General features: G+C 38.8%; 6 protein-coding genes across 11 annotated transcripts in view; all 6 read right to left on the bottom strand.

The window, feature by feature from the left end:
* phpt1 (phosphohistidine phosphatase 1) overlaps positions 1-514 on the bottom strand; it is a 3,374-nt gene extending 2,860 nt beyond the window's left edge. For both annotated transcript variants that reach the window (XR_013771659.1, XM_079256804.1), the window contains exon 1: positions 157-514. Coding sequence is in view for 1 of the 2 variants with exons in the window: in XM_079256804.1 (XP_079112930.1) it covers positions 157-322 (166 nt within the window). In the remaining variant the exon portion in view is untranslated. The remainder of the gene's footprint in view (positions 1-156) is intronic.
* Positions 515-8,740: 8,226 nt separating this feature from the next.
* On the bottom strand, positions 8,741-28,846 carry entpd2b (ectonucleoside triphosphate diphosphohydrolase 2b). The gene is made up of 9 exons (XM_079257150.1): positions 28,670-28,846; positions 24,831-24,948; positions 20,995-21,145; positions 18,788-18,947; positions 18,467-18,694; positions 16,949-17,218; positions 13,755-13,874; positions 10,242-10,376; positions 8,741-10,116 (listed from the first exon to the last, which is right to left on the bottom strand). Exons 1-9 carry the CDS (start codon positions 28,784-28,786, stop codon positions 9,901-9,903), a joined length of 1,515 nt encoding a protein of 504 aa, XP_079113276.1. The 5' UTR covers positions 28,787-28,846; the 3' UTR covers positions 8,741-9,900.
* An 11,621-nt stretch (positions 28,847-40,467) lies between these two features.
* Positions 40,468-86,249, bottom strand: grin1a (glutamate receptor, ionotropic, N-methyl D-aspartate 1a; the record flags this gene model as incomplete). 5 transcript variants are annotated; one of them, XM_079257178.1, is made up of 21 exons in its annotated part: positions 40,468-40,536; positions 45,132-45,242; positions 50,884-51,029; positions 51,388-51,497; positions 51,819-51,980; positions 52,574-52,731; positions 52,848-52,996; positions 54,981-55,093; positions 55,422-55,540; positions 56,161-56,325; positions 61,323-61,450; positions 61,782-61,917; positions 62,297-62,383; positions 65,268-65,412; positions 69,853-70,027; positions 70,959-71,080; positions 73,378-73,475; positions 74,240-74,302; positions 79,933-80,109; positions 82,855-82,989; positions 86,001-86,249. In XM_079257178.1, 21 exons carry the CDS (start codon positions 86,247-86,249, stop codon positions 40,468-40,470), a joined length of 2,817 nt encoding a protein of 938 aa, XP_079113304.1. The 5 variants fall into 5 exon arrangements, with proteins under 5 accessions (XP_079113304.1, XP_079113305.1, XP_079113306.1 ...); XM_079257179.1 differs by having other exon boundaries at positions 40,468-40,533; XM_079257180.1 differs by lacking the exon at positions 74,240-74,302 and adding an exon at positions 46,027-46,053.
* A 16,314-nt stretch (positions 86,250-102,563) lies between these two features.
* LOC306768073 (cholesterol 7-desaturase nvd) lies at positions 102,564-112,986 on the bottom strand (the record flags this gene model as incomplete). Its single annotated transcript, XM_079256286.1, has 7 exons — positions 102,564-102,725; positions 103,833-104,009; positions 104,750-104,869; positions 105,044-105,169; positions 107,621-107,799; positions 108,034-108,222; positions 112,584-112,986. 7 exons carry the CDS (start codon positions 112,984-112,986, stop codon positions 102,564-102,566), a joined length of 1,356 nt encoding a protein of 451 aa, XP_079112412.1.
* Positions 112,987-116,194: 3,208 nt separating this feature from the next.
* On the bottom strand, positions 116,195-122,679 carry LOC306768692 (bile salt-activated lipase-like; the record flags this gene model as incomplete). The annotated part of the gene is made up of 11 exons (XM_079257108.1): positions 116,195-116,378; positions 116,483-116,692; positions 116,885-117,088; positions 117,188-117,374; positions 117,879-117,993; positions 118,081-118,188; positions 118,329-118,459; positions 118,565-118,762; positions 118,838-118,957; positions 122,115-122,262; positions 122,617-122,679. The coding sequence occupies 11 exons, from the start codon at positions 122,677-122,679 to the stop codon at positions 116,195-116,197; spliced, it is 1,668 nt and encodes a 555-aa protein (XP_079113234.1).
* A 2,062-nt stretch (positions 122,680-124,741) lies between these two features.
* On the bottom strand, positions 124,742-134,398 carry gtf3c5 (general transcription factor IIIC, polypeptide 5). Its single transcript, XM_079256637.1, has 11 exons — positions 134,276-134,398; positions 132,830-133,028; positions 132,450-132,657; positions 132,195-132,375; positions 131,962-132,066; positions 130,729-130,843; positions 130,537-130,617; positions 128,697-128,785; positions 128,393-128,475; positions 128,155-128,297; positions 124,742-124,997 (listed from the first exon to the last, which is right to left on the bottom strand). The coding sequence occupies exons 1-11, from the start codon at positions 134,312-134,314 to the stop codon at positions 124,798-124,800; spliced, it is 1,443 nt and encodes a 480-aa protein (XP_079112763.1). The 5' UTR covers positions 134,315-134,398; the 3' UTR covers positions 124,742-124,797.
* Positions 134,399-144,179: the final 9,781 nt, after the last annotated feature.

Here is a 144,179-nt window from a genome sequence, read left to right as displayed (position 1 = left end):
AGTGTATTTCTATTGGTACCATTGACTGAGAGATGTTAGTTTCACAGTGTTTCATTCATAATTTTCACAATGTTGTGGTGGGGAAGGGGGCCCCTGGAACATTCTGGGCCCAGAGGCCTTTGCACTTTTACTTCGGCCCTGGGTACAATGACTCACCATGGTACTCTGCCCAGCCGTATCCTCGTACAATATCCACCTCCGAATCATCCCCCTCTTCTCGGCTATGAACCCTGATCAGGACGTACTTAAACACTCCGGACGGGTCGATATCTGCCTGCGGTATGTTGGCCATGAGAGCCGCTGCCTTCGTCTGCGTGCACATCTTCCAGCCTCTTAACAAGCACACCAGTAAACTACTAGCAGCAAACCAAAGGCTCGTATTTTCTCAGAAAGCTCCGTGTCGATATGCGCGGAAACTCCGCAGCTCACGGGCTCTTCATATCATGTAGACGTAAATAAAAAAAAATGGATAAATGAATGGAAAAGAAAGCAGCTTCAACACATTCACATATGTTCCGCCATGCTGCAGCTAGCTAGCACTTCCGGTTAAGCTTCCAAAATAAATGTAAATGAAAACCCGAAAGTTTTAAAATTAGCTTTAGATAGCCTTTCAGCCTTAAAGGAGTATGGATTCATTACCATGCTGTTAAAAACTTATATTTACTATCATGTTATGACTATTATATTAGGGATAACATAGCTGGAAACAGATTTAATAAACGTCGAAATAAATAAGACCTGTTATACTCTTAATTTGAAAGGAACGAGAGGAAGCGTGTGGGAACAAGTGCAACTTGGTTGTTGTAGTCCACATGTCAAGTTTAGCTTAGCATAAAAACTACAAAACCAAATGTCTGTGAGACAAGCATTTTACCGTGACAAATAAAACAAACAAATAATACAAATGAAAGTTAGCAGGTGCCTATAAATCTTAATCATGTTGCCTTTGCTATGGCACAGGGGGGTATGTTAAAGCTAGCCAGCATGGCTTGGTTAATAGTATGCATTGTCTTCATTCAATGTGGCCCAGATGTCATGACTTGGGTTATGTCAAACACTGTTAGAATCAGACATGGCCACAAAGCCAAAAGAAAAGGCAGCTTTAGACATGTCTTTACATTTTTTGACTAAATTTAGTCTATCATCCACCGCTAGATGGCATCCATTTGGGTCAACTGTGAGCAATATGAAAATGAAATAAATAGGAAAACTATGGGGTCAAGCATTATTTGCACTATGGGATAACTGTATTGGTGTATGTAGTCTTTCGACATATTTCTTATTTTGTGTGTCTATATGAGTTAGCCAGAGATAGGCAGTTAGCTGTTTGACATAAAAACTATATAGAGGCTAACATAAAATAGTTCCTATACCTTACTTTAGAATATTTTGCAAGTTTTGTAATAAAAAAAGAAACATAAATAAACATTTGTTATAAAATGCATATACAAATAAACGGTTTCCTATAGCTAGTCTATATGTATTTTTGCGTGTATTTATTAACTTTTCATCCATTGAAAATACATTTTATGGCTTTTAGTGGGGCAGGTACATTCTACCAGAGGGAGGGGGGATTGGGAGGGAGAGGTGGGGTGGAATGGGAGGGAGGGGTTGGAGGGACGGAGGGGGGTTGGAGGAAGGGTGGGGGGCGGGGGGGGGCGATGGGAGGGTTTGGGGTGGTGGGGCCTGGGAGGGAGAGGTAGGGTGGGAGGAAAGGGGATGGGGGGGAGAGGGAGGGACGGGGAAGTGAAAGGGGGGACTGGAGGGTGGTAGGGCTTGGGAGGGAGGGGGAGGGTTGTGGGGAGGGGTTGTTGGGGGTCCTGGGACCTGTGGGGTGCTGGCTCTCTGTGCGGCCCGTGCTTTGGCGCCCGGCACCCACCGGGCCTCCTTGCCATCGCCCTGTGCTACCCGGTGCCCCTGCCTCGTCGCGCTGGGGGGCGCCTGCCTGGGTGCTTCCACTGCTCTGGGCTCGGTGGAGGGCGGCTCTCTCTGCTTTCCCTGCCTGGACTCTGTGTGCGGTGGGCTTGCTGGGCCCTGGGGGCCTTGGGTTCCTCCCCGACGCCTCGGGTCGTGGTTATGCTCGCCTACAAGCACACAGCGTCTCTCCCTTGACAGAGCAAATCTGTCTGGCAAAAATATGGCACACAGATTGCTGTTCTGTATGCTGAGATGCTGGACAGGACAGGTTTAAATAAAAAAAAAAATATCTGAGCAGTTTCTGAACTCTTCAGACCAACAACATCCCACGCTCAAAGTCACTTAAATCCTCTTTCTTCCTCATTGTGATGCTCAGTTTGAACTTCAGCAAGTCATCTTGACCTCGTCTACATGACTTATTGTACTGAGTTGTTGCCATGCGATTGGAGGATTAGATATTGGTCATAGCTGGAAATTGAATAGGTGGACTTGATAAAAGTGAATATTGAGTCTTATGGGCCTACCGTTTCTCAGCTGCTCCTCTGATGGTATTTATACAGAGACTGCAAGACTGGTGCTGACTATGAAGGCGTTCTAGTTGTACAGACCGAGCGTAAAGTTGACACGTGTTTCCAAAAACCAGTGAAAGTCCATGGCTTGTTTCTATGTTTTTTACTAAATCTTTTCAGTGTTACAGGAAAGAGAAAAAAAAGGATATACAATAAAATAGAGGTTCTCCTGATGAGTTAATACACTTGAGCATCAAAGACTAGTGTGCTCTCTGGGCTCCACAGCAACAATTAACAGAAAAGAGAAACAAAAGTTTTATGGATAGCTTGTTAAACCAGAACCAATCAGAACGGAGCTCAGAGCAGCCTTAATTGTCCTCAATTAAGCTTGTTTAAGCAAAAAAACTTTCTCATAATTAAAGCTGGGGAAGGTAATCTTGCTAAGAGATTTTTTTAATACTCTGGGTGAAGTGGTTCCTCGTCCTGATAGTGGTCTGTACATTTTGTAATCATGAACAATAAGAAATATAGTTAGACCCCTCAGTTTACTGTGAATCTGTAAAAACTCTGACCAATCCAAATGTTCGGACCAAAATGAAGTTGTTCATTTCTTATATTTCGTAAGCTTCTTCTCCCGGCTCCCCTCCTCCCCCTCTCGCAGCGCATACCTGATAGCCACACCCTGCATATAAATAGCGTGTTAGGATGAAAATACCAAGTTGTAAAGAAGAAACTCAGAAGGCAAACATGGCTGAGAAAATGCAGGAAGGATTTTCCAACCCGTTCGGTTTATTTGCCTCCTTCCGCTAAACAGTCGAAAAAGAGAAATTTGTTGGTGGAAAAAACTGCAAACTAGAAAAGCACTCGGAGAGCGCAAACCTCCGCCACGGCCTTCAAAAAGTTCCTGAATCCAAAGGGTGATCTGGATCACCACTAAAATTAAATCAGTTCTTCCTTTTTACGTTTCCAACAACTCCTGAAAATTACATTAAAATCCGTCCTTAACTTTTTGAGTTATTTGGAACACAAACAGATAAACGCCAGTAAAAACATAACCTCCTTGGCTGAGGTAAGGAAAAAGCCTCTGATCACGCAAGGAGCTAAACCAGAGTGGGAGGAGCCAAGACCGGGTGCTACTTTCAGATCTTGCTAGCTCGCCAACATTACCTGTCCCAGTTTTAAACAACTTAATATTTTACCAACATTAACTAAATAGCTCCAACAGAGACATGTCTGCTGTTAGATTATGAATCAGTTTAAACTAAATTGACTTAAAATTGGTGATTTCTATGTGAGCAAAAGAAGAAATATTCTCCTCTATGGTTGAATAAATGTATGAAGCTTCTGAATTTAACAAAAACTCCAAATGTCGCCATTTTTAAAAAATTTTTCAAACGTTCAGTCGAGATGAAGCGAGCAGAGAACCCATCCATCCATTTTCTTGCCTACTTTAAACCTTTCAGGATCACAAGAGGGCAAAGCCAAACTCTTTCTGCTGTCAGACGCAGGTACACCTGCACAGGTCACATGTCCACCACAAAGACAAACATGGAAATGCCGCCACAAAATAAAAGCTCTTGGATATTCTCTGCACATCTTCAGCTGGCTGGAAATATTCAGGTCCACTGGACACTTCTAAAGATACACTGATGAGCATGATTAAATACAAATAGGAGAAAACAAAACAAAAAAAGATCCCAAAACACAGATTAGATTACTCTTTTCTGACAATCAGGAACCATCAACTCAACATCTGTAATTTCACCCTTTCAGAGTCATGAGCAGCTCTTTTTCCCTTTGGTCATAGAACATAAGTACAGTGAGTAAGTCAAGAATGCTGACATTTCATTAACAAAGCAAAGAGAATATTAAACCAAATTATTTCTATTGGTCTGCATCTTTATTTTAACAAGTGGTTGTATATTTGAACTTTACTCAAATACAAAACAAAACACAAGCAAACCCAGGACAGTTGGTGTCTGCTGACCACTGAGAGGATAAAGAAAAGTATCAGTAACTCAAACAGAATATGGTTAAGTGTTTTTGTGTTCAGAAACAGTGACAAGTGGTGGCACCTTACCCACTTTGACACAGTCCACATCACCATGGTGATCATCTGGGAGGAACTTGATGATGAGAAAACTGATTAAATGTTCAGTGGACTTTGTTTTAATGTTTAAGTTTGGTTATAGCTTTTTTTTGGTCATGCCCTGCCTTCTGGACACCACCTTCCCTCTCTGTCGTGCCCGACCTCCACTTCCAGGTTGGACCACAGTGTTGGTCTGCTGATGCCCAAAGTTTTTATGCACAGTAGCAGCTGGTTTTTAAAGATGATGGCTCATTAATCATCCTGTGATGTCAAATTCTAGCCAATAGTGGCCTGCAAGCTGTACATGTCACATATTTAGCCTGACCCCGCACCGCTCGGCCCGGGAAGATCCTGATGAAAACCAGGAGTGGTGTTCGGCTTGGAAGATGCAAGTGGAATTTCAACTATGTATTAATTTAAAAACACTGAAAAGGTATAATGAATGTTGTCAAAATTTACAAAGTAAAATAATGTATAATCTGGATGCATATTGATAATAATTCATTTTTAGCAGTTTTGTATCTTTATTTTTGTTTCTATTGTATTCTTGAAATCAAAGACATCTAAACTCTGATTAATAGCTGAACTCTCTTTGTGGGCACCGGATGGTGGGGTTAGGGTTAGAGGTTATCATGCTGCAGTGCTGTCAGAGACATTATAAATGAGGGGAATCAAGTGTATTATCCCATAATATTCTTCATCAGGAGAACCAGGGGACCAGCAGCTGGACATGCTTCAACCATGATAAAGATAAGCACCGTTAGGTGTGTAGAGATGCTCTGAAAAAATGAAACAGAAAACTTTTCTTCTGTTGGGGATTACCTGAAAAATGGAAACTAGAGGACAAGCAGAACGGTTTAAATCAGACGGATAAAGTGGCAGAACCAGCGACAGAGCGAGGTTGTTGCTCTGTAGCCTTCCTGCGGTCAGAAATGTTCAAATTCAGATTGATGGTTGAACTTGCATTGTGGGTAATATCTGGTGGAGAGTTGTGTTGTGATGTCGTGTTACAGTACGATCAGAGACATGAAGAGCTCTCAGTCTGTTTGTGGGCACCAGATGTGGGAAACTGAGTGTCAACCTTGAACACTATCAGAGATATATTGAATAAAGATGCTCAGATAGTTTTTCCCACTAATTTTATTCATCAGCAAAACTGGCGCAGTCTCACACACGCTGAAATGAGCTCCAGTGGTCCTGCTGCTGTTTGCCTCTGGGCTACTGAGCAGCAATAACTATTGTCTGCAAGTTATATTTTAAAGATTGGAACTTCAGGGCTTGCAGACTGCTCCAACATGATGGGTACGTTGGGTGAGTGTGTCTCCTCTTTGTCTCCTCACAATTCCTGTGTTCGTACCTTTATAACGGGGTGCTTGAGTCCAGTCCTTAAGAGCAGCTATCGTGCAAATTTATACACATCCGTTCTACAACACACCTGAATCAGTGAGTAGACCTTCTTTTGGATCTTTGGAATTGTTATTTTACCACAAACAAAAGCCGCTGCATTGCGGGGCTGACGGGGAAACGCACTTGGTAACATTTTTATTTTCTTTTAAATGTTCCCGGGAGACCCTGGCTGAGCCCCCCGACTGCAGCAGAAAGGTTGGCTGTTTGAGCGGGTCGATGCAAACCCCCGGCCAGACATACTGGGAGGGGTGAGCTTTGTCACTGGTTCTCCTGTTGAACTTAAAGGGCGAAACAACCCGAACCTCCATATCCATGGTCTCTCTGAACGTGCTTTAGCCGAACAATGTAAATCTCCACCTTCTGTTAGCAACATCAGTGACGACCGTTAATCTTGATTTGGCTGTTTTCTTTGTGCCTCCAGACTCACAGAGCTGAAGGGCAACTATGTGAAGCTTTTTGCGCTATTCTGCAAGCCCTCCAGCTTTTTAAGCTGATCAGCAGTAGACCTTTGACGTCCCAGTTTGGGCACGGACAAGTGGCTGCCTCTGGTTTTTTTTATTTTCTTTGTGTCCCAGGAGGTCACTGTGCCTCTGGTTCCTGTTGTCAGGAAGGACCACAAGTTTGTCCACATGGGCCCTGCAGGGCTCATGTCCATCAGTTCTAGGTAACATACAGTTGTGCTCGTATGTATTCATTCCAACGAGTCGAGCCTGCACAGCACGTACGAGTACCCGTCTGAGAGCAACGTGTGGGACAGCAGCGAGGAGGAGAAGCTGGCAGACGAACAGCTCAGCATGGTGGGACGCATCCACATCCCCCGACCCAGTTTCGCCGGCTCGCCTTCGCACACCAACAACGGCAACGGTGAGACGACGTCAAACATGAGAGGTCCAGACTTAGATATAGTTGTGCTTATATGTATTCATCCCCTTTCATTAAAGAAAAGGCTGAATTTACAACAGTCACTCAAATAACTGGAGACTTAAAAAAACTAAAAATTTTGCAAAAATATAATTTAGAAATATAAGACACTGTTTTTTCATTTAATTGAGTAGAAGAAAGAAAAATAAAGCTAACAAACAGATTGGTCCTGGACAAATTAGAGCACTTTTCAGTGGGACAAAATACCTGTCAGCAGGTGCAGAAGTTTGACTGAGAGGAACAGAAAACACCTGACTGGAGCGGAAACATTAAAGGATTGGTCAACTAAATATTAGTTTCTGAGTGATGTAACCTGTAATAAATTATCCTATTTGTTTGCTTTTTTAAAAAATATATTTCTATTGAACCAGAATTAGAACATAATGTCATGATTTTCACAAGATTTTTATTTGTTATTACTTTTGTTTTTGCAGCTGTTTTTTTCCTCCTTTAATGAAAGGGTATGAATAAATATGAGCACAACTGTACATAGGATCACCATTCATCAGACTTCTTTTGCTAGCCAGGGGCTCTTTCACCCCTGGGCCTCGAGCTGTCCACCTGTAGAGACTTTGCTTCGTAGGCCACTCTGGGGTGTCCTGCCTCGCCAGCATCCCAGTCCCCAGGCTGCCCTCCAAAGATCAGTCTTCTGTCACCCCGACTACCCTCCAGATCCTTGGCTCCTGTTGGCCTATTCCCCAGACCGTCCCCCAGAGCTTCGTCTCCTGCCAGCCTGAGTCTGATCTCTCGTCAGTCTACCCTTCCAGCTGCCCTGCAGAGTCACTTGCATTTTTTGTGTTCTTTAATCATTAAACCATTAAACATAGGAGCTTTCTACCTCCAGCCACTTCAGCCTACATATGGGTCACATCCTCAACTGTGACAGTCTCAGTATTCATATAAATATCAGTTTGAGCGTGACAAATGGATTAGATTCATAAGAGTTCATTGTAAAAGTTTTGACAAGCAGTAAAAGAGGAAACATGACAGAGTAACGCTGGAATGCCTTTAATAGTTTTTTTTGTGAGAGCTGTAAAGATCCAATCCTTCAGGGATTCCAGTTCAGGTTTCACCAGTGACCTCACAGTAAGAAGGTTGCTGGTTCAATCCTCAGCTGAGGTGGGATTTGGACAGTGACCTTTCTGTGTGGAGTTTGCATGTTCTCCCTGTGAATACCAGCTACTCTGGCTTCCTCCCACCGTCCAAAGACATGCATGTTAGGTTAAGTGGTCTCTCTAAAGCGCCCTTAGGAGTGAATGTGAGCATGAGTGGTTGTTTGTCTCTGTGTGGCCCTGCGATGGACTGGCGAGCTGTCCAGGGTGTACCCTGCCTTTCATCCAAAAACTGCTGGGATAGGCTCCAGCTGTGGCCCTTAATCAAATTAAGAAGTTAGGATAATGAATGAATATATGAGAACCTTTAATGTATCTTCAACATGTATGATATTGTCATAAAATATTGCCTTGACACTGAAATGATGCATCAAAATTCTTTATTTTAATACACACATTAAGCCCACGCACCTCGTGGTTGGAAAAAAGCACAAAAATGTTCATCATGAAACTTCAAATTAAACTTAAATAAAAAATCTAAGGGTTAGATGTTGATGTTTTACATCACAGTGTAGTGTGTGTGCATAAATAACAGTAGCTCTAAAATGACATTTCTGTGGCACAAAATATGAGCTAATATTATTATAAAAGGAAAAAATCTTTTGAATTTTATTAAATAACCTGCAGCTATTATTTTCAGATGAATGCCAAACTGAAGACATTGTTGATGATTTCTTATGTTTTTTCTCTAAATGATTTATTTGACTATTAAAAAAACACACACAGATCCTTTAAGACAGATTGTAAACAGATCCTATCATGAACCCAGAGAAACAAATGCTCACAACATAAAAGCGCCTCTTTTTTTCGCCATGTTATTTAAAATTAATTAAGCCAGGCAGATTTAACTTAAGCAGATATTATTTACCAATAGCACTATCAATTACTCAGTATATGATTTGTTTTATTTACATTTTAAAAACATAAAACAAAAACAACTTAAAAAAAAGTTTGGATTTTTTATTTCACACTGCATAAAAACAACTTTTCTTGATAAGGTTAAAATAATAATGATACCAATGAAAAGATCTCATTCAGACTCCAGCGATGTGACAATTAGTCCATTTACATGTACACCAAAAACCTGATTATTATCAGATTTCTGGAATTATTATACCATTCAAGTAACCATGTAAACAAATGAACACATCTGATTTCCACCACTAAAAATGTATGTTGCTGTGCATGACCTTAATTCTGCTTTTTTCACACTTTATGTAAATTTAAATCATGACTCATAAAAAAACAAAAACAGACAGGAAAACCAGAAGAAAAACAAAAACAGTGGAAGACGTATCACAACAGGAGAAAAAGGCAGATATTTGCCTTGGGAACTGTTATTTCTCCTCATGCAGTAGAAATGGACAAAATATAAAAGTAAAAAAACATGTGATAATGGATTGAAAAATGTAAACAATGTTGTTTGATTGTAGCATTTCTGCATTTTTAAGTAAACATTTCAGATCCAATGAATAAAACGATCGGATTTCACTTATTTTTCAGATAGTTGTGGTTGTGTAAATGGGCTCGGTGTTCTGTGATTTGCTCATGATCTGATAAATGACACATTTTCATCGTGTTCGCTCTGTTTTAGAGCACTCTGGATTGAAAAGCAAAAATGATTAAATCAGTCCTTTTTTTTATGGTTAGAGAATTTTACTTCTACCTAAACTTAACCACAAAGGAGTTAAAGTTATAAAGTTGTAAAGATAAGTTAAAAATGTAAGTAACAATCATTTTCATGTATTTGGCGTCAAAAACTGGTGAGTAAACTGTGCAGCCCATGTTTGGGATTACTGCTCTGCAAACCTGGGACTTATTCCACATGCGTCCATCATAAATGAACATTTTCACATGCCAAACTGTAACATCATTTTAACCTCAGATTAAATGGTTCTGATGAAAAACATTGTTTTCTAACTGCACTGGGCTTTTTGTGGTGAATCTATATGACATTTCCTTGACTTTCTCTTGTCTTTCCTTTTCGAGTTTCAAGGAAAATGTAGATTAGCACAGCAGTGAGGAGGAAAACAAAGAGAGCAATGAGCATTCCCCATGCTCCCAGTGTCAGGGCCTTCCTCAGCCCCACTTCCTCTGCAGGCAGGAGATTGCTTAAAGTCAGCATGTAGCCCAGAGCCCAGCCCACCGAGGTGTCCCCAGCCTGCAGGAGCAGAACAAACACACAGATGCACAAAGATATATCTTACTTGCTCTAATATTTACTATCAGTCCGGTCATATTTTCTCTCTTTACCCTCTTTTTTTTCTAAGGAAGGTGAGGAGTTACCTTTTTCTGGAAGGAAATGCGTGGAAATGACGTATCATCGAAGCCGTAGCCTCTCAACGTGAGAATCTTGACAAACACAGAGGATGCACAATAGTCCTGTAAACGTGACTTTTGATCTGGAGCCAGAAGCATCATCTGCATCAAAATGAGGTAAAAATTACAAAAGATTACCATTTAAAATGATGAGTATCTCACTAAATGTACAGAACTCTGCTGAAACAAGAGCCAGGAACACATGCTGGATATCTGCTGATATGGACTGGGGTCTGCCACATTAGAGGTACATGATGTTTTTTCTTTTAAATTCAGGATTAATTATTCAGAACTAAATAATTAAATAATTTTCCTTCTAGTTTACATGGAATTAATGATTTAAAATTGAGGTTTACATGGAAACACATTTATTCACCTTCACTTAATTCCACTTCAGATCTGGGGGTTGGGAAGGGTTGCGATTGGACAGGGGGGTGGATTTGTAGTACTTACATATGCCAGAAATAAACTGCACTTCCTGGTTTTTTTTTTTATTATACCATGGAAAACAGTGTAATAAGTACCATTTTTGCTTATATTTTTGAAGGAGCAGCTCCACATGAACATGTGACTTCACTGTTTTAGCAGCTGAGGAGGAGAAGGAATAGAAAGCACCAGAGATGGGAGGCAGAAGACTGTGCATGCATTACCATGACGTGATGGGATGCACAGAATAACTGGCATTAACTTAGAGCAGAAAGACATTTTACATCATAAAAGGTCAGTTCTGATTTAAAATGGGAATAAACCAGCCACATACTTCAGAATTATGTTTTATCCTCAAATTGTCATTTATATTCAGAATTAAGTGTTTACATGATCATTTTTCCTCTATTTTAAAGATATTAAACTTTTACTCTGACTTAAAGAGGAATTAAAACTCATGTAAACGTGGCCATTGTTTTATAAAAAATCTAAATCATAAACGTACAGAGGGGTTGAATTTAAAAACACCCTGAAAAACAAAGTGAATAAATGATGCAGCAGGATTGTCGTTTTTACTCAAATTTCACTGCAACAACTCAAAATTTCATTCAGCTGTGTTTGATCGCCCTGAGCTTCCATACATGACAACATCTGGGTATGCTCCAAATGACATGGTAGACCAAACTGGCTTGAGTTAGGGCGAATGTGAGGGTCAGTCTATGGTATTAATCCCTTTTATACCCCAGAAACTGCCTGCATGCTCTTGGTACATGAGGCCGGCATTGTCGTGAACCAGGAAGAACCTGAAAACAAGGATGTTATCCTACTAATGTATAGTAGTCCCACTGATGTTGTCCAGCCTGTAGAGGTCTGTGTATATTTCCCTCCCAGCCCACCATTAACTCATCACTAAGGTGGTCATGGTTAATGAGAAAGGAAGCACAATGTTTGCCACAACTTCTCCAGACCATTTAATGTCTGTTGCATGGACTCAAAACAAACCTCTGGGCTGCAAAAAGCTCATGGTGCCATGGAGCAGTGATGGACATGTGGACCCAAAGAGGAGAGGGTGGAGAGGCACAGGCAATGCAAAGAATCGTTTTCTAAAGCTGGCGTAGGTAATGTTGGGGAGCTAGCAAGATGTGAAAGTGGCGCCCTGTCTTGGCTCTTCCCCCTCTGGTTTTGCTCCTTGCGTGATCCAAACTTTTTTTATTTGCAGGTTTTTCCACCAATGATTTTCTCTTTCTCGGCTGTTCAGCAGGAGGAGGCAAATAAACCGAGCCGGGTCGGGAAAATCCTTCCTGCATTTTCTCAGCCATGTTTGCCTTCCAAGTTTCTTCTTCACTGCTTTGTATTTTCATCCTAACCAATATTTATATGCAGGGTGTGGCTAGCAGGTATGCACTGCGGGAGGGGGAGGAGGGAGCTGAGAGAAGAAGCTTACAAAATATAAGAAATGAACTCCATTTCGGTCCGAACATCTGGATTGGAGTTTTTACAGATTTACAGTAAACTGAGGGGTCTAACTATATTTATTGCTCACAAAATGCATAGACTACCATCAGGATGAGGAACCACTTCACCCAGAGTAAATGTGTCTGAGCAAGATTACCAAATATAGCTTTAATGAGCTGAGGAACAAGAGGAAAGAACTACAAACAAATAGGCAAGTGACAACTGAAACCAAGTGGTATATATTAGGACTGTGACAATATGCTTTATTCCCGATTCGATTCCGATATTTTGGGTACCGATTTGATTCAAATTGTGATTCTCACAATTCTTTGATATTGCTGATTTTTGTTGATTAAAAACCAAAAAAAACAACAACTTTTTTTCATCATTTTTCCTGATTTCAATGAAGAAAAAAAAAAAAACAAAAAAAACAAAACAATAGCCGGATCATTCTGCTGCTATAATGCCCAAGAACACAAATTAAAAAAAAAAAACAAAACAATTAAAACAATAAAATTGACAAAAATTTTATAATGAATTATTTTTATTTACTTAGAAAAAAAATAGATTTAACAATAAATAAATAAATCAATTTTAAAATTGTGAAGCAAAAAAAATCCCAATTTTCAATTCGATTTTCCCACCCCTAGTATACATACACTGACAACACAGCAAGCGGAAAGGATAAGTTAAATGAACTCAGGTAAACTAATAAGCTGAAAACAAGGCCAGACAGAAAACACAAGTAAAACTACAAAATAAAACAGGAAACCAGAACACATGGAGCCAGTGGTGAACCTGGTAATTCTGCTAATTTATAACAAAAGACCAATCAAGCTCCACAGTGTTGGGCGGTGAGCCCTCAGGTCACCTTGGCCTCACTTGTCACCAGTTGAAGGTCATTTTGTAGGGCTCTTTTAGTATTCACCTTATTCCTTCCCACACTAAGGCGTAGATGCTTGTCCTGTTCATGGGTTAAGTGTCACGGCTGGTGGAGATGAGGTGTGGACCCAAATGCAGAGATGCAGATGGGGATACAGAGTCAACGCTGGTTTATTTCTTGCACCACCAGACCACAGGACACTTGGCACACCAGGAAGTGACCAACACAATGAATCCACAACATAGAACTGAAACCGGGGGTATAAATACACTGAACACAACAAGACACAGGTGAAACAAATCTACTAAATGAACCCAGGTGAACTAAATCAACAGGAACAAAAGCTAAACAAGACATAAGGGAGCTAAACAGGAAAAACTACTAAATAAAACAGGAAAACTAAGGCACAAAAAGTCCAAACCATGACATTAAGGACCTTTTACAGCCTTGTCCAGCTCTTTTAGAATAACTTCTTATCTCCTGAAATCACTTCCATCCCCTTGAAACTGTGCTGAGAGATACAACAAGCCTGGCACATATTCATGTTCCAGGCTTGTTGTACTGAAATGGATTAACAACCCCCTTTACTCACCGATTACGTTAATGTTGCTAAAATTTAACGCAATGCTGCACTCAGATTGAGAAGCGCTCCTTTAGTTTTTGATCAACGCATAAGAATTGGCTTTATAAATGAATGAATAAACAAAGATCATTACCTGGCTGAAAGTCATGTTGCAGAGCATTTTGGCTGCTTCCACCAGCTGTGTCGGAGTTCTCACAGTGATCCCAGTGACTTGCTGCAGGAAGGAGTGAATGTAGAAGAATGCAGAAAATGCCTGGTAATATAGAAAAGGAGGAAAAATAAAACTTGCTGACACGGGTAATTCAAAGCACAAGGAACATTTTTTAAAAGCAGGAAAGCAGGGGTGCCCAGCTCTGGTCCTTGAGGGCCACAGTCCTGCAGGTTCTTCATGTATCCCTGTTCCAACACACCTGACTTAAATGGATCATTCATTGTGTAAAATTTCATTGGCTGTTGGATCAAAATGATGTGAGCCAGGTGTGTCGGAAAAGGGATACATGGAAAACCTGCAGGTCATTGGCCCTCAAGGACCAGCTTTAGACACCCCCGCAGGAGAGCAAGGAAATGATCAGAAGTACTTAAAGGGGTGCTATTATGGTATTTCATGTTTTCTGAGCTTTCTACAGTGTTACAGTGTTGAATTCTCATCAGACATGTGAACGGCACTGTTTTTTATCACCTAAACGCATGTTTGAGTTCCAGCACTCTTGCTGTTCGGTTTCCATGGCAACGAAAAACGCTTCGTTTTAGAGAGTTTTTTCTACTTGGAAATCCTTGTGACGTCCCGGGGGATAAGGTTCAGTGATTGGTTACCTTCTACTGGTTAACAAGGGCATGTACAAATACATCAGGCGGGTGGAAAACGTGGGATAAAGTTATTTCCAACGATGGCTGGTGAGTTTACCAAAGAGAGACATCCTGCTGCATTCGTTGCTGTGGGTTGCTGTTTTCCACTTCGTTTTCAGGCTCTGATTCAGGTTCCAACATGTAGGGCTGTATGCTATGTGTTGACATTGTATTTTGTTTTTTTTATTGAGTTCATATTAGCCTAATCCTTCTGTTTATGAGATGTTACAATGACGGCGAAAGGAGGTGCGGTGCGCGCTCCCGATGTAGTGCAGTGGCGGGAGGCGGGGCTTAACGCGGAAGAGTCTCAATCCACTCGTTTTGCCCACAGGCTGATCTGACAGCCTACGGAGAATGTCGGTCTGAAGTAAATAAAGCCATTTGTGACAATAACTCCATCAATCCCAGCCCTTCTGGTCTCAGAAATAAAAATAAATTAGCTTGAAATGCTCATAATAGTTCCACTTTAAACAAAGCTTATTTGTGATTTTCTGTGCAAGACCACACAGCATTTATTTAAGCTCCATCAAGATCATCCTATTTCCCTATACTTGCATGGTTGAATGGTTCTTTAATTTTATTTTAATACTTGCCTACATTATGCATGTACTGTAGTTCATTTTTAATGTGGGACATTTTGGCTAATGGCATCTTACAAGTCTATAGTGGTGTATGTGGTGGTTTATTTCTCTGAAGGGACCTATAATGTGTGCTTATCTCCGCTGGTTGAAAGACAACTCGTCCCAGTCAGCAGAGCGAACAGGCGACACAATTTAAGATCAACATAACAACCTAAACATTATTGTTTTTCATGTTGGGTGTAAAGAAAACACACAGTAATTATCATGCAGTTTGCATGGAAATGAACGCTGAAATCCAAGCTGCTCTGTTTTATTCATTTTAAAAAAGAGTGCACTTTTTATGATTTCTGTACTCTTTTTTTGTAGATTTTATGAATCTTTACCAAATTGATCTTTTAGCTAGGGACCCCATGAAGATTAGCGACCACAACGGTGAGGGCAAATGAGGACCCTCATGATGCGTAAACAAACACAGCTTGTGTGGAAATTTGATGGTAAGTCCTGCTATGAGCTATTATCACGTGAGATTTTCCACTACATGAAAACGTTATCTGATAAAGTAATGATAACAGAGAAGACAAAGAATATGTTTACTTTTGTTTTTTTTTTTTATCACCATTCTTTTTACATGCTGAATTTCAATAAGACAAAGAAAAGAAGTAAAGAAATGTAAAAAAAAGTAAAAAAAAAAAAAAAAAAAAAAAAAAAAAAGAGACTCAGTTTGTAATTAATTATAGTTTTATCTTACTTAATATCTATTCATAATTTTACCTATGGGTATTATGAACTGGTGATCGATATTTTACTGTTTTAACCCTCTGATGCATGAAATATTAAAAAAATCAATGCCACATTTTTTTTCCCTATATTATATTATATTATATTTACAATAGTTTACTTCTACAAACATGTACAGAGACACACATCATTGTCCCAAATATTATTTGACTTTTTATTTAATTTTATTATTTGATCTATTCGATAGAAATGTAAAAAATATAAATATACAGTCATATTTATTTGATAGACATATTTTATAAAAATTGACTAGTATCAATTCCTTGTCCTGTTTATCAGTAAAGTAAACGTGGTAATTATGTCTAGGTGTATGTATGAAATTTTACATTATATTTGTTTATTCTTCAGTGAGTGGCAGTGTGTTGGGTGACTCCTGTAATGTCCACTGAAGAGGCAAATTGCAATTATACCATCCTCACTCATGAATATATGAATATAGATGCAGAATATACTACAGCCTTTAAATAGTTATCTACTGTCGTGGGCATAATGCATCATAGGGTTGATACAATTATTATCATCAGTTTAGGTTTAATAAGCTCAGTGTTTCTTCTCAGTTTACAGCTTTGAGGTGGCCAGACCGACATGGACACTAAGTATCATTTATTTCTCTCACAACTGCCTGTTTTACTGATAAATATTCCACATAATATTCCTAAAACCAAAAACAAAACTGGGATAAACTTCCTGCTCATTATCTATCTACTATATTTGATCAACTTATTCATTTATGCAGCACAGTTTTAGACTTGTTTTGATTGACATGCCCAGTTTGGTAATCATATATGCAACTTTCATTGATAACTAAGATACTTGATGGTAAAAGTGTGCTTTCTGCATCATAACTGGTGAGTTTTAACTCATCAGTCTGGGTTTTATTTGTGTCACTTTCACATAGGCTGAATAAACAGGGGATTCAGTTCCTGCAACTCTAAAATCTCTCTACGTTTTAATAGCTACAGATCCAAATTAAGGCGTCTTTCATTGGTAATATTTACAGCGCAGGTATACACAATACATTCAGTGACTTATGAGAGGGTTAACAAATCAACACCTTTAGCATAATGAATGACCTCTAGATTAGTCTGCCACAGTTTCTTACCATGAAGTTACCGGTGACATTTGGTTGGAAGACTTTATCGAAGGAGCACTGCGAGAAGGGACAGCTGTCGAAGTTGAAGATCTCAGAAATGTTGCCCTCACACTGCTCATAGTGTCCACTGCCTCGTACTGTCAAAGCAGCCTGAGGGTTGTAGGAGCTGGGCTGCTGCTCTGCTGTGCACGGAGAGTTAAATATAAAGTCCATCTTTAATTCCACACTGTGTCCTGCAGGGTAGCAGGGGTGAGTGACTGACTCCGAGTAACCCTGCGACTGACAGGGACAAAGAGGAAAAACACAATAATTAGGATTTTTTTCTCGGTATAATGATCAGGGCTGAAAAAGCTGATTTTGTTGTTTGTTTGTTATTTACATTGTCCACCAGAGTTTACTGTTATTATTCATGTTTCAGTTATGAAATAACCAGATTATTAAACTAATATAATACTTGGATCAAAGTCATGTATATTCAGCTTTAATGATAAAAGAATAGCCTGTGTTGTTTGGGTTGTGTGACTACTGACTGCCTTTAAATTGATTTTATTTTTATCCAACTAGTTTTAGGAGTTAGCTGGTTTAGTCTCTCTAACCTCCATGAAGTAAAATAATGACAAGAGTAACAGAGAAAAGCCTTTGGTTCATTTATAAATGCTCAGAAAATGTGTACAGTGTAAATAAAACCACCTTTTCTGGCAGCTGTTTTAATAATAATAATAATAATAATAATAATAATAATAATAATAATAATAATAATAATAATAATAATAATATTGATAAAAACTGTTTTAAAAAGTTCATCACTATATAATGCTGTTCTGAAAAAGCCACCTGAAAAGATTTAGTTTTTTTTACGAATTTTTTTTAATTCATTTTTTTTCCTCCACCTTTTCTAAACCTAATGTATCATATATGATATTAACTGCTTCATACTGAGATCATTTGCATCCTTTAAAGGTTAAATCCCATCCATCCATCCATCCATCCATCAAATTAAATCAAATTAAATCAAATTAAATCAAATCAAACTTTATTTCTTGAGCACTTTTCATGGCACGGGCAACACAAAGTGCTTTCCAAGATAAAAATCACGTCATAAGGATTAATACAAACAGTAGATAACAAGACATTTAAAAATATTAAAGACACAAGCTCTTTCCACACACTCACACTCACACACACACACACACACACACACATTCCCCAAAATACATCATTCCCTGAATACTCTCTTTCACCGAACGCAGGTTAATAAAACAAATAAAACATTAATTAAGTGATAAAAATTCCATCCATCCATTTTCCGTTTAGTCAAAGCCCAGACCAGTATCTTGTTTTGGCCGGATAACTCCTGTTTTTTTACCAGTCTGGATTAAACCGGTTTTAACAAAATTTTGATTGAATTAGCTTGTTTGTACTTAGACTTGCGATGACCTTTGTGTGTAAATTATAATTTGGACGTTAACAATGACAACAGTCATTACATACTGGATGTGTGATTTTTCTGTGTCTGAAAGGAAATACCTCGATAATATGAGCCAACAGTCTCTTGAGGAACTGGTCTTGCCCATAGCACAGGAAGCTGTGTGTGTACAGAGTGTATTCCTGGCCATAAAGACGCAGCTTCTTCATGTCATGTTCATCCTCTACTGGGTCCTGAGTAGCAAAGGTTATCTGTGTAGACGCCCCTCCAAAATCAAGCGCTCCCACTGTTGGTCTGCTGGGCTTGAACCAGTGCCCCACAAAACCATACTACAAGGAAAAACCATCAGGAAAACTGGCTCAGAATTTAATTAAAATTTCTGTGTGAAAACCTCACGACAACCTTCATACAAGTTTACATACCTTGATGAAGTTCTCTGAGAGGTAGTTGACAGTGACCCAGCCGTATGCTCCCTCCTCCTGTCCGCTTAATATGGCTGCACCTCGGAAGTTGAAAGGGTAGGACTGGATTTTTTGGTCCACTTCCTCCAGAATCTGGCTGGACAGCTCCGGGCTGGAAATACTTAGAAGAAACGCTAATTTCACCAAATAGTTTTACACCTCCCATTAAGACACATGAACAAATGAGAAGCAAGAGAAATATTTGCTTTGCCAATGTGGATCTTTTTAATCTACTTTGCTTCTTTCTCAGGGTGTCACTACTCTAGCCTTTGAGAACTATAGTTATAAGCTCTGAAGCTGTAACTGAGCTTTTCATGATGAAATAAGTTACACAGGTATGCCTGCTGAACTAGAAACTCTAACCTCGAAGTTTTCAACCAGCCTAGAAGACTCTACAAGACAGTTTTAAAATCGCTGCATTGGTTCTTTTAGTCGTCTGTGTCTTAATAGTCTTGTGCTTTCTTATTTATCTGAATCATTTCAAATTATGAGCTCTCACAAACCATGAGGTCCTCTGGTACCGGCCTCTTAATTGTCCCTAAAGTCAGGACTGAATCTTATGATGAGGCCTTCTTCCACCACTACGTCCCAACCAAAGGGCTGCTGAGACTGTTGATGTGTTTAAAACGAGGCTCAATGTAATCATGTACTTGGTTTTTGTCAGTAAAGGTAAAGAAATGCTGCGTTTTAGTCTCAAAACTCTTGTTTTCTCTAGACTTGCTTGATCGTTTTTGTATGTTTGAGTGACTATCTGTGTGGGTGGATGCTCACACATGCCCAGGTTTGCCTCTATCTGGATTATCATTTTCCCTTCTAAGCTTCTGGTCAGATTAAGTTAATTTCTTTATTTGATTACACAGGCGTTGTAATTACGCAAACAGTCATTTGCAAGATTATTGGTTCCTGGAAAACAAGTGACGCAATCCACCACCGGTCCCTGCTTGTCCTCATCAGCGTACAGCAGACTAATGATCACGTGGTCATTCACCAGTTTTAGGGACATGGTTGTTCTCACACTGACTTCTACAGTTTCTGGTGTATAGAAAGTAAAGTAGAAGTGACAGGACACGTGTTTGAGGAGAGCCACTGAAGTACAAACAATATCCTGACACTATCATTCAAGCTCACCCTTTGAGGTCTGTCTATATATAAAAAAAAAGTTAAATCTAATCATTTAGCAGTTTTGGTGCTAAAAATAATTGACTGGATTGTGTTAAAAGTTGATTAATTTTCCTTTGTTTTCTTTTTCTTTTTTAATTCTGCTTAGCTTTCCCATTTGCAGACTTTGCTTATTGCCTAACTAACACTTCATCGACTTCTCAGCCACCTTTCCCTGCCTTCACTGTTTAGCCTCGACAGCCACCAGCTTGCATGCTGTCACACAAACTCACTTCCTCACCCTCATCTCCCCCTGCACAACCCACTCCACCAGCCGTCCGGCTGGGTTGCCACTTATTATCATCACTGTTATCCCTCCTAGGTCTCTCTCTACATTCACAGCTACATCTACCAGCCTCCAGGCTGCTTGCCACTCATTCCATCAGTCACACTAACCCGTCGGTCTTTCTGACTTCTGAGCCTGTTTCTGTCATCAACACTCACTTCTGTTCCACACTGAAAAAGTTACAAAAGTAATCATATCCTCCTGACTACCAGGAAGAAAAAATGTGTAACTACAAATGTCCACTACGGAGGACATTGCTTAAACTTTTAAATATTGTGGTAAAATATAGTTATATTTATCTGAGAAATGAAAATATAACTACAAAATTTCAAGTAAAAATCAGCACAAAGAAAATTATTATGCACTTTTGCTCTTCCCATAAAACATGCTTGTTGCAATGGAGGCCATTTTTCTTGAAGAGAGAAAGAAAGTTCACAAAGCCCCCCCCCCCCCCCCCCCCCCCCACACACACACACACACACACAAATGAGGTACCATTTAAAAGCACTAAATGTCCTCTTTAAAGACCAAAAGGTGTTAGTTCAGTAGCATATAGGGAGATGAAAATATTTAGGTTTGCAAAGGTCCTCCACAGAGGACAAATTTGAACTACTGGTAGTCAGGAGGGATTTCATCATCCAGACTAGGCAATAGGCTGAAGACAGATCGAGACAAAGGGTGCAAAATAAACAGACAACACTGTGACACAGACATGGTGACTCACTTCAGGAGCCTCATGCCAGCTGTGGCTCCCAGGTACACAGGTGTGAGCTGGTGTCTGTCTTTGGGAATATCTTTTACTGCCTGGTCGAGACATGCCTCCAAGCTCTGCCCTGCTGCCCCCATTTGTCCTGCATAGCTAGAGATTCCGCCACCTGAGGGAGGGATGAACAGCGTAACAAAAGCAAAACATTTCTTTACATAATTGATCTGTTTAAACATGTTTACAGGTTCACAAAGAACTTCATAGCTGCTGTGACCCTTATAGGTTTATGTGCCGTGGTGCAGATCAGTCATTCCCATGACTAGAAATGGCATAAAAGTAAGCAATAAAAATGAACCAAACCCTGATGTCATATAACACTTATTAAACATAAATGGGAAAAATAAAGGTTTTCCTGATCTGTTTTCCCAAGTGGATTTTGATGTAAACATCACTCATGATTTACTTTGCCATTCACTTTCTTTCATTTTAATGATCAACTCATTTATTTCTAGAAAAAGTTGAACTGTGAATGAGTGGCAAACCACATAGTTTAACTGGTTCCTGATTCACAGCTGCTACAAACAAAGATGACATTATATAACTTGAAACAGAAAGACCTACTTCTGAATATGACTGAACACATTTCTAGTAAATTATATTGCGTAATGATGACTAAAAGCCTCCTGCTTCCTGGATGATATTATCAGTCTCTCCGTCCATTCCCGAGACATTTTGGACCTGTTTTACTTATCATATTGCTTCAAACTATTGCGATATTTCTATATATAGAAAGCTATTTTCAGGGAATCATTTCAGCTGTGTGAGGTCTGAACTTTTCCTTAAAGCTGTAAAAATTACAGTTTTTGCCAATATGACTGGTTGCCTGAAAACACAAGCCACCATGATGACACCAGGGCCTGTCTGAAAGGTTTAAACACTTCCAAACTCAAGAAAAATGTGATTTTCTGTAAGGCTGTAAAGCAGTACGTCCACACTGAGAACAACTGAAAAAGAAAAAATGTTGGCTGTCATAAAAAAAAAAAAAAAAAAAAAAAGCTTGGACTATCCGTGTGAGGAAGATGCAGGCATCCCCTCACTAATCAGGTGCTGTTTTGTGCACTCAGACATGTACATATCCCTTTATTTCTTTGTTTCTGTTGATGTATTTGTTCACTAAAGATGGATCCTATTTAGTTGAATGATACATTAATTAGGTTTGTTTTCAGTATATGAAAGTATATGTTTTGGTTGGCTTCTAACCTCTCTCTCTCTCTGAGGTGATCTTGGAGATCAGCAGTGTCATGGAGGCGTGCCCATGAATGTTGCTGACAAGGGCCTAGTGTGCTTAATTAGTTTGGTTGGCACAAACCAAATGGCCTGAGGAGAGGGGGGGGGGGGGGGGGGGGGGGGGATTGGGGAAGAAGTAGTTAATCTTTATTTGTGTTGATTAGTATTTCTTGTTTTGATTATTAAAGTAAAGTTGGAGGGCTCCAACCAAATCTCCCATCCTGAGAGATTGGAGTAAAACTGGGGCAAGCTCTGTTGTGAAAAACAGCTTTTATAAGTTAAGAATGATTTCTCAACTCAAACCCATCCTGTCGCATAAGGATCTGGAAAAAGTAATTCAGGCTTTCATAACGTCACTACTGTGACTACATCTACCTTGGACTTCCCCAGTCCTCACTGACTCGGCTGCAGTTTGTCCAAAATGCAGCTGCAAGGCTGCTGACTGGCACCAAGAAGTACATACCACCCCCGTTCTTGGCTCCTTCTTTATTTTACAATTCAGTTTATGGTTATTTTAATTGTTTTTAAGGTACTAAATGGACAAGCACTGCTGTACATTTCTGAGCTCATTCAGTTCCCAGGACCCTCCGCTCTTCAGACACAAGGCTTTAACATGTTCCACAGACACGGTTAAAAAGGAGAGGAGACAGATCTTTTGCTGTGGCTTCCCCGCATCCGTGAAACCAGCTGCGAACTGATATCAGATGCGCCCCCCTCCTTTCCACTTTTAAATCTTGGTTAAAAACTCACCTCTACTTCCTGGACCTTCTTAAACAATAATTACATCTATGTCGGTACATGTGTTTACATGCTTTTTTTTTTTTTTTATTGTTGTGTTTGCTTTGTTCTTTTTCTCTCCTTTATTGTACTTTTAACTCTGTAAAGCACTTTGGTCAGTATATACTCTGTTTAAATGTGCTACATAAATAAATCTTACTTACTTATTAGCTAAAACTGCTGGTGTGTCCACTTGTTGAAAGACTGGCAGCCGTCTTGGGTGTTTTGCACGAGTGAATAATCTCAATTAATGTACACTAAATTATAGAATCCCCTGAAAAATTGCATTATGATTGATGGACAACAACACTTGCCTCTTTAAAATCATTGTGGATGTCTTTCCTCCTTGGCACTGTATGAGCACCCACCTGATAACAAAACTATAATAACCTAATCAAATGCATTTGATTGGCAGGACTTGTTTGTCACTTACCCTCTTAATTCCTAATCAGAAGTATACACTTTATTTTCACGTAATTTTGTTTTTCTTTCACAAGTAATTACTAATATCTCATAGTTGTTCCTCTGTTTTATGTCCCATATTATGGAAATTTCACTTTCTGAAGGATTTCTAATGGTCAAATAGAAAGTTTTGTCATCTCGCAGTTGCTCGCTACACTTTTTAGGGAATGTGTGCTCAAACAGGTGAGTCTGAGATCTTTCCTTTTGTGAGCTTAACCAGGAAAAAAACCAATCCTCACAGGTAGTGGTTATATTCAGATACTCTGAAAACAATGTTGGTGGACATCTTTGTTTGTTTATTGTTTATTTCGAACAGTAATTAGATTATAACACAAACATGAATATAAAACAACAAAGCAAACAAAATTAAGAGGTCACACATGTGACACAAAAAAATATAATATACAAGGGAACCATCTATATGTTTGACTCACTCATTAAATCCTACCCCTTTTTCTGATTGTCAACGTTGCACATCATATAATTCCACTAAATACACAGCATAAATCCACATATAAATACAGAATTACAGCTTCAGACATCAGATCATGCATATTAGCCATGCATCTTACAACCACACAAAAAGCTGCATCACTGAACTTTGACAGATTTTCCAAACAGGTTAATCCTATATCCATCTTGCATCCTGTCTCTTCTTTGCGCTCTCCACAGCCAGTAAAAGTCAGTTAACTCGTCTTTTCTTTTGCTCTATCACTTTCTCTCTGTCATTTCCTTTCTTTATCCTATAATGTCCACTTTGGTTTTGATTCTGAATCACCCACATTGCCTGTTTAAATTGGCCAGTAGGTTATTTATCTAGTTACTGGGATGTGACATGGTGCTATAAAGTGAAACGCTGCTGTAATGACGCTGCATCCTGGGGAAAAAAAAGTTGTGAAATGCGACTTCTCAGCTTCAGATGCTGCAGGGAACGATGTCTCCTGGAATGTGTGTAAAAGCCAGAAGCACATATTCTTTAGGACAAAAAGTTACAACGTTACTTTAAGTCCTGGTACAGAGCATTGGACTTTGTTATTCCACCATCTGTAAAATATACTGTTTTGACTAAAAATGCTGAAATATGCCATAATGTGGCTGCCTCATTTTGTTGGACAAGGATTTAAGAGCTTGTTGTCACACCCAACATGCATCTAACTATGCTAGTATCAAGGAGAAAAGAGTAAAACATGTTTGGGGCATACTAAACTTTTCCATGGTGAGTCTCGGTTTGATGTTGGACGTGCTTTCACAAAGCGTTGTAGGCGTACGCTCAAGTTGTATTTGACATGCAAAGCATTGGCTTCAGTGGAGAAAGAGCTGATACTTACCTTTCACATGGCATTCTCTGTGCTGTGTGACCACGCCGGTGCCATTTTGCTTATCTCCAGGCCACTTATAAATATACAAAGCTGTGTGTGAAGATCCAGCATCCAGTACAATCCCATACTGCAGAGAGAGAATAGAGGGGAAAAAACAAAAACAGCTGTAAAAACACATGAAAGCTTCTTCAAAAGGAAATTTTGAAAAGAGCCTTGAAAGCTCCAGTTAATGAAACATAAAGACATGAAAGATATTTCTGATTAAGGGAGTGTGACCTCAATTTTGAGCACCTGGGAGGCATTTTAGTTGCACATTAGGTTATCAGTCTTCCAAGAGTGCCTTCTGGGTATCAGATTACATAAATGCACATCAGCCTTCATCAGCTTGATTATCCCAATTTCCTGCATTGAAAACACTTAGTGCTAATCTTAATCGAAAATGCAGCTTTCAACGAGTAGCAGGAAACAAGAACACATTTTTAGAAACCACTTTGATATTTTTAGTGTTTACGAAAAAAATCAGGCTTGGTTCAGTTTCCCGTCTTCCATCAAAAGATTTCAGGTCAACAATTTTGACTAAACTATTTTAAATGTACAAATCTATTCAATATTCACGCCAGCCTAACTCCATATGTTCACACTGTGAGGCTATATAGTTACCTGTAAGTGTGCATATGTTTGGTGTTGTGCTTACTAAAATGTAGTGTAGTGTACATAAATGTAGTATAGTGTATATAAATGTAGTATAGTGTATATAAATGTAGTATAGTGTATATAAACTATAGTGTAGTGTATATAAAAGTAGAATAATGTATAAAAATATAGTGTATAAAAACTGTAGTATAGTGTACATAAATGTAGTGTAGTGTATTTAAATGTAGTATAGTATAATTAAATGTAGTATAGTGTATATAAATGTAGTATAGTATGTTTAATTGTAGTATAGTGTATATAAATGTAGTATAGTATGTTTAATTGTAGTATAGTGTATATAAATGTAGTGCAGTGTATATAAATGTAGTATAGAGTATATAAATATAATTTAGTGTATAAAAACTGTAGTGTAGTGTATATAAATGTAGTATAGTGTATATAAATATAGTGTAGTGTATATAAATATAGTGTAGTGTATATATATATAGTGTAGTGTATAAAAACTGTAGTGTAGTGTATATAAATGTAGTATAGTGTATATAAATGTAGTGTAGTGTATAAAAAAATAAAATATAGTGTATAAAAACTGTAGTGTATTGTATATAAATGTAGTATAGTGTATATAAATGTAGTGTAGTGTATATAAATATAGTGTAGTTTATATAAATATAGTATAGTGTATAAAAACTGTAGTGTAGTGTATATAAATGTAGTGTAGTGTATATAAATATAATGTAGTGTATAAAAACTGTAGTGTATATAAATGTCGTATAGTGTATATAAATGTAGTGTAGTGTATATAAATATAATGTAGTGTATAAAAACTGTAGTATAGTGTATATAAATGTAGTATAGTGTATATAAATATAGTGTAGTGTATAAAAACTGTAGTATAGTGTATATAAATATAATGCAGTGTATAAGGCTTGCATATACCCTCTGTGCTGTAATTATCAGCAGATGGATATGTAACAGATGAAAAAGAAACCAAAAACTATTTCAGGATCTTCATAAATAAGGAGAATAAAATGCTTTTTGGTGTCCCCTTCCTGTTTTGTTTTGTTTTTCATCCTTCATGGGAGTATAACTTACAGCATCATTTCTTTATTCAGCTTTATTTATAAATGCACACTTTCTCACAGTAACAAAATACAATGAAATTGATATTTTATGTAACTCTAGTATTAATGATCCTCATTCAAGGGGCGCAATCAGGATCTTAGAAGAATTTACCAATGGGAAAGCACTAATTAAGTTCAAATACGCAGCAAGTAAAAACAGGAATATCTTCCTCTATTTGAGCATTTTATTATTACAAGCCCATAATCTCACAATTTGATGTACCAGATCTAAAAATAATTCCTCAGATACTACCAGATAGAGTTTCTGTCACTTTTAACTGGATTCTTGGGCTTTTTAAAACATTAGGGGTTTAAATTACAAGGATATGGCTCCATCATAAGTTTCATTTAGTAAATGAGGTGCAGAGGAATGCATTTGATATTTTATTCCCCTTCTTTATAGCCTGCACAGTAATGAAAGACCTGTTCCCGGTCTGTCAGTGCTTCCATTCACCAAACAATGTAGGATTACAGATCTCCATTGGTGCATTAAAAAGAGCCTGGGAGCCAGTACTGAAGCCCAGCTATGCAACAGGACATGTAGGTGACAATCCAAAAGAAAGGAGGCTCCCCCTTACCCTTTCCTTCCTCCACCACATTTAGTAAACTCACACATAGATAAAGATACAGTAGATATGTTTCCACAGCCATACATCTACAAACAAACTGCTTCTCAACTCAGTCCTGCTTTTGGTTTTCTCATTTAGCCTATAAATGTTATAAGAACTACAAGTACAAAACTCTTCTCTTGTGATGTTTAACGTTAGCATCCTTCATCCCATCAGAAGGACTGATGCATTTGTCTTGCAGCAAAATGTAAGAAAATCCATTAAGTTCATCTTCTGTACTTGTGTGTGTGTGTGTGTGTGTGTGTGTGTGTGTGTGTGTGTGAGAGAGAGAGAGAGAGAGAGAGAGAGAGAGAGAGAGAGAGAGAGAGAGAGAGAGAAACCTGTTTCTGTATTGTTACTAAGTGAAAGAGCAGCTTTCTTATACCTAAAAAGGAACCATGGGATATCTAGCTGGCTGCACAAAAACTGAGGGAACAGAGGGAGCTGAAGCAGAAGCCAACCGGCGTAAAAATCCTGCCCTGCATGCCAAAACAACACTGCAGTACAGGTTGTTCTCCTACGTGTCTTTACAGTCACACTTTTCCAACAGCAGTGTCCTAATGTTCAAACTGTCATTCATTACCTTGGCTGTTATATTGCGGGAAGGAAGTTTTGTATATAATCTGTCATCAACATGAAGCACGTGCATTTTATTAGTATGTTACTAGGTCACATTACTGGTTAAACTTTTACAGCAGGACACCGTCCATAGTTGCGATATTGTGATGAGTAACATCTGGAAATACACATCTGTTCCTTTTAAATATACTGAGTTCAAAATGAGACAAACATTCAAATTGCAACAAAATAATGTAGTATCAGCTGCTTCCACCACTTTTTTTCTTTAAAGATATGAAGAATGAAGACAGTACATATGCATATGTCTTTAATGCAACAGCAATATGGAATAAAAATAAATACTTGAAAAATATGTTTTTTTTTAAAAACAAGAAGTTATACCGAGGAGTAAATTAAACAAAAGTAACATAAAAAGGATCATTCTAAAATGATAATAAATTTTTTAAAAAAAACAAACAAAAAAAAACAACACAGATGTAATGTAAGATTATTAACATTAAATAAAAAACTAAAAACTATAATATGTATACTCACAAAAGTATCGAACTGATATTTTGACCTTCTGATATCTAATTATCGACTCCAGAGTATCGATGTCCTATGTAATAAATGACCCTTAATGACATATAATTCTGTGACGATTTGATACAAAACGTGACTTCGATAGATTTAAGGTTTATAAACTGAGCATATATAAAACAAAAGGCATATAAGATGATAGAGGGAGGTGAAAACACACAGTAAAGCTACCAGTAACCTTCATCCAGGTGTGAATGTAACTAAATTCTCTGGAGTAACACCGTTTTGCTCCTGCTTCGGTAACACACACCTTCTCCAACAACTTCACACGCACTCATCCAAAAATACCCGGAGGAACCGACCTTACCATGAACTCCGGCGCCTCCTGGACGTCCTTGGTGGGGATAGTGAGGAGGAGGATGGCAAGAAGTCCGAGCGCCAGCAGCGCGAAGGGGGCGCGAGGAAAAGCGTCGCGAGGAGCCATGTAAGCGATAAGAAGCCGCGCTCGAGCTCTGCGCCTTTTTAGAAATATGAGCGCCCACTTTAAACAGCGACCGAGTGGAAGAAGATGATGTGTTCCCGCTGGCGCGTGCTCACGCTTCACCTGCTGCCTGCCTCCCGGTTTGACATTTCACTTGAGATAGCAGAGCTTGGCTTAAATTTCTGTTCGTCCCCTGCGCCTGAAAGTTTCCAAGGCTCCAAGGCTACAAGTGCCATGAAGGGAAAAATGTCTTTATCATGGTCAGAGCTGCTAGTTTATATTCAACAGTCATGTCTAGGGTGGGGCTACTGTTAAACCACTACCTGATAATTACTTATTTGATATGAGTAGTGGCAATAAACCCATAAAAACGTCATGAGTTTAGGTTAGGTTGACATAAAAGGGGTCCAAACTGCAGTGGAAGAAACTGCTGAGAAGCTGTTTGTTGTTTTCAACCATTTTCATTCATTTGCATATGAATGGGTGAAGCTTGCTTGCAAATTGTCCTCATTTGAAAGACTGACCAAACAAAGAAATTAAGTTTTCTCCAGGGGCCTGTACCTTCTTTGTGCATGTCTATTTTTACTAAAACACTTGCATTACCATGTCTAAATTTAGAAGAACAGATTTAACTGAAGGAATATCTAAATATTCCCTTTTCACTCATGTTACAAATTATGATGCCTTAAAATATTAGAAGCACACTAAATGTCACAAAAAATTAACTTAAATGACCACAAAGACATGAATGAATTATTCTTCCTCCCCAATTCTGCCTTTTGAAATGTACTTGGCTGTCTTTAGAGTCAAAGAACTCACACCAGACAACCAGATAATGTGGACAAGATTACCGTGTAAATCAGGGGTGTCAAACTCCAGCCCTCCAGGGCTGGTATCCGGCAGGTTTTTGTTGTTTCCCTCGATGTGATTCAAATCACATAGATCCAACAGCTTCTTGTCAGCCTATTCATTCATTTTGGTCTGGTGTTTTGGAGCACGGAGACAACAAAATCCCGCATGATCCTGGCCCTCGAGGACTGGAGGTTGACACCGGTGGTGTAAATGTTGAATTTGCACCTGATAAACATTTGGCTTTTTAGCTTTGACCCTAAATTAACACAACTACAGATGCTGGAGTGCAAATTGGCCATCACATCTAGCGTCCACAAACAAAAATGTAGTCTTTTTAGTTTAATGGCATAACAGCTGACTATAAATGTTTAAATACACCAGAATGATTGAAATGTTTTTGGATTTTTAAAGAATCCCATGTGAGTGTCTCCACTTAATCATGTAAACTGTGACTCAAAAGATTAGCCTCAAGTGTCTTAATCCCACATTTTATGTGGAGTTTCTGTTGGTTAATCCTTTAATTTTCATGTTTTCCACTATAAATCCCCACAGATCATCACGTCATTGTTAAATTTATTGTCTCAGTAGAATATTCCTGATATTTTCCATCTGGTGCAGAAGAGAAAAGACCTGCTGCCAAGAGTTTTGTTCTTTACTCCTCCTTCCTGTCTGTATTTCCAGTCCTTGTATTTCCACCAAAACACCAGTGGCGATAGGCCTTTCACAACCCTTTCACAATCAGGTAAGCAGGAAAAATAACCGTGTTTCCACTGCTTCCAGTTGTTTCTGTGGTGGATAATTGCTACGTTAAATTTCTGTTTAATTCTGAATAAAAGTTAATTCCTCTTTAAACTGATGAAAAATGACCATGTAAACCCTTAATTCCTAATGCAAATTTCTATTCGGAGTTAAACTTAATTCCATGTAAGTGGCTGGTTTATTCGTATTTTAACTCCAAACTATTTAATTCCTCTGTCATGTGAACCTTAATTCTGCTTGAAGTTAATTCTGGTCGTTCTGTGATTGCGCGCTACCTTGTCCTGTCCCGATGACGCGCGTTGTTTTGCCTCCCATGTTCGGTGGTCTATCTTTCTTCTCTTTCTCAGTTGCTGCTAAAAGTGAAGTAGTATGCTCGTGTTGAGCTGGTACTTCAAATTTATAATAAAAATAGCGGTGAAACTGATATTTATTATGCAGTTTTTACAAGTTACAACTGGTAGGGACGAGAATCAGGGAGCAAACTTTGTTTATTTCCGGTATACGTCACGTGCACCCACCGTCCGTCCAATCAGAACACTTTCCAACCCGCCGCTCTAAAGAGGAATTAAGTAAGGATGAGTTTTATGTTAACGTTCATTCGGAATTATTATTTTCATGTAAACTCGGAGGAGAACACGTTAATTCCAAATTTTTTTATTCCGAATTATTAATTTGGAATTAAAAACCGTAACTGTACCCATTGTCTTGTGTTGTGAGTGGTGCAGGGCTACTGTTGGCTCTTCAGTTAGCTTTGCAGATAGTTTGCTAGCAGTAACAGGGTTAAGTCAGTTAATGAGTCGGTGGTGACAAGGTATCGTGATTCACGACTCAGTAAATTTATGCTTGAGTTTGGAATTATTCGTTTATGACTCGCACAACACCATGTCAAATATGAAACCTGTCCACTATTTCAAGTTAATGAGGAAATCATATTGAGCCAATGACAAAGTCACTGACACATGGACATGCTGGATGAGATCTGGGCCATACATGAATGCTGTCCTACTCACGAAGTTGAGCCCAGCTAGGACCAGTTCAGAACCAAATTTAGGCCTTGTCCACACGTAACAGGTTATCTCACAAAATGAACTTCTTTGAACCTCTGACCAAAGTGAAGGTTTGCATGTCTGCATGAGGACATACAAAAAAATACCATGACGTCACATGTGCAACCTTTGTTTTCAACAGCATCGATGTCCTCAAAACTGCGTTAGCATCATCCATTGTCAAGGTGCTTTGTGTTTGTTAGCGCACTGCCATCAGCACCGCTCCTCATAGACAACCAAAGGCAAAGGACGAGATTAAGGATAGTTATTTTCCACCACCTAACCATATCACGTTTGAGAGATATTTTGTATTTTGCAGAAGGGACATTGTGAGACAGATGGTTAGTCTAATTGGATACGATAAGTGGCACTACTGCCACCTAAAGGTTTGATATGCTTATGAATGTGCTTAAAGGGGTGCTATTATGGTATTTCATGTTTTCTGAGCTTTCTACAGTGTTACAGTGTTGAATCCTCATCAGACATGTGAACGGCACTGTTTTTTATCACCTAAACGCATGTTTGAGTTTGAGTTCCAGCACTCTCTCCGTTCGGTTTCCATGGCGACGAAAAACGCGTCGTTTTAGAGAGTTTTTTCTACTTGGAAATCCTTGTGACGTCCCGGGGGATAAGGTTCGGTGATTGGTTACCTTCTACTGGTTAACAAGGGCATGTACAAATACATCAGGCGGGTGGAAAACGTGGGATAAAGTTATTTCCAACGATGGCTGGTGAGTTTACCAAAGAGAGACATCCTGCTGCATTCGTTGCTGCGGGTTGCTGTTTTCCACTTCGTTTTCAGGGTCTGATTCAGGTTCCAACATGTAGGGCTGTATGCTATGTGTTGACATTGTATTTTGTTTTTTTTATTGAGTTCATATTAGCCTAATCCTTCTGTTTATGAGATGTTACAATGACGGCAAAAGCAGTTGTGGTGCGCGCTCCCGATGTACTGCAGTGGCGGGAGGCGGGGCTTAATGCGGAAGAGTCTCAATCCACTCGTTTTGCCCGCAGGCTGATCTGACAGCCTACGGAGAGGGTCGGTCTGAAGTAAATAAAGCAATTTATGACAACAACTCGATCAATCCCAGCCCTTCTGGTCTCAGAAATAAAAATAAATTAGCCTGAAATGCACATAATAGTTCCACTTTAACAACGCGGTAATAAGGACAGGTGTGGATGGATTTGTTTTTTAAAAACAAGGTACTGTGTGTAGAATGATCGAGAGTAGGCTTTTCTCCGTTTAGACTCAGCTTTATTCACAGGTCTTAGTGTACGACATCAGTCAGAATACACACACCACCTCATGCAGGCATTTCCATATATATATATATATCTATATATATATAGATATATATATATATCTATATATATATAGATATATATATTTATATATATACAAGCGGATGTCTGTTACCGTAAAATATGACTGCCGTAAACTGTTGTAACACCCAATCATTCCAGTATACACAACTTGTATATGACATCCTGGACTTATTTTTTTACTGGCTGGAGGGGGGACGATATTCGGTTTTACAAAAACCCGGCCACATCTGTTAATGGTCTGACAATGGAACCTATATTTGCAACATCCAGCTTGTGTCAGCAATCCTGATTTATGAGGATTTGTTTGCTTCCATAAGGACCACAGGCTAGTAGAGTGGTAGAAAAGACAATTGGATTAGAATTCTACTGTGCAGAACTGGAGCTCAAAGGTCATCGACATCGGGGTGGCACTGAAAATATGACCTATCGGCCTGAGCCAGAAGTTGTACTACTCTGAAGTATGCAGGTGAATTATTATTTATGCTGCTTCTCACATGAGGTTTCAGTCCTTTAACAGCAGTTACGTGTTTGGCTTGTCCTGTTCTGGAACAGGTAAATCTACTCAAAGCTGGGGCCCCAGCCACTTAAGTGCCCGAGGCCAGTGTTTCCCAATCCTTCCTCCAGTTTTAGAAGTAACCCTATTTTAACACACCTAAATGAAATGAATGACCGTTAACAGACTGCAAACAACTTTGATGAGGAAATTCATGTGAATCAGGTGTGTTGCAGTAGGAACATGTCTAAGACATGTCAAGTGGTGCTTGAGGACCAGGACTGGGAAACATTGCCCTGGGCAAGATTATGCTTTGCCCCAGCTTCTCCTCCAACTGCCCCTCCAAAGTGCACCTACACTATTCCAAACATTACCAAATGACAGCCATATTACGACATTTAAAGACACACAACAGAACTTTAGCCATTCTGACGAGAGAGCTAACAGGTCAGGTGGGAAGCAAGATGGATGCCAAATTAACTGTTGATAGGGGGTGTGTGACGGGGAAAATGGCACAAGTTCTACAGTGTGTCTTCAAATTAAATTAAAATAAACTAAGGCAAATGATTTACTGTCTGATATTTCCTCATATTCTGACTGGAAAGTTAAAGATGAACAAACATAATCCCAAATACCACCTTGGTGTTTCTCATTGTTAGATTGACCTGGCCTGGAAATTCCTCTACTCCGTGCGCTGTAGCAGAGCGCAGGAGTGAACAAGTTATTCTGGGGCTCATCTCAGGTGGAACTTGATATTGACAGATGCACATGAAGAAAAGAGGCCTCAGTGCTCCAGCTTGAGTTTAGCTACATTTAAATAAAACCGCATTTCCTCATGATTCTGCTTGACTTACTAAGGAACTAAAAAAACTAGTTCTACCATGTACTATAGTCAGGGTTCATCACAGCTGAATGATGATTTGTATTGCTTCCCACATAATAGGGCTGTGACGATACACTTTTGTCCCGATTCAATTCCAATTTTTTGAGTGCCAATTCGATTTAAATTGTGATTCTCACAATTCTTTGATATTGCTGATTTTTGTAGATTAAAAACAAAATAAATGTATGAAACCTATTTTTTTGCCCTATAATATTTCTTGATTTCAGTTAAAAAAAAAAACGACACAGTAGCCAGATCATCATTCTGCTGCTTTAACGCCACCAGAAGACAAGTAACAAGATCAATAAAAACAATAAAAATGACAAAATTTTTATACTGGATTATTTTTATTTGTTTGAAAAAAAATCGATTTTTTAACAAAAAATCGATTTTAAAATTGTGAAGCAAAAACATCCCGATTTTCGATTTTCAATTAGATTTTCCCACCCCTACCACATAAGGTTTGTACTATAGCTATGAACTGATTGTGTACTCTTCAGAAACAGGTAGATCTAGTCAGAGTTGGAGCCTCAACACTCCAACTGAGAATTTAACCCCCTTTCCCCACTACCACCACCACCACTTCCCCTTCTACCTCCTCCAAGATGCACCTACACTATTCCAAACATTAATGAACAACCTACATATAAAGACCTTCAAGGATTAATCAGCTATTGAACACACACTACAATAACATAAATAACAGTAAAAAAAAAAAAAATTGAAGAACTGTCAAACTGTCAGTGTTTTAAAATGAGTGTCTCCTATAAAGTTAAAACATTCATTCATTTCCTATACTGCTTAGTCCAGTTCGGGGTCAAGGGGAGCCTGGAGCAAATCTCGGCAATTAGCAGGCGAGAGGCAGGGTACAGCCTTAACAGGTCTCCAATCCATCTCAGTGCCAACACACTGAGGCAAGCAACATCCATGCTGCTCATATTGACTTCTAAGGAGAATTTAGAGTGACCAATTACCTAACCTGCATGTCTTTGGACAGTATGAGAAAGCCAGAGTACCCAGAGTGAATCCACACATACACTACATGCAAGCTTCACAGAAAGGTCACTGTTCAATCCTCCCCCCACTTTGCAGATGCTGAAACTAATCACTGTGTGGTTAGGGTTAAGAAACAATGGTTGGGCAGTTCCTACCATCACCATCTTGGTAACATCATGCATGTTGTCTCTCCTGGAAAATGTAAAAATGGAGAAAGAGGTGGAGCTGAAAGGGGTCTGTGAGCATGTCCTGGATGATTGACATCTAGTGAACTCCAACCTGCCTGTAGCTAAGAGGTAACTGAACTAACACGAAGCTAACAGGAGGTTCTCAGCAAATGGAGGTAAGCAGGCTAAAGCGAAGTCATGCTGTTAAACGGCTAAAAACCTCGGTTGTTCACATTCCTCCTTCTTGAAGCAGGATATCGGATACTGGTCAATCAAAAGGACACGCGCCTAAATATGCTAAATTTCAATATGAAATTATTTCTATTTGGAGGAGTTAGAAAAAAATTCACTCCTCCCACAGTTGTCATGAAGATAAACCTGACCTATTACATCTAAACTGGTTTTTGGTACCAGGGTGTAAACGTGTTTATTTCTGCTGTGAAGTTGGTCTTTTTAACATGGGAGTGCATGGGGAGGGCTTCACAGTGGCATAGTGGTAAGTACTTTGGCCTTTCAGCAAGAAGGTCCCTGGTTTGCTCCTTGGCTCATGCAAGCCAGCTGGGATAGGCTCCAGCTTCCCTGTGACCCTTCGTTGGACTAAGCGGTTAGGACAATGAATGAATGCTCTGTTTTGGAGTCAACCCCTAGTGGATGAGGGGAGAACTGCAATTTTTTGCACTTCCGCATAGGCTTCACGTTTTTACCGCTGGAGGCTCCGTCCATCTTTCATATATGGTCCATGTTAAATACCCAATTTCCTTGATACAACAGCAATTGTTGTGTTATGGGCTGCCATCCTGTCCAGGGTGTACCCTGCCTCTCACCCAATGATTACTGGGATAGGCTGCAGCTTCCCTGTGACCAGTATCATTATTACCACAATTGTCAAACATTTTAGAAAAGTTATTTGTGATAAGATTAGAAAAGTTCTTAGATAAACACAACATATTAAGTAACAGTCAGTATGGATTTCGGAAGGAGTATTCAACTGCAGTGGATGAAAAACAATATCTTATAAGTGTTTTTGTAGACCTCGAGAAAACATTTGACACCATTGACCATTTCATTCTGCTTGAGAAGTCTGAGGGTTTTGGTTTTAGAGGGGTGACACTGAAATGGATGGCTGGCTATCTTGGAAACAGAAAACATTTTATTCAGATGCAAAATGTGAAATCGAACAGTATAACATGTGGTGTACATCAAGGGTCAGTTCTTGGACCAAAGTTGTTGATGATGTACGTAAACAATATAGTGCAGATTTCTAAAGAACTAAAATGCATTCTGTTTGCAGAAAACACAACTCTATTCTATTCGGTTAAAGATCTATCTCAGGTGATGGAGGTGCTCCAAAAAAAAAAAAACAAAACAAAAAACTCAATAAAATGAAAAAATGGCTTGACCAAAACAAGTTATCAATTAATCTATTTAGTTATCAATTAATCTAGACAAAACACATTTCATTGTCTTCACCAACAGAAAGGAAAGTTTTATTAAAAATATTTGTTAAATAAAATGAAAAAAAGGAACAAAGTGGTTACGAAAACGGATGGATGGATTGAACAACCGTTATCCATTTCACAGTTTGCATGCAATTTCTCTTGTGACCACTAGAGGTCTGACATTTGACAAACAGAAGTACAGGTTGTTTTGGCCAGGAAGACAAATATTAACAGAAACAATATGATAGAGTAGAATATAAATAGTTTTTTTTATTTGTTCATTTGCTATACTGCTTAATCCAATTCAGGGTCACGGGGGTCTGGAGCTTGTCCAAGCTGGCATGGGGTGAGAGGCAGGGTACACCCTGGCCAGGTCTCCAGTCCATCACAGATATTAGCATACCAGTCACTTTTTAATGCCTTTCACAACACTGGTGGATATTTATTGTGGTGAATTTCAAATTGTAAGATCACACATACAATGTAAATATTCTTTGAAATATTTAAAGTGTATCATGCCCATAAATTTTCCTAATTTACAGTATCTGGTGTTACTGCTGACAGAGAGTTGCTGTGTTTCCATTACACCTAGAATTGCGTAAAAAATGCTAATGAAAACATCTACATTTAGAAAAAAGTCTCAATCATCATAAACAGTTTCCACACTGTCATTAAGTGGTTTTTTTTTTAGACATTTTGATGTAGAAACATATTGCAAAAGTGTAATGGAAACACTTTTTTGCATTAACGTGTCCCCAGATGTGACATTTGGGGTCATTACCAGTTCATTTCTAGTAAAGATGGTGCAGTGTTGCTAATGTTGTCTTTGTGCTTGGCTGATGATGTCATGTTTACCTGGTCACTATTAGAAGAAAGGATGAAGGCGTTTCTAGACTCAGATCAGTGTTATTTTGCTCTTTGCATTAGAAATATAAAACATGAGATTCATTTCTCCACCTAACTTATACGTTTAATGCCTTACAGTTCAGTTAGCTACTACTCCAGAGGTGTCAAACTCCAGTCCTCCGGGGCCAAGATCTGGCAGGTTTTTGTTGTTTCCCTGCATGTGATTTAAATCACATAGATCCAGCAGCTTCTTGTCAACCTATTCATTTATTTTGATCTGGTGTGTTGGAGCACGGAGACAAGAAAAACCTGCAGGATACCGGCCCTCGACTACTGGAGGTTGATACCTGTGAATAAATGTTTTAGGATCCAGAAGAAGAATAATATCTGTATGACAACTTCACAGTGTGTTACCTTAACTCTGCTGCTTCCTGCTGGGCAGCTCACACACACACACACACACACACACACACACACACACACACACACACACTCACACACACAAACATTAAATTGTGTAAATGTGTGTAATATATACAGATTAAAAAAAAAAACAAAAAACCCAACAACCTTAAAAATATAGAAAATTCGTTTATGAATGCTAAGGCCTGTTATTTTCTTTTGTTGTTAAGATTGTTTTTATTTCATTTATATTGATGCCAATCACTTTTTTCTTTTTCTTTCTTTTTTTTTTGTATTGTATTTTTCCAATGTTTTATTTTTCTTTGTCTGGTTTTCTAAATTATATGTGCAACATGACGACTGAAGTATTACTTATTTTGGGAAATACAGTAAAGTTAGACATGAATTTGACATTTTTGAGAGTATTTTTCAACATTACTGGTATCTTTTAGTCCTAAAACACACATTTCTAACAGATATAACAGATACTGAGAGCAGATGTTCTCTCTTGTCCTAAAATAATTAAAGAACAAGATTAGTTCATTTTGGCAATGTCAGCATATTTTATTTACAGTCTTATAAACAAGATGTTTCAATGCAAGATATTAACTGGAAAAGGTAAGAAAAACAAGTGAATCCTCCTTTCAAGGGTTATGTATTGTGCATGTGTGTAAATTTGTGTGTATGTGGATGCATGCCTGTGTATCATAACTGTTGTGTGGGTTTATAACTATAATATAAGACATTCTCAGCTGCAGTTGCATTACAAGTGCAGTAAAACTCGTCATACACAGAACCGTTTTCTATTTACATTTCATTCACTTAGAGTGCTCCAAACAGCTCAACTAACCGTACATGTTGATAGCACACATCCAAAACAAACTAAAGCACTGTTTTTAACACTTAAGCATGCACAGGCCTAAAAGTATGATAAGCGCTTAATCTTATGTAAAAACAAAAAAAAAAAAAAAAAAATTCTGGTAATTTTAATGTAACATTGTAAAGACTTTTTAAATCCTATTGTTTCTATAATAGAGTAAAATCAAAAGATTTGGAAACACTTTAAATGATAGCATGTCTGAGAGATGCCGGAGTTTTGTTGCAGTTCATTGGTAAATCAGTATGTTTCTTTTTTTTTTTTTTTTTTTTAATTTGGGAGACCCCTCTGCATAAAGTGCAACGTAGTGCCAGACACCACAGAGGATATAATCTTATAAACAGCAGTGGTTTCTCACCTCCAGAAACTGGGAAACGGCCTGTTTTTGCAACTAACCAAGGCCTGCACGCAAGCTCGCAAGCTGAGCGAAGCTCTCAACTCACTCTGGTGCCTTCCTGTAAAAGTTCTCCGGGTTGGGGAGGGTTTTGCATGAAAGACAGAGTGCTGGTTGGATGAAAAACCTGGCCCTTTGATGCAACCCCTTCAATGGTAGAAATGAGAAAGACTGCTGCTGAAGGAGAGAGGAAGAGAGAGGGAGTGTTCCCAAATGCAAAGGCGTTGTGTCATGGTTGAATATTAACACACAAACAAACAAACAAAAAAAAAACTTCAATTCTCTCAATTACTAATTGATCTATAATCTTTTATATATCTCTTGCAATGAGAATAGTAATTCTTTAGTAAGAGTTCAAACTTGAGTGACTACTCTTAAGTGCCTTTGGCAAGTTAGTGCAAAATCAAAGGGGGGGAGATGATTTAAATATTTTCATAAACTGCTATATAGCTTACAAAATAACAAATATTCAGATGCATAAAGCTCTTATTCATATACAAGCACACACATGCTTTCTTCATCTTTAGTGGTAGGCAACATAAGCCATACGTTCACTTTTAGTGCTATTGTTAGTGCTTCCCAATAAAGAGATTTTATCTAAAAACCCTTACAGTGTAGATAAAAACACAGTTCCTATTAAAAATATTTCTTTTCCATTGAGGCTTACAGTACTTCAGGTATTGCACTAAATGTTAAGAAATACGAGATATTCTTGTGGTATCTAGACCCTAATTGGAAGTGATATGTCATGTGCAATATTTGCACTAAAAACCAGCTTATCTGTAAACTTAACCTAACAAGACCTGGCCTGCTGAAAAGCTATGCAACTGCTCAGAAACTCCAAAAAACATCAAATACTAAAGTTTTGTCAGTAAAAGGACAAAAGAAGGTTAAATAAGTTAGCTAGTAATATACAGAAGGAAAAGATTGTATATGTGAGTCAGATGGGTTGTTCTGTGCATGCTCCCACAAACATCGAAGATCAGGTGATTCTGTCTTTGAAAAAAATAAATAAATAAATGAAAGGTGCGGGTTCATCGTTGTCAGACACTTCGTCAGCAGGAAGTTTCCTCCTGAAATCCCCCGCGGCTTCGGCTTTGGCCATGAAGGGGAGCAGGCAGTCTTCCCGCTCTGTTTCATCTCTTCCCCTCCTCGTCTCATTTCCTCTCTCCTCGGGGAGCGAACCTTCGGCGTCGCCCTCTCCTTACACCACAGTGCTGACAGACGGGTCCGACAAGTTGAGCTGGCCCGTGATGTCAGTGGGTGGGTACTGCTGCAGAGGTCAAGAGACATGGAGAGGGAAAGGCGACCAGAGACATAAAACGGGGTCACTTTTCGAGAAAAGGCGAAGTTTCAGTAGCTTTTCTTGAAGCTAAACATTCATTCTCTAGAAGCAGAAGGGTGCTGTAACCCCTCTCGGGCAGACTGTGTATGTGCCTGAGGGGGGCCAGCCGGGAGCGGACAAGAGTCTCAACAATGTCACTTTTGAAACATTCATTTACTTTTCAGCCCTAGCAACATGACCGGATAATCTTCTCTTCACATCACACCTATTTTTTCCCAGCAAAGTGATTTATATGCATGTATCTTGTCTGATTTCAGCAGCTCAGGAGAAAAGGATTAATTATTGACGCATTTCAAAGTGCTGTTGTGAGACTCTTGCATCCTTTCCCCCCATTAACCGTGCTTCCGTAAAACTGCATTGAATTATAGGCTTATACGGTGCTGAGAGGGGAAAACAAGACCCCGATATCATGCATGTGCGTTGTCTCTATGGCAACAGCAATTTGCTTTTGACAGTCGTTTCAGATTTGGGATTTTTTTTCGACAATGAGGAGGCTGATTTTATACTTTTGAGCAAAAGTATGAAAACCTGATGACACAATAAGTTGCTGAACAATGTAGATTTTGTCAGCTAAAGCAAAGGAAAAGCAAAAAAAAAAAAAGCTTTCTGTGGAAAAGTTGCATGGTCTGGAACATACTAAAACTGTGCAGGTAAACTGTCTTCTGCTACATATGAACATGCCAATCATAACTCTGCTATAACCTGTTTTAATTAAATCCAGTGTGCATGAAAGCATCAGACTACACATTAACCATAATAAGAAAAGCGTGCTCATCTCATGTGTCATCGCTGTCTTTCTCATTCAGGCAACATTTGACCATTATTTTGCCTCTAATTGTGAGTTAAATCAGCCAAAACATTCAAGCGTTTGACATTTAGAAGCTTTTATGATGCAACTAGCATGCTGAAAGATGAGGCAACATCCATTCTGAATACACTGTTTTAATCAGAGAGGATGCCCTTCATCCCCTTGACCCACGAGTTGCATCATCATGGAGCTTACAGCCCCCGTTTGGGTTCTCCTCATGTCTTGTACCTTGAGAGCCTGCTAACAGCACACCCTACTGGGGTCAAGTGGACCAGCAGAAGAGACACTTTACTGACATCACACACTTAACGCTTGTCAAGCTAATTATTCTATGTGACTAAGGCACAACTACAGATCATTTCTACGGGTTCTACATCTATGACAGTTAAGGTTATCAGCATGCTTTTGCAGAAGGGAGAGAGGAGCAGTGTGGCATGTGGGTGAGGGACACTGACACTCAAGTCCATTGATATCCATTAATATAAAAAAAGAACATTGATATAAAATCAAAATAATGATCAAAGACTGAAGATGGTAGGTCTTTAAGTTAGCATCTTTTTGTGTTAACTGAATGCTAAGTCTTGTTTTATTCTCCTCTGGGAGGCTTTTTCTTCCCCCACACCAGTATCCAAACCCTCGTAAAGACATAAACAACGATGGTCCCACTCTTCTTTTCTTGTAATGAAAGCGACTCAATTGCAAAACTGCCGGGAAAGAGTACAGGTGATTTGCTTCAGTGCAGAAACAGCCATGAGAAAAGTCAGTGGACACAAGAAAAAGAGACACAGGAAATCAAAGAAAAACAGGATTTCTTTTTTTTTTTTTGCTTTGCTTTACAACCTGTTGTCTTTGCTGCCAAAGGCCACATCTGCCTTGAGAAACACATTGAAAACACAGTGTTAGCAAGGAAAGGTGTTTGCACTCTGGAGATTTGCCCTGTTTTTGTTTCTTTTAAAAGAAGCTCAGGCAAGATATGGTCCAGTGGTGCATTGTGGGTCACCGCTTTGTCAGAGGACTGCAAGCTTGTGCAGCACAATATCCCAATCGCAACGAGCAGAGCTTTACAAGTCAACTGTGAAGGAGTGCAGAAAACCTTAAACTCTCATTGTGCTGCCAAATTTAAAAAAGTCAAATATAGTTAAGAAGCTGTGTAAAATGAAGTTTTAACCTTCCTAACATGTACAGTTTCATGAGCAAAATAAGCCATCGAATGTTCAGACTAAAGGTTTTTGCTTTGATTCTGTAAAGTCTGAGAAAGGCTTCGTCAGACAGCCTAAATCTTCTACAATTACAACAGAAGAACCAATCCTGACAACTTTCTGAGTGGGACTTATGGCATGCACTGTGAGCTAGTACAAGCTATGTTATGTTAAGAGATGCTAAGGGAAGTCGACAATCAAATCAAGGCCAAGCAGCTTTTCTCAACCGGCAGCTGATTGAGTTCAGCTTCAGCTGCAGGCTGGGAAAACCACAGAGTGAGAGAAAGTGGAAACTATGGAATGCTAAAAGGGTCAAATATCACAAGCAAGGCCTGTTGTTCAATGTGCTATCTGCAATAGATGCTGTAACAAACACCAGATCTTAACCCTGCTAAGCCTGGTAAACTCCGAACCTTCCAGGCAGCATCGATCAGGTGCAGGCTTGCTTTTTATTCTAGTGTTAAACTAGTTATATACTCCACGAGAAGCGAGAACTTTGTTCTTGCTCTCGAGGCTGCAAGAACAAGAAGTATTGTCTTTTTTGTCTGGTCTGTTCATACTCCACACAAAGCTTTGCTTGTGATGAGGCAGGGATCACTGAGGGGGATGTCGGTGCTTTTAGGTGAAATGAACCCGGTTAAATTTATATTTAACAAGTTATATCATCCGCCAGATGGCGGGTTGGGTCCGTGCGTTTAAATGTCTCATGTTGTAAATGCTTTCACCACCTCGATCAACTGTTTTATAAAAACAATCCATTAAACTTGCATAGGGAAAAATGTGTAGGCGGCAACTTTTCTGTTAGCCACGCCCACCTCAAATGTCCGACCAATCACATGATACTTCCCAGAGCTGAACTAGAAAAAAGTTCTACCATCCCGATTTGCCGAGAACAGTCTTCAACCGCATCCTCAAGAGCAAAGCGATGTCGTTTTCTCCTCTGGGCCTTGAGAACAAGAAGAAAGTCCTTGCTTCTCACAGAGTCTGTAACAAGCTTTCGAATCGAACTTGGAGAAGCTGCTTTTAGTTTTTAAGCACTTTCCATTTGGAAAAGGCTCCAAGAGGACTGCAGCTTAGGTTAAACCCAAGCTTCTTAAAACATCTATTTACTGTCGCTTTTAACTACTCTTTTATTTTGGTATGAAGTTTATGTTTTTTTTTTTTAACTTGTATTAGCCTCTCCTGGTTGGAAAAGCTGCTTTTTATGCAGAGTACATCAGTCAACGCTGTATTTCCAAAACGGTTGAAAGTTACAAAACAAGTATATTACCACCGTAATACTTCCACTTGCAAGTAACGAAAAAGGCAGAGCAGGTGGTGTCATCTCCTGGTATGGGAGCAGGGCCAGATTAAAATATACAGACTGCAGAATTCCATTTACTGATGAGGAACGAGGTATAGAGTCATACCTGATCCATTCATATAGTTAGAAGTTTTGTTTTTTTAAAAATTTTGTGAGTAGCAAAATTTTAAAAAGTACAATTTGAGATAAGCTATGGAGCATTCCTGACTGCTGGACTTGGATTTAATGGGAAAAAAATCTTTCTTTGGAACACAGTGAGAGTCTAAGGCTTCACAGAGTTTATCACCTCATTAAGTAAGATATTTCAAAGATGGAAAAAAAAAAAAACTTTCATCACCTGAAAATATACCCTGAAAGAGGCATGCACAGTTCAGACCACAAGGACAGGAAGGAAATTAAGCAAGAAATACGACAAAACAAAATATGACAAAGCAAAAAGTAAACTTATTAATAGAAATCCATGAGTGCAATCCTGAAATAAACATAGTTGGTAAATAACACAACATTGGTTTTCTTCTCAGGAGGGCTGGCCGTCACGACTGCCTTGGAAATGGATTTTTGGAAAAAATGAGAGAACACCAGCGCATGCTCGTCCAAACATAAGCAAACCAACAGCGGCTGAAACCCAAACGGAGGAGGTGCAGGAATTGGTGCAAAGAAACGATGGATATACACAGGATCAGGCAGTCAAAACAACAGGACACCACCACAAATATATATTAACAGATACGGTACTCAAACACCACAACTCCACCACCATAAGGAGGACACAACTGCCAGAATATCGGTCCAAACCAGAGGCAGGAAGGAAGAGCAGCCCAAGACAAAACACCACTCGCAGACTGCTTGCTTTTGTCGCCCCCGTCCTCTAAAAGACCCTAACCTCGTCAGAATCTCTATGAACCTGGACATTTCCCACAATCAGGGCCCAGCTCCTGACCTGAGATCCGGCACTGATTACCTCCTGGCTGTAGACAAACTATAAACCCTAAATGGTGATGGCTGATCGATGGTGAAGGGACAGACACTTGGCAGAGGCCGCAGAGCCTTGTGGAAATGAGTGAGTTGAACATGGTGCTTTTTTGTGGTCAGATATGGGGATGTAAACAGAGGACAGAGAAGAGAGCTGGAACTAGAGACAGATCAGGCGGAGGAGAAAAGAAAGGAGAAGGAGGAGTAAGCAAGGGAAGTTGTTGCTTCTTTGTCTCCTTACCGTGTCTTTGGAGGACCTACGTCTCTTGATGCTGGAGGCCAGGGTGGTACTGATGGACCTAAAAGAGGCTTTCTTTTTGGGGTCGGGCTCTGCTCTACCACTTTTCCTATCCTAAAATGAATATATGTAGAAACATTATTCACGCTCTATGGCTGGGGCGATAACTATGCTTTCAGTCTCACCCCCTTCTCTCTACAAACCACCAGTACCCATCACCCCAGCACATTACCTTATTCCTTATTATCTAATTATAGGGAGGGTCCTTGTGAGAAAAAAACAACTATAGCATTTGGATATGTAAGATGTGAAAAGAGGGAGAAAGAAAGGGATAAAGCTTGTTAGATGTGAGTGTGGAAATAGTCTGTTCAGTCTGATATGAGGGCGTTTGGCTACATTTTATGCAACATTATCATACTCTGCACAAGACGGCACAGTAGTCCTTTTGAGAGACACACAGTCACTCGGCCCCCTAGAAATGCACTGGAATGAGTGATGACTAATAAAGATGTCAGTGGCCGTGAAGCTTATCTTAAACCATCTAAAATACTTACTATCGCCTCATCACACACGCGTCATCTCCACACACAAGCAATCTGAAATTTGAAATGAATCAACCAAACATGCAAAATATGAACTTAAAGGATCTATAAAATCTAGTCTGTGCTCGGTTCTGCCACAAGTCAGAGCTTTAGAAAACATTTTAAAATGCAATACCTGTCCAAAAAAAAAGAAAAAAAATCCAAACATTAAGCTAAAAGATATATTCTTTACCATGTCGAAGAAGGCAAGCCAAGTTAGGTGCCCTCCCTCCCTCAGAGTGCCCCACAGCTACTCTCACAATGACTGCATGATTTGTGTGCAAAAACAAAACAAACTCATTTTAAGGTATTCTTACATCCTGAGTCTCTAGAGAGGAAGAGGGCTGCATTGGGGGAGAAAAGAAAAGTAAAATAAATTTCCATCCACCTGATTATTACTTTAAAGATCCTTAAGCAAAGCCAAGGGAACCAAAAAAAAAAAGGCCATATATCTATAAAATAAATAAATAAACTAGCAAAGCAAACATCCACATCCAAAGCCAGGCAGGTATAAAAAAAACTTAGAAGCTACAGTATCAGATGCCACTAAAGTGCATATCAAAGAGGGAAAACAGCAGCGACAAAAGTCAGAAATTGAAGCCCATTTAAAGTCATTATACCTTAAAGAGGTATAATGGAAATTCACCCCACACACAAGGAAATGGCATGGAGTATGGCAGTAAGATATAAAAAGATAGAGCAGGAATGGTTTTCTACTGTGGCAGCAAACTCATATTTCTACAGGAATTAATATGCAAAAATAAAAAGAAATAAAAGGAAAGATTTGCAGTTGCCATGTCGCTGATTTCATGATGACATCAGCAAATGGTTGGCTAAAAGATGCTACTTCTAAAAAGGACCAAAAAAAAAAAAAAAAAAAAAGCACTCTAAGATGGATGCTGTTAAAAAAGAAAATAAAAATCATGGTGGATTGCTGAGCAGCAGCAGCAGGGGAGGCCCTCAGTGGGCAGGGCAGTGTGGTGTGAATTTCAACATGCCAAAACAGTTCATGGATGAAGAGGAAAGGATAAGGGAGGAAAACATAGAATAATTAAACACAAAACAAATAGCATGACAAATCAATCCTGGCCAGCACTGGCCCCCGCAGTACATCCTTTTTCATCAGGTCACATGACTTGGCTCTTTCAGGGCACATTTGTGTCACCATCATCCCGCCAACCAGCACTTTTCTCTAAACTCCCCCTCCACTGCGCATATTACGTGGCGAGCAGGTATAGATGAGCGTGGGCCAAGGAGTTATAGCTGAGGGGCGTTACTCGATTTATTGGAGATAAAAAATGAATTAAATCTTTTTTTTCCTGTTGGAAGATGACATCTCATGTTAGTAAGCGGTTAGTAAAGCACTGTATTGGTATTGGTTCATGAAAAATCAATGCCCAAGTGACATCAGCTCCCTCTATTTTCCCCCATGTCTTACACATCTGAGACTGGAAAGAGTGCAGCCTGGCCGCTCTGAGCCCTGATGAGGCGCTGCGTGTGCACAGTCCCGGCCATGCTGGGCATGCTGAACCGTCAGTTGAAGCAAGGGATGGGAGTTGCACAATGCACAGCAACCAACCGCCTGTTTCATGTTGGAAATGGAAGCAAACTGCCATAGTCCGGCATCATTATACAGCATTATCGTTATCATGACTCAGTGGGGTTTCTGAGCCTTAGTTGCCATCCTAAAATAATACCAGTTTCAGTTTTGTTCAGACGGCGCACCTCTGAGTAATATCTGCTTGGAAAGGGAAGAATAAACCATAGCCTCATAAAAGTAGTCAGCAAACCTAACAACACCAGGAACGATGTTAGTGATTGATGTGAATCTTTATAATGTAAATGCACATGTCAGAGTTTGTTCAGAACAAGTTGCAAATATAGACATGCAATGCACAAAAGGCATTTTTTTTACATCACAATTGTGCTATGCTAGCATAACTTCATCCCATGTTGGGAGTGTTACCAAGATATTTCTGCAACTTTACATGGTGGTAATAATTTTAAAGTAAATAAAATGTAATTATTTGGACACTTGAAGCCTATGGAATCAAACTGTGAACACAAAATGTACATATCACATACAAAGTTAAAAAAAAATATAAAGGTAATCTCACATTGTGGCTGCAGGCTACCGTACTGAATTAGCATTAATTTCAATTCATGCCTTTGGCCAACTAGGAAGTTTAAATTTTAATTTACTTAACTAAATCACTTAACAAGTCGTAGACCACTGTTCCTGATGTGAGATCTGTATGTTTTTTTTTTTTTTTACTCTTTGTTTTTTTCTTCAGTTTTATGTTTTTGTGTTAGCATTACTTGGTGTTAGTGTTTGTATTTGAAGCAGTTTCTTCTACATCTGGGATTTGTTACTATGCAAATGTGTTCTATTAGTTATTAGTTTACTAGTATCCTTGTCAAATCCTCATCATTTAATCTGCCTGCTTTGATTATTACTGTTTCAGATTTATGTTTTTAGACACTATAGTACAACAGAGTGTTGTGGGGGCGAACTCATGAAAAAGTCAATGCTGTCGGTAAAACAATGCGAACAGGAGATGAAATGAAAAGATGGTATAAGACATTAGAATGTAAACAAAAGAAATTTTTATTTAATCATTTCATTAACCACATATCTGAGTGTTTATATACCAACTGGGTTCCTTAGATTCATGCAAATTTCTGGTAATTGTTTGATAATGAGCAGTTTTTTTTGTTTTTGTTGTTGCTTTTGTATGTCAAGCCTTGTTTGGTTCCTGCCAAGTTAATCACCATATTTTAGATTTTTGACTTAGGACATCCTGCCACTGCAGGGCTTTTGGTTTGTTTATCAGTTTACTTCTCTTGCCTGCCACTCATGTGTCATCCTGTGTCTATGTCTTCCAAATGCACATCCTGGCTAACCAATTGCAAATTAAACAAAGAAATGAAAACTTAAACCATGTTGGATCATAAAAATTAACTTCTTTTTTAAGAGAACGAGGAGCTTTACCACCTCTACAGATCTGTTGCTGGAGCTTGTTAAAGCAGAATGAAGGGACGCGTTAACAGCATGTTTTGCCATTATGAGAGATTGTAAAGCAATAGCTGGTGGTGCAACAATTAAAGAACTTACTGCGTTTGAGGGCTTTGAGCATTAATGATATGCAGAAATAAAGCCATTTTGCATAGAATGAGGGGTCTATTACATGAACAGATTTAGTCAGATGTGCACCTTCTCTCAAATTATGTTTATGCTATAAGGGATGTGCATGCACATTCCCCCACAGTGTTTTTTGTGATAGACCAACCTGAGGCAGTATAAGCATGTATTTACATATAACACACATACAAGCAGTCAAAATGATACCAATGATGAGTTTGCAGGTTTAAATGTTTGCTGTACTCAGAAAGGAGGAGGCCACATAAACTTTTACATCATGATGACCCTGTGCATTACATGACAAGTTCCTATTGTCAATGTACGAAAATGTGATCTTAGAAAGCAATCAAATAATCAATTCCGAATATCATTCACGCTGAACAATTAAACTCTACAAGCTCTCTCAGTGATTCTTGTGTTAGATGCCATTTTTCTAAGAGCAGTGATGATTATGTGTCTGTTAGTTTAGCTGTAGGTCCAACAGTGACGGTCAATAAGCAGAGTGAGCACGCATGAGCCATCCATGTTTACTGGTGCAGACAACATGATCATCACTGGCATGGATATAAATTACACTGGTCTGCAGGCAGTTTAATGTGACCCCTCTCCTCTCTGAGTAAAGCCGCCCTACATGCATTTGCCTTCTGTATGCGCCTGAAGAACATACATCCATATGAGAGCACTCACAACATTTACATACAGTTGTCAGTTTGATGGCAGACACCCATCAGAAGGACATTGATTTGCTGACAGGCACTTGTGATTTTCATACTGTACCTTCCTCCAGCCCTGCTGTCGCATTTCAGCAGGGACAAACTCTTGGTTCAAGGTTTACAGAGGCACGGCAGACACGCTGCCACGGCCATATCACACACTCGTGGTTTGATCGGCCATTAAATGTGGGAACCCTGTACCTCTAAGCCATTCAATCAGGGTGAGTAAAACGCTGTGGGAAAGAGGTGCCAAGGCGCCTCTCGGCTGCATTGATTGCGCAGGAGTACAAGGGCAAATCATGTTCTTGATTGACAGAGCGAAATAACTTATTGCTTATGTGTGACTGTAGCTGAAATCAGGACATTCACTCAAATTCACATCAGAAACCTCTAAAAGTGTGGCTGAATATCAACCATAACTAGCATTACAATCACTTCTGTTCTAAAAAAAAACCAGATGCATTTCTCTTAATTTGGGTGAACTGACCCCTTTAAATGGTCAACGTCTTCAGGAAATCTGAGTCATATGAAGCCTCTAGCATGCAAGCTTCACTCATACATCTTAGTGTTCATATTATGGAGACTGCAGTGGATATGGAGGTATACTGTGCACTGCAGCGTTGCACATTTATATCACAGTCTGTCGGCATTACTGGGAGAGTCACTGCAGTATGAATGTGCCAGGGCATTGATTTTGTTCATTATGCTCTATTTGTATGTTTGGCTCCTGGCTACAAAAACATAAAAAAAATCAATAGTGGCATGATCAAAGTTCCAACTCTACTGTAATCATCGCTATTACTGTTCCTGGCAGAGCATTTGGTTATTTTTGTGGGCTTTTTCTGTATGCATCATATGACCTTATGAAGCATATAGTGCCACAGCAGCTTATAACTACTACATCATGCCATGGACAAATGTGGTGAAGTTTTAAATTGGATATCCATCATGTAAGAGGGTCATCAAACTACTTATTTTATTGGTTCTCTAACAGCAAGCGGTGACATGGGAGTGGAAATGGCTCTGCTACATACTAAAGAGGGTGTCCCAGCCACCGCTTGACTCCCAGAGGCCTCCTTATTTTCCTGCAGGCACACACAAGAGATATGGGCGCAGTTGGCCTCTGGAAATTGTTCAGACCCACAGAGTAGCCACTTGGGATGCCTTGAAATTATGCAAGTATCAGAGCTCAGTTTTGCCTAATTGTTTTGACAGTTCCAGGGAATCTAGGATTGCAGAAGATGACCAGCTTGAAAGGGGCTCTATTGATACCTGGTTTGGGCCCCTCCACCCTGGGTGTCAGCGAGTATCATTCCTACCTGCAAGTTCTTCCTCCAAACATTGACGGCCGCAAAGGCCAGCTGCATCTGCTTCCTGCGGGCGTCTTTATGGCGCTTATAAGCGATTTCGATGAAAATGAGGAAGATCCCTGCCGCAATGCCTCCAGCGACCAGCATGAAGACTCCTGTTGGGGAGGGATAAACGTACAGAAACAGACAGAAGTATATGAGTGCCTGGTCTACAATCCTGCAACTCCCACTGAGCATGAGTGCCATGTAATGCTCAGCGGTCACCCCTTCCTTTCTCAACCAGCTCCTACTGACGACAGCGGCTGCAAACCACACAGCTTTAATAGAAGACCACAACTGCACGAAAATCACAGCACATGATACTGCACGCCACACTTCTACAGAGCACCCACGCTGACACTAAAACAACGATATTGCAAAGGTATTGGACAAAAAAGGGCTACAGTACCTTACCACTGCAGTTTTTGTCCAATCACTTTTAACGCTTTTTTTTCTACGCCGTAAGGACCATACCTGCCATGTTTTCAAAGGTGAGTGTGGCTGGGGCATTGCTCCTTGAGTCACACTCCTGGTATCTCACCCAGGTTTTATCTAGGTCTTCCATGAAGCCGTTCTCATGAGAACTGCAGGGGGTCGGGGATGGTGGGGAGAGAAGTAACAAAGTTAATGAAAATGCAGAAGAATGACCAAACATTCGAGCCGCTTCCTCCCAAGATAGCAACATTAATGAAACAGACACAACTGCACAGCTGGACTGACAGACAGACAACAACCTGACAGAGACAGACAGACAAACAGAGCAGGAGAGGGGAGATACAGAGACAGATGTGACATAAGGCAATGAATTGGATGGCTGTAAATGGTCAATACCTGACCAGGAAATCATATTGATAAGAAAAAAAAAAAGAGTCATACGAGAAAACGCAGCTTCCGCTGGGACAGACCTGAGAATGGCCAGGGACACATTCTGTTTCCAGGGGCTGTCCTTGCGCATGCCTATGCCAAAGCCCGAACGGAAAAACAGCTCTCCCGTGGTCACCAGGTCGCACTTCTGCGAGGCTTCAAACTCCAGCACCGCAGAGTCCCAGATGAAAGCATGCAGCTTGCTGTGGGGGAGGGGGGCAGGGAGGGAGGGAGGAGGAGTTGGAGGAGGAAGGAAGGAAGGAGGAGGAGGAGGGGGAGGAGGAGGAGGAGGGGAAGGAGGGGGTTACGGTGCAACAGTACAATGATTTACATACACATTTACGGCTCCCACCCTTCTCTCTCTCTCTCTCGCACGCCAAATCGTGTGTGTCATTCAGCGTTTACCAGCCATCTCTACTGCTGCTTATGGCCCAAATGAAATCCAATGCCAGATGGGTAGGGGCGCGTCCCCCATTGGATTCCCTCAATCTCAAAGAAGTTCCTCTGGGTACAACCTGAAAAAGGGTGCTCCTGGACTCAATGTTAGCTCAACCTCACACTGGTGTCACTGCTTGTTGACACTTCCACATCTGCTGCTATCCCTGGGCAGCTGTCTCGGCTGGGTGATGGACCTGAATCAGAGTGAACATCGCAGTAAGACCTGCCATTTCCACCTGGTCCAGAGGTCCATGTCCCTCCCCCCTGAGAAAAAGGGATTGGCCCTAGTTTATGCGCCTGGCGGATCAAGCAACCGGCCGACACTTGCTGTGGTCGGCCCGTCCTGGCCGAGACTCACTTGTCACGCACAGCCTGGATAGCCTCGGCAGCACTCTCATAGTTGTGCTTCTCCATGTGGCGGTACATAGTGCTAAGCTCCACCTGCCGCCGGAAGTAGATGTCCACAGAGCTTTGTTTTACCGTGGCGTAGATGAACTTGTCGGATGGGTTTCTCAGCTGTACAGAGATAAGGATAGGACACAAACAAGTTAAACAAGCAGATAAATTCTCTTGACTTCTATCACTTTTGTGTTAGTTTACTTGAAAAAAATAGTAATGTTTCTGTCACGCACTCTCGGGTCATTGATGCCAGTGATGCGCTCCTCAGGCCGGTCCAACACCAGGAAGGCAGCTAGGTTGGCAGTATAGGAAGCCACAATGATCATAGCGAAGCCAGCCCACACCATGCCCAGGATTCTCGCTGAGAAGCTACGCGGCGCACCTGTGTGACAAGTCTTCACCTCAGCAACTGAACCTTTCAGAACGGGAAGGCTTGTAGATTTGCCTTGCTTGCAATACCAACATCCTCTCAAAACTGCTGCTTCAGCAATTTGGTGCTTGATGCTATATCTAACAGCTAGTTTGCGCCAAAGTCAAACAAAAAAAGCAAAGACAAATTACACATGCAGAAACAAGAAGAAAATGTTAAAAAGGAAACTTCATTAAAGCTTGTTTATATGAAATGTTAACTTGAAAGGGATTTAGAGTCCTTTGAGAATGACATGACATTGAAGCCACATTAGGAGCTTAAAGACCTTGATATGGAGCCTGTTAAAACTGAAACAGTAATGCAGGCCCTGATTAAAATTATGCAATCCCCACACTTCAAGGATGTTCATTCATGACAGATATGACTCAACTGATATAACTATGAACTAAAATAGTAACTATTTGCTATATCGGTGTCTTAATATTTTACTTTTCTTCTTTTTTAGATCAATTAATCAATTAACAATATAAAAAAAAGTCTAAAATTTTCAATGGCCACTTGTACAATTCCTGCAGAGGTAATGATCCGTCTCCGTCTACTTTAACTGGCATTAACCCCATAGTCTCATGACAGAAAAAATTCTTATATTTATACTGTCCATTTCTCTGGCCCAGTGCTAAACAGAATGTTCTGTCACCATTTTCTTATTTAGAGCAGATTCCTCACTGAAAATGACTGTCTAAAGGCCTTTAAATGCCTAATTTGAATATTTAGTTTGAATAATATGCACAGTAACATATTTATCCAGTTAATGTCAAATCAGTGTGAACGTTCATATCAGTGACGAAATTCCATCCAGCGATTTTGTGAGTTTTATTTTTTCGAAATCAGGTAGATTTTTCTTAATATTTACATCCGAAAGATGTATGATCAACCAATCGTGTTGACGGATAGATCAGCCGTTGCGAGTTATGCAGGTGAAACCTTCGCTGCTATTTTATTCAAACTTTGTATCACTGTGACAAAGGATCTTTTTTTTTTCTTCTCTTCTTCTTAGAGCAAGGAGCTAGCTGCTAAAGTACCGTAGATCCCCAAACTGTTCCATGAATGTCCTAAAGTCTGCCCTGAAGCAGCTGGGGTCCAGCTCCTGGATTAAACAATGAAACTCCCCAAGTTCTCCTCTCTTTTTTAGCATAAGATGTAGGCTACCCATTTCTGGGGTTTTTTTTGTAGCATTGGCACACTGTTGTCGTAGCTTGATGTGGAATACACCTTGCGAGTTTGTTGCGAGACCCATGTTGGGTCCATGCCAATTATGTCAATTTCCAGGCTCTACAGCTTCTTAAAGATGCACTGTGTAACAAAATCAGAAGTCAATGACAAACATTTTATTTATCATTACAAACTGTGCTTCTGTTGGAATTTAATCACGTTTAAAAAAATATATATTTTATTCATTTTTTCTTTGTTTTTTGCACATAGAATGAGCCATTTATATTTACTTTCCATGGGTCCATTTTCAAGGCATATCTGTGCAAACATTTTTTACATCAGTAAAAAACAGCTCTGTGTGTGAATCAAAAACCCTTCAGTGGCCAAAGAATTTTGGCCACAGGTTTACTACTAGATGTTAGTAACTTGCACTGTGATGGACTGGCGACCTGCCCAGGGTGTAGCCTACCTCTTGCTTAGCGATTGCTGGGATACTCTAAATGGACTAAGCGGTAAATACAATGGATGGATGGATGGATGGATGGATGGATGGATGGATGGATGGATGGATGTCAATAACTTCCACACACTGTACCTATAACCTGTGGAAATAGTCTCTTTTGATTCCAGACTAAATCATATATTTGGACATCCAAGTATTTGATTTAGCTTTAATTTTTTCTATATAGTAAAAAAGAAGAATGTGTGTCTTCCAAATGTGGTGATTTAATAATTTTTCCCAGGGACTCTAGCTTCAAAGTGCTGTGGTGGGATACCGTCTCACCTTCTCCTATTCCAGAGTTCAGCAACACTCCCCAGGAGAACCACATGGCAGATGATAAGGTGAGGGCATCTTCTTCTTCTTCTTCACTGTTTACTTTAAATCTTCCAAATGGACTAGAGAGAAAAATTGGGAGGGTTGCAGAAGATAAAATGAGAAATGGCTGTGATGTAGGGAGGGAAAACCCCGGCGACCACTGCCAAAGTAGGGAACTAAACATGAGTGAGCAAAGCGAGACAGAGAAAATCCTGGGAAAGGAAACGGGCTAAAAACGGCGCACAGAGACAGAGCGGTGGGATGATTGGTGCCAATCTTCACCTCTGTCTGCCACGTTGTCTACACCGAGGGAAGATCCACAGCGCTCAGGAGGGAATGTACACACGCACACTTACACACTGAATACACATCTTCACACACATATAAACAAACAGGCCCCCCTTGTACCTGAACCGGTCTAGAAGGTAAAGCATCACTGCCACCACATGCACCGAAAGACCCACCAGCAGCCATAGCGTGCTTTGGAACGGCTGCATAAACGAGTCCAGTGTACTGCGAGGGATTTCCTAAAAACACATACATCAAATAAGTTTATCCATTGATCATTAACATCTTTGCTTATCGTCTTTGTCTCTATCATTGTTTACACTTCTATGAATCTTTTTTTTTTTATTTTAAATCTTATTCGAAAGTTTTTTTTACACACAGTTTGAGCATGATCATTTGGAACTGAAATCTTAAACCTATCATTCCTGACATTTTAAACTTATGAGATATTGTTTCATTATAGTCAAAGTAACATACCGAAGCCTGCATCACCTCGTAATAAGAAGCATTCAGTGTGAATGCAGAATAATGCACTTAGAAGGTTTAATAACACATGGAAATGGATGGAATCCAAAGGATATTTGGAACAATGGATCCATTTTCTCCAAATATTATTTGCAAAATGTTTAATTGTGAGTCCATAGGATTTACATTAAAAAGGGCAAAAAGCTCAGCCTGAAAACTGCTGCTGTAGTTCTATGTAAGCCCCATCCTGGGATCCACAGTAGATGAGTAGAATTTCATCAAGTGCATGAAATTGTTTAAGCTATTGCACAAACTACATTTTATTTGTTTGCACGGTTGGCCAAATCTTGGATTTTGTGAATGTGCCACTGATAAAATTTAACATACCACTTACCTTTTTCACAAGGATGGTGAGGCCTTGATATTTAAAGGGTTTGGAGAATTCAATGTACTGGGCTCGTTCATTGTTTATGGTCAGCGGGGCAACAATCATGTCAGCCAGGCCTCCCAGGAGCTCCCCCATCATGCCGTTCCACTCCTTCTTGTTACTGTTGTTTACCTGAAGGCCAGAAAGGAAGGTGTTAACACGACAACTAGCGATCGCCCGGCTGTCGTCTAGACAGCAGAATGTTTTCAGGCTTTTAGGATTTGGGCTAAGCCAAGATGGCGTATCAGTACAAAGAATGCGCCACATGTCTGTCTTTTACAGCAAAAAGGATGAAATTATTCACCTCACAACATGTAGAATAAATAGTATTATTATGCCTTAATTACTGAAGAATTTTTTGAGGGTTAAACATCTATGCAGGATTTTAGCTTATTGTATCCTGTTAAAGTTTGCATGATTATTACATTTCAAATAAGAAATAAAACTTTTCTGTTTTGAACAAGCTTGTCCATGCAACTAAATTATACCAAAGAAAGGGTTAAAAACATGTATATCCAAAACATAAAGAGGTATTTAATGTTGGCCTGGATAATGGTCATTATTTTCACAGTTGGATGTCCTTTTAAACACTTCAGAAAATGGATGACAGGAAGTCCTTCAAACAAACAGATTTATTATAAATCCTCCAACTTTTGACCCATTCATCACTAAAACCAACCCAGAAGGAGTTCTGGTGGTTGGTCTCTGACATCACAAAGTGGAAAGTCTCCACAGCAAAACCAATAAATGCATGTGGCCCAGTCAGACATTAAATTGGGCCCACCATGTATCCACTCTCCACTACTGACATTTGTACCTGCAAAGCCCTTTGATTTAATAATGAGCTGTGCAGCACACTTAGGTCTATCCTCTCTCTGCTAACAAGTATCATTATCCCAGGAACCCCTTGGAATCATGTTGTTACTGTTTCACTGATCCAACATGCAAAAAAAAAAAAAAAAAAAAAAAAAAAAAAGGAAAAACATGAGGAACCAATATGTAAATAAAATGACAAAGACATTTTGGAAAAACGTTGTGGTTATCAGACATAAAATTTTACATGACCTTTTCTTATTTCCCCATCAGGATTGGAATATTCTTCCAATTTTGTCTAATCATTAAATTACATTTTTCACTTATATCATTTGGGATAATGACAGAAATACATTTGCTTTGCATCTGTAAAATATTTACTTTGTAATATTTTTTCATATTATTTCTATTTTCTTTGCTGGTTTTCAGTCTTTTACATAATCCATCTTTTGTTGGTTAAATGGTGCGATGTATGGCACTTGAGTAGTCTCAAAAAGTAACTTGTGAAATTAGGTTGCATGCACGTGTAGGTTTTTCTTCCACTGTCCAAGTCAAGAGTATATAGAAGTACAATGGAAATACAAATACATTTTATGCATCAGAGATACATGTTTGTTTGTGTTTATGTCACAATATGCCGGCTTTATTAGATTATAAAAAAGTAAAAGTGGATAGTAATAGATTTAGATCAAAAACTAATGTTAATGTACTTAAAAGGCAAACCTGCACATTAACAAGTAGAGTTTAGCATTTTTAGAAGATCAGATCACTTGATTTCTTGACTATTTGTCAAATTTTCATTTCTTGACTTGATTATTAAGTTTCATGGACTGTTTGTCCTTCAGTAAAACTGCTTCTGCTCCTTTTTTCCCTAACAAAACAAATTAAACCACTTAGCAATGTCTCTTTAGAAAAAGAATAAATAAATTTAAATGGAACATGGTGACTGGCTTACATTTGGTGTTGAAAACCATTAAATCAGCTCCTTTGTGATCCTGGCATTCAATTTGTAGGCTTTTCCTACAACTCTCTGCATGATCCGTTTGTTATTTACTTTAACTGCAGCACTGTAATTATGCCACATGATATGCAGCTTTAATGTATTATGAATAAAGACAGAGGTTATATTTCGGTCATCTGCTTCTTTGCTCCCTGGTATTAGCAGAACATAGTCCATTTGTAGCATCCACAGATTAGACAAGTTTCCGCAGAACGACCCAGGAGACTAGAGAGGACTACCTTTGGTGCTGTAAATTAATTAACTTTATTCAATTCAGTTCAACTTTATTTATATAGCATCAAATCACGGCAATGCCATCTCAAGACGCTTTACAGACGGAGAAGAAAACATAATGAAAGCCAATTCATAATAGTCTATATAAGGAAACCAAGCGATTGAGTTGGAGTTTATATACTTGTAAGTGACTCGATCATGTGTTTAAGAGTAAAAGGACTGGTGAGTGTGTATTTTTTCAGTCAAAGTAGGCTCCCATCTCTTGGATAGACTAACACCACAGTTGCTACATGTGATACAGATACACAGATAACTTTACTTGCAGTCTTAATGTCATGAACTTATTGCTTTGAACATTGCAACATCAGGAGCAGCTCAAGCACAGTGGTCTGTAAAATTATTTCTATCTCAGGTTATTTCTGTCCATCATCTGTTGACTAAAGAGTTCAGAAAAGGTTAGCCTTTTAATTAAAACAGTTCTTCAAGAAGAAAACAAATATTGTGTTTGATTAATTAAATAAAGTGAACATTAACTGCTTGCTTGGTTTGACAAACTAGCTGTCTAGCAGCATCTTCCGCTGAATGACGGGTTAACCACCACTTTGCAGCAGGCAACACATATCTGGTAATGAGTATTACTCTATTGTTGTAAAGCAATTTATACTTTATGAACTGATTATTTCAGTTTTGCTGAACAGGAATACTGACTTTGATAAAAAACAAAAAAAAAAAAAGGTCAAATAATTAGCATAGTTAGCTAAGCTAGGTTTAGCTAAAAAATGCTAACTTTTCAAATTTTTCTCTATCATCCAGGACAGCATTAAGGTAATGTAGGCTTCAGTATTTTAGGGTTGTTGCTTGTCTCCAGCACATTTTGCATTATAATTGAGGAAATAAGATGTTGCGACCATTATCACAGGAAAATGATCATTTAATGGGATGAAAGATTATTCTGTATTTGCATCTTCCTATGTCCAGTGCTGAAATTTATGTAAGCAGACTACGTGAATTTAAAGTTTGTTAATTCTAGAGCCGCTTGATATTTTCCATTGATTTTTTTTATTTGGTTATTTATCTTATCATTGGATTGTTTGTCTTTTCATAAAATCCATGACATTTTCCAAACCTCACAGTTTTGCATAACCTTAACCTTTTACATTATAACAATCAGTTTTAATCAAATAGTTTATAATGTGCAAATTAAACAGTGACTGAATCTAAAAATTACATTAAAATTTATGTTTCAAACATCTGTGGTTAGGATGGGAAATAAACTGCCTTATCTTTATGGATAGTATTCAACCACTATGAATCTCCAAAAATCTACTTGTCAGCTCTTTAATGTGATGTAACAATATTTTCATGGCTGTTTCAGAACACACAGGGAAGTTATTTTTTCTTTATAGTTATATAGAAAGAATACTCAACTAGTCTATGGATACACATTGTGATCATTCATTCATTCATTCATTTTCCGAACTGCTTATTCCAATTCAGGGTCGCGGGGAAGCTGGAGCCTATCCCAGCCGGCTTTGGGCGACAGGCAGGGTACACCCTGGACAGCTCGCCAGTCCATCGCAGGGCCACACACAGAGAGACGAACAACCACTCACGCTCACTCCTAGGGGCAATTTAGAGTGACCAATTAACCTATCATGCATGTGTTTGGATGGTGGGAGGAAGCCGGAGTACCCGGAGAGAACCCACGCATACACGGGGAGAACATGCAAACTCCACACAGAAAGGCCACTGACAGCCAAGGATCGAACCAGCGACCGTCTTGCTGTGAGGCCACAGTGCTAACCACTGCGCCACCGTGCAGCCCCACGTTGTGATTTATTAGATATTTTTCTACTTTTTCTCTTTTTTTTGTGGCTAATATTAATGTGTTTCTATGTTAAAATATAAACTAGCAAACTGCACAGATAATGTAGATAATGTAACATAACGACAGCTTCAATAATAATGTAATGAAGAAAGAAAAGTGTCAGTAAGTTCATTTTAATTTTCTGCATGGTAAAACAGAGTCAGAAAGCCAGTTTATATTCCAGACATTTACAAAGGTGTCCCACTTAAGCATCACAAGGTTAGGTTATATTTAGAGAATTCCAGCATGTGTCCTATTTTACTTCCACAAAGACAAATCCTTTCCCTGGGGTTTTGATGAAAATGAATGAGCTCTGCCAAAACATGGAGTCTTCAGTACGTAAATGGTGTGTGAGAACGCATCTACCCCATTTGCATGCACCTCAGAACAGAGCAGACAGCAGTGATGTGAAAATGAAATCAGGGAGCGGTGCAGCCAGTTCAGTTTAAAGACAAAAATTCAAGATAATCTGATGCAAAGATCATCTTAAACTTTAAATCTCATCTTTATTTTTGGTCTTTGGTATCTTTAATTAAAACAGGATGGACTAGAAGAGTCTATTTTTCAGAGAAAGTAAAGCTTGTAAAGCAAATCTACAAATAAAATGAAATAGTAAATTTGAAAAAAAAAAAAGAATTTTAAATGAAAATTGAAAGAAATTTTAAAGTCAAATGTATAATCATCTGCGTGCTTCTTACATAAAAATCTTATTACATTTTTACTATTTTCTCACAGAAAACATTGTGTCATCTGCTACTTATTTTGTATTCATCATGCTTACATGTGGTTACTACATATTTCATCAATGCAAAGCTTCTTGTTTACTCCTCTTCCTGCGTGAGGCTTAAATCAGAGATAAAAGAAACCAAGATGATAAGGTACTTTTGTTTTGTGTTAAATTGCTTTTTACTGCTCTGAAAAAGTGTCTTTTTAATGTTTGATTTGGTTTTATATGGTACTATTTCACTTTCATATGACAACTGCTGAACATTCAAAAACTGACAAGATAAATCACAAAGAGCGAATTCCCTCCTCAGACATTTCATGTCAAGGTGGATTTTCACTCTGTGTCTGTTTGTCACCTCAATTTTATAGAATCAGTAGATTAATGCGATCAGCAGGATGAAAACAAAAACACTCAAAACAATAAAAGCATTCAAGGTTAGTAAAGATGTTAAATGTGTAAAAATGTATTTACTCAAACTCAAAACTAACCCGCTCTTGAGTTCCAAATTTCCCATCAGCCACCAGGTGAACCTCATAGGTGAAGTTCATAGTCATAGCCAACTTGATCAGGAGATCAATACAGAATCCATAACAACACTGCGGTACAATTGGGCGACCTGTAACAAAACCAGCAATGTTTGCAAGTTAAATTCACTGTCGAGGAAACGTCTTAGATCTTGAAAATCCAACGGCGGCACACGCAGACTGAACAAATGCGTGACACAATGGTTCACTGCAGCCCACACACACACACACACATACACACACACACACACACACACACACACACACACACACACGGTCACACCAGCACACAGACAAGGCACTCATTCTGAATGGCTACATGCATACATATATAGATACCTACTGCATATATATGTATGCATCTCCTGTGGTGGCGAGTGCGCTAGAAGCACATTGATATTAGAAACGTCCCTGATGTGTTACCTGGGATGGTCTCATTGGGCCCAGTGCAGATAACCTTTTTAATTAAGACTCCATTTAATGTCATTTCCTCCTTGCATGTTCCATCCGGCATCGTGGGTTTCACGTACACAAACGGCTCCTGGTGTATTGTCACTATCTATAACAGATGGGGATATAAAGCTGTTTATTTTGTAGTGAGAACTGGATTCATTGCGGCGCCCTTCGCGGCGACAAAAGGAGGACAAAATAGTCAGAAAAATCCAGCAATAACCTGATACACATGGACACACAAAGACTGACAGGTGAATTACTGATGCGGTCACAGATGAGCGGCTCTTTGCAGGCCTGTGACAAATATGAAGGGATAAAAGTCATAGTGAATAAATCAGTGCTGCTTTCTTGAATGCGTATTAACTTTACTCCCATGTGCGGGAGAAATAATAGCACAGTGTCCAACACGAGCACGTCAACTCGGGTCAACACTATCTGTGTTGACATGTCTGTCGCATTGCAGCGGCAACGTGAAGGCACCCCACCTTTAATCGAGTGGACATCTGGAAGCCTTGAGGTTTCTCCGTCTCTCCCCCGGGCCAGATGATCTTCCGCTGATTGTTCATTACCACCTGCAGGGATGCCAAACACATGCAGCATGATAGGTGAGTGCTGACAGAAGGCATGTTGCTGATGAGACTCCAACACTGCGGGTGAGCATCGTTAATGACTCAGCTTTATATAACCACAGCGCGACACCTCTATTATCTACTGCATCTACCTTTGACTTAGCTACGTTTCTTCAGGGTTGCAGAAACTTATTATTACACTTACCAGCAGGGAACTGAAGAACTGATCCTATTTCAATTGTCACTATTAGCTTTTATAGGAAGCAATGAATAGTCATTTTTAAAATGACTGAGATATGATGTAAACTAATGTTTCTTCTGGGGCTTTCATCTGCATTTTCCCATTTTTGACAGAAGGAGACTGAACAGTTGTAACACAAATTTTCAGGTTTCAAAATATGGAGAATAGTTTTCAAAATAATAATTTTCATTTAAGCCAATCTTGACCTTCTCCATAACAAAACATTTTGGTTTCTTTCACGCACTCGCGCCATCTTCTGAGGACTGATTAGATATTATGAAATCCCCAGTAACCACAAAGAAATGTAAAAGAAGAAGAAGAGAAAGACGAAAAAAAATCAAAATTAAGCAATATTTAATATTACAATTAAATATTAAATAAATAAATAATGAAAAACAAATAAATCATCTAAAAATAAATAAATAGTGGTCTAATAAAACCAATAAAAATAAATCATTAACGGTAAAAAAGAAAAGAATAAAGTAAAACAAGACCCAAAGCAGTTTGTCACACATTTTTGCCAATAAACATCAAATGGATTAAATAAAGTTAAATTAAATTAAATTTTTTATGTTATTCATAGTTTAGGTGAATAAAACAGAATTAGTTCATGTTTATAAACATTCAGCTCCACTGTGTCACACAGTGTTAAATACAGATGGCAGTGGTCCGTCCTAGACAGTAGGTATCATTCAGATAAAAGCATCAGCTAAACATTATATAATATTTAATTTTCATTTGATGCTTGGTGTAATTACAAAATCAATTTTAGAAGTTTAGTCATCCTCCCAGCTTCCTAATGTTTTGTTGTTGTTATGGCAACATGCAAACAGCAACGCTGCCCTGGGAGGTTGGAGAGATGGGAGCCTGATAGATGCCCATCATCCAGTTGATTGGTACGAAGAATTTTACTTCATTTTGCATTAAGCTTCTAAATCTCATATGAGATCATGTGACATTTTTTTTGTTTTGTTTATTTCATCTTCTTCCTTTTGCTGTCAGGTTACTCTTCGGTTTAAGCAACAGAATGGGTTTGGTTTAGACGAGCAAAGTTTTGTTAGGAATAGAGGAGAAAACAACCTAAGTTCAAATAGTTTTCAAATAAAATGTCACAATGTGATCAGATGAGAACGATGGGTTCCAGTCCAGAAACATTAGTATGTCACAATACTATCATACTATCTTTATTATATTAGCGTATTTTATCATAATAATCATAATATTTCATATTTTCACATTGCTGTGTGTTAATGTATTTATTTTACGTACCCCATCTCTACCTTTTACCTCACTGGAAACGCTTCCTCAGTTTAAGTTTCATGTGGACTAAAATCAGATGATTTGTGTTTGTGAGAAAGTGAGTTGGACGACAAGAGACCTTTCTATTTTTTTTTCTAAAATAATATAAGTTACTAAATCATATTAAAAGTGTTACATAAGTAAAGCCTGATTTCCTGATTGATTCTAGTGCTAATAAATGTGTAATTAGAAGAAACTAATACCAATATAATAATAATGATACATATAAATGACTTTATCAGATCGAAATACTGATTACAAATCAGCGATTTAGTAAAATATCAGAAGTTTGTTGCCTCTAATTCTCACTTAATTAAATCCCAAAGAAAAAATGAGCAAAAAAAAAAAAAATCTAAACAAAAAAATAAAAATCAAAATGAAATACATTATAGAAATGTGTGTGTTTATCTCTTCAAGTAAACCTAGAATAGTAATGTAGTGATGACTGCTTCTACATAAAATTTCTAGAAAGCAAAAATAGTTTAAGTTATTCTGAGCAGATCTTCTTTCAGGCACACTTTGTGCCATGTATTCATCAGTGCATCTTGCACTTGTCTTGCATCATTTTACATCTCTTTGGCTTTTTATTTTGTTTTTTTAATTATCCTGGTTATTTAATGTGTCACATTGTGTTTATTTCATATCAGTGTCATATTGGAGTTTTTTCTTTTGCATCACTGTTTTCTTGCTTATATTAGTCATCTTTGCCTCAGTTTCTGATCATCCTGTTATTCTTCCTTGTTACAGAATCACCGTTTCTCTGCTTACTGGAGCAGAGAGATTAAGTCTGTATAAATTTGCGGAGCTATTTTCTTCATCTCTTTGTAGCCATTCCTTTCCTTTGAAACAATTGTACATCCTCCCATTTGAAAACTAATTTACTCCTCTTTTTTGTAGTTTTGTACAACTTCCTGGGAAATAACCTCTATGGAATAAAGCAATTTATTTGCTCTTTACTCCATTTTCCCGCCGTTGCACTCCTGAGCCTGTGCCAGGTAGACTTTTATCATAATCCCTCTTTGAATGCATGACTCTCAAAACATTATAGTATAATAAAATATGTACATAATGTATTTAAAATGTCTTTTTTATATATATATATATATATTACTAAACTATGAAAGACAGCTGTAGCATCATGTTAGCGTGTGTCTGACTGGAACGAAATTGCCCTACATTGACTGTGCTATAGATAGAAAACTGTTTCCTTTCATGCTCAGTTGAATTAAAAAGAAAATCACAGCACCATTATATACATAAAATAAGTTAAAAATGTGCATTCATTACCCCCTAAATTGCTTATTTTCTAAACAAAACAGGCTGCTGTGTCCCCCGTCTGTATGTTACCTGTGTTCCATTGTAAATGCCGACTTGAATGAAGCGAGACTTCTGGTAGTTGAGTATACTGTAGTGTGCGTACTTCCTGTCTCCATCGTCGTTGAACTCAACGCGTCCCGTCAGGCCCTCTGGATACTTGGATGACATCAGGACCCTATGGCAAACAAATGAAAACTATTATGTGTAAAAGGGAAAATGCTCTTGGAAAGATATTGTGTGTTATCTGTTTGGAGTATAAATTTCTATTGTGAATCACTCAGCTCTGAATTTAGTGTGTGTGTGTGTGTGTGTGTGTAAAAGTGGACAAGTCTGTCGTGGAGGATGAGACACAAACTGCAGAGTGGAGGCGCAGCAGGCAGACAGACTTTGGGTATAAGGGGTTTAATGCAAAACTGAAGGCATTGCACAGGCAGGATAACTAAACAATAACAGCTTAAATAACTAAGAAGTAGACTGGCAAAGCTGACACTGGGGAAACTGGATGATTTGGCAATGAGCAGAAGAAACCATGGTGTAAATATACACTGAGGCAACAAACTAAACAAGGAGCAGCTGAAGCAAATTAGCAAATGAAACCAGGTGTGCAAAGAACAGAAAGTAAAATTAAAGCCGCAAGCGGCATCCATCGGGTCCTCGCCTCATGCCGAACCCTCCACCCGAACTCGTCACAAAGCTTCCAGGTGGATGTGAAGTCAATGGTACGAATCCCACACTAGCTAGTTTAAAAACAATGCACATACAGTGCTAAATGGGCGTAAATGCCAAGATGGCGGACACCCTGTTGCTATGGTAACAGGTGCTTAATTGAGTTTTTTGCTTGTCTTGGCGTGGTAGACATGTGTACCGAATTTCGTTACCCTACGTAAACGTAGACATTCGGGACCCTCGGGACCCACCCAAAAAACAACCCCCCCCCCCCCCACAATACATTCTATAATGTGTTAAGGACCTATCAAATATGAATAGTTACATTTTTGGTGCACATTGCATGAATTTGTGCAAAGATATAAGCAAACCGTGTTTCATGGTGAGAAGGTTTTTTTCCAAGATGGCGGACACTCCGTTGCCATGGTAACAGGTGCTTCATTGAGTTTTTTGTTTGTCTTGCTTACTTATACATGTGTGCCGAATTTCGTAGCCCTAGGTCAAAGTAGACGATCGGGCCCCTATGGGCCCCCCCAAAAAAGATTTCACTAACTTTTGCTCCCCATCTTGTCACGAAGCTTCCTGCTGAGTATGGAGCCAATCGCATGAATCCCCTCAGACTAGTTTGTTCACATATGATACGCTTAAAGTGATAAAAAGGGCACAAACGCCAAGATGGCGGACACCCCGTTGCCATGGTAACAGGTTGTTAATTGACTTTTTTGCTCATCTTGGTTACTTATACATGTGTACCAAATTTCGTAGCCCTAGGTCAAAGTAGACGATCGTCTTGAGGTGGTAGACATGTGTACCGAATTTCGTCGTCCTATGTCAAAGTAAAGTTTTTTGACCCCATTCTAGAGGCCATTTTTGGCGTTTCTAGGGGGCGCCGTCGAGGCATTTTTGCATTGGCGTGCATGCGGACCCCAGAATATCGCTATTTTCGCCGGGCTTGAGGTGTGTGCCAAGTTTCGCAACTTTTCACGGGGTCTAAGGGGGTCAAAAATGAGCGAGTTGTGGTGAGAAGAATAATAAACATTTCAACAATAGGGCCTTGCCATACTTCGTATGGCTCGGACCCTAACAAGCAATGCTCAAAAACACTACAAAATAAAAGGGAATTCAAAATAAAAGACAGAACTAAAAACTGAGGAAAGATATGAGACTGCAGCAGAAAATAAAACCAGCATATCATGACAGAATCACAGTTTTTACTTAAATTTATGATGAACAAAGCAGATCTGTGGTTGGTTAAATTCATTTTCACGATTCCAATGATTTTGATAACGATGGTACCAACTAACAGTACCCAACTGTCCAGGTTATGTGCATTGCTATTATAGCTATGGGTAATCTAGCCAACCATTACTTATGTAGCAATGGGGATGTTACCTGATGCACTGAGAAGTACCTCGCTCTATTTCTCTAATATATTAATGTATAAATATATACCAATATTGCCATCGCTAACTTATTTCTCCTTTTTTCTGCAGGTCTTCATGAATAACATGTTGATCTGTCTTTCCTGTCGTCTCCAGCCCAACCAGTCGAGGCAGATGGCTGCCCTCCCTCGGCGGGTTCTGCTGGAGGTTTTCTTCCTGTTAAAGGGGAGTTTTTTCCTTCCCACTGTCGCCTTGTGCATGCTCAGGATGGGGGATTGGATCGAAGTCATGACTCGATGCAATCAGTTGGTTTCTATTATAGATAAGTATGAATTGGCTTGAAATGATGTGTATGTAAAGTGTCCTGTGACAACATTGTTGTGAAGTGGTGCTATACAAATAAAGTTGAATTGAAATTAATCGAATTGATACAGTAATGGAATAGTCACTATTAGCATCTCGTTCGAGTTTGTAGAAACTCATTTAGGACTCTCTGAGGAGAAATGTGTCATCATGCAGTGGAAAAGGAGTAAGCTCAGGAGCAAACTGTAAGACAAGGCTATTCGGTCACTTGAGCCGCAGTCCTGCAGGCTTTTTAATTTATCCCTGGAGCAACACAACTTACTCAAACTAAAGTCATTGTGCAGAACTTCATAGGCTGTTGGATCCATTAAAGGGGTGCTATTGGGTGGTATTTCGAGTTTTCTGAGCTTTCCACAATGTTACAGTGTTGAATCCTCATCAGACATGTGAATGACACTATTTTTTATCACCTAAACGCATGTTTGAGTTTGAGTTTGAGTTCCAGCACACTCTCCGTTCGGTTTCCATGGCAACAAAAAACGCCTCGTTTTAGAGAGTTTTTTCTACTTGGAAATCCTTGTGACGTCCCGGGGGAGAAGGTTTGGTGATTGGTTACCTTCTACTGGTTAACAAGGGCATGTACAAATACATCAGGTGGGTGGAAAACGTGGGATAAAGTTATTTCCAACGATGGCTGGTGAGTTTACCAAAGAGAGACATCCTGCTGCATTCGTTGCTGTGGGTTGCTGTTTTCCACTTCGTTTTCAGGGTCTGATTCAGGTTCCAACATGTAGGGCTGTATGCTATGTGTTGACATTGTAGTTTGTTTTTTTATTGAGTTCATATTAGCCTAATCCTTCTGTTTATGAGATGTTACAATGACGGTGAAAGCAGTTGCGGTGTAGTGAGGTGGGGGGAGGCGGGGCTTAATGCGGAAGAGTCTCAATCCACTCGTTTTGCCCGCAGGCTGATCTGACAGCCTACGGAGAGGGTCGGTCTGAAGTAAATAAAGCGATTTGTGGCAATAACTCGATCAATCCCAGCCCTTCTGGTCTCAGAAATAAAAATAAATTAGCCTGAAATGCCCATAATAGTTCCACTTTAAATTTGAATCAGCTGTGTTGAAGCAGGGATGCAATAAAAACCTGCTGAATAGCTCTGCTGTAAATTATACTGAACTATGGCAGTGAAACGTCTGCATCCAAGGATGAACTGATCTGGGAAAGTAGAGAAGGAGCTTAGACTGTTTCATCTTCCCAAGAAGGTAAGGGACATCCTGACCACAGAACTCATTTAGACCAGCAACAGAAACCTTAGACAGACACACACACACACACACACACACACAGACATCCTGGACTTTTTAACTTTCCACCGTATAAAGACAGGCAGGATTTCAGTGTCAGTCAGAGCACATTTTAGTCTGCTTTGTAAATTAATGTGAAGCTCTCCCTCTGTGCAGAAGGATTATGATGAACTTTTGCTTGAGTGAACCTTTCCCTGCAATACTCAGTTGGTTCATTTCTCCACCACAATGAAGAGTGACAAAGCCACTAGTAAGTACAGAATTAGTTCCATTGGGTGTTATAAGAATGTATAATGAAATACCTTGTAATTGTCACCCATCAGGGGAACCACTGACTTTTAACTCACCTGTAATGGCTCACAAAAGTAACTATCCAAACCTTGATTGTTGAAAAACGAAGTCACATAAAATCTGTAGCTCTACAAGCTGGTTTATATTTCATTAATCTCTTTAAGTGCAGCAATTTATCCAAATTCATCCAACAATAAATGGATGCAATTTTATGATTTGTGCTATAAAATACTGTCAGAAGATGCAATTTTAGTTTTTTTTCCTTTAAGTTTAAAACACAGTAATACTTCATCCTTTAGGTACCTTTCTTAAGCTTGAATCATTTAAAGGTCATCTTTATGTACTTTGGCGAATTTCTCATGACTATTTTACAGTTTTGTTATTCACAGTGTATGTTAAAATAAATGTTTGATGTTCATCTCGAATGAAAGAGAAAGAATCAGATTGGATTTCTATAAACTTATTTGTATTAATAATCCAACAATCTTCTAAAAGACATTCATCCATTCACTCTTTATAACTCTTAGACCAATTCAGAGACATGGGGAAGCTGGATCTGTCCCAGCAAGTAGCTTGTGAGAGGCAGGGTACATCCTGGACAGGTCACAAGTGCACTGTTGCCTCTAAAAGATGGTTAATTAAATATTATTGATTAAACAACTCTTACCTTTTGAAAAGAGGTCCCGTTTTCCAAATGTTGGTGTTGCCCACGCATCCTCTTGGAGGTTCTGTGATGTTCTCCTTCTCAAACAGCTCCTGGATGGACTGGGCCACCACAGCCACAGCATCATTGATATGGGCCGATTCATTCTTCCCATTGATGAGCTGGAGGCTGATTAGACCTATGACCAGGCCGACAACAGAGATTATCACCAACCTTGGCAAAGTGCTGCTTGTCAGGAGCGGTTTCCAATGTGCAAAACGTAAACTAAACCAGTTTGCACATATCATTTGTGAGAAAAAGCAGCAAAAATAAAGCAATCTGGTCATAAGCCTTTTGTACTATTTGTTAACACTCCTTTGAAGATATTTAATATTTTCCAGGGGTGTCCAGCTCTGGTCGTCGAGGGCGACAATCTTGCACGTTTTCCATGCATCCCTGCTTTGAAACACCTGAGTCAAACGAATCAATCATTGTGTAGAACTTCATTGGCTGATGGATCCATTTAATGAAAGCCTGGTGTGTTGGAAAAGGGATTCATAAAGAAAAAAACAGGACAGCAGCCCTCAAGGACTGACTTTAGACACCCCTGTTTTTACCCTTTCAGCAAAGATTTCAGCAATAAACAACATACAAGAAACAGACCGCCTATAAGGCTTTGGTTTGATTGTTTGTGTTAGGATGCCCAAGGGAAAGACATCTGACACTTGTGACCACAGAGTCATGAAATATTATGAGACACATGTGAGTAAATAAAGACATAAAAGGGCTGATACAGCTTACTATTCTATCAGATATCTGTTGCAAAACTTACCCATCATAATTCATTAAAAGCCAAGGTATTAATGTGATAGAAAACACAGTGAATTTGGCACGAATCAATACATGGTTTACACATTTAAACAGAAACATTGATTGTAGATACACACCACATTAAACCCTCTTAATACCGTATGCTTGAACATTTAAATGATTGACACATAACAAACAGTTATACGGTTAATCATGCGCTACATCCATCATTAAATGTTAATCTCTCTAATCTTGCATGGGTTCTACTCTGCTTCTGAATAAAGCCAGGGTTAATGTTGAATTATGCAGGATAAACGTACCATCTGGCGCCTCACTCAGGGCTTTACCCGTCATCTCCCGCTCGCCCACCAGCCACACGTAGCCTGAGCCTGTCATGTTGAGGATACGAGCAGCCTTGTACACTGCAGCAGCGTCTTCCTCGCTGAAATTTACCATGTTGAAAACAGACAAAATGTTATTTGGGAACCACAGTGTAATAACTGAAAGTCTAAAGGGCTATTCTGTAAAAAAATGTAGTCATTTTAGATAATTTCTCCACCTCAAATGTTATCAATTATCCGTTATTAAACTGATGTTTTAGTCAAAGATGCAGCAAAAACAGGCCTGGTGCTTAGTTACAGCTAGGAGACAATCTCGCTGTCTGCATCTGACATGTTTGAATATTTTTATGGCATAATATTATTCAAATTGTTTTAAACCCTAAATTGAATCCTGATGCACAAGCAAAGACACCAGATAACTTAAAGCTGATTATTGGATTTCCTTCATCAAAAAATGTGCTTTTATTTCCATTCTAAGCATCTAAACTGGACCATATTAACTTCACGTATTCAGTGCTTGACAACAAAGAAGTGTTTTCACATTCCTGTTGTAAAGGGATATACCTTTCTCTAAAATCTGAGCTCCAAAAGGTCAAGATACAATTTGTAGCCTCCAGCCCAAAATTCAAAGGCTTTTGGCAGTCCAAAGCAAGCAGAGACCTGAAACTTCCAGCACAGATCAAGCTAGCGTTAGCATATTTTGTTAACACTAGCACAAGCTAGGTCACTGTATGTGAGTGGTCTCAGAACACAGTACCCTTTTCACGGCTCTAAAAATGATACTTTAGACACTTTTTTTTTTTTTGTCAGTACTTTATTATCAGCAAATATTGTAGTACCTAAACTACTTTTATTTAGTCTGTTGTAGCTTTTCTAGCATGAGGAGATTGGGTCTAATAGTTAAATTATCATAATGTAACACTAGAACCAATTGTAACGCTAAATGCGTTTTGGCAGTCCAAAGCAAGCAGAAACCTGAAACTTCCAGCACAGATCAAGCTAGCATTAGCATATTTTGTGAAATACTAGCACAAGCTAGGTCTCTGTTTATTGGTGGTTTCAGACCACAGTACCCTTTTCACTGCTCTAAAAATGATAGTTTAGAGAGTTTTGCTTATTTTATTTTTTTTTTGTCAGTACTTTATCAGCAGGTATTGTAGTACCTAAATTACTTTTATATAGTCTTTTGTAGCTTTTCTAGCATGAGGAGATTGGGTCTAATAGTTAAATTCTCACATTGTAACACCAGAACCAATTGTAACGCTAAATGCAGTGTGCAACTATATCAAGTGGGGCAATGGGTAAAAGAAATAGTTTGAGGAGAATTTATGTGGTTTACCAGATTGCACAGCATACAGCTCTCCTTTAAGTCAAAGCCTGACTATGTATTTCTTATTCACATGCATTTTACTTCACCTCCTCTGCAGTTCAACAGTTATACCTATAAAAGTGTACCTTGTATTTACACATAGCAAAAAAATGAATCTTACATTCTTCCCTCTTCAATAATAATGAAAAATGATCTAATCTTACAGCATCAAAACTCATAAAAATACTGCAAAAATCAGTAAATTGTTTCTAACAATAGTGTCTAAAAACTTGGACAAAACAAGAAAATGAATGGACTGTGAAACAGGAGTTTATATAGTTTATCTTTTGTAGCAGAAGAATTATAGTTGTCCATTTCAGGATTCTCCCCCTACTTGCTGGTCATTACATCATCTCAGCATTACTATCTGTTAGTCTTTGAAGGTAAGTCTCCCTCCAGAGAGTTCTAAAGTTCCTATAACCTCTGATTCAATTCATCCACCCATCAATTTTCTATTTCAACTTAATCCAATGCAGGGTCACAGGGGTGATGGAGTCTATCCCAGCTGCTATCAGGCGTGAAATGGAGTGTACCTTGGATAGGTCACCAGTCCATCACTGGGCCAACACAGAGACAAACAACCACTCGCACTTGCAATCTCTCCTAAGGTCAGTTCATACTCTCCAGTTAATCTAGCATGTTGCTGCATTGTGGGTGAAAGCCAGAAAACCCAGAGAAAACTCCTGCATGCCTCGGTAGAACATGATAAACTCAGAACCAGCACAGTTCCAAAACTTACCTCTGTGAGCTGCCTGTGTGAACCATTCGGTTCAAGTCTGACCTGAATCTCAAACTAGAACTACAACTCTGTGATGTTTCCTCTAAGAGACACTACAGAACTTTTGCCATTTTCCCCCGTTTTCTTTTTCAGTCAAGCTAGCTAATATTACTGCCTATTTCCATCTCATCTACAAGTTCAGTAGCATTCATACCTATATTAGACCAACTAAATCTGCTGAGCATGTTTCAGCGGGTGGCACGAAAATGCATGAAAATTTAATGAACTGGAAGTGTGATTGAAAACCTCACCTGGCAGACAGGATGATGACTCGGGCCTCCAGCTCTTTAGCCTCCAGCAGCAGGGCAGTTAAGTTAGTCTCCTGGCTGAACTGGAGGACTTTCTCTGCCTGTGATTGGGGCATAAGAAAGGTCAAGCCAGCTACTTTTCCCTACCTCAAACACCATGCTGCCTCTTTACCTGCTTGGTTTAGGCTTGGCCGATATTGTTTGAAAACGAGAGACAGAGTTAAAAAGGAAAGCGATCCAGGGGAACCGGCTGAACTAAAAAAAAAAAAAAAGCTTGAAGGGAAAAAAAACTTTTGCATTTGTTTGCATGCAAACTGAGGGTTGTCAAGGCTCCAAAGAAGAACGTGCATGTGTTAGGTAAGGGGGGAAGAAGAAGGTCAATGCAACCAATAACTAAAAACAGGTGAAAGGGAGTGAGGGGAACGTTTGCCCTCAAAAAAAAAAAAAAAATTGCTGAAAATTAGGGAAGTGCTACGGAAGAGGAGGAAGTAGCATCTGGGAAATCTGAGTCCCACACTACCGGTTCTCCACAAAGGAATGAACTTGCAAACTCTTTTTGTGTGTGAGTGTGTGTTCTGAATACATGCATTCCTTTATTGAAGGAGAAAATGAAAATGATAAAAGCGGGGCGCAGTTCTCTTGTTTTCTTTTTTTAGGGTGACCGGAAATTATAGACTTTTCATAACAAAAAAATAATTCTTGATTCAAAATCATGGGGGAATGTCTCAAACTAAAAAAATTAAAGAAAACACGTGCTACCAAGAGAGGGACATTTCTGGGTCGGCTGGTGACTGGTTTGGGCTGGTTTCTAGTTGCTACGTTTGGAAAAGTTGGTGGGCGGCGTGCATTGACCATGCAAATATACCTTAGGTCCTCGCTTGTTGTCATAGGACAGTTGGTCGAGGTTTTCATAGTTCCTTTTTTTATTCTGATGAGTAATGTGCACAGAGAAAATATGCAGACACAGAAAAATATTATAAACAGTTGAAAATGGAGGGCAGTAAAGCATTCCAACAAATCTCCACTTTTCTGCTTCAAATTGGGATCTTTAACAGTGGGGCTTGCAAAGAACATCAGTGAATAAAAGCGGTTTTAAATCCATATATTGGAGTCCTACTCTGGGAGATTTTTTTTTTTTAATCTGAATATGAGAAAAGACATCAAGTTTGATGTGTGCGGATTTAGAAAGGGTTATTAATTATATGACTATTTTACTCTCTATTTATTGCATGTGACCCCAATAACGCCTTATAATTAACAAAGAATACGCAACATTTTGTGGTGGTGAGAGCAACTGCTTGTGAAGCGTGAAAATGGCAGACTTTATTTTGACTAAACAAGTGTAAAATCTTTTTTTTTTGTTTTGTTTTTTTTGTAGTAACAATAGCTTCCTAACCCTTACCAAGTAGTTATGATTTCTAACTCTTCTGATGAAATTATTCATTCATTCATTATCCTAAACAGTTAATCCGATTAAGGGTCGCAGGAAAGCTGGAGCCTATCCCTGCAGTCTTTGAGCGTAAGGCAGGGTACACCCTGGACAGCTCGCTAGTCCATCGCAGGGCCTGATGAAATTAATTGAACTTAATTAAGGGAATAAATGTGTCATCATAACATGTTTTGCAAGATGATAAAAGGCAACGAGTAAAACCACTAGGACTGGGTTAAGACATATCAATAAATTTGAATTAAATTCCTATTTAAATAACTTCATGATGGTTCATAAAGCTTGTAGACTGATTTTTTAATACGTTTCCTGTCCAGGTAATAAAAGTGACCCTGCTCTTGGATTGCTTACCAATGTTAGGCCAGATTTTAGCGTATTTACACAACTGGGATGTTGCAGATGTCACTTCTGTCCGAAGTCAGCTTCACTTGCCAACATTATGTCTACTAAGGATTGTTACAATATCACTCATAATATCTTTCTTCTGGACACCCAATAATCATACAAATAAAAAAAAAAAATTAAGGTATAAAAATGTAAGGCTGGAAACTGCAAACAAACTTCATAAATGGTTTTTTGGTGGATTGTGTCCACAGCTGTGACAAGACACCTTGAGCCTAAAATCAGCTTCTCTCCCTGAGAAAATGAGGAATTTGGATATTTTAATTCACACACTGGATTACATTCATCTCTACCAATAACACATGTGCTCCACCATGTTCAAAACTAAAAGTATTTTAAATAACAGGAAGTGACATCATAACACATGCATACTCCAAAATAAATCCAATCATACATTAATAAATCTAGAAAACAACATTTTAATTTAAATATTGTAATTCAAAACTGCATGTTTTATCAGATTATCACACTCTTGTGATTACTCCCAGATGTATTTTATTTTAATGCTCATGGAAATGGGCTCAGTGTAATATAAAAATACTTGTCTGAGTCTTTGATATGAAAGAGAAAATGTATTCACATAAATATCTGTAAATAAATCAGTATCAAATTGGATTTAATATAATCTAATTAATCTGCTGTGAATCTAATCAAATCAGGTAACTCATCCCCTGCCAATTCAGAAGACTGTTATTAAATTAATGTATTTCTGCCGTAACCGAGACGATGTTCACACTGCAGGCAAATCCAGATTCTGTTGTCCATATATGACCCCTATCTGATTTTTTTCCCCATGTCTGAACAGCAAAATGCAAATAATTTTTCCAATTTAACTAGAGACAGTTAACACCAGCTACTAAATCAGATACATATCAGATTTCTACACAGTGACTTCAGTCTGAAATGTCCATTTACGCTCTACCAAAAAAGTGGATATGAAGAATTTCGTCCATCTTCTGCATCATCTTTATATGTAAATTAATCCAGTGTTGGTCCACTTGTTATGTGTGGCATGATGGAGCAAATGCAGTAGTACTACTGGAAACTGTGGGAGGCGGCGTTGAGCGGTATAACTGATGTGCGATCCACGAGGGGAATAAAGAATAAGAAGCTTTGTTGTATTTATTGACACCACAGACCACTGCCATCTACTGCGCTGCTTCTTTTTATGTGTCTTTCTAACAATGAACATTGTCATGATCATCTTCATCGTTTTTATGCTTGTGATTGAAACTAACATCAGACTCAGAGATGAGCTCTGGTGGATGTATTGGCTAACGACCATGCTAACGTAGGGGAACCATGAATGTATGAGGGCTGTGACGTTTGAAATGGACATACCAATTTATGTAAGTGAAGAAAAACCTAAATGGCCATTAAGACAGAAATCAAAATGTGCACCAGAGGAGGCGGGATGAATCGAATTAAACAACATCACATTGTAATTCTGTTAGCTCTGATTGCATACGAACTTCACAATTAATAGAGCATGCTAACGTGTAGCTTCCACATTTATCTCTGTAAATACAACATGCTACATGTGAGGTCACATCTTCTTCAGTAAATGTGGTTCACTTCAGGGTTGTACACTGGAAAACAATGGCGGTCGCATTAAAATTATAATGTGAGCAGCCACACTGAATAACTCGATTTCAGCAAAACTACTAAACTAAACATCATGACATTCAGTACGGACGTAGCACAAGTGATTTTGTTAGCTAAACCAAATCAGAAATTCACAAAAATTCCTTTTTTGAGAGACTTCAAGTATAGCTCAAACAATTTTGTGCTGAAATTTAATTAAAATAAAAGCAAAACATGATCTGATTTTATCTCTAACTTCAACAAACACTCCAAAGCCGTGTCCCAGTTTTCTGCGGCACAGTTCTCAGCTGGTTGGGATGATCTCTGACTTTACAGGAAGAGTGAAAAATACTGTGCATCCAAAACACCTGACTTTGAGATGTGTTGCTGTTTACTCAGTTTACTGCACAGAACATGCACATTACAGCAAAGATGTAAGTTATGATTATTAAATGAAGTAGTAAATTATTTAGAGAAGCATTTTGCTTTCAGTGGTGGCAACTGTTTGATGACGCCTAAAGCACATGCTACAGTAAAGCAGCAGCAGCACATCATGTATGGATGAAAGTGGGACACAGAAAGAGCTAACAATAGTTGCTGTCCAGGTTACGCTACGTTCAGGCACCATTTTGGACTCTCGGCAAATTGTGTCTCCTGTCAGAGGAGACGCTCGGTGAGACAGGAAGTCGTTTTGTAGGAAAATATTAAATCTTTCTGCATCACAGGATTTAAGCGCAGCTGCCTGGCTTCAGAGCTCACACATCAGTGATCTTTGGGTCCAATTCTTTCCCTTTCACAAAGTTGAGGCTGACTGCACATCAATGGAATATTCAGCTGATGGGAAAGCGTTCAACAAATCACATCAACCTAAAACTGTAAAGGGGCCAAATGTGTTCTAAATGTCGAGAGGTCATCCCTGAATGTTGAATTGTGTTTTATTTAGCAAAAGATGCACTTCTGCATTAAAACAAATAACGTTATACAGTTTGTGAATGTTATTTAGCTACCAGTGAGAAGTGCAGCATTGACTATATGTGCAATGCTCTTAAAGCACTTCAGAAAAGGAAAAGCGGCTTTGTCTTTTTTCCTTCATGACTTTTCTGAGCGCTCTATTTTTATATGTGCTGTCAGACATTAATATTTCACACTGTGTTGGTCACGTTTGCTCTCTGACGAAGTCCACCACGTCCAGAGAACCTTTGCTGCTGTGATTTAAAAAAAAAACAAAACACGTATGTGTGTTCATAAGGAATCACAACGTGAGTGTTTACTTTATCCATAACCGACTTCATCCTATAACCTGACAGTAAAGTTATTCTGATGTCAGAGAAATAGAGAAAAACTGTTGTGTTTTTGTGCCAGGATATTTTCCTCTTCGTGCCCTCTTATTATTTAAGGATGTGAAGGTGGGCTTTCTGATGTCTATGTACGAGCAGAAGGCAAACTGGGAATGTTTGACTCCAGGTGAGAAAGATGAGGTGTATCTTTAAGTGCAAGAAGACACTAAATTGTCTCTCTGTCGACATATCTCCCACATAAACTCTTATATAAATATAAACCCCATATAGTCCATCTCTCAATAATTTAAAACCTCCTTAGCTTGTCTTTGGGTCTTAGCCCCAGGCCCATCTAGTCCTTTGCAATACACACAATATATGCAATATATCAACATATATATACCTACATATAATTTTTCAAATAGCTGGAAACTAATTCATGCTGTGGATAATGACATATCACTGTATGTTGTATTTGATTCTATATAATTATCATAAGCAGGCCGATGGGATCATAGATTTGATGACTGTGAAAAAAGATGGAAAACTGGCAGCTCTTTACCTTGTGTTTCTGTGGGTCTAATGATCATAGCATTGGAATCATTTTCATAAATCTCAGTGAGCCACCAGCCCAAAATAATGCAGTTGTGTCTAAATATATTCATAATTAGAGCCTAAGCAGAGAGAGAGAGCTTCAGAAACTTCTCTGAGTATTATGGCACTGAATGGATGCACAGATGGGCTCATTAAGTAAGCATAAAAGCATTCCCATCAAAGGCTTTTAATATACAAATTTTTCTTCTCTGATGCAGGATGTGAGTCACATCGAGACCGTTTGACTGTCACCGTTCTTGTTTTTATCGGTCCAAAAAGATTTTTGTGAAAGGCTGAAGTATTTTCCTGTTTGGTGACTGATGCCGATCCCAGTCAGCTCGATTTGAGCAGCTTTCACTTTAACTGTAGCTGCCTTCTGCAAATGGCCTCGGGTATGTGTCATACTCAGCGTCTCTTCATCTTCTGGTTTAATTAAACCTCAGAATCAGGACTCATTTCCCTTGACCACACAATTACAGCAAGGAGTCCCAGAGTGAAGCAAGCGCTGCAGAGTAATAAAAGGAAAAAAAAAGTCCCACAGTGATTTTGTTGTATTTAATGGAAGAAATAGATGGCATTTGGTTGTTTTTCTTTCCTTTTCTTTTCTTTGTTTTGTTTGTTCTCCTAAAGGGGACACAACATTGCAGTCCCCGGGTGTGTTTGGCTCAAAGTTCAGCATTTTGCTGACCCACATACACCGCTCAGAGACTTAAAATGGATGCCTCAGCAGTACCTGAACAAGCAAAAAGCTGCTTCCATATCTTGTCGACATGATGTAGCAGCTTGCAGTAAAAACAATCCCCACGTGTACAGTAACGACACCTGCCAAGAAACACCTGACCTCCATTCCAGCCCCAACTTAATCACCTGAACCCTTTCGGCTGTGATGATTTGCAAAGCCCCATGTTAAAGTCCACTATTTGGCTCCCAGTGTGGATAGACACAGGATAATTTGGACTATGGTGAAAAGCAACGTGAGGATGAGCAAATAAACATACAAACTTTTGTCAGATTAGACCACATTAGACGCTGTTGATGTCTCTGGGAATGTTAGCCAATGTTTACACAATGGTGAGAAAGAGATGTGTCCAGACAACAGAAAGGGAAACACCTACACACACACACAGGAGACCTGTGAGGTTTAAAAGCCTTGCGCATTCACACTCGCTAGCTCACACACTCGGGGAAGGGGAGGGGGGAGAAGAAAGAGAAGGAGGATAAGGAAGGGGAGGACCTGGAGTTGGAGCGTCTCACCTTTGTTTCTCGCTCCTCCAAGAGGGTCTCCAGCCTCTTCTGAGCAGCCCTCCCCTCATGGTCGTCGCTCACGATCAGGATGATGTGGTTCCAGTTGAACTCGCGCATCAGGTCGAACCAAACATGGGCCTGGTGGGAGTAGGGGGGCACTGTCCGCAGGAAGGACAAATGGATACTCTGAGGAGCAAAAAGCAGGAAGTAAAGTCAGTCAAAATGTTAAACGTTCTCCAATCGGGCCATAAGTATGTGGAGATGTTTTCATGGCGGACAAAGAGCTTTAAATAGAAACTACAGTCTCGTGCTTCAACTCTCTGTCTGCTTATGGACGATAATGCGATGGTGGAACGGGATTTGTCATAGCATCTTATTAAAGCTCATAGTTTTAGAACTGCCCAGCCTCCATATATGAGTCATCCTAATCCTCACAGATAATGTCCTGGATTTGCTTTGAAGATAACAGTTTAAAACCTCTATTTAGGTTCATGGGATCTTGAAAAGTCCTAAAACTCGACTGCAAATACTTTAATTTTCTTCATATTACATTAAACATCCCCCCAAAAAAACCCTAATCACTTTTTGCAAATGAAATGTCTGTGAAATGCTTTGGCTCAAATAGCTCAGACACACAGAACAATTCCCTTTTAAAAGCAGGAATTTTCAGCTCTTTCAGGAGGTGAATTGAGCCGATCACCTCCACAATTTTTTTTCTTTATTAAAGATATCTGATATTATCGTCATACCGATTTTATCGGCAGGTATCGACATTAAAATGCAATATCAGAAATGATCGGTATTGGTTTTTACTTTTTTTTAATGGCATAACTTCTACACACAACATGCACATATTATATATCAAACTCTTCACCTAGTCTCAAACTCAAAATGACTAAATATAGGTGATAACGTTTCTAGATATTTTTGCGTGTTTGGCACAACTCACTCTAAAAGTATTGGCATCTGTCGATATCGTTATTAGAAATTAAGAGCTTGAAAATCGGTATATTGGATATTGGGGGGGAAAAGTCCATATTGAACATTTCTCTTCTCCATGATTGTCCTAATTTCGATTAACCTTGAGCCACTGTGTAAAGATATATTTTGACACAAACTGCACTTAGTAACCCTTGAAAAATACTGGAAATAACTTAAGAGCTCTCACTACCACACAACAGGCTGATATCAGACTATCACACACCAAACTGAGAGTTTAATATTGCAAACACTTTGTTTTCTTTTGCATAAAACAATGTTGAAGTCACAGATGAGTCATTTGGAAGTTGGATAAGAACTTACACAAAATACTTGTAGAGCATTGTACGGTTACTTCTTTCTTTTACTTTGTCTACAGTGAAGCAAACAGCAAAAGCAAAGCTGAGAGATACAGGGAATTTAGCATCATTAGAGTCTGGTGTTAGAAAAAGATAAGGAGGCTGGAAAAATTTTCATAGACAATTTACTAAATAATTATCACTTTATAATTATTTTCTTAGTTCTTAAAGGCAAAATTAAAGTCAGAATTTCAAGTAATTGTCTTAAAAAAATAAAAGAAGTAAGAATATTTTAGAGTCTGGATATATAAACATTAAACATAGTAATATTACTGATTCACTTCTACAGTGTACAGCTATGTGAATATGTGATATACCGCAGAGTCTCTGCACCCACATTCATCACTCTCTGCAAGCTCCAAGTGCCAAGACGGAGGGGGGGGGGGGAATCAGGCAATTGAGAAATCACTGTAATCATTGCAGTGTTGTCTTTTGTTTTAAGGAATGACGAAGCCATTGGTTCATGTGGGCTGCAGCTACACCAAAAAAGCAAAAGAACCAGAAGAGCTCTGCAGGAAACAGCTGTAGCATCGGCTTCGTACCAACTCACTGCGTCCTCTTAACACACACACACACACAGTCACATGACAGGAAAGGGTGGACAAGATGTGTCATAGTTTACTTTATTAATAGACAGGATTTGTTATCTCCATGATTTTAACATGATTCTAACATGTTCACTGGCACCATGAGAACAACAGCAACTAGTTTTTTTTTTACAAGTAAATGACTCAACATGTCATTTACATGTTATATGTCCAGTTCATTACAAGATGTTTTAACATGTATGAAATATGTCAGACAAAATGTACAATCTGCCAAAAGATAAATAAAAAAAACTGCAAAGTTGTTTTACTGTGGGAACCCAAATCACCCCAGTAGCAGCTGTCCTGGTTAGCAGCAAAGCAAAAATGAACTATAGCTCAAAGCAGGGGTCTCCAACTCTGTTCCTTGTGGGCTACCACCCTGCAGGGTTTAGTGTTTCCCTGCTACAACACACTTGATTCAAATGAAAAGGTTCTCCAACACCTTGTCGTCATCTACTGCACCTGTTAATGAGCCATTGGTTTGGATCAGGTGTTCTGCAGCAGGTAAACACTGAAACCTGACGGATTACAGCTCTCCAGGACCGGAGTTGATGACCTTTGGCTCAAAGTATATAGATCCAAGTAAATACATGTGTTTGTTAATGGTAAAATAATGCTGAACTCGGTGGCTGTGGTGTGAAAAAGCTGCATGAGCGATCCTGACTCAGACCCTTTGAATCTTTAATGTTCTTTGTTTATTTTAATTAGCATGATTATAAACTCAACCTCTTTGATATCTCAGTTTATATTTAATTCTCTGGCATTTTACTCATGCGATTCATTTTAAGGTTTTGTAACTAATGTCTCCTGCTTTTGTAGCATTTCCCCTTAGGAGTATTATTAATGATGGTCTTTCAAAGTTCTGCTGGAAAGCCATTTAATCACAGCTCCTCTAATGGACACTGATGGGACATTTAATCTAGGAAGCTTCTAAGGACGCCCCCAGGGGAGCTTCTCACTCCTTCACTTTGCATTCTTTCTCTTCATCTCTCTCACCCATCACTCACCTTGTCAGAGTAGATGGACATGCGGGTGGTGAGCCCCACCACGGGGATGCGGTAGAAGCCTGCAGTGTAGGAGACAGGCGTTGGAGTGAGGTGGTCATTGGATTGGGGAGGGTGACTCACCAGGATAGCGTAGACCTGCAGAGACACAGAGGAAGAATACTCATTCTGACAGCAGCAAGATAAAATTATTCCAGCACCCTGAGAAAGACCTGATACTTCACTGGTAAACTAAATGTGGTCAACTCAAACATGGAGTTTTAAAGCATTTAATGTTTTATAGGAAATGCCATGAATATCACATACATGTGTGCTGGGTAGCGGCGGCTCCCAGAACACGCTAATGGCAGCAGTTATGTGCTGTAATGAATCATCAGAAATGTCGCTCACTGCTTGATGTGCATTTGCACGGATTTAGGCGAAAGTCTGCAGACGTGAGAGTGGTAAACCAAGATTTACAGACATATTCCACAACCTGGCTGTTTTTCTGACTGCAGCTTGTTGGAATATGTTCTACATCAGGGGCGTCGAACATGCAGCCTGCCCGAGGGGCCCAATCTGGATGGGTTTGGTAAATGTAAAAATGATTGAACGACAATTTTACAGAATAAAATAAAATGAAAAAGTAACTATAATTCCTAATTTGTCCACGTGAAGTTGCATTTTTCTTTATTTTTAAACATTTCCCATGCAGGTGGAGAACTTGTTTTACCTTTTGTAGCTTTCCTGCTTAATACATCTGACTTCAGTTTGGATTATCAGGTGAACTAGTTCAGGTGGTCTGAATTACTACATTCATTCATTCATTCATTCATTCATTCATTCATTATCCTAACTGCTTAGTCTGATTAAGGGTCACAGATGTAGAAATATACAGATGTGTGACTTCAGACTAACTTCTATCTCTAGACAGGTTACTCTAATCATCTTGTGAAACACTGTTTTCCAGTTTCAGATACATGTGATAAAACGTTTTAGGATTTTGCTGACCCATTGTGATTCACAAATTGTAATGAACATAATTAAAATGTAAGCATTTCACAATATATTTATATTTCTTTGCATAAACACAAAAAAATGTGGCATGTATGTTATTCATAGGTTATTTTTCTATTATTTTACTGGTACTTGACATCAAGTTGTGCTGTGTGTGTTGCCTGTGAACTAAAATGTTTTTGACGCCTCTGGTTGAAATGATGTAATTCCATCAAATATTCATTAAAAACTCTTTCAATTTGGAACTGATTTAATCTATTTCCTCTGGTAACAATTGTTTATTCAGAATAAGAAGTCTTTAAATGAAGAATAAATGCAAACATTGTGCTAAAGCCTTCGTTTTTGTTTGCATTCGCAATTAATCAAGCAGTCAGAAACTAATTGTTCCTGGGAATCTAGGACATGTTAGACCCCTTCAGTGTACGTGGCCCATGGCAGCGGCCTGCATTATGCAGCCACTAATTCAGCCCGAAACATCTATTCTCTTCCCCAAGATGAGGTAACCTTGTTACTGCCTAAAATAAAATGTAATGAGTCTGAAACTGCTACTCTGAAATGTTGTATAACAGGTTAAAAATAACATTTCTGAAGCATAAATGTCCACACAAGTACTACCCAGGACAAGGCTGCAGAGGAGCACACAAATATCCTCTGTTCCCCTGATGCTGACTGCACGGGCAAGCGGAATGACAATTATTTGTCGCAGATTAGGTTTAGTACCAAAGTGGGCCAATTGCTCCATTTTTAAAATGAACGTGCACGAGCCCAGACTTGAGAGATGCCTCGGAGATCAGGAGGAAGGGGAGTAAAGTTGGCACGGCTGTGCAGGCATGGATTATTGGATACGAGCAGTCCGTATGGTTGGGTCAAAAATGAGGTCTATCTTCCAAGGGCTGCTCGCAGGCGAGCTATTCCTCCATCTGCCACAGACTGTCCTTCTCAGCAACTGCTTTCACCTACAAGCTAATCTTTTTCTGATAAATCATCCCATAGACTCCCTAGTTTAGTTGGGATTTAGTCTTATTTACCAGAGGCATGTGTGCATTTATGTTTTGAACTGCTTGCAGGTGTCATCTGTGCAACCTTATAGGTGGATTGCATGCTTGACATCGGATGTGAGTTAGTCATTACAACAAGTGGAGGACCAAGAACATGAAAGCAGAACTGAAGCTGTGGGTGTTTTTCTTTCTGTATTTCCTTTTTCTTTTTTATGAAGCTTAATTATGTGTGTGGGAGAGATGGGAACAAGAGACACTTCACGCCTCAACATGCTGTGGCATAATGTTGCTGCATTTTAAAAAGCAGCGTTGAGCATCGCATCAGAGGACAGTTGGTGCATTTCAGCGAGCTCCGACTCTCAGGGGCGCTTAATCACTCATCATGCATTACTTATGGGATATGGTTGGTGTGTTGCATCTGAAGCACATTCAGTGTGAGTTTTTAGGAGTATAGTTCACATAAAAACAGCTCTTTGTGGAACATCTCCCCCCTACTGCAGCCAAAGTAACCAATGCACACGGATGGAAAGACGGAAATAACACTGATTCCATGTGTTGTAACCATGTTCTTGCCAAGATTCCCTCATGCAGCACAAACAGCAAAAAAAAAACAAAAAACAAAAAAAACAGTTAATGGTGAATGACATATCATGCTTGTTCACCCTTGACCTGCTCCTTTGCACTTCAGTAGATCTGCAGCTGTGTGCCCGGAAATGTGCAGTTGCCCTATCATCTGAGATATGCCTCAAACCAAAAGGCTATTTTTGGATGTAAACAAAAGCATCTGTGGGGAGTTCAGTGCAAAGTGGACAAATATGTGGGGGGGGTGTATTAAGGGTGCATCTAAGGGGCAAATCCGTTTTCCTGTAGAGTCTATGGTTAATGTTTTTGGAGGTTTAATGAGGTAAAAATTGACTCAGGTTAATCATCTCATTAGGGTGACAGCCTGAGGGTAAGAACACGTTATTACTGATCAGGTGGAGGGAAGGTATTTTTCTAAAAGCCTCAACTTTATGTGAGAAGGAACAGATACGTTCAGGCAGATTTTCATCCTTTATCAAACCAGTAAAGCAAAAAAAAAAAAAAAATCTCATGGAGTTTTACCAATGCAGCTGGCGGTAAATGAAGCAGTGTGCGTGTGGCAGTGAGCTCTACCTGACTGGAGATGAGGTCCTCGCACACGGACAGAGCCATCTGGATGGCGTTGGGTTTGTGCGTCACCGAGATAGCGGTCAGCTTGAACTTGTCCCTGCCGTAGACCAGGTTGGCCTGGGTCACGGCATCTTTGAAGACCTGCTCGTATCTCTTCTGGCTCAGGACGGCCCCGATGTTCACGATCTTCGGCTCGCAGCCGGCCCGCGCGCAGGAGCACGAGAAGAGCACCGCCAGCAGAAACAGACGCATGGCGTGGATGGCCAAACAGCACAGTGCAGCCCGGTCGCTTTTCTCCCCGGTGGCGGGTCGGCTCGGCTCTGACAGATCAATGCAGACACGATCCAGGTGGGCGGTGTGAGCGCGAGAGGAGGCAAAAAAAAAAAAAAAAAAAAAAAAATGGAAGAGGAACACCCCCCCCCCCTCCCCGCGACCAAAAAAAAAAAAAAAGAAAAGAAATTTAATGGCTATGTGCAATGCGGAGGAATGTGCATGATCACACGAAGGTGCATTCAGTCAATCAGAGGCATCCGAACTGCATTGTTCTTGCCTTTTTTCTTTGCAGAACTGTCCGAACCTCCGTGTGGTTTGAGAGAGAGAAAAAGATAAAAACCAGTTAAACCATTGTCCACGCTTCTAAATATCCTCCTCTGTCCAGCCGAATCCCAGCGCTCCCAGTCCGGACTGCTCCAGCCGGTGTGTCCGGGCTCAGCGGCTGCTGTCCTTGGTGCTGACAGCTGTGCATGCGCGCCCGACGGTACAGCGCGTTCCCGCCGTATCTCCGCTAACACTCAGGGTTTTGCGCGTTGGCGTGCTGCTGCTGCTGCTGCTGCTGCTGCTGGTGGTGATGATGGTGATGATGAAGAGGAAGAAGGAGAAGAAGAAACAAGAAGGTGGTTGCATGTAAAATTAATGCACTTTATCTTGTCAGCGTGTTATTCCTAACGTGACATGAGAGCCAGTGAAGGCACACATGTAGTGTTACCTGCAGGATGTTGCTTGGCTAAGAAATTCCTTTTCATTCGCTTTGTTGGTGTGTTTAATTTGCAAAGACAGAACCAGACCAAAGAGTAGATATAGAGGAGAGAAGAGAGTCAATCTAACTGGTTTCCAGATCAGAGTTGAGCCATGAACACTGGCTGTGATGTGAGTCAGGATGTTTTCCTCCCAGATGTAAGGAGAGTCTGATTTATTTGCTTATTTTTCCACTCAGGACATTTTTCTATCAGCCGGACTTTCTGATCAATTTCTGTGTGCAGGACGGAGTGAAACCAAGCTGTATTATAGATTTTATATTGCCCGTCTGTGTGTTTGAACACACAGTTGGGAGCATCCCTGCAGAGACATGAGCAGAGCCAGTCTCCTGGTTACCTAGGAAACAAGCTTTTTTTTTTTTTTTTTTTTTTTTTTTTACAACAAGCGCGCGCTCTAAAGGAGCTCTTTGCAGCGTGGAAATATAATGGCAAGGCATGAGTGTATCCATCACAGCAGCAGGTCGAAATAAATGACAATAACAAAATGACCATAAACGAACATCAAACAAGATAAAAGGAGACACATCTTGCTATTTTACTCCTCAGCAACCCATAAAACTTACTGGTTTTATATTTCTCCTGGGGGAGTTTAGGTCAGACCCATTATGTTCAACACAACTATTAATATAAATCAATACAACTGAAAAAAGATGTTCAGGAATTTTACCGATTTTCTTTGTCAGAGTTTTAAATCACGGGAAATTTGTGTTGCTGTGAGGTTTTTAACCACAACTGTGTGTGTGTGTGTGTGTGTGTGTGTGTGTGTGTGTGTGTGTGTGTGTGTGTGTGTATACTAGTAGTCAAAAGTTTGGACACACTTTTCCCATTGCATGTGTTTTGTTTCCAAGCAGCTTGGAAATATTTTTACATGGTTTTGAGCTGCACACTGCAAAAACTGAAATCTAAGTCAGATTAAAAATCTTAAATTGAGTACACATATTCTTATTTTTTAAAGATAAGATAATTCTTAGTTTTTATGCCAGAGAATTCCTCTTGTTTTAAGAGTATTTTTTACTTGTTTTGGGAAGTCTTGACAAGTCCAATTTTCTTGTTCTGTTGGCAGATAATTTATCTTATTTTAAGCAACATTTACCTCATTTTTGTATATTTTTTTCCCTGTTTTTTAAGGCTGTGTTTTTGCAGTGCAGTTCTTCAGACTTGAAGGTTTCACAGTTTTGTCCTTGGCTGCTTTCGCATTCCTTTTCCATCTTTGTACCTGCATGGTCAGAGAAATGTGTCTCTTTTTCTGTTAAACCTTATAACACTTAATGAATTGTTCCAACATATATGAGATTTTCTTTATTTTTTTTCTTTTTCTAACACAGTTCAGAAGATAATACAGTCGTATGAAACATTGTTTTTGTACCAGCAAACTGGAGTACAAAAGTGTTCTTAAGAAATGGCAGTGGAGGTGGAGGTGGAGGTGGATTGGGGGTACGATGACCCAGATACTGTTCACTGTTGTGTCACAAGACTGTCAAGAAGCCATTCTTAAGGAAGGGAAACAGGCAGAAAAAGTTGAAGTACGCCAAATTACACAACTGAGCTGAAAATCAGTGGCGACAGGTCTTACTGAGGTTTAAATGCTCCCTATAGCCCTGAGTTTAACTTAGAACAGAACAAAAGGCCATCAACAAGGAAGAGCTTTGGAAAACACAAGACTGTGTTAAAAAAGATAATCATATAAAGTAATCATGTAATCTATTTTATTTTTGTGTTTGCATGTTTCTATAAATCCCTGCACCTATTTTTCTTTTTTTTTGTTGTTGTTGTTTTTGCAATATTAAGAATAAAAGATCCACTTGTTTCCTTATTGGATAGTTTAAAAAAATTAAATAAAACAAAAGTAAAAATGCTTAAGGTTAAATTAATGGAGTTTTATAAGGAAATATGTTTGTAGGGTGCACGCTTGAAAATCTTAAAATATCTGAAATAAACCTTGTCTCTTGGTGTGCATATTCAGTTTTTGATCCATCGTGTTTCTCAGTGGATGACGATTTTCTTTTAATCAAATCCACGGAGTGTTAAAGCACACACCTGAACTAAAAATACCAGATTCACAGACGCGAAGAGAAATGTCTCTGTTCCCATCAAGCCTCAGAAAACAACTGATAAAGTAATAATGTTTCAACAAGCACCAAATAATTATCCTCCCAGCCTGAGTGTGACTGCCACAACTGTTTAGGCTTCAACTGCGTAAAGGATCCCCCCCCCCGCAATTCTCTTCCAGTCCAATCATCCACCACTCATACGTCAATAAAGCCGAACCAATCTACCCTGCAGCTATCATGTAATAAGTCAGCTTGTTTGCTGCTGGAACAACTCTCCACATACGCTAACGAAAAAACAAAAACCCCACCAAAAACATCCCTGTATCTTTAAGACTTCATATTCTTCATATAAAAAGACAAAAATAAGAACAAGCAAACAAAGAGCATGGCAGGCTTTGAAGGGTGCACACACTAATCCATACAAAGATGCACACTCTGGAGTGAAGTAGACTTGGAGCCTCCACCCACACAGAAGTAATACTGACTATTACCACCCACACAATCCTCTGCTAGGCAAGAGAAGAGACGCGTGTGTGTGTGTGTGTGTGTGTGTGTGTGTGTGTGTGTTTATGTGCATGTGTTTGGATATTACTCATGCTGTGGTTAAATCATTTACGCAATCACTCAATGAGGACATGATTTTCTTATGGGGACAAAAAGCAACGCTGCACGTTGTGATTCAAGGTCGGGGTAGGCGTATTGGGGTGCAGAAACTTTACTCTGTGTTTTAGGTAAAAAGGATATATTTGATTAAACACCCATATTTGAGGCATAAAGTGGGAGTAAAGTGAAACGCAGAGCAGACAGAGCATGTCACACTTAAACTCCTACATGTTTTAACGCTTAACTTGACACAAGTAAGCTTGTCTGCAAACTGTGTTTATCCAGATCCTTGTAGAAGTCTTTGCATCACATGACAACGTTGTCAGACCACAGCCTCTCTGACTAGAAAATGCTGAAGTTAAACAGTGTGAAACACAATCAAATAAATGATCATCTTTCTGCAGGGAGGGACATCCATAACATGGAAGCTCACAGTAAAACAATGCATATTTTGACAAAGTTGACGGGTCCTGAAATGTAATTGCCCGGAGGAGTCCTCTGCAGATGGATGGCTGCCTATCTGATGTGCTTCTCATGTTGTGGGAAGTTTGTGCATTAATTATAGATACGTAAGCCTGGAGTTCTTTCCTCTTTGCTTGTCCCTGTGCTTGTTCCTGAGCTGAAGTGCTCATCTTGGTGAGAGCACATAAAGACACTTAAAGATTGAAGTTTCTAGTTTTACTTCTAAAAGCCTGGAACAACCAGGAGTCTGCAGGTCTGAAAATAGATTAAATACCAAGCTACAAAACTGGGATGCTTGCAACTGAGAAGATAAATCATCCATCCATTTTTCTTACCTGTTGTTCCAATTAAATGTTGCAGGAAGCTGGAGTCTATTGCAGCAGTCATATGGCGAGAGGCAGGTACACCCTGGACAGGTCGCCAGTCCACTGCAGGGCCAATACAGAGACACAAACAGCCATTTATTATCACTGTTAGGGACCATTTAGAGCATTGGTGTCAAACTCCAGTCCTCGAGGGACGGTATCCAGCGGGTTTTTGTTGTTTTCCTGCACCAACACACCCGATTTAAATCAAATGTATCCAACAGCTTCTTGTCAGCCTCTGCATTCATTTCAGTCAGGTGTGTTAGAACACGGAGACAACTAAAACATGCAGGATTTCTGGCCCTCAAGGACTGGAGTTTGATACCTGTGATTTAGAGTAACAATCAATCTAACATTTATGTCTTTGGACGTTGGGAGGAAGCCGAAGTACTCAGCGAGAACCCATGCACACACAGGAGAACATGCAAACTCCACACAGAAAGGCTACCAGGTGAAGCCGAAGCTCAAACCAGCGACCTTGAGGCTACAGCGCTAACCGCTACACCACTGTGCTGCCCAAAATCAAATAATAAAAAACATCATCATGTCAAGTTATTGCTGAGATTTGATCTCAGGGAAACAATACGACCTGGAGGGAGGAGGGGGAGCGTCAGCACATACACCCCCCCCCCTCCACACTACAATATTTCTAACTTTAAATATTCAGTGATTGTGATCATGGTTGATCATTAGCAATGTTTTTGAGTTTAGTTTAGTTTAGTTTAGTTTAGTTTAGTTCAAACAAGCAAAAGAAGGTAAGAAAAGAAAATATATGTACATACCTATACAGTACATACACACACATATACATATGAAGAAAGAAAATCATGATATTTATAACATTAATATTATTATTATTATTATTGTTATTATTATTATTATTATTATTAATAATAATAATAATAATAATAATGCCTCACCAATTTATTATTTATTATTTATTATACAATTTATTATTTAAAGAAATTCTAAAAAAAAAAAGAAAAAAAAAGGAGTTTGAGAAAGGAGTGGGAAGAAGTATAAACTTATTTGGTATTCCCAATCCTTTCTACTCATCTAGGCTTATAGTCTGCGATGCTGCATGTCACAACATACTTATTCAATTTAATATACATATTTACATACACACACACACACACACACACACACACACACACATAATTTACTTGTGTGTGTACATCTTATGATTTGATAAGGTAGTTGAAGTTCTACAAACTCATAGTGAGTTTGCATATTGATTGATTAAAGTCAACTTGATATTTTTTACAGTGAAGATGACGCTAAAAAGTAACTTTAGGTTCAGTAAGGTGCCCAAATCTTTGTATATTTTCTTATTAATATTTAAAATGTTAATTTATTATTAAATTTATATGGACCGTTGTGTATGTACCAAATAAATTAAATTTAAAAAATAAATAAAAATGAACAACAAATTGACACTGATTCCTGGAGTTTTTTTCTCAGCTTTGTTTCAGGTTTTTTTTTTTTTCACTAGCTCACAGACGTACATCAACAAACTGAGCGGCGACAGGAACACAAAACCTTCAAGAGACTCAGTTTCAGCTTTCATCGTCCCTCTTTGAATGGAGAAGATGGATGTAAAGGTTTAGATTAGCAGGCGAGGTATCCTTCATGTGCTCCGTGAAAGCAGATCAAGCTGTTTTTTTGTTGCTAAGAATATGCAGCCGGTACAAGCACAGCCGAGCATCCGAGCTGCTCTGATGAGAAGTAGGTCAAGATGAGACCCAGACAAATGTGAGGAGTTCTGATCCAAAGTCAAACATCCATTTTGTGTAGCACAAAATCCCACAGAGCCGTGTCACACTTCAAAGGAGGAAAACATCATCAGAGGTAGACAAACTGGCAACAGACAAGGCTCTTTAAGTTTTAGAGAAAAGCCTGTTTTAAAAATGATGACGTATAGTGAGAAGTTGCAGTTTTCAGCTTTAATCATAATTAGGTGAGTAATGATGCATCAGTTTATGCTGATATGGTGATTCAGAGGCAATAGTGTTGATCCAAAATGAAAATATTATTTAAAAAATGTGTTCTCTTTCACTGATTGGATCTAAAAATATGGTCATTGGTATCATTTTAATCAAACTCAAACCTGTGCTTGGCAGTAACCAGATGGCATACTGACTGTACTGATGTTCATATAGTTGCTCTGAAAACTGGGGATTTTGTGCATTGCAAGGAATCTCAAAACATTCAGTTTGCATCTTCAGAGACGTGTGGCATGGACATTTATGCTGTGGTAGCTATTAAAGCCAAGTTGTGGCAGTGGGGGTCAAAGCTATGATGAAACCTGGGTCACTTTCCATGCTTGACGATCATAGCAAAACTCCGAACTGGACATTTTTCTGAAACAATGAAGATATTCATTGTACTGAGTTCACATGACCATTTGCATTTGACAAGTTTAAACTCTACAGTAACCCCTTTGCAGATGATGTGGAACGATCACTTCTGAATCATTAAATGCGGCTCGTTTCTGAAATAGCGACTCATCCAAAGGGAAGTATGACTCTGCAGATTCTACAGTTTCCACTTTCATCCACAACACACGGCTCCAACTATCTGTGATGAAGATGAACATTAGAGTTGTCTCACTGATCCACACCTTCATTCAGACTGCAGAGTTTATGGCTCAGAGCCTAACTCTAACCCCTGACCCCTAACCCAGTGTGTCTCAATCCCAGTCCTCAGTCCCCCCCGCCCCCCGTCCTGCTTGTTTTAGACATGTTCCTTCTCCAAAGCACCTGAGTTAGATTAGTGAACTTCCTCATAAAGTTCTTTTCAGCCTGTTAAAGAGCCCTTTTTTCATTCAGGTGTGTTAAAGTAGGGTTGCCTATAAGACATGCAGGTCAGGGGGTCCTGAGGAAACACTGCCCTAATCCTGACCCTAACCATCTGGCAAAGAAAAGATGCACCGAGCTTGGGATAAAGTGTCCAATGAAGAGGTTAGTGATTGAATAATTAACAGCTATTTTGATGGTATAAAATACAACGTTTTAATTAGAAATGATTCATTCAAAAACTAATAATAATAATAATAAATAATACAAAGTTACAAAAAATATACCTCTGATGTCTTAAATCACATTTTATAAAAGTCAATAGACAAGAGTTATATCACACTTTATATCAGATATCTTGAGAAGAGAAACGTTTCTATTTCTGTGATTTATTTGACACGGTGGTATTTAGTCTTGTGTTGACAGGTAAAAGCTGCCAGGTGTGTGCCAGTCAAAGATGTATTACTGAAACCGACTTGACAGACATACCAAGATGATATTCTGGAGCCAGTGGTGATCCTAGATCTCCAGAATCTGTGTTGATGTTTTCTTTTTGTTTGTTACTTTTTTTTTTTTTTTTTTTTTTTACAGTGGTAGTGAAAAAGAAATCAGAACAAGAGTTAACATCAACAGCAGAATATTTTGGCGTCGATACTGACATGATTAGCTGTATTGCTCATCCCACAACAGTAGAATCCTCATTTTATACCTCATTGTGAAGGTGACTAGTCAGGCTTTCCAACAATGTATAATACAACACAAACTGGTATAATAAAAGGAGAGAATGATTGACAAAACCCAAATGATTTAGAGCACATTCGCATCAGCCTTTTTTTATTCCTATGCTGGTCCGTTTGCTGGGAAAGTCCGCTTCGTTTAGGGAAATGGGAATTCGCCAAACAAATTCTGATTCAGATCAAAGAAGCAGACTTGGTCTGACAACAAATGCAGGTCTCAGTCCACCTCAAGTGGACCAAATACAGAAATAGGACTACAATATCACAAAAAATGTCACTTCCTTGCATTTGGCATACTGTTGCATTGTGGGTAGTAAACGCCATTGTTGTGGTGTATTTCTGCAGTACACCCGCATAAGACAAACTAAAAACCCAAAACAGCGATAGTTTCATTCCATGTTTAGCTTGCAGCTGGAAGAAACAGAATTTTCTTCTTCACGTGGGTATTGTCCTCTTCTTTGCTAAATACCAGTGCAGAATGGGGATATATTACTCTAATGGTTCGGCTCATGCAGCATAAACATGTTCTCAGTCCGCATGGATACCCTCCCTACAACTGAGCCAAATCCCAATCAGACTGATACTATCCTGATGTGAATGCACCCTTGGAAATAAAAACTAATTTTTGTGCAAAGTTTATATAAAGCACGGGTGTCCAAGTCTGGTCCTCCAGACCTACTATCCCTGCCACTTTTGATGCATGATTTCTTTAACAGACCTGAGTTAAATGAGTGGCTAGTTACCAACCCCTTTGCAGATGAGGGCCTTTTGATTCAGGTGTGAAGAGGGATGCAGGATAGTACATCTTCAGAACTGGACTGATATATAGCATGTACATTTGTTGACCTAGTTGGCCTTCAGCTTGTTCCCTAATTTTTTTGCCCCCCTTGTGTGACTGAGCTTGACATGTCTGCTGTAGATCGTTTGAAAAACAACCAACTAGTTTTAAATCAATGGCTTTAAAAGTAGAGCAGCAATGAAGAAGCAGATGGAGTGTTAGTCGTCTTAAACACGCAGGAAGTCCAGATGCAGCTCCTATATCTGCTTCTGCTACTGTGAATCTACATTTTAAGGCATTGTGTAAAAACCAGGTGTTGACTCATCTAAGCTGCTCCACTAAGCTGTTCTTCCTCTAAAACCTCCACTGTGGAAGTGGGACAGTCTCTTGACAGAAGGGGCGCGGAGGTCAGCTGGTGTTGCCGGCATGGTTTGTGATGACAGCACCGTGGTGCTGCAGATGGAGCGCTTGTGTCGACTGCTGTCGCCGCACAAACTCCTGACACTTCCACTGCAGCCAGGCCGATTACTGCCGGCAATAACCCCACTCTTGTGGAACAGATGTCTTTTGATCAGCCCCATCTGTTGCTGTTTGTGCTTCTACTTTGTGATTCTCATCACGGCTGTCCTGATGTTTGTGCTGGAGGCGAGGAGGGAGGGAGCAAGGCTGTCCCATCCTCTTGGTTTTAAGCTCCCTTTTTTTTCCCCCATTGCCTTACAGATCAGCGACGATCGACTCTTCTCCAGCTGGCAGGTGACTGTTAAACGCCATCTTAACTGTCAGCTTCAAAAGCTTTTGTTTAGCCATACTATATATTATAACAATACACGCAAAGCAACCCTAACAAAGGCTCAAAACTTCATCTTTCCTCATTACAATTCTACTTTCTTCCTGAACAAGGCTCAAGAGGCTCAATTATTGATGCTTCATTTTAACAAGCAGATTATCTCACATCACAAACTAAGATAAGTTCACTACCTTCACAGATAAGTAGTACTACAATACCATGAGCCTCGGAGAAGCGCAGCTGACTAAGTAGTAGCAGAACGGTGAGCTTTTCACCGTTCTGCTCAATTTAACATGCTAACGTATTTGGCACAACGAAAAGCTTTCACTACTTCAGAAATGCATGATTAAGCACTGTAGGAGCTGAGGGGAGAGATTTATTCTATATATATCTAAAAAAAAAAAAAAAAAAAAAAAAAAAACATCTACATTTGTAGATTAGCTTGTTGCAAAAATTCATTTTAATATTGAGGCTTAATGGGGAGGTCATATGATATTAATAAGATATTGTGCTTTTTAACATTGATGCGAAAAGCATCATCATCATCATCACAGACAGCTGGATTTTATGCACCAAATCTAATTAAACAAAATTAAAAATTTAAGCTGCTTGGGGAAAAAAAACAAAAATAAACAGTATGAGTCATTGTTCTGGTGTTAAAGATGCATGTAAAATACAGATTTCTGTATTTATACATTTTACTGTCTTACGGCATTTGCATGTATTTCAATTTGTTTATTATCGTTTCCATAAGTTCTAATGGTCATTTCATCGTTTGTTGAACACCATGTAACCAATGTGGCTTCAACATAAAGATCCATTTGTTCATGAAGAGTGGGCCAAAATACCTTCTGAGAGGTGCAGAAGTCTCAAGGACAATTACAGGAAACGTTTGATCTGCTGTGATCCCCTCTAAAGGTTGTGCTGTTGTAAGAGGGGGGTAGTTGGATCCAAAGAGCGGTCACAGTCGGCGTTCCAGAGAAAGGTTTTATTTGGTCTCTCCAGATCCTGGTGATTTCTCCAGCAGGGATTCGGAAGACTGGCGGACTGGCAAACAGCAGGGGAGCGAGCGTGCAGGTAGATGGGCAGGTAGCAATAACAGACTGAATTTCTGAGAGAAGGAAGGCACATGACAGATTACTGACTGGAGTTGTGCACGGAGCAGAATAAGCAGAGGCCGAGAGACGTTTACCAAAGGACAATCAACAATCTGCCGCTGGACAGCTGGATAGTCTTAACTATGCTGTCGCTGATTGCCGAAAACAGATCAGGTGTGCTCCAGTTGTCAGACGCCGACCACGCCCACCAGGGAACAGGAACCACCACATGAGCAACAAAATATGAAGTTAAGAGGAACATCATTTTTGTCCAAGCTTGCTACATGAGTTTATTTTTTTCATACATATATATATATATATATATATATATATCTTTTTTTAAAATATATTTTATCTATTGATGCGGGGTTGTAAAACAATGTCTGACTTTCACTGAGTAAATTTAGTAGAATTTTTATGTATTATTACTTTTTTCAGATTCAGGTTATTTCTGCTACCATTTTGACTTTTTCTTTCATTGATTGAAGGGTACCAAAAATTTTTTCCTCATGTTTGGTGGTTATCCATTTCTACTTTGTTGTATTCACTCGTCAATATTCCTGTTTGTGGTCAGAGTCCACCTGGAAACGGGAGTCCTGGGACACAGTAGCATCTCACAATTTTACAACTTTTAGTGACACTACTGTTTGAGACAAGAGGTCAAACTCTACACGTTTTTTTGATTATGTATTCTGTGTTTATTAAGTTTATTAATGTGAATACCCATTGGGCATTCACAGTAATTGAGATCCGATTCTTTATTAATGTGAATGTCCATGGGGGCATTCCCATTATCGAGATCCTGCTCGGCCATTTTTATTATTATTCCACCAAACTTTGGCGTGCTACTCCTCCTGCGCCGTTCAAGTCACTTCAACCATTCACTTCTTAAACCCTGCAGCTCCTTCAGGAGAAGTGTGCTATGACTTTTGTCATTTCAAATCTTTGTAGTTTTTGAGATATTTAACATTTTGCAAAATGTGATTGAATGAAAGTCTTTTGAACCCACTGTTCATTGGACGTTGCAAAACTTCAGCTCTGCGATTGATCGGTTTTTGCATAATGAGCTGAAAACTGCTTCAACAGGGTTTCGGAGCTCTGCACCAGTTTGCAGTTTCCGGTTCATCAAGTTCCCGTCCCCATTGTCTTTCCTGCAAAATGTTTGGCACGCTACTCCTCCTACACCTTTTGCCTCACTTCAACCATTCAAATGTCCAACTGTTCAGCTCGTTCAGGAGATACACTATTCACAAAAAGTTAGGGATATTCAGCTTTTGGGTGAAATTTCACAACAAGCCTAAAATGCATTCAAACCTGTACAGGTGAACTTAATGTGATCTTCTCTAAGCTTTTAAATGCACATGTCCAACTGTTAAATGTTTCAATAAATTTTGCACCAGTTGCTGTTCTCTAACAAGGAGCTTAACGGCAAAAATCACGGCAGGTGTGTGATCCTTGAATTGACCAATAAATGTCCTGGTTCAATTAGAGCTGGTGTTTAAACAGTTGTCCTCATCATGCTGTTCACATTTTGACATCATGAGACCAAGACGACACCTAACAATGGAACAACAGTCCCTTGCCATTGCGATGCTTCAAACAGGACGTTCTCAGACAGAAGTGGCCACTGAGCTTGGAGTGTCACAGAGTGTCATCAGCAGGTTGCAACAGAGATATGGAGAGACTTGAAGAGTCACAGAAAGGCCTAGAAATGGACGTCCTTTGGCCACATCCCGTGCTGATGACCGCTACATTGTGAACACTGCCCTGAGAAACCGGATGATGAATGCCACTCAACTCCAGGCACGTTTAAGAGAGGTGAGAGGCACCCAAGTGTCACGTCAGACCATTGGAAACCGTTTCCATCAGCGTGGTCTGCGTGCTAGACGACCTGCACGGGTACCTGACCACACCACCAGGCACAGGCATCATCGTCTTGCATGGGCCAGGGAGCATTTACGCTGGACGAGGAACCAGTGGGCCTCAGTGCTGTTCTCTGATGAAAGTCGATTCACACTGAGCAGAAATGATGGCCGGCAACGATGTTGGAGACGTCAGGGAGAACGCTATGCATCAGCCACTGTTGTCACCAGGCCAGCTTTTGGTGGTGGCGGTGTTACAGTGTGGGCAGGGGTGTCCACTTGGTACAGAACTGCCCTACACTTTGTGAATGGTACAGTGACAAGCCCATACTACCTGAATAACATCATTAATCCAGTGATTGTGCCCCTACATGAACTGCACAGGCCTAATTTCATCTTCATGGACGACAATGCTCCTGCTCATCGAGGCCGCATCACCAGGGAACGGCTGTTGGAGACTGGTGTACCTCAAATGGAATGGCCTGCACTCTCTCCAGACCTGAATCCCATTGAAAACCTGTGGGATCAGCTGAGCCGTCGTGTAGAGGCTCGAGACCCTGCACCCCAGAACCTCAATGACCTGAGGGCTGCCCTTCAAGAAGAGTGGGATGCCATGCCTCAGCAGGCAATAAGTTGCCTTGTGAACAGCATGAGACGTCGTTGTCAAGCTGTAATTGATGCTCAAGGGCTCATGACGAGATATTGAGACGTTCAAATTTTTTGTTGTGGTGTAACTACCATTGTTGTTACCTTTTGTGTTGAATGAATTTTTTGAGATGAGGAAATCAGTAGTACATCCTTCTACTTAAATGTCTTACTTTTATGACATTATATCACTGTAGCATGAACATATTGCATTTTCCATAAATTTCACCTGAAAGCGAAATATCCCTAACTTTTTGTGAGTAGTGTATGTGCTATGACTTTTGGTCTTTCTAACATGTAAACTTTTCAAGTTATTCACATTTTTGCCTAATGTTAAAATCCTCTCCAGTGATTGGACGAAACGGAAGTCAGCGATTGGTCCACTTTGTGCATCCGTACACAGGTACGCATACAAGGCACGGGTTAAAATGCAGCATTTAACATATAGCTCCATTGTCGTTTGTTGGCTGTTGCTTGTGTGATGGCGTGCAGTTCTGCAGGCTGCTCAATGTGAACTATTGGTCTCGGTTGTGCACTTCAAGGAGCAAAGGAATTTATTTACAAATGTCCCAGTTAAACATGAAGGATTTGTTAAAAGAAAAAAATGCTCCCTGCAAAATTTCAACACTTGGATAAATCTTAAACACGTTAAAAAAGTTTTTCACATTGAACAAAAAAGTCTTTCACATCTTCAGTTTAGTTGAACCTTGCACATGTTTTTGCAATCCCGCTAATTACACCCTGCTGGAAGTGAAAAAAAAGACATTCTCATCCCAATTGGAAAAAATTTCAATGCTTTTTCCAAGGTGCAACTAAGAGTACTAGTGGCGTAATGAGTAAGTCAGTGTGCTTCAATACAAAAGTTCATGGGTTTGATCCTGATGTGGAGCAATTAGCAAAAATGTCAGTTGTGCTTTTTTTTTCAATTTCTTGTACTTTAATTTCAATCATTCAGTATAGTTCAATAAATTGGCATTCACAGTTGATATTATTTCAATAATAGCTGTTTCTAGTTAAAATTGTTTCAATACCATCTGATTGCAAATAAAGTAATTAAACCAAATTAGGATGACAGGAAGCCTGTTACAAAAAGCAATGATACTTACAGGCTACCATAACTATGTGCTCTGAAAATTCAGTCTCCCAAGGTTCAAATTGTTTTTTATTTATTTCTTGTAATATTATTACATTATTACTGGAATGGATAATGTACATAAAACAAGCTTCAAAGAAATGCAGCAAATCTGACATAAAAATAACCTGAACAAGGATTTACAATTATGAAAAAAACATTAATGAAAATAACAAAACAAGATAAAAGGTACAAAATCAGCTTCAATCCACAACATTATTCTAACAGGTTCTTCAATATGTTCTGAATATACTAAAAATAATCACCAGTGTGTCCAGAAATGTGCGATTTTAAGGTAAAGGATGCTTTAAAAAATCAATTCAGGTAAAAAATAAATCATTAACTGCTTGTCCCTGAGTTAGCTGGGAAATGCTAAGAAAAAAAGCTAACATGAGGCACAAACCACATTTTTACTCTCTCTTTTTAGGAAGTTTAAGGACTTTTTGCAACAAAAAAGATAAAACAACAATGGATAAAATCAACATATAGGAAGAGAGGACAGTAGAGTTGGACTAAAAGTGAGTTAATAGTCTGAAACAGCTGATTTGAAGATGTGAAAATAGTCAATATTATGAATCTCAGGTGGGAACGAGTTCCAGAGTTTAGAACAGCATAAAAAAGGTGTTTTCGAGTATATTCATAAGTGAGGTTGGTATATTTGCAATTTGGTCACGTCAGTGGACATTAAAGAGTCCTCCAACACACTGCCACTAACTGAAAAATAAACTAAATATAGTATACATTTCATATATACTCATTAAGTATCCCTCAGTGATAAACAGGACAAGATTGCCACTAGTTCATTTTTATAGAATATTTCTAAGATATAAATATAACAATATTTTATTTTGTCAAAATTTCTACAGAATACATATAATAAATAAAAAAGTCAAGTAATATTACAAAGAAAAGTGTCTCTGTACAAGTCTGTAAAATTAAAACATTGTATGTGAAAAGTATTTTTTTATATTTCATGCAGCAGAGGGTAAAATCAGTAAAATGTGATTCTTTCTATCCCACAAAAATCCAATAAAAGGTTATTAGAAACAGTGATTACCAAAAGAAAAACCTAAATAAATCATCCTGAAGTACAAAATGTCTTGTACTCTCATTTAAATTGTTTTTTGTTTCACATCAATACTTGAAAACAGCTTTACATATCACATCTGGCCCAGTAAAGATTACATTTAAGAGACTCACCTGCTGGTTTTGGTCAAAACTGGCAACAAACTCTGATTTTCCTTCTTTTTCTTTTCAGCCGTTCCTTTTAAGTGTCTCCACTGCGAATCATCTACCTCTACCTAACCCCATTGCTTCTTTCTTCTTCCTCTTTGCTTTCTGCCTTCAACTTCAGCATCTTTTCATAAATATAGCCATCATTCCTCCTCTCTACATGCCCTTACTTGCTCTCACTTCTCTTTGTCTCTGTAAACAAATAACTGATTTAATAAACTACATATTCTAATCATTTAAATTAAACCCTCAAGAAAAGTTCTTTCTGTTTTCCTGTTATGGATATCCACTACAGTTGTTTATTTTTTCCACATCAAGGTTTGTTTTTAGTTAAGATAATTACTTCTTCTTCTACAGTAGAGCCACAGAACAACATAGCCTTACAACGCCACCCCCTGGCAACACGGCACAGCCTATTTTTATTTCCTTCAAATGTGACTGGAAACGGTCTAACTCACAAATTTTTGCTTTTTTTTTTAAGATTCCTTTTAATTTATTTAAATATCGTAGAAACACAGTGACAGTGTTAAATATAAAGCAAAGAAAGAAGTTAATAAGAGAGGAATGTGTTTTTGTTTAAATTTACTCAAATATAGCGACAAAAACATTACATGTCATACAAAGCAATTATATATATATATATATATATATATATATATATATATAGATATATATATATATATATAGATATATTTATACAACACAAGTACGGTGTATTATCTATGTATAGGTCACATTTAAGGATTTTTTCACTCAGTAAGGTGCACTTCAGGTGTTTAAATTTATAAGGTTTAACATTCTTTGCTTGGACAAAGCCAGGAACAGGAGCTTAAAGGTTTTAATCAGGGATGGCTTCGGGTTTCATATAAAAAGATGCATACCCTCATTACATGAACACACAAGGCCTCGGCCGCTTGAGGCATTGTGCCAGCCCTGATCTGACACGTTCTCAGCTGAACTCACCTCCTGCAGCTCAGGGAGGTTAAAAGTGTAAAGTGTCCCGTTGATAATGCAGCTGGGGGCTGTTTTTGCTGTAAAACTGACTGTACCAGCGTCTGTGTTTCTGAATGGTAGAGTCTTCCTTCACGAGGAGAGGCTTCGAGATGTATTTCTTATTGTTCCAGATCATCACGTCGCGCTCAAACTGCACACAACAAAATCAGGACATGTTGGAGAACAGGAGCGTTGATGAGACCTTCAGACAGCACCGATTTACATGAATAAGCACGGCATACTGCATCGTTTAAATAGTTGTAAAATCATTCAAAAAGGAAGTGCAATGACTGTCTTTCTGTCTAGATGCATACATTATCATAACTTAGCAGCAGGAGTGTTCTGTGTGAAATGTTGTTAATTAAATGTCACTCCACAGTGACTTCATGAACTGCTGAGATCTGACATTTCAGTGGAAACTCCTCTTGGTCTCTTGTGAAATCTTTTTTTAATGTCAATAATACATGAAAAAAATAATTATCTGTAAAAGGGAGTATATCACAGCTTTTTATCAAGAAAGAAAGTAAACTGAATGAAGTAAACTTTTGCTGAATTTCTCTCTTTTCTTTTTTTTTATTCGGGCCCTTCTGAAGATGCTGAGATTCAGAAGTCAGATGATGTATTTTCTCTTTCAGCATGTTAGTTTTCCTTTTTATTAAACACAACTTGGACTGTGTTTCTTCACCACTATGTAATTAGCAGGCTTAATGAGAACTATTTGCACATCTTCTGTGACTGTGGTGTTACTTCTGGTGCCAAGTGCGTCAGAAGAATTAAACCAAAATCAGAGGAGGTGATAAGTGCATCAAATGATCCCTCTGAATCAGCATTTCTCTGAAGTTTTAGCTGACTGCAGATAAATATTTAAATGTATACACCAAAAAATGATCATTAAAAAAAACTGTAATGCTTTAATTTCTTTATAATGGCATAACAACCCCCCCCCCCCCCCCCCCAAAAAAAAAAACAGTAAGGATAAAATAAGCTACAATTAAAAATTGAACAAATTTATAACATTAAATAATAGAAATGAAAGTAAATTTATAAAACTAAATAAACTTATTAGGCAAAGTCAATAAAACTAAATTAAAAAAAACGACAGAAAGTGGTTTGTCCAAATGTGCAACTAAACATCAAAGGGTGAAAATAAAGAAAGTAAAATAAAATTGAAACCCAAATACAGCCAAATGGGGTGGAAGCATATAAGACAGACTATGTTCCGGTACCAGTGGCTGTAGGAGATAAGGTCATACTACACCTGCACACACTCTGCTTTGAGCAAGAACTTGGGCACCAGCGCTGGGATGTTAGACTGATAGAAGATGGTGTGAGAAACATGCTGCAGCAGAGGCTCCACAGGGGTCACAGACTGGATGATTATGCCCTGGCCCAAGAAACTGTGGTGGAAATACAAAAACACCAGTCCAGGACCCACCTGAAATATACAAGGGTGTGTCATAAATGCATGATCTGTCCAGTCAGAATTTGTTTTGGTTAGTCCTCTGGTCATCAGATGAAGATGCCATGTCATCAGGAGTATAAAGATTTAAGGTTTCTTTTATCCCATCTAACATTAAAATGTTGAACTGCATGTAGTTTACTAAAATTTGCATTGAGTTGCATTGATTGCTTTCATGACCTGTTGTACTGAAGCCCATTGTTTGTTTCACTTATTGGGGTCGCATATCTTATCTGTTTAGGAAATCTTCGCTGCCCATTATATACACTGAATAAAAACATAAACACAGCACTTTTATGTTTGCTCCCGTTTCTCCTGAGCTGCACTCATTGCACTTATTGTTGCCAGCCTCTGGCTCACCTGTGCAATAATTGTGCTGTCTAATAAGCATCTTGATATGCCAAACATGTAGGGTGGGATGGATTATCTCGGCAAAGGAGAAATGCTCACTAACACATATTTAGAGAGATTTGTGAACAATATTTTAAAGAAATCTTCTTTGATGTGTTTTAGATCTTTGAGTGCAGCTCACAAGAAATGAAAGCAAACTCAAAAATTGTGTTTATATTTTTGTTCAGTTTAATATGTATTTTGTTGAGCCTAATAATCTGACCATGTCTATATTGTTGTTTGCAATCTCGGCTGCCTATATGAGACAGTAAAGTTATCTTGAAATAAACTGTGTAACTATAGTACTGTTTATATGTTAAGTGTACCTGTCGGGCCACAACGTGAAGATCCAGAACAGGCAGGTGGTACCCAAACACAGTGAGCGCATGTTTCAACACCATCTGCGAGCAATGCTCGTTAGGATCTGACTCTGGTTCCCACTGAACCTGGAAAAAAAAACAGCAGAGGAAACATAAAGAAATATTCAGACACAGAAATATAATGTTACAATATCATAGGCACTGAAAAGAAGGCATAAAGTTCAAAAGCAACAAACGTCTGATAATCATGTGTCTGAAACTAAAATAGTATTTCAAAATATTGCTGAGAAAGGTTTTAACCTTCCAGTCATGTCGTAAAAACGCCCAGATTTTGCTGTTGGTGAAGCGCAAATCAACTCCGCTGACAATCCCCGGGGTGTGCAGATGATCCAGGTGAGCAACATCTCCTGCATTTTCAGGGATCTCCTAAAGGTATGAAAAAGAAGTCATTCTTGTCATGATGCATCATATCTCTCTCTCTCTCTCTCTCTCTCTCTCTCTCTCTCTCTCTCTCTCTCTCTCTCTCTCTCTCTCTATATATATATATATATATATATATATATATATATATATATATATATATATATATACCTATATCTAGGTTTTTTTATTTTATTTTTTTCTATTTTATTTTATTTTATTTTTGCTACGGCTTTTTGAGGGAAAAAAAAGCGAGGCCTAATTAAAATTTAATTAATTAAAATTTGATTAATTGAAGTTAAGTAATTAGATAGATAGATAGATAGATAGATAGATAGATAGATAGATAGATAGATAGATAGATAGATAGATAGATAGATAGATAGATAGATAGATAGATAGATAGATAGATAGATCTCTTCTCTTCTCTTTCTTTTCAACTCCTTCGGGACTTGATGTGTTGTTTCGCTGATAATCCTGATTTGGGAGAGTATAATTAGTTGATCCTGATTGTAAACAAGCTTTCGTTGCCATGGAGACTCATCATAACAAGTCTTGAAAGAGCCAGAAAATATGCAGAAAAATGCTAACTGAGCACCCATGGAGCAAACAGCAGCTAACCAGCTAACAGGAGTAGGCAGGCTAAAGTTAAGTCATGCTGTTAGCCAGCTAAAAACCTTGCTGGGATTAGTTCACTGTCCTGCAACGGCCTCCACAGTCACCAGATCTACATCCAACAGAGCAGCTTTGGCATGTGGTGGAACGGGAGATTCTCATCATGATGTGCAGCAACTGTGTGATGCGTCATGTCAGTATGGAGGAAAATCTCCAAGGAATGTTTCTTCCTTGTTGAATCTATAGCTGCGTTTCCATTGCATTATTTTGCGAAATAAAAGTGATAGTTCAACAAACAACAACTGCAATTTGCAGGTGTTTTCCCTGAACACTGTTTAGCACAAAAGCTGAAGCTCTCATAACATCTTGTGAATTGAGAACTGCACTAGTTATTTTTGGTTTTTTTTATTTTATTTTTTTCTATTTTATTTTATTTTATTTTTGCTAAGGCTTTTTGATGAAAGAAAAAGTGAGGCCTAATTAAAATTTGATTAATTGAGATTAAGTAATTAGATAGATAGATAGATAGATAGATAGATAGATAGATAGATAGATAGATAGATAGATAGATAGATAGATAGATAGATAGATAGATAGATAGATAGATGATAGATAGATAGATAGATAGATAGATAGATAGATAGATAGATAGATAGATAGATTTACTTCTGTGAATCAAGACATTCTTGTCAGTCTGGCAAGATACATTAATATCACATGTAATATAAAAAAAAAAGTGGCAGGGATGACCCCTGCCTACCACCAAGGTGGTTCACCTAACCCGAACCCGGACACTCGCCCAAGTTTGGTCAGTGCTGCCTCACCTATGGTGACGTGCCCTAGCTAAGTCCCCTGGAGACCATGACATCCTCCAACTACCCCCTTTCACCCACGTCCCCAGTCTCTCACAGAGCTAAAACACATGTTGCTGCTTCATTACAAAAAATCTATCCACATGCATACCTACCAGGGCTGCTCAATTATAACAAAAATTATAATCACGATTATTTTGACTGAAATTGAGATCTCGATTATTTAACACAATTATCCAGTATTTTTAAACAGCGCTGCGTGTCGTGGTGTTCTCGACTCCGTGTCGCGCATGATAACCGTCTAATGTTTAATCTAGTTGTTTAATCTGCTTTTACCACTTATTTAGGAACTATTTTACGTTGGCCTCGATGTACGTTTTATGCCAAACAACCGCTGTCAGGCTGCAGCACGTTTCTCTCATTCATCTGTTAAAAGACAGCTGATTAACGCGTTGCTATGGTAACGCCCCGTAAGGGAGGGATATTACAGTGTTTAACTGGCTGAACTATGTATACGAAAATAATGCAGCCAGTTCTCACTGACAATGGTATGAACTATGTTTAGGTGAACTTCCACAACCTACTGCAGTTATTCTACATTGACCTGCAGCCGGAGCCGACTGAGACTGGCCGCCTGGGAGTGCTTTAGGACGGGAGAGGCTCCCGCTGCTCCTTCCTTACAGTAACTGCAGAACAATATGTGCCTTCAAGTCAGTCACCAAAACACCAGAAAAGTCTCTAATAACTCCATTAAAAGTTGCTAGATTTGTCGCTTTTAACAAAAAAAGTCGCCAGATTTAGCGAGAAAGTCGCCAAGTTAGCAACAGTGTCTGAATGAAAGCAAAGCGGCTGTGGGAGGAGTTTACAGCACAGCGCTGCAATGCCAGAGATGCTCGATTAGCAGCTGAAGACGGCAGGAGAGGAAACTGCAAAGAGAAAAATAATCACACCCTTTTATTTTTATGATCATTGAAAACCCAGATCGTAGTTGAGATTAAAATCCGATAAATCGCCCAGCCCTAATACCTACCTCAATATGTGCATTGATAAAATGCTCAGTTCTCCCCCGATAGACCCACTGGCCCTCAATAATCTGTTGTTGCTCTGGAACAGTCCATTGTGGCTCTCCTCCATCACAATGAAACCAAATCAGGATCTGCTGGTTGACCTCACAAGTGGGCCAACAACGGACCTTGGCAAACTCTGGCACTAAAGGATAAATCTAAATCTGTATCATAAAATTGTATTTTTACAACAAATCATAGAAAAGGTCCAATATAATACACATTTTTTACATACTCATCTGTAAGAGCTTTCAAATATTTTTTCTTTAATATTCATACATTTTATATCACTAAGACTGGTATTGCAAGTGGTTTCTTCTAAGAAAAGATTGCTGCTAAATAAAATGACCGTCAATGTGACATTAGTTGTCATTCATACCTTTTTCTGCGTAGGGGATTTTGACACACTTCCCATCATTCCCCCGAAACTGCCAACCATGAAATGGACACTCTATGCAGCTTCCCAACACCTGCCCTCCAACAGCCAGGTTGGCACCCAGATGTGGACAGTAGGCATCCAGCACATAGGCCTTCCCATCCTGACCCCGAAACACTGCCACCTGTTCACCTAGAAGGATTAATTACAGACCACCTATTAAATAAAGCTGCCAGTAATCATTTATTAACAAAATTATATTATACTACTGTATTAAAATCTGAGAACTAAAATTTGGCCTTCCCATCAAATGAATTCTTTACATAAAATAGTATATGGTGAAAAGTGTATATAATAGAAGTTAATGATGACTGGAGAATTTTTTACATATTTATGTAAAGCTCTATAATGTAAACTGTCCAGTTGAATTATCTAAGATGAGTTTAATTCTTTTTGTCAATGTGTGGCCAACAAGTTGTGGAATAGAAACTTTCTAAATTAATGTTGTTTTTTTTTTTGTTTTAATTTAGCAGAAAAACTAAAAGTAAAACCTCAACAGACAGTGAAAGAACAGATGTGTGCACAAGTAATTAAGATCTTTACCTAATTTCCTTCTTTACTGTGATCCAATGAATGCTAGTCTTGCTATGTTACAGAATCGCAGTCTTAAAAATTTTCATATCAAGTCTTTCTGTGTTTTTGCATTTTTTTAAATGCAGCTCAAGGTAAGAAGACCACTATTCCTTGTTTTATGGAGGAATTAATAAACATTGGCTACCAACTAAAGCCTGTATGAATCATCAGGCTGGTTCTGATCATTTGTCCGTCTCTTGCATTAATTTTTAAAAATGTATCCGACAATAGGACTGGCGAACTGTCCAGGGTGGACCCCACTTCTCGCCCAAAAGCTGTTGGGATAGGCTCCAGCTTCCCCACAACCCTCAATCGGGCAAAGTAATTCAGATAATCAATGAATGAAATCCGACAATATAGTCAAACAGTGCTTTTCATGATCTACGTTTTTATTTCACCTCTACACAAGTCATTTTTGTTTGGAATTAAGGAAGTATTACTATGCTTATTTATCCATCTCTGGTTCGCATATTTTACTATTTTTTTTATAAGGCTGTTTTTTTTTTTTCAAATTTGTGCTTCAGGTTAACCAACGAATGAAAATGTTCCAAAATCCAACAAGGAAGTAACACAAGTGTTTTTAGTTAGGTGTTGTTATGTAACTGAGAAGTGAAAAGCTGTCATATCTTGAACCTGAATCAAGAATGTATAAATGATTTAAAGCGCTTCTCATTACAGTGGCATCCAAACCATTCTTTTAACAACCAATGCTGTTTCTCATTAATATTGTACAGAGAAAAATAAAAATAAAATCTCCAGTTTTTTTTATTTAACTTTAGAGTGAACTTTAAAGGATTAAGGGTATGAAAAAGCAACCTATACGCACATATGGAGTGAAAGACTCGTCTCTCTTTAGGATGCTGTTAAATTCAGGGCATGCACATAATGTCTAACTCAGTTCTGCTTAATTTTAGGTCCATTCAGATGAAATGTGACACGGCACTGCATAGCTGCAGAGAAAATTTTGGAAGAACACACTTCAGCAATTCCCAGCAGGATGCGGATGCAGACCCTGCACAGAAGCTTTGATTTGGGTCAGCAGAATTTGGGACAGCTAAATGTCAGAGGTTATAAAGACAACTTGCTCTTCAGGGGTTTGGAGAGGAAACTGAATATATCTAAAAAAAAAAAAAAAAAAAAGAAAAAAAGGCAGAAAAATATTACACTTTAGCTTACTGAAGGAGGAAAGAAGCCTGTTTTACATAGTCTGCATTATCCATTATCCCAGCACATTCTGTTTTTTGGTAATTACCTCACACTGTCTCACACTTATGATCTCTAAAATGCTTCCATGATGGTGTCCATGAGGAACATAAAATAGCATGCATAAATCACCCAAAGATTTCCAACGTCATATCAGATAATTTAGCATATCTCCTAAGTAAGCTGTTTAATAATTAGAAAATGTATCAAAATTACAAATACCTGTTAATTGTTGTTGGGTGTTTTTTCTTTCTTCTTTTTTTTTTTTTTTTTTTAATCAAAGAAGCAATTACTGGGAAACCTATGGAGAACATGTAGAAATTGTTTTGTAGATTGAATTTAGAGGCCATTAAAGAGCTACTGATATCCATTAGCAGCCATTAGCTTCATCTCTGTCCTATCTTACACAGGTGTCACCCTGTGGATATCTTTTTCAAGTATAAAACCTCTCACATGCAGTTTGTTTGTCAATGTATTGCACAGGATGTGACAGAAACATGAAAGCTCCGCACCCTCTTTGAAACCTTTTTGAACTCAAACTCAAAGTAAATCTCAGAAGAGATCAAAGTCTCTTCACATATCTAGACGAGGAAAAGCAACTGAAAAGGTGAAACGGATCTGATTAAATCACAGCACGAAATAAACTCAAACTCTGGGCGGCGGCTTTCCAAACAGCACAAAGACAAGCATGTGGCATAACGAAAGCGCTGTCAGTCATGAGGGTTTTATATTACTGATCATTAGATACAGGTCTTTGTGACAGAATGTCATCCACACAACCAAGCGAGATAAAACGATACGTTCATTTTTCTTTTTTTTTTTAAAATAAAGGATTTTCATGTAGATTACTGCTTCCAATGGTCAAAAAAACAATTAGTGGTAAGGCAACTCCTTCAGCTCTGAAAAACTGATATTTTGCAGTTCAATTAATCAGATTTCAATAAGCAAAAAATAGCTGACTTATTTAATGGTGCAATTAAACCAAGTCTGTTGTAAGTAACCACAGCAGCTGCCACCGGGGCACCTGTAGGTCAAACAAGCAGGTCTTAGTTTCTATAAGATGCTTAAGGCTTTGTTCATAAAGAAAACGTTGCCAAGCACCTTACCTGGTAAATACATGGCCATTGTGTGTGAAATGTACATACATAGCGAAGGTAATCTCTAACATGGGCTTGTCTTACAACAGTCCAAACTAAGGGAGGGCAGCAATGACTGAAGCTTCAGGGTTGAGAATTAAATAGCAGTGAAAACTACCACCTCAAGTGCTAAAGTTGTGCTAGCTTTGATATAAGTTTCAAGTTTATCTGAAAATGCAGTGTTAGTGTTGTGAATATAGTCTGATAATCATTGGAAACCCTTGTTAAATCTTGTACGTGCTCAGTTTAAACTCACTGACACTGAAAACTTGGCTATTTAATTGTTACTGAATGCTGTGGAGCTGGTTTGTGTAACTTGGTTTTATAATTAGTTGATGTACTATTTGGAAATGCAGCACACCTTTTTCACACCTAAGATCTCTGACAAACACTGAGTCAACTTAATTCTGAATGCCCCAGGACGAAAAGTTGTTGCTGAACCACAGTTGAGTTAGTGTCACTATTCACCCAACAACAGATCAAAGATAGTTACTGACAGAAAATCATTTTGACATTTTTAACAGTTAGACAGAAGCTTTGACTCTAATATTGATTATAAAATAAATCTTTCAGTCTATGCAAACCCAAACCGCGGGGATTTCTTTCCTTTTTAATCCTGTTTTTTGCTGCTGCTGGCCTGAAAGTGAATATGAAGTCTAGGTGTGTACTCTGTACTTGGTACATTGCCAGTTAATTCAACGTCTGTTTTACAACATCATAAAAAGAAACTTAATGACAAAACTTAATGAAACTCTTTGCTCATTTGGAAACAGAAAAAAAAAGAAAACAATCACCCGTTTTACTTATTTCATAATGGTGTACTAACTCATCAAAATCTAAATGAATCTATACAAGCAACATCATTCAGCAGATTTTTATTCAATACCCAGGAGAAACACATTAAAGTCAGTTTCTAGTAAGAATTGTAGAAGACCAAGAATTCTCAAATGATCGCCCAACTTTGAGACACTGTACTGAAACACAACTCATTACATTTTTGTGGTACTCCCTATTTGAATATCACTATTTACAGAGTGGAAATGTTGTATATCTTTCCAATATACATAACTTGTAGCCCCTGTTCCTTTGCAGGAGATTATTTGGTTTATAAAATAACATGTTAATGTACTGACATGTCCAACAACATACAAAAACAAACAATAGTGATTAAGTCTATGTAATTTATAGAATAATAAATGGTTTTGGTTTTTTTTTTTTTTTTAGTGTTAGGCTCTTTAAGTTAATACAATTTTATCATTGTGGCTTTTTCCTTACTGTATTTACCACCATATTCCAACATTAAATAACATTTACTACTCTGCTTAACCTTAATACTACTTACACAGCTTGTCCTTACCTTGATCAACATAACTGGATTTACTTTCACCCACTGAGACACTCTTGCTCTGTTTTTGCAGAATGCATGCCTTATTTATTTAATTTCTTTTAATGTTTTGGTCGCATATTGATTGAGAGCAAGTGTTATTTTGCCCAATATTCCTGCATCGTTTAGGCGATTACAATAGACGTCAATAATTCAACTTTAGTCAGTTTAACGCAGAAAAAAGGGTGAAATCATACCTAGAACAGAGACATTTTTGACCTCGCCTCTCTTCAGCATGTGGGAGTCCAGCACCCGGAACCAGCCGTTCGGGTAAACCGGAGGCAGATCTCCGACTTTCCTCCTGTGGCGGACCTGGTTGGCTGCCTGCGCCTTGGTGCGACCATTTTCGACGATATATCCCACATCATCAGGCGATCGGAGCAGCTCCAGGGGACAGAAGAACAGTCGGTACAGCCAGCCGATGGCAAACAGGGTAACAAAAACGGCAGTGATACAGAGGACAGCCCGTCCCGTTGCGCTGGGGAGACGCGTATCGAGGTGGTACCTGGTGCCCACTGCCTCCAGTGGATCTCCACTTTGAGTGATGAGCATCACACCCACTCCAAACCCAACAACAACAGCAGCCTGCATACTGGACATGTTTTCAACCGTACTCTGCGATCCTGTGGACAGCGCCACTGTTTGCAGAAGATTTAGAGTTGCGCGTGTTGGCACAGACGCTTTGGAGACAGGTGTACATACACCTGCGGCCAATCCGGTGTTCTCAAACACAACACCGCGAAGGCAGGGTCTTGGACGATTGTGAGTTGGTGGTGGGAGACCTGTCAGTCAGACTGGCAGGAGGTAGAAAAGATGAATAGGAGTTTTGGAAATTGAATTAATGACTTGACATTTTAGGCACAGAAAAAACACACAAAGTGCTCTTTTGCTTGACTTAACATTTTATCTTGCCATGATGAAGAAATAATTATCACTGTTTATAAAGTTAATACCAGAAATATCACTAAGTCAATACAGCACCAAACAATAAAAAGTTATAGTCAAAGGAACAAGGAAAATGTTTTCATCCCAGTATCCTGTGAAATATTCTGTATGCAAATATGTGACCTCCAATCCACAGAGAGTGGATCACCTAAGCAAATGTGGGCCATGGGTCACCTGGCACTTGTGTGAAGACAATGGCTGGGTGGATGAAGCACACTGTTAGAAGGGTGTGTTTCGTTGTTTCAGAAGATGACTCCGTTTTGTTGAATCTTTGGATGACAGCCTTTTCTTTGGATTGTTTTGTTGTTAATATATATTTAGGTTTTTATTTTAGTTTTGTAACAATAAAGCAATACTGAGAGGCAGTTTTATCTTTTTTTTTTTTTTAATTTTATTGTTATTAACTCAGTTGTAAATTAGTTTTAAAAATGTACTAAATTAAGTTTAAACTATTTTGAGGGAGCTTGTTTGGGGCTTTACTTCGAAGGTACCTGAAGATGGGCCTTGTGCAAATGTCTCAGTGGTTACATCATTAATACAGGTGATAATTGCCTTGATTTCGAACCTTTAAGTGCTCTGAGGATGAACAAATCCTGTTTTGTAGAGAACATAACAGGAAAACCAGACAGTATTGTGGGAACATGGATGAAAGTAGTAACAAAACACAATTCAGTGTCACAATATTTTTCATAGTTTCCTTAATGATTTATCAAAGATTGCCCAATTTATCTGATGTCACTTCATACAACCTTGATCTATAAGGAGTTCAAAGCCCTTTCTACTTCGTCTCACCGGTGTGTGAAATAAAGCTTGAGCTTTGTTGTGACAGAACTACTTAGGAAATCAATTTTATATACATATATTTTGATCGAATTGGGTTTTCAACATATTTGTTCATGTTTTCATAATTAAGTATAATAAATATGTGAGCATATTTCATATTTATACATCTATATACTAAACTTTTGCTGTAAATGTAGATTTATAAAATATAGGGAGTAATCGTCTCTTTTTCTTTAATGTTGTGAGCGATTGTCATGGACTCCTAACTACAGTAAGCTATATCACATTTTCTACTATTTAAGTTGCAAGTCCTGGAAAGAGGATGCCATTTCAGAGACATGATGAACCGATAAAATGAAATGTAAGTCACTTTGGATAAAAGCATCTGCTAAATGACTCTAGACTAGACTAGAATAGACTAAAATAGAATAGAATAGAAAAATATATTTCCAGTCTGTTCTAAAAACACACAACAGAACTTTTGCCATTTTCCTGTCATGCGCCCTCTATCGATGGCTGATTTAGCGTCCATTTAGCATCTGCCCTGACCTGTTAGCTTTCTCCAGCCAGCAAAAAGACAAACTTACCATGACTCTTGTTTTGTCTCTTTCTCTATTTTAATCTTCTTGTGTTTCTCGTTGAATCAGTGACATTGCATGTTCAAAACAGCCAGTTCCTTATTGCATCCCAGTTCAGAAACTGGTATGGTGTCAGTTTTCAGCAGCGGGATGCTGCTCGCCAGTGACAGCTCCAGAAATGTGCTTAATGAATTTTGGTACCCCATCAAAACTGATCATATACGAATAAAAGAAGCACATCTATGTTGCAGATTATGTACAGACGTCCTCCCTCACTGACGTGGTTGTGTTTGTTTTTCAGATAAATATAAATAAAGGCTCTGTTACAAAAAAAAAACAAAAAAACAAAAAAAAAAAAACGGATCATAAAAGCGTTTTTAAAAAGTTGAAAAGTTATGGAGTGGGTCTTTAAGAAAGATAAGATGCACATATCTTACTTGGTATGTTTAAAACAATTGTCATGAATAAATTTGGCATGTTATACAAAATCCAAGTTCACATATTGCATCATTACATACAACAACCAAATATTAAATAATTTTCACCTTTTTTTATGTCTACATTTGCCAACAGGTCAGCATGACAAAGAGTTTATTGAAAAATACTGTGATATACTGTACATAATGCTAAATGTAAGCTAGCTAACTTCAGACTGGATTAGACCAGAAGGAAAATGGTAGTACAGCTAGTAAAACACATATATCTCTTGCAACTGATAAATTTTCATCTCTGCTGTAAAGGTTATGTGGACGTTGTTGGTTCTGTGACAAGTAAAATGCTCAGTAAGGCCACGCACTTCTAATTTTTGCAAGCTTGCCAAGATATTGCTAACTGTTAGCTAGCTAACTCAGATTTGTAACAAGAGGGTAGTAAAGCTAGTAAAACATGTTATCATAATTGCTAATGTCTGCTTACCTGAACTGTTTGCAACATCAAGGAAAAAGCCTTTGTTTGGCTTTGCCGTAATTTCCTGTATTAATGGACCTTGGACAACATGTAGTAGGAGAATTATTCTTTAATACTATCTTCATGCTACTACTTTTTGCAAACTAAGATAATGCTAACCTTAAGAGACAAGATAACTATCCAGCTGGTTACACAAAGCAGTATGATTTGCTATTGTCTGCTCTGATTTTGGCTTCCAGGTAGCAAACACATTTGTATCATTGATAATGATTGACCCATTGAATAAATTCCATATCAAACTATATTAGTAATATCAATATAAGCTTTGATAAGAACATCTGTTATTATGGCACTTTCAACTTATTTTTTAAAGGACAAAAATCCCAATGGACCTAGACACATTACTTAAAAAGTAAAAAAAAAGGTTACTTGTGATAACTTTCTCAACCTCAAACTCCAACAACATGGGGCAAAGCCCATTGCATTATGGTCCTGGTTGTGATATTGTACATTCATTTTTCTCATGAACCAATGCTGTTGCAGTTGTTAGATTTATTGGTTTGCTTTATGAGTTTACAAGAACAAGCTGAAACTCTTTATTCTGATACAACTGTGGGCAGGTTGGGCAGAACACTGGTCCAGAAATGCACATAGCGCATTCTCATTTTCTGTCCCACATAGTTCTTGTCCATCTTAGCATTAATTTCCAAGTACTGGTGTCCTGTGCTGGTGAATTCTGGCCAGGTAGCGGGAACTTTCAGGTCTCCTTTGTTAGGATCTCTGTAAACATAACGAGAAGGGAAAGTGCAATGAAACAGAGTTTAATTCAGCTTTTTTGTTGTTTTGTTTGTTTTATGTGGCTGTTAACATCTGCAGGATTATACCCAGTTTTGGCAAAGTTGGTCCAGTATGCAATCATGTAGCGGGAGACGTTGCGATGGCTAGGCCAGTATCCGAGAGGTGTGGAGAATGGCTTTCCAAATACATATTGCAGATCGTCAGCATGGTCAGCTCCCATCCAGCTGGGGAAGGGCTTGACAAGGCCACCCAAACGGTTGGGCTCAGAAAAAAGATAGGAGTAGGTACGTCCAGTTCTTTTGTAAGGAAAAGAGGGGGATATGTGAGTTCATTTTAGTGGCCTACACCCTAATAACCCTATAAGTCGATTGATCAAGTTTACTATTTCAGGTACAATGTATGTAGTTAAAGAAAAGTAAAGCTCTGAGTATATTACTATGTAAAAATACACTGATAAAGACATCTGCTTATCAAAATCTTTTTCTCACGTGGCATTGGCAGCCTGAAGATAAAGGGCAGCTTGGGTAGGGATCAGGAAAATGTAGTCAGTTTCAATGGCCACAACAGTTTTCTTGATGGTCTCCCTGTCAGGATTGGATCCCCAGTCTAATGTATATGTGGAGTAGGCATTGTCCAAACCAAGACTGCCTTTCTCCTTAGTCAAGGCACCCAAGAGTCTCTTCACATCCTCACTGCATTAAAAAAGACAATGTTTAACAATTGGGTCTGGTAACGTACTGTCAAACTATCATTCACTCATTCATTAATTTGATCAAATAACTTGAACTCACATAGGGGTGTCCACAACATGAGAATTGACGGATGGAACATCTAAACCAGTGAAGATATGTCCATCCATGTCATTCACTCCAGCAATATAGTCAATCTCAGCAGCATTGTGGAATAAGTTGTGAGGCTCATCCGGCAAGAAATCACCGTCAACCACAGCAGACAGGAGCAGGTTGTTCACAACAGGGGCTGGCAAATGCATACACAAAATTAGGCACTTCACAATACATCACTGACTTTGTGCTTATCATATAAGTGGCTTTGCCATGTTGTTAACTCTAAAGAACATTGTGCTTTACAGGTGATCAGTCAGCATAACTCCCTCTCCCTCTTCCAGGTTAACCGATTATAGATTGTACATGTGATCATCGAGTTTTGGAGTTCCCTTGCCAACCACTCAAAGTCGTGTTTGTAGTGTGTTCATGTGCTATTGTATTTGCTTATATGTTGGCTATTTGAAGGAAGTCAGTTTTGGGCTTCCCACTGATGTCATCTCTTCATGCTAGTTTGATCTAAAAGACTCTAAAGATGTGAACTCCTAAACTTGCCTGTAAATAAAAATCACAAATTTTAGGTCTGTAACCAATCAGTAACCCTTGTTGAATTGTAGAGAACCAAAAGCCTACTTCCCCATGTGTTAATCTGATTAGATGTGTCAACAAAACTGCTCAAATAAGGCTTTGTGGAGCTTACAGTCTGGGGAGCTGGTAAGGCTCAGAGTACCCGCCATTGTCAGGACCACAGGATCAGTCATCTTTAGGCAGGCAGCCATTTTTTCATCAGTGGGGCAGTTGACTTTCAGAGCAACCTGCAACATGGGTTTACATAGTCTTTTAAATATTATCCATTACACTAGTTGTAGTTTAGAAGTTAACGTGTCAGAGAAGTGGCCTACCTCCTCTGCAAACTTGCGAGGGTTTTTGTTGATTGCCCAAGGGCAAAGAGCGACCCCACTCTGAGAGATGGCTCTCTTGAAAAGCCCTTTGTTGTGAGGAGTGATAGTCTGTATGTTAACAGAACAAAACAGATACTTTAGTGTGTTTCTAATATATGAATTTTGTGTGTTGGAAATTGCAGTATGTGGCTTTAACTAAATATAGGTACCCAAATATTTAACTAAAACCCTGAAAAAAAACCTCTCACCTGAAAACTGACACTAGCTCCACCAGCAGACTCTCCAAAGAGGGTGATGTTGTCAGGATCTCCTCCAAATGATCTAATATTTCTGTGTACCCAGGCGATGGCAGCCTGCTGATCCCACAGACCATAATTTCCTGATAAATATCAAACATAGTTAAATTAAAAGGAAGATGTGTCCTATTGAACAATGGCAAGAAATGACCATCCCAGTTTCTACCAGGCTCTTTCTGGTCACCCACCAGGCAAATCAGAGTCTCCTGTGCTCATGAAGCCCAAAGCTCCCACACGGTATCCCAGAGTAACCACAATAACATTTCCTCTATCTGCAATTTCCTGTCCACTGTAAAGATAGTTGTCCAGGAAGTTAGCACCCATAGAGCCCCCAACCAAGAAGCCCCCTCCGTAGATCCAGACCATAACAGGAAGATTTGTGGACACTAGAAGATAAAGAGAAAATTGTACAGTTTTGATCTAATTTTGATTATAGTCTGTGAGTATCTCTCAGTCTTTACCTGAGCTGCCATGAGGAACCCAAATGTTAAGATAAAGACAGTCCTCACTCCCTCTGGTCTCAGTTTGGATAAGGTTCAGCTGAAGGCATCTCTTCCTGTACTCAGTGGCCTTCAGAACACCTAACCAGAGACACATATACAGTATAAAAACAGTAAAAGATTTATAAGAAAGTACAATATTTATGATGCATTACTTAGTACAGGTCAGACTTTAAGGTTAGGCGTAGTTGTCGAGGAGTTTAAAACATTATCATTTGGGTAAAGTACAGCTAAAAAAAAAGACATTTTTAAAATTTGTTCTCTTTCCTTCATTATATCAGAGCTTCTGCGTGTGAGTAAAAGGTCTGCAAAGCTATAAATAGTAAAGTGAAACCAAACAGTGACAAAAATATTTTTATCCCCAAATAAAGACTTAGCAAATGTCTCAAGCCAAACAGATTGCCTTTCTGAGATGGTGATTAGGGAATGTGATTAAACATTTCCAGCATATAAGCTTGAAAAACCCATTTCTGTCACATCACTGATAGCACGGTGTGAATTGTTCCTCTATAAGATACACACTGACCTAATTCTTTATTATCTTAAGAGTGAATCATTTTTAAAATAATAGCAACAATCAGTTGGAGGGACATGATTTCATCAGGGGATAAAATGTTGCATCTTCACTTGCTTTGGTTTGTTTTCATACTGCACTTTATTCTAACCTGGCTAGGGTGTACCCTGCCTCTCACCTAATGATTGGTGGGATCGGCTCCACCTTCCCGTGACCCTTAATTGGACTAAGCGGTACAGAAAATGACTGCTCATCTAGACAATGTCACACAGGTACAACAACTTCTTGCTAGGACTGAAATTACCCAAAAGCAACTATTGACTAACAAGAAAAAAAGCAGAAGGAAGACGCAAACCCGATTCGTTGATTGTCCAGGACTCAAAACAGCTTTTTGAAATTCAACCAAAACACTTTTGAGCTGTTCAACATGAGTAGCAGGAGGAAGCTACTCTATGGTACATCCCACATCACTGCCTTTCTCTGGTTCCCTGAATGGTCTGTTTTCTTTCACACTGTAAGCAAACGGTACCAGCAGTCACTTTAAATGGAACCAAGACCAAGTTTTTTAAAGGGCCAGAGTTTACTTCTTTGGTTCACAGCAGTGTTCAAATGAGCGTTGTGAACAACTCAAAGGTCTTGCTGCCATCTATAGTGAAGGTAGCTGCAGCTCTAAAATAACCTAAGATTGTTAATGGTTCAAATTGAACAGGAAAGCCAACAGTTCAGCTACTAACTAGTAGATAAATAAAGCTTCATCAAGAATAAGTGCAGTTTTGCAGCCATGTTTTGATCAATCTTTGTACATACATATTTTTTATCTAATTAAAAGAACACTGTGTAATAATTACTGATATCTAGTGGTAAATATGGACCAAGCACAGCTGTGTTTCAGCAGCTAATGGTCTTCTTTTTTTTTTTTTTTTGTCTTGTCCAGCTTTGAATCAAGCAGAATGGTGGTCTGGGTGCTGTGTTCTGCCGAACTTCAATACATGAATGTGTCTTCATGTGTTCTGTTTTCTTCTATGTGTCTGTTAATATGTCAATTAACCCTAAAAGTGCTCTTGCAAACATAGCTGGTACTGCAGTTCTGAAGCTCAGAGAGTTCTAACTTCACATATGTTGTTTGTCCATTCACAGACACCATACTAAAAATGGTGGCACAAATATGGCAGTTGCCATGTATCATAGACATATATACATAGATGCCTCATTGTAAACTGGAGAGTGAACCAGTGTTGCCACCATATTGGATGGGTCTCTGCATTCAGGACTTGCTAGTGAGTCAACGTAGTTTCCCTACATAACTGTTTTCTGTGGAACAACACAAATAAAACACTTTTCTACATAATTGGTTTATAAATAATGTTAACACAGTCAATAATCTACTAAATGCAAATGATAAATTTTACTCCTATAAGGTGTTGATGGAAAAATATTTTATTGCTGCTTCACAAAGAGGGTTTTACATGGTAGCCTAATTACCTCCGCCAAGGATGTTATGTTTTTACCGCCTTTGGCTGTTTGTCTGTTTGTGTTCAACATATCTCAAAAAGTTATGGGTGGATTTTTGCGAAATTTTTAGGACTTGTTGGAGATGTGCAACGGAAGAACTAGTTTAATTTTGGTTATGATCCATATCATCATTTGGATCCAGGAACTTTTTAAAGGCCTGGGCAGATGTTTGCGCTATTCAAATGTTTTTCTGAGTAACTTTTGAATTGCACAATTTTGATACAATATTTTATTTTCAGACTTTGTACAACAGTATCTCTTTATTGATAAATTAATAAACGTTAAAAAAAAAAAAAAAAAAAAAAAATGAGTCAACGGTAATCAAGAGAAATCCAGCAACTATTCCTGTATTTTGTTCAGCATACGGTGGCAATAACCGGCGAAATATGGAAAGCAGATTGTGTGGAATTACATTTAACAAGGTTGAATAATTATCTGTTATTTGACCAAATAAAATAAATAAATCCAAATGCATCAATAAACAATCAAAAATGTTTGGATCAAATTCATTTATATTTATTTTATTTATATTGTAGCTACCTTATGTCTTTGTTAAATAGCATTATAAAAACATTTTAGCACGTCGTTTTTAATGTTTGACAGTGACCTATATCATAACAATATCTCTTCCCTTTGTAACAAACCAAACTGTGAGAAAAATCACAACAAGTTGTTGTTGTGTTTGGGCCTACACCTTACAAATAAATGCATTGGAGGCGCATGGGAGACCCATCTAAGATGGCGGCGCGATGAGACGTCAGCTCAAATAGGCAACACGATACTGTGCGGCGTCTATGTTTATATGATGTCCATGCCATGTATGTGGACTCACTAAAAGTAGATATAAACAGCAAATTTTGAGAGAATAAAAACACAACACTTATTTTTGTAAAGTGGTTCAAAACAAATAGAAACACTGTTTTCAGTTATATAAATTTTCTCCCATTGACTTTTGATTTTGTTACAAACTGCACCTTTAAATATTGGAATGGATACTGATCAGTATTTTCTCTTTTGCCCATTGACTAAAGCTGGATGCTAGGGAGGAAGTATGCATCTTAAATGTCACTTAAACTGTGTTGTTACGTTTGATATGTAACATGAGTGTCTAAGGGAAGATCACGTTGGTTGAAGCACAGCAGTACATGTGGTCTGCCTGAACTAGCTTGGAGATACTGTTTTAGTTGAGAGATTTCCAGTCAGTTTACCCACCGTCCCAGCCAGGGTGACGCTTGGGCTTCTCAAACCTGCCGGGGATATCGGCAAAGGGAATCCCCTTAAAGACATCCATGCGACGAAAGAGCCCAATGCGAATGTTGTCACCCTGCACCATCCCTCCCTCGGTGTAAACAACCCCGAGCTATGAAAGCAGAAATGAAAAACTGAATGATAATCATCAAACAAATCTTCAAACACCTCTTTGACAAGTTCAATTTTAGACTTTGGAACAAGAAAAACACTTTTGATTCACTGATATCTTAGTAATTTGTTTATGAATGAATAGATATAGATAGATAGATAGATAGATAGATAGATAGATAGATAGATAGATAGATAGATAGATAGATAGATAGATAGATAGATAGATAGATAGATAGATAGATAGATAGATAGATAGATAAAATTTTCTTAAATGTTGGTGCAAAACCTTTTTTGCATTCTGAACAGCGTTCATAATTTACTGATGAGACTTTTATTTTAGTGAAATACTTACAGAGGCGGCAGAGACTGTCTCCAGAAACACAGCAACAGCTATCAAAATCCCAAACATTGCCATCAGGATCAAACAGTGAGAACCACATCGATGGTCAGACAAGTTTTTATAAAGGAGACCCCACCCCTTATCTGACCAATGTGCAGTCCATGTTCTGGTTCCCACTGCAACATAATAATTAACCATCTCACATGTACAGCTTTTCCCTTCTAGCACTTACCATGAAGGAATTATGTAAATACTAAAAAGAAGAAATTTTTTTTTTAAAGACTATAATACTATAAAGTGGCAAAGAAATTTTAATGCCAGTCTGTGCAGCTTCTCATTATGGAAGAAGATAGGTTTAGTTTAAAACACTATTTAACCGTGACTCGACAATTTCAGCTCTGACGGAGCGCCAGCAGGTCTTATCAGATGTGAGACAAAAGCAGCCAAAGATGCCACGGCATGTGAGATACTAATGGAAACTGGCAGACACACAGAACCCATGGTGCACTAATAGTTTCCATATGAACATTTTGTTTAGATCTGAAGTAGCTGAACTTCTAAGGTTTTAATCGTTTAAAACTAAAAGTTGCTTTTGCTCTCCTTTTTTCTATAAAAATGTCTTTTTTAGGAATAATTTAATGCTCCCCCTTTATTTCATAATAACATTTCCTGATAAACCCAGAGCCCACACATTTAAGTTCTGTTATGAGACTTATTTTTCCAACTTATCCTGCAAAATACCAGGAAAGCAGTTAGTATAGTTTCCACAGCTGTCCAACAGGACTTAGAGTCACACAGCTCCAGCTGCTCTGAAGGATATTCTTGTTAGTTGAACCCTTTAAAACTAAACTGTAGATCAGGTGTAGGCAACTCTGGTCCTCATGTGCCACAGTCCTGCAAATGTTAGGAGTTTCTCTGCTTCACACATCAGACATAATCAGCAGACTTGTGCAGGGCTTGACATCAAACTCTGCACAAGTCTTTCTGTCATCTCCAACCCATCCATTATCCTAACCACTTAGTCCAATGACAGGTCGCGGGGAAGCTGGAGCCTCACCCAGGGGAAAAAGGCAGAGTACACCCTGGACAGTTCACCACAGAGACAAACAACCACACACGCTCACATCTACGGGCCAATTAACTAATTCCTCCGGTGTTACAAAGCCGGAGTACCCGTAGAGAACCCATGCATACACGAGGAGAACATGCAAACTCCACACAGAAAGGCCACTGTCCAAGCCTCCATCCCAGCCGAAGAATGAACCAGGGACCTTGTTGCTGTGAGCCCACCGCGCAGCCCATGTCATCTCCAAGTATTTTCTGTTGTGTGTGAAAATCCTAGCAGATATGCAGGTTTTGTTATATGACCATGCCACATTATAACTTACTAAAATCCCTTTTATCATCATTCTGATGCAAGTCATTTTGACCATGTCCGAGTTCTTACATGACTTTCTGATTAGCTATTTGTTAACCTGATGTATATAACAAAGTTGTCGGTGAGTGTTTACTTCACATCTACATATATATATATAACTGTTTGTATATACAATAACATTATTCACTTACAAGGCCATTCATTATCTTGCCCCTTCACATCAGATCTCGTTCATTTTGTTACACCTGTTCACACTTTTAGATCCTCTTTCTCCACCAGTTTCACACGCCTCACCTCCGTGACGCAGAGCTTTTAGTTAGAAAAAACTTCCCCCCTGACCTCTGCAATATTAATTTCCATCCAGTCTTCATATCCAAACTCAGGACTTATCTTTACAAACCTTGCTGCTCTGCATGATCCTTCCACTTAGTCAGTCCTGTTGTTGTATTTTACCTCATTTGATGTATTTTGCTGTAAGGTGACATTAAGTGTCATGAAAGGTGCCAAGAAATCAAATGTATTATAATTATTTCTTTTTATATGGCAAACACAACATCTATAAACAAACAAAATATTGATAGATTTGTAGTAGTTCATCGGATTTCAAGACTTCATCCTCAATTTTGCCTCCTTCATGTTAATCGTGGTTTCAATGTAAAATGATGCACAGTGAGAACAGAGCTGTCATTCATTTCAGTCATACTATAAAAACTAATTAAAAAGTCCATCTGAACATATAAAATAAATGTTCAACTCACTTTATTTACATTTAACTAAATACATCACATTTTATGAACAACCAGAAGATTCTTTCGTCACATGTAGTCCAGAATTTCTGTCTCCATCTCATTTTCACTTCCTTCAGATGGTTGAAATTCATCTTCCTCCTCGTCGTCGTCGTCATCATCTTCCTTGTTCTCACCCTCTTCCTCTTCTTGCCCCTCCTCATCCTCTGCATCCACATCTATTGAACTTAAACCTAATCGCCGCCTTTTTCCAGGAACTTGAGGCACTGCTAAAGGAAAGAGATCAAATAAAATGAACATAAATCTGCTTCTAATTAACACACAGAATTCAGTTTCAGAGCCTCAAGTAATTTCCCCTTTATTAACTAAGATTTTCACCAACATTTATACAAAATATGTCATCATCAAAGGTTTCTTTTCCAATGCCCCGGAGCTTATGGTGAGCTAACATAGAAGACTAATTAACAAGCACCTCTGAAGTCTGAAATGGCTTTTCTTAACTCACCTGACAGACTAACAATAGTTTCAATCTTAAAACCAGCTACAAACCCATCCAGAATAACTCCTGAGCTGTGCCAGTAGCTTTGTAAGGCTGTTCTGAGGCACTGTGGTGCTTTCTGTTAAACGTTAACATGCTAATGGCTATTGATAGCTCACATCACCACTTGCTCAACTTTTCCATATCACGGATGTGTTTGGTGCACAGATGAAAAAAGTTCCTTGCTTGTGTTAAAATCAAGGTATTTGGAAAAGAAACATGCAAATGTTTATCCCCAAAGAATAAAAAATTACAATCTTCTGAATAAAAAGATCAGTATAATTAAAAATAGGAAGAAAAATGAAGTAGATGAAAAAGCTCACACTGTGAAAGGAGTTAATAATGTAAGTCAGGTTGGATAAACCCTGTTAGAGGTAAGCAGGGTGAAGTTCTCTCTTACTTTTTAACCTCTGGGCTGCACTTACCAACCGTTCTTATAAATAAATGTGTTCTTAAGTGCTATTTATGAATTTTTTACAAAGATTGTGGCATTTATTAAACTCTTGGAACCATTCTTAGTGGAGGGAAAAGAAATCCTACTAAAGCCCGGGAGTACTCATGTAAACATTTCACTGCTGACATGTTTGAAAAAAGTCCACTTTTTTGACGTCTTCTTCCGTTCTGTTCATTAAAATATAATAATAAAATTACATTCAGATTTTAGAATAACCCAGGAATTTACAGAGCATTTAGTTATATACAATAAACAGTGAGGTATTGCAGATGATGTCCTAATTTTACATTTTTATCAGAGTTAAATGAACCCTTTTATTCATTATTCAAAAAAAGTTGCAACAGGATTTGAGGACGTAAATTCTGACGCGTTGATGGGACCGGACTGCAGGCTGCTCTCCACGTTCAGGAGACCAGAATTACCCACTTATCAATAAAACTGCTTGGATGTGATTTGAAGCTCACTAAATATTTATAAACACATACATCACTCTAAAAATGAAGATAATCCAGTTTTAGTGCACATATTTCTTATAATTTTTGTTTTAATTCATTCTTTTAGTATTATTTTTTCCTCGACTGTCTCACCTCCGTCCATGTCTGCACACAGACCTTTTAAGGCTATTTGGGGTGTTAACCTATGCAAAGTAGGGCTAGTTGATCAATCCTTTCAATTTTCAGATATTGCCGATCACCAATTTAACAGGAAAGATTCATAAAGATTTGTGAAATTTGATTGAATTCAATCAACAAACACATTCATGTCTCTGAAGGAGGATTTTCATTAAAAAAAAAAAAAAAAAACAACTTTAGTTATTTATAAGAAGATTTTGGTGAATGAAGCCGTCCAAAATCTGTTTCTTTTATTTTGTTTTTGTTGTGGTACTTTTTACTTACAAAAGTATAAAAGCTGTTAGAAGCTAAACACACAAACGGAGAAGAAAAAGATGAAATAAAAAAGAGTAAGGTGTGCAGCTTGTGATGGTAAAAATAAAAGAATGTTGATAAAAGGACATAAAACACATAAATGCTTGAAATAAATAAAAGATTATTAACTGGTTGTGGTAGAAAAAGACAAAATAATAAAATGAAATGTAAATAAATTAAAATAAAGTTGCTTTTCTTCCTTTATTACCTATATATGACGCAGAACAATTAGAAAAATGATCATTTAGCATGTGATTAGCATCAAAAATCAACTGCTGGTGATGGGAATATTTAGTTCTTATTGCAGAATAGATAAAGAATTAAAAACAAAAAGATACTGGACAAATAAAACTTGCAATCTAATGATGGAGGGAAAAATTGCAGCTTTGTAAAGATCCATCAAAGAATTAAAACATCTTTTTTCTACCACAAATATCTTTATGCGGAGGCACCACCAAAAAACTCAACAGATCACTACAGTTATTAGGGTTCACCGCTTGAGATGCAGAAATGCATCTACAAAGTTAAGTACCACTATGTCCAGCAGAGACCAGTTAATTCTGGCACAAAGTGGTGGAGACCAAAACACCGCCCGTAGCAACTGGTTAATACCTTTTGGGCTAGCTGCATCTCAACTTTCTGTGTATTTATGTGCCATAGATCTGCTGTACATCACAGAGCTGTGGATAATGGTGACTCTCCTCCTTAAAACAAGCATCTATGTTTTCTTCTGCTCTTTGATATGTTTGATTGTTTTTGTTTTTCTGAACGAAGATCAATCCACACACTCAATTCACATGACTTCAAATGTTCGGTCTCTATGTGGTCGACTGCAGAAAGACCCAGGAAGCCATTAAGAGCTGGTTTCGATTAGGAGTCGGCAACCCAAAATGTTGAAAGAGCCATTTTGGACCAAAAAAACAAAAAACAAATATGTCTGGAGCCGCAAAAAATTAAAAGCCTTATATAAGCCTTTTCATGAAGGCAACACATGCTTTATGTATCTATATTAGCTGTATTAGCCTACAATCAAAATGACTAAGTTGGCTACAAATACATAATGAGCCTTAATGATAAAATGTTTATTTTACCTGCAGTGCATCCTGTAGAGAATGACGCACCACGTGACTACTCTGTTGTACGATGCCGCCTCATGTTTAACTTTATTACAATACTAGTATTACAAAACATTAACACAATTAATTAATACAATACAATACATTGAATTTCCCTTTGGGGATTAATAAAGTATTTTTCATTTCATTACATTACTTCAACAGAAATTACATCATCTAAAGTTTAGATGATGTAATTTCTGTTAAACAGGGGAAACTGTGCACTGGCATCGTGGGAAGGGTTAGAGCTACAACATAAAACTTGCTGAGAAAAGCGTTAATCCAAAAGACCAATAGTATGGTTTTACTAAAGTTTGTGTAACAAAGCAGCTCATGGACGGTCACACACATGAAAAAATGTGGAGCCAATTCTTAAAGGCTCATTTCTCATACCTGGTTTCTGAGCTCGTGCGACCTTCTTAATCATGGTTGAGATTATATCCCTCAGTTTGTCTGTGGTGCCGACAAGGCACCAGCCATCGCGCTCGTCGCAGACCTCCTCCTGACCGCTGTTCTGCTCAATCACCTTTCTGATGCTGACACACAAAGACGCCGCAGAAGTAAGTCTGAGTTTTAGATCAAAAGTAACTTTGTAAAACAGAGCTTGTGTCAGCTCGTCAATGTGTTGCACCTGTCCACATCCAAATCACAGAGCTGGTAGAACATCTGGCGGTGTGGAGGTAGCATGCCTTCTCTGAAAATGTAGGACGACTCCTGCAGGTGAAACACAGGACAGGAGGTGCTTTTAAACACCATCAACTTCAAATTTTACACTACATCAGAACAGATGGCATCCCCCTTTTTTTTAATCTTCCTCTATTTTTAACCTGATGATTTCATCAAAAATCTTCCCATTAAATGTTCAATAATTTTTATTAAAGCCATAATTTATTCTTGATGAAATGTAGGAACAATGCTACTTTCTCTTCACTAACCTTTTGCTGGTATGTGGCTGGAACTGGATCCCGACTGGTACTGGGGCATTCTTGCATGGGAATATCCATCACACTAGCAGGCTGGGGACCTGAAAGAAAAATAACCATCATTTTCTCAGAGTAATTTCTCTTGCTCTGATGTTATGATCTCATTACATTTCTGGAGAAACAGAGAAATATAATTTTAGGGGGAAGAGCAGTTGTCCTTCAACTGGTAAGTTGGGGGATCAATTCCAGGCTTCCCCTGAAATGCCGAAGTGTCCTAGGGCAAGACACTGAACCCCAAACTGTCCCCCGATGTGCCTATCGGGGTATGAGTGTGTAGAATGAATGTGTGTGTGAATGGGTGAATGTGGCAAGTAGTGTAAAGCGCTTTGAGTGGTCTGTAGGACTAGAAAAGCGCTGTAGAAGTACAAGTCCATTTACCATAATTTCTCAATACTTCCACCCAGATGCTAGAAATTTGCAGTTTGTGACATTTATCCACCAATATGAGACAACAGTTCCGGCCGCATCAGGTAGTAGAAAAGATAAATGGAAGGAGGGTTTAGATCAGTGTGAAAGTAATCTTAACGTCAGTTTATCTGGAACATCTTGTGATTGGTGGATTGGGAGGAGACTCAGAGTGGTGGTTCTGACCTGAACAAGACTGGAAACCATAAAGCTAGAAAGCTAGATAACGAGCTACATAGATAGATAGATAGATAGATAGCTAGCTAGCTAGCTAGATGGATAGAAGGATAGATGGATAGATGGATGGATACATGGATAGATAGATGGATAGATAGATGGATGTCAATCTAAATGGATGGATGGATCTAAATCAATCTGGATGGATGGCTGGATGGATGGATGTGACATGGATGGAGATTAATCTAAATCTAGATGGATGGATCTAGATCAATCTAGATGGATGGATGGATGGAGATCAATCTAAATGGATGGATGGATAGAGATCAATCTAAATGGATGGATGAATAGATCTACATCAATCTGGATGGACGGATGGATGGATGGATGGATGGATGGATGGATGGATGGATGGATGGATGGAGATTAATCTAAATCTAGATGGATGGATCTAGATTAATCTAGATGTATGGATGGATGGATCTAGATCAATCTAGATGGATGGATGGATGGATGGATGGATGGATGGATGGATGATGGATGAGATTAATTTAAATCTAGCTGGATGGATGGATGGATGGATGGATGGATAGATGGACGAGATTAATCTAAATGGATGGATGGATGAATGGAGATTAATCTAAATCTAGATGGATGGATGGATGGATGGATGAATGGAGATTAAATCTAGATGGATGGATGGATGGATGGATGAATGAATGGAGATTAATCTAAATCTAGATGGATGGATCTAGATTAATCTAGATGTATGGATGGATGGATCTAGATCAATCTAGATAGATGGATGGATGGATGGATGGATGATGGATGAGATTAATTTAAATCTAGATGGATGGATGGATGGATGGATGGATGAAATTAATCTAAATCTAGATGGATGGATGGATGGATGATGGATGAGATTAATTTAAATCTAGATGGATGGATGGATGGATGGATGGATGAGATTAATTTAAATCTAGATGGATGGATGGATGGATGAGATTAATCTAAATCTAGATGGATGGATAGATGGATGGATGGATTGATTTTGTAGTAAATGAATGGTGTTTCAGGGTCCTGCTACAATAAACACTCATTGTTTTAATGTAAGATACATAAATCATATATTATGTACATCAGACACGTTGACATGTTTCCTATAGAAACAACATCTGCAAAACTCCACAAAATCCCATCTTAATATTACCTGCTTTGTTTAATGTGATTGGCAGACTGTAATTCAGAGCGCTCCTCTTGGCTTTCACTGGTATATAGGATTGGGAATAACCTGAAAAGTTGGGGAAAAAAAATCTGTATCACTAAACAGCTTTGTTCAAGAGAGTTTCATATGAAAGCGAGGACATCTGATGTACATTCATTTTATTTGGAAAACTTTTACCATGCTTGGAGCTACAGCGGATCCTGAAATCTAGCATCTGGTATTTCTTGGACTCTGAGTTTTTTCGGGGGTCATAGCCCAGTCTCACCCACAGGCTTCTCCATGGTCCTGTCACCTAGAAAAGATACATCTCATGATTAATTACTGTTTATGAATCTTTGTTATATTACAAATACACATAGGAGGTAAACAGTGTGAATCAATTTATGCTTCTGAACTGAACAGACAACAGATGGAAATGAGCAACTCAACCCCCTATAAGAAATGGCCCTGCAGCTTGTGGCCAAAGACCTTTTTCCCGTCTTCAACTCCTCTGGCTGGTTCTTGGTCATGACTGCGTTTGCCAGCGACCTCACCAGAGGTAACATGAGGCTGCATCTGCAACCCATAGAAGGTTGTTCAGGTACTGTAGCTCATCCAAGATGGCACATGGATGTGCACTGTGGCAAGGTTTGCTGAGTCTCCCAGGATATAGTGGAGGAGATACTAAGAGACAGGCTAGTACATCCGGAGACATGGAGGTGGCCGCAGGAGGACAAAACCCCAGCACCATGATGGCTACCTCCTCCTTTGTGTGAAGAAGAACAGGAGGAGCACTGCCAGAGCCCTGGTATTAGCCAGAAAACACCAGGATTGGCAAATTTGCCATCCATGCCCTGTGCTTTTCATGTGTTAGCCAGGGGTACCATGACTGCCTTTAGGCACCAAGATGTGATTCTCATACCCACTGGAAGACCATATGCTGCTGCAGTGGGACCTCGGTTCCTTCTGATTCATGTTAATGCTCGTCCTCATGTAGCAGGAGTGTGTCAACAGCTTCTGCCTTTAGCATTTCCATTCCCACCACAGCAGGCTTATCAGGTGTATGCATGCTGTGAAGAATGAGTGTGGTGCGGATATTCTAAATGCACATTTTCTCCTTGTAAACACCAGTTTGTGTATTAGAAAAGGAGTACGAGTGCTTTTTTTTCCTGTTTGCATGTATTTTTTTGCACACTGTTCCTCATATATTTGAGGTTTTGCAGCAAAAGAATTAGAACAATTAAACAAACACAACAGAGATCTTCCATTAAGTTGCTTCAAAGCCCAATTATCAGTAAGAAATACATTTCTGTTATTTCTTCAAATAATAAAAAGCACATATTCTCAGTACTCAGTTTTCATTTGATTTCAGTTTTAAAATAAAGCTGAAAATCTTTATTTCAAAGCCTAAACTGGGACCTCCCAGCTTACCATGTAGTAGGCATAGACAGGCAGCAGCAGCTTCAGCTTATCAGGGTGGATGTTGATGTTGGCCTTGACTGCGTTCCGTGACCAGATGGGTCGGTTCTCAAACATCTAAGCACAAAAAGTTTGGTCTGAGATAAGATACTGATGGCAAAACACAACGTACGTAACACCATTTAACTATGATATAACAGAAGCTTCTGCTTTGCCATTACTGCACGTGTGCTGTGCTTAAATACCTTTTTCAGCTGCTCTTCCGCGTGCCTGTCACAGTCCTTCAGACAGTACCGAGTCCAGTTAGCTTTCGCTGCTTCTAAGCACTTAGTGGGCACAGTGGGTTCAACAAAGGTGACAAAGATGGCGTTGTGGGGCCGACGAGCTCGATTCAAACCAATGAAGTTCTTGTTTGCAGACATCTGTCTGTAAAGAGATATAAACCGAAGTACAAATGCAATCCTGATCAGAAAGACCAGCACTGAAGTTTAAGGGCTTACCCAAATGATGATTTCTGCAGGTAGTCGGGGCGGTAGAAATAATCCATGGGAGTGTCGAGGCGTGAGAAGATGGCTGGGGGGAGGAAGTACGGCACGGGCTGCTCGAAGAACTCCTGATTCTCAGTCTTGCGGAGGATGATTTTGTCATATAAAGATGTGTTGTTTCCACCCTGTGAATGCACGGCGAGGTACTGAAAGTCTGCCATCCCTGCAAACAGAGCAATCAGCTTTCATTTCCTCCATTTTGTAACACAAATCACTGTATTTACTTCATTTTAAAGAAATGTCAACAGGAGGAGCTGGTGGACATGTGGGAGGCAAACAGATCACTGGAAAGATTAGTCAGAATCCACACTGATAACAAAAACGTTTCGTCTAACCTTGGAATTTGTAAGTCGTTCCTATGATTCCCACTACATCCATTTGGATCTTGGCATCGCTGGGGTCTTTTTTACGTGTCCGCCGTCGCACTCTGAGGAGGAGGTTGCTTGACGACAAGCGATTTCCGCATGCAGAGTGACAGAACGGGTCCTGGGGTCGGAAACGCAGCTCCAGACGCCTGTTGGGGTCAGCAAAGGTCTGTGGGATCAAAGCGAAACACAGCTAGATGTGAGGATACTGCTTGTACAAGTTTAGTGTTTTCAATGTTTGGCTATAGATGCAAATTTTGCAAACATGCAAACATTTGTCTCTCAAAACGGTCAGTTTAAATCTGTGAAGTATTTATTGAACTATATAGATAAAATATAGATGACCCTTGTAAATCATATAAAGCGTTGGAAGAATTTTTCAGTGTAAAGGCATCGAGGGAGTAGATCGTAGCACTGCTTCCTGCTGGGAACCCTTCATATCAACTTTATTATGCATCCTCTATTGAGTCACTAATTCAGAGAAAGTATCACACCTCTCTCTTCAAGCGTGAATGTGTGGTGGTGAATGTGTATGAAGGTAATTGTGGAGGAGAGCATTTTATGTTGTTTTTGCTTGTTTGTTTGTTTGTTGCTAAAAATAAAAATATAAAATATAAATCTGTGAAGTATTCTTTGATAAAAATAAAAATATAAAATATAAATCTGTGAAGTATTCTAGGACGTATAGAAGTCTCCAGGACGATTTTTTCCTCAGTTTGTGGCATTTTTTTTAAAAGCTTGGACACATCTGTGTGACTTATTTGAACCCTTTTTACAACTCTAACACAGAAAGAAAAAAAAAAAGGGTTAGGTGTATGAAAAATGCAAACACAAAATAAACAGTCTTGGTTTAAAAAAGACAGAAAGAAAGAAAAATGGAATTCCCAAAAATTAAAATGGAAAAAACAGAATTTAGGAAAAAATCAAATGAAATTTGAGAAAAAATAAAAAATGGATTTTATAGGGCCCTATTGAAGGTAATTGTGGAAGAGAGCATTTTATGGGGTTTTGATTTTTTGTTTTTGTTTTTTGCTTGTTTGTTGCTGAAAATAAAAATATTAAATCGAAATCTGTGAAGTATTATAGGACTAATAGAAGTCTCCAGGGCCATTTTCTTTCAGTTTGTGACATTTTTCTTTAAGCTTGGACACATCTGTGTAACTTATTTGAACCCAGTTTTACAACTCAAAGATAGAAAAAAAAAAAAAAAAAAAAAGGTTTAGCTGTATGAAAAATGCAAACAGAAAATAAACAGTCTTGGTTAAACTGCAATGATATCTTTCTCTTAAACTTTCTTCTCATGAGTCTCTATTTCAGCTCCACATTCAGATGGTGGCTATGCTCATAAAATGTAATTATTAATATCTAACAGGGAAGTCTTTGTAGCTTTAGCTGTGTTTAATAGCTTTTGCTCACTTTAGTGACTGCTTGTTCGCCACCCAGAGTCTCCAGCATCTTCTCCACGTTGCTGACCACCGCCGGGTGCTCCACACACACCAGCTTCTTGTCCCGCAGCTCCAGCGTGGACGAGCTTCCCGGCGTCGCATCTTCGTCCTGACTGGAAAAACTCAGTTCTTTCAAAGTGAAATTTAACGTCACATCGTTTGGTGAACTACTTCCTTCGTTTGTCATGATTTTAAGGTTGTATCACATCGAGAGCGTTATATTTACTGTCCGAATCCAAAACGGCGCCGTATGGAAACATCACAACGTTCATAAAGGTTCCGTAAAGGAAAGTGTGACGACACCATAAACTGTTTATGGACGACGCATACAGTTATGCTCCAGCGTATGAATGTATGGAGACTTAAAAAACTTAAAAGACTTAAAAGAAAGAACAATAACTAAAAATTTGCAAAAATATAATTTAGTAATATAAGACACTGTTTTTTCGTTTAATTGAGTTGAAGAAAAAAACAAACAAACAAACAAACTGGTCCTGAACAAATTAGAGCACTTTTCTGTTGAACAGTGGGACAAAATACCTGTCAACAGGTGCAGAAGTCTGACTGAGAGGAACGGAAAACACCTGACTGGAGCAGAAACATTAAATGATTGTTCAAATAAATATTAGTCTATGAGTGATGTAATATGTAATAAATTATCTTATTTTTTGCTTTAAAAATTTTTTCTATTGAACCAGAATTAGAAACTAATGTAATGATTTACTTAAAAGTTTTATTCATAATTACTTTAGTCAATTTCAGTTTATTTTACACGCAGCTGTTTTTTGTCCTTCTTTAATGAAAGGGTATGAATAAATATGAGTACAACTGTAGATTTCAGATTCATGTACATTAAAATATTAATAATGAACATACATCTACAATAACCTGTCCATTTCCGTGTAGTTATTATTGTTGTATTGCTGTGTATAAGTTTGTTTAATATAATGGTCCCTTCTCTTATGTCTTTTAAACAAATCATACATTTTAAGAGAGCTTATGTGCGTGAAATCAATTTATGTTTGTTGTTTATCGTATTTTACCCGAATTATTTATTTATTTAGCATATTTAATTTTCCCATATGGCTGCTGCTGAAATGAATTCCCTTGCTGCAGTACAACGTTTGGCCTCATGATGGCAGTGTAAACCCAAACAACATCAAAGCTATACCTGATGCACAAATTCTGGATGTATGTAAACAGCTGGTTAAAGTATTCTCAAATAATCTGACGAACCATGTGTTGTTCCAGGGGATTAGGTAAAGATTTGTGTGCTGTCCCACCCTAGAACAGTAAACAGATTATCATCGGCTCAGGAAAGAAAGAAAACTCTGCCGCTGTTTGTGTGTTTGCAGAGTTATTAAGATGCTGTTATTGAATTGTCTGATCTGATGTTTACTTTAATTCTAGTTTGTCTTCTTTACGCTTTCCTTTAATGAAGAACTAGCGGTAATACAACATTTAGTGGCAGAGAAATATCTGCACTTTTTTTTCATTGTCTTATCATTTTTCATGTTTATCACAGTTATTGTGTGTGAGACAGGAAAAGTTCTTGGATAAAGCATTTTCAATTTCTCATTTGATTAAACAGAAGAGTTTCTCACTTATAAACAACAAGTTTTAAAATTGCATTTTTACTTGAAACATACATATAATATATATAGATTTTATTAAAACAACCATTAATACTTATTTTTTAGTAATGTCTGTGCTTTTCCTTTATTATAAATGAGTTACAATGTCACTGTGTAAATGAACCAAAATAAAACTTAGTGTTTTGTTGAAAAGATTTACAGTAGATGATAGAAATCAGGATGAACTAGACCCTGACTGGCAACTTGTCGCATACAGTGATGACGCTCCACTATGGTCTGTCACTCTTCTCTGTATTTCACTGAGGGCCCTCATCCATTGGACTTTCTTCCAACCCTGGCTGCTATCTCAGCTGAGGGCCTGTCCACTCCTCCCTGTCTCTCTGCTGGCCTGCTCCAGCCGTTAGAGTATGGGGAGGCAATGATAAGCTTATCAGACAGCCTCCACCACCGGCTCTTTCTGGAAGAGCCTGCAGTCCAAAGATTTCAATACCCCCCGCTCCCACTCATTTGGTTTTTCACTCATAATATTCCCTTCCCCGTCAACCCTTTCTTGGCAGATGGCTGTTTATCATTTGAAAAGGAAATCTATGTATGTCTTATTTGGATATGTGACGTGAACTTTGAGCTGCAACTACAGATCCCACACGTTTTCAATAGGCAAATAGGGCCATTATCTGTGATCTCTGTCACTGCACTCTAGTAGTGTGTTCACGAACTGGCCTTATTTGTCAAACCTAAAATGAAGCTGACTTTAATGGCTTGGGTGAGCTAAATGTGGTGAAAATGATCTGTTTTTAGCCAAGCAGCAACTTCCAGGGGTTAAAAATGAAGTCAATGGGTAAGTGCCAATAGTTGCAATTCCCCGTTCATCCACTAGGGGCTTCAAAACAGTGAATCCCCATAGACTCCCATGTTAAAAAGACTAACTTCCCAGCAGAAATAAACATGTTTACAGCCTGGTTCAAAAGCATTTTAGGTTTAAGAGGTAAGGTTTATCTTCATAACAACTGTGAGAGAGTGATTCATGTAAATGACAAGTCCTCCTTACAAACTACAGTAAGTCATGGAGTTCCTCAAGGTTCTGTACTTGGACCAATACTCTTCACGATATATATGCTCCCTTTAGGCAAAATTATTAGATAACATGGAATAAACTTTCATTGTTATGCAGATGATACTCAGATACACTTATCCTTTAAACCAGATGAAACAAATCAGCCCAGTAGGCTACAAAATTGTCTCATAGACATAAAGACTTGGATGTCTAGAAATTTTCTCCTCTTAAACTAAAAGATAAGACTGAAGTAATTCTCGTTGGATCTGAAAAACTCAGAGCTAAATTTTCCAGTTTTGTAATGAACCTGGATGGCATTACTTTAGCTTCCAGTGCTACAGTAAGAAACCTTGGAGTAATATTTGACCCTGACCTGTCCTTTGGCCCACATATTAAGCAGGTTACTAAAACAGCCTTCCTTCATTTACGTAATATAGCCAAAATTAGGGACATTCTGTCTCGGAGTGATGCAGAAAAACTGGTTCACGCTTTTGTTACTTCGAGACTAGATTACTGTAACTCTCTATTACTGGGCTGTCCTAAATATGCCCTGAAAAGCCTTCAGCTGATCCAGAATTCTGCAGCCAGATTCCTGACCAGAACCAGCAGGAGAGATCATACTTCTCCAGTTTTAGCCTCTCTTCATTGGCTGCCTGTTGAATCTAGAATAGAATTTAAAATCCTTCTCCTTACATATAAAGCCCTCCACAACCAGGCACCACTATATATCAAAGACCTCATAGTTTCTTATATACCAACCAGAGTACTTTGTTCGCAGACTGCAGGCTTACTTGTGGTTCCTAGAGTCTCAAAGAGCCGAGCAGGAGGCAGAGCCTTTGGTTATCAGACCCCTCTCTTATGGAATAAACTCCCAGTTAGTGTTAGGGAAGCAGACACCCTCCCCACCTTTAAGACTAGGCTGAAGACTTTTCTTTTTGATAAGTCCTATAGCTAGGGATGGTTAGCATCCCTTAGTTATGCTGCTGTAGGTTTAGACTGCTGAGGGACATTTCCTGATACACTGAACTTCTTTCTTTTTCTCTTTATCTCTCTCTTTTACCCCCCCATAACAGTGTTGCATCATTAACATGTATGTCTCCTGTCTCAGCAGGTCTCCCTGGCCGGGAGTAGCAGTTCTTGTTGTCTGTTGTCTTTCTGTCCTCTTCCCCCCACACAGCAGAGGCAGATGGCTGCCTGTCCTGAGCCGGGTTCTGCCGGAGGTTTCCATCCTGTTAAAAGGAGTTTTTTCCTTCCCACTGTTGCCAGTGTGCTTGCTCAAGATTGAGTTGGACCCAACTCAATCTGTTTGTTTCCTTATATAGGCTGTTATGAATTGGCTTGCATTATGTTTTCTTCTCTTTCTGTAAAGCGTCTTGAGATGGCATTGCCATGATTTGACGCTATGTAAATAAAGTTGAATTGAATTGATTTTTATTTTATTTTATTTTATTTATTTTTTTGCATTGTGATCTACATTGATAAGTCTTGTGACCATCGATGCTCAATACTTTTCAAGATGCATTGTGGGTCATTTTGAGTGCACTACTTTTTTCTCTCTGAAGATTCGGACACCCCTCAAAAATGGTGTGAGCACTATATAAACCAGGGCACTATGTAGGGAATAGGGTGGACATTTGGACAGAATCTATGTTTTTATTCCTGTCGTCTTGTGAGTCCTCAATTCTGCCATAGCCTGAATTTATCCACAACTATGATGTAAAACAGTATGTAACCTGTGTCTTGTGATTCTGTTTAGCATCAAAAGGAGGAAAAACACTGTGACTTTGAAACTTTTCTACTCCTGCTAACATTGCTGATATGTTCACAATCAGTACATTTCCATTTCCAGTAAGTCAACTAAATCATTTGATTGGACTTCTGTCATTCTCATAGTGAACAAGCATTACTTGTTAAATAAATTATTGTGTGACATGCATTCCCAGCGCTCACGGCTGTGATCCAACTTGTCCTATTACTTCCACCTCCATATAAAAGCCTGCAGGCTCTATCTGTGGTGGAGCTTGCTTACTAGGCTAGTTTGGGACTGATTAAACATTTACACACAAGAATAACCTGATTCATCTCTTTTGCATTATGAGTGTGTGTTAGGGTGAGAATGTGCTTGCTTTTAATTATACACATGTTTCTTAATGGTACGTAACAATGCTTGAGGGATTATCATTTGTGCACGTCTATGTCCTCAGCCATGAACTGTGCTCGTGGTGGGAAGTGTGGGGAACTATTTGAATGGACAAAACCTTGATGGGTTGACAACATTAAATAAAAACATGTTTCAAGGACAAGACATGCGGAGTTTAGCAGCTTCATGTGCCATTTGCAGTACCATTACTGTAATTTCTTTCTGCTATGATCTCATAATTAACCAATTATTAATCTCAATTCACCATGTTCGTTTTGTTTACACCGTAAAAAAAAAAGTAATTCTAGCCAGTCTAGTTGTCTAAATGGTAAATGGACTTGTACTTCTATAGCGCTTTTCTAGTCATACAGACCACTCAAAGCGCTTTACACTACTTGTCACATTCACCCATTCGCACACTCACTCACTCAACACACTCATACCCTGATAGGCACATCGGGGGGCAGTTTGGGGTTCAGTGTCTTGCCCTAGGACACTTTGGCATTTCAGGGGAAGCCTGGAATCAATCCCCCAAGTTACCAGTTGAAGGACAACTGCTCTTCCTCCTGAGCTACAGCCGCCCCCACGCTCTGGCGTAACCTTCCAGTAACCAGCATGGCGCACAAGCCAGTTTGTGAACATGATCGTTTTCAACCTCTCACCAAATAGGATTTCCAAATTTGTTGATGTCATTCCAACAGGGAAGTGTCAAAGTTTTGTTGTAACATGTTGTATTTGCAAGCAATAAAAGCAAAAACCAGATAACGGTGTCTTAGCTTATGGTTGTTGTGATGGCATGACCAACGGTCACACATGTAAAGGCGGCAAAAGCACCGACACATTTTCAGTTATTTAGTTTTCTTTATGTTTAAAGTTAGTTGAAATGTTTTAGTTTCTATTTGTTAGCGCGCACATTAAGGAGCCGCTGCGTTTCTAACTGTTTGTTTGTGTTTGGTTGAACCTTATGTTTCTTTTTAGTGGTGCTGAAGAGATCGGCTTCGGCACTGGGGGGGCAGGAGTTTCACAGGAGGGAAGCCAGTGAACAGGAAGTGCTACGGGCCCTTTTGAAGACCTCAGGTGTGTCTCAGTCAGCGCACTAACACTACTTCGCTACGTTTCAGTGCGTAGTGCGTTTACACTGACTTTTACACAAAAAGCTCAGTGTACTGAAAGTACCCGGATGCTGCCCTAACCCCGCCCATAAATGTAGTGTGGAGCGATGGACACTTCGCGCACTAAATCGACGCCATTTTGCTGACGTAGCGGAAGAGGATGGACTTTCCATCAGTTGACCAGGTGAATAATGGCAAGTCATACACGTTAAAACTAAATAAATATACGTACCAGCTCATGTTCAGCCAATCGGAGGAGGATCCTTCGTCACCTTTAATGCGATGTAGTTTCATGAGAGAAGCAAATTCATTCTCGTAATTTAGCGCTTTGTTTTACTTTTGAGTAGAGTTACAGAAGAGTTGTAGTCAAATGCGAGTTCGTCACTACCGGTTAGTGCACTACATCCAGTGTTCCATTTGGGACAGCACTTACCCATCATAGTGCGCACTGCAGAAAAAAAGTGCGTAGTGCGCACTATGCACTACATTCCAGTGCACTAACGAATTGAGACACAGCCCTCATCTTCAGAAGGGGAGAACATCTGTTTAATTTAGCTTCTTTAAATGTTTGTTATGTTCACTTTTTCCACTTTTGAGTAGTTTGGATTTTCTTTTGTGAGTAGTTTTGCTATGAATAACTAAATTTACTGTTAGGTTCTGTTTCTTTGTCTAGTTTCTTAGTATGTTTAACATTTGTTACCCCAAATGTTTTGTAACTGGTCTGATCAGACAGTATTTAAGTTCCCCTTTGTTTCTTGTTTGTTTAGTCAGTTGGTTTTTGTTATGTTCATTCTGTTACCTAATTTGTTAGTTTGGTTATTTTAGGACTTTGATTCAGGTTTTTGCTTACTTGACCTCTTTTAAAGGCTGATTCCTTTACATTGTTTGGAAAATAAAACCCTTTTTTTAAACGCCACCTGGGTTCCTCTTCCTTTGCCGGCTTGGTCCCTCACAGTTGTGTTGCAAAAATAACGCAAGCCCAAAATCACATTGATATCTTGAATCAATGGTAACTGCCAACATCCAATCAGGATGTGATCAAAGTGTCTTAAAGTATCTTCATGGAACCGAAAGTAACTCAGAGGTGAAAAAAATGTTTGCTTGCGTTGGTTCTGCTCTCAGATTCTACAACAAAAGCAAGAATGATTGAAAATTGCAGCAAATAACGTCACCGTCTGACCAGCCTCGTTGCCAATGAGGATTTTATGGCTATTTATGGGGAAGACCTAATGGCCTCCTGGTGCTCAGAGGAGTCTAATCAGATTTGAAATCTTGACTTAATGAATAGATTATGTTCACACAGTCCTGAAAACGTCAAATATCATTTTCAGTTAGGGTATACTGTATTTAAGTAGTGGAGAAAATGACTTTAAAGCAACTTCCTGTACACTTACAGATCATTTGGTCTAAGAAAAGATCACCATGCAGGCTGATGAATTTTGTTTTTTCCCTCCTTTCTTGCATGGCGTTTTGTGCAGGTGTGGCCATTTGTACACGTCACCCAGCCGTCAGAGTTGCTCTTATCTATAGCAAAGCAGCTCTTGTCGCTGGCAGTCATGTTGTATCACACACCCGTACTGTGACAGCGGTGGCTGTGATCGTGTTGTGTCTTCCTGTGGCCAGTCATGCAGAGGAAATCTGCAAATAGTTCATTTTTCTGTTTGGATTATCCTGTCTGACAGTGATGGATTGGTGGCATGTCATTCAACACTTTTGCACTAAACAATAACAAAGTTCTCTGGATTTCTTCTCCTTGTCATAATAATTTAGAGACTGTTTTTTTAAATTAGTAGCACTGATGTATGATAAATATGTATCATTAAATAACTTATAAATGAGATTACTGTTTTTACAGGTGTAATCGCGGTGCATTCAAATTTAATCTAATCGTGCTGTTGTACAGATGCTGCTATGTGGATGAACCGAATAAATCATTAGCCATCTTTACTTCGGTTTAAAGGTAGAGTATGTAAGATTTTCAATATTTTCAAAATAAATTAACTAATAAAATAACTACAATCATAATTAGATAGTTTTTTTGACATGTAGGTTCCATTCTGTCCATATTGGATGCGTTATTAAATTACAAGTTTAATTAATGACAAATGAGAAAAAGCACTTTTTTTTACTTGTCAGAAAACATTCAAGAAGGGTCTTTGTCATTAATTAAACTTGTAATTTAATAACACATCAAATATGGACAGACTGGAACCTAAACTTTTTTTTTAAAAAAAACTATCTAATTATGATTGTAGTTATTTTTTTAGTTACTTTATTTTGAAAATATTGAAAGTTTTACATACTCCACCTTTAATGGAAAACCAGCGAAGAGACAGTTCTTTGTTAAAATTATTGTGCAATTTTTTTCTTTTTTTTTTTAATGAAACAGTGATGAAGAGACCCCGCCAAACAGGACAGACAAGTTTTATTCATTGGGATTTACAACCAAATAATGATTGTAGCAGAAGGATGTTTTCATATATGCAGGATGTGTTTATGTATATAACAGTGCCGGTTAGGAATACAGCTGGTCACAAGGGTGTGCTCGGTGATGTGTATCTCACAACAGTAAATAGTGATTCAGATTCCCATGACGTTACTTTGATCCCACCAGGAGCAAGAAGTACCGCACTTGTTAGGGGATCTCCCACTCTGACTGCCATGAATACATCATTGATGCCTTGGGTATTTTCACATAACCTTACATCCTGCAGTGTTCCCAAAGTACCGGCCGGGGCTCATTTGCATGGAGCCAATTTGCAAACCAAATCCAGCTGTGAGCTTTATCTTTTTTTTTTTTTTAACCTGTCAGATAGAGGGACATACTGCAGAAGCATTCTGCTTGATGTGTGCTCTTTCTCACACATGAAGACTGCTGATGTGATTTTTATTTAATTCATTGACTGGTTCAGTTTTACGTTGGAACAAGCAGGTTTAGTGGATGACTGTGGTTTCCAATAATCAGAGTGTCTGGTATATTTTTTTGCATTTTAAAACAGAATCATCCAGTCATTATTTCTTCTTTTTACCTCAGTGTACACCTGCATGACCGGTAAGAAATGTTTCAGGTGCAAGCAGACTTGCATGCTTCTTTCAGTTTCTCCCGTTTTCCCCCAGGCAACCCGACCCTGGCGCCTCCTCGTTCAGGACTCGCATCCTGTTTGTTTAGTCCCAACCAGGATGATCCTCAGCCTCTCTTTCTGCTGCTGACCTGTGCAGGATTTTGATTTGCTCTTGTGTTCTCACACCAGGGCACAACAGCAGCAGCAACCTGTCTAACTGTTGTGGAGGATACACCCGACACTGTTACATATTTGCCAACAAATTTTGCATAAAGACCTCAGATTTGTTTGTCAGACAGTAAGCCCTCATGTGTCCTCTGATACCTTCATAGACTCTGATTTCTGCAGCAGTGGACAAAAAAGCCCAAAGTTTAGCAAATTAAAATTATGATCCCATCCTCTAATAAGTTGATGAACCATGCATGTGCTCATCAAGTACTATTAGATATAATTTCAGAACCTTAACCCTGAAGTTCGAGCTTTGAAGGATTTAATGAACTTTTACCATTTCTAAATTGCTCACTGTCAGATTTAAAAGGCACAAGAGATGATCTGATTTGCCCCGAGCAGCTTAATGTACCAACAGGTTTGGTGTTTGAGGAAGGTGGTGAGCTGCTTTTTGTTTGTTGTAAGTAAATCCAACTGGCTGGAAGGGTGTGGTGACAGTTACCTGAGCAATCAATCCCTTTTCCACCCGCACGCACTAATCCCCACATCTCATTAACTCAATGCAAGGCAAAAACTCGACATGGTCAAGAGGGGAGTTGGTGTGATTCAGATTTTTTTTTTTTTTTGCTGAGAATATAAAACAGCTTTGTTCCTCTTCACTAACCACATACAAGTACACATTGCATCTTGCTGCTAACCTTCCTTCTTCTGCTTTCTAGTCCAGCCTCCGGGCTGGATTTGCAT

This window comes from Telmatherina bonti (genome assembly GCF_933228915.1).
Source record: "Telmatherina bonti genome assembly, chromosome: 17".
NCBI lineage: Eukaryota > Metazoa > Chordata > Actinopteri > Atheriniformes > Telmatherinidae > Telmatherina > Telmatherina bonti.
Note: the sequence above shows the minus strand (reverse complement) of the source record. Positions and strands in the feature narration are given on the sequence as shown.

Coding starts and splice junctions, on each gene's coding strand:
- entpd2b (XM_079257150.1), bottom strand. CDS start 28,786: ATGGCTCCTCGCGACGCTTTTCCTCGCGCCCCCTTCGCGCTGCTGGCG. Junction 13,875..16,948: donor ATGTCACCGGTAACTTCATG/GTAAGAAACTGT, acceptor CTATATTACCAG/GCATTTTCTGCATTCTTCTA. Junction 10,117..10,241: donor GCATTTCCTTCCAGAAAAAG/GTAACTCCTCAC, acceptor CTGCTCCTGCAG/GCTGGGGACACCTCGGTGGG.
- gtf3c5 (XM_079256637.1), bottom strand. CDS start 134,314: ATGCTGGAGACTCTGGGTGGCGAACAAGCAGTCACTAAA. Junction 133,029..134,275: donor GCGAACAAGCAGTCACTAAA/GTGAGCAAAAGC, acceptor TTGATCCCACAG/ACCTTTGCTGACCCCAACAG. Junction 132,376..132,449: donor CTGCAGAAATCATCATTTGG/GTAAGCCCTTAA, acceptor ATCTCTTTACAG/ACAGATGTCTGCAAACAAGA.